This window comes from Toxorhynchites rutilus, chromosome 3 (genome assembly GCF_029784135.1).
Source record: "Toxorhynchites rutilus septentrionalis strain SRP chromosome 3, ASM2978413v1, whole genome shotgun sequence".
Taxonomy (NCBI): domain Eukaryota; kingdom Metazoa; phylum Arthropoda; class Insecta; order Diptera; family Culicidae; genus Toxorhynchites; species Toxorhynchites rutilus.
The window spans coordinates 322,681,691-322,825,869 of record NC_073746.1 but is presented as its reverse complement, the minus strand read 5'-3'; the positions used below and the strand labels follow the sequence as shown (position 1 = coordinate 322,825,869).

General features: G+C 38.8%; 5 protein-coding genes across 5 annotated transcripts; 1 reads left to right on the top strand and 4 right to left on the bottom strand.

Annotated features, from left to right (window-relative positions):
* Positions 1 to 12,167: 12,167 nt before the first annotated feature.
* Positions 12,168 to 15,043, bottom strand: LOC129774512 (uncharacterized protein K02A2.6-like). The gene is made up of 2 exons (XM_055778263.1): positions 13,925 to 15,043; positions 12,168 to 12,209 (listed from the first exon to the last, which is right to left on the bottom strand). Exons 1-2 carry the CDS (start codon positions 15,041 to 15,043, stop codon positions 12,168 to 12,170), a joined length of 1,161 nt encoding a protein of 386 aa, XP_055634238.1.
* A 138-nt stretch (positions 15,044 to 15,181) lies between these two features.
* LOC129774511 (uncharacterized protein K02A2.6-like) lies at positions 15,182 to 17,580 on the bottom strand. Its single transcript, XM_055778262.1, has 4 exons — positions 17,562 to 17,580; positions 16,585 to 16,990; positions 16,344 to 16,523; positions 15,182 to 16,291 (listed from the first exon to the last, which is right to left on the bottom strand). Exons 1-4 carry the CDS (start codon positions 17,578 to 17,580, stop codon positions 15,193 to 15,195), a joined length of 1,704 nt encoding a protein of 567 aa, XP_055634237.1. The 3' UTR covers positions 15,182 to 15,192.
* Positions 17,581 to 17,920: 340 nt separating this feature from the next.
* Positions 17,921 to 40,760, bottom strand: LOC129774799 (protein takeout-like). The gene is made up of 4 exons (XM_055778760.1): positions 40,535 to 40,760; positions 18,560 to 18,794; positions 18,366 to 18,502; positions 17,921 to 18,302 (listed from the first exon to the last, which is right to left on the bottom strand). Exons 1-4 carry the CDS (start codon positions 40,605 to 40,607, stop codon positions 18,004 to 18,006), a joined length of 744 nt encoding a protein of 247 aa, XP_055634735.1. The 5' UTR covers positions 40,608 to 40,760; the 3' UTR covers positions 17,921 to 18,003.
* A 22,427-nt stretch (positions 40,761 to 63,187) lies between these two features.
* Positions 63,188 to 109,199, bottom strand: LOC129775317 (cryptochrome-1-like). Its single transcript, XM_055779923.1, has 5 exons — positions 109,060 to 109,199; positions 95,254 to 95,512; positions 78,442 to 78,693; positions 77,487 to 78,384; positions 63,188 to 64,343 (listed from the first exon to the last, which is right to left on the bottom strand). Exons 1-5 carry the CDS (start codon positions 109,061 to 109,063, stop codon positions 63,294 to 63,296), a joined length of 2,463 nt encoding a protein of 820 aa, XP_055635898.1. The 5' UTR covers positions 109,064 to 109,199; the 3' UTR covers positions 63,188 to 63,293.
* Positions 109,200 to 109,283: 84 nt separating this feature from the next.
* On the top strand, positions 109,284 to 110,753 carry LOC129775318 (leucine-rich repeats and immunoglobulin-like domains protein sma-10). Its single transcript, XM_055779924.1, has 2 exons — positions 109,284 to 109,426; positions 109,484 to 110,753. Exons 1-2 carry the CDS (start codon positions 109,362 to 109,364, stop codon positions 110,646 to 110,648), a joined length of 1,230 nt encoding a protein of 409 aa, XP_055635899.1. The 5' UTR covers positions 109,284 to 109,361; the 3' UTR covers positions 110,649 to 110,753.
* The last annotated feature ends 33,426 nt before the right edge of the window (positions 110,754 to 144,179 follow it).

The following is a 144,179-nucleotide window of genomic DNA, read 5'->3' as shown; positions in this document are numbered from 1 at the left end:
CAGAGTGACAGTGAGATGGGCGGTGGTGGTAGATAGAGTGAGATAGCGACAATAGTGCCATATGGCTGCGATCAGTAGCATCGACATTATCAGTAATGGCAATACTAGCAAAACATACTCCATTCGGCATCATTATTATTCTTCAACCCTACACGATCATTTTTATTGCTTCGAGGAATGCAGCAACTCTAGCCTTCATAGTCGTAAGAGAAATATACACATTTTCGAAATGAAAACTATCAATGAAAATCAATTTTATTGTATCAAATAAACATCCACATCAATAATTTGAAAGGTTTTCTGCAAACAATGAAAAAATCTAGAACGAAAGTTGTTCCTAATAATGGTTTCTAATTATGATTTCAACTATTTGATCTGTTAATATAATGTCTTTCGGTGATGGATGAAGAAGATTTAAAACAATATGTAATGAGCATTCTAAAACCATTTTAAAATTCTATTCATTAGTCTATTCACAATTTAAAACTGTATTTTTCAATAGTAATCTCAATAGCTTATGCTTGATTCATTACCATTTAATACCTTCGTAGATGTCGACACCGTATCTCACCCGTATGCTTCACCCATTCATTTGGGCAAAATATGTCGACACTGCACCGTCGCTATCGCGAATTACCATTTTAAGCTTCGTGCTCCATCGTTGCATCGAAAATAATAACGGGTTTTCAGGTAGAAGAAACAAACTTTTAAAATCAAAAAGTATAAATGAAAATCTTTTTTTTTTCGCATCAAATATTCTAATTCTGGTGGTAATTTTATTTTATACTATTGAGTTTTAGTAGGGATTTCAGAAAAATTATAGAAAATTGATTACGCTATGTGTTTTAAGCATTCAAGTAACAGCAAATAATAACTTTCATTCAAATTTTAAGAATTTTAAATTGCTTTGGGCTCACTAATCTGATAGAGAGTAAATTGGCTCACAAACATAGTTTTTGACACAAGGGCCCTGATTCTCGAATACACTTCACGGTGGAAACGAAATAAACGGCACGCCATTGAACTACGTTTTACGAGTTAGTGAAGTGTCGAAGATAAAGATGAGTTTTCAGGCAGAATGAGCACTTTACAAATAAAAAATCATTAATGAAAATTAACTTCTTCGTATCCAACTGGTGTTCAATATGAGTGGAAAACTTTGTTTTCTTCATGTGGTATAATAATCTCATACAAAAACTTAATCTGAAGATAATTTGATATTATAATGATAAGTTTAGTGGGAAACTAATCTCGTATCCAGATGTGGACACCGTACCGTTGTCATCGCGAATACGTTTCATTCCGTTTCCACCGTGAAGTGTATTCGTAGTGTATTCGAGAATCAGGCCCAAGATGTCGCATAGTATCCCAGACACCTCGAATGATAGTGTCCCTGCTCTATTACAGTAATGATCAGCGAGATCAGAAAATCCGGATTTGCATCATTATTGCCCCTCATATCAATTTTGTCAACCTTACACGATCATTGTTATTGTCATTCTGTTGAAGTAATGTCATTATTATTTATCGTGTAAGGGACCCTTAGGCTAGGCGCAAATTGAGAAGCGTATAGCGCTCGTAAGCGAACGCGAGACTACCAACACGACTCATACGTGCCACAAACGTAGCGTGGTGGAGCGCATATTGAGTCGCAGTTTGGTGTAAATGACATGCCACTCGCATACAATGACTGATTAACACAGAGTTGCGCGATATATTTATTTACTAACACAATCACCCGACCAGTACAGCCATACAGTGTCAAACCCACGGCGCTATATGATTGTTCACCAACACAACTACCACAACCGGCATGACCAGCACGAGAAACTGTGGTTCAGCCACAGCGTCGCGCGAGTCGTGTCTCACGAGCGGTTCACCATCTCGCGTCATCTGGCCAATTTGCGCCGTTCTATCTGTTTTCATTAGCCACAAAAACAGGCGCTATATCGCGCCAAGTTACTCGCGCTATATGCGTTTCAATTTGCGCCTTGCCTTAACACAATCAGGGGTTAGACATCAATTGAATATAGGCTACCCAAAATCAAAATCAATATGGCGTCATTTGTTTATCAACATATCATTGACTAGGATTGAAATCGAAAAATGCGCTGCTTTATTCTAACTGCATGAGCGATTTTCATATTTCGGTTTCACATGGAGGTGTTCACATTTAACATGGAGTTTAAAGTTAGCCACTATTCGACTATATAACCGGACTGAGTTGTAAACAACAGTAATTGATTGAACCAAAATGTCAGTGAACCGCAGCAATATTGGGTACACTGGCGATATGAGGGATTTGACGTTTTAGTCGTACCCCTGAACACAATATCGCATGTGAAAGCGATGATTACCTCCTGTTGTATACACGTTACATCCGAGCACCCCTTCCCTAATGAGTAATCGTCGAATCAATCGACATACCCCTATGTAAATAGCGTGTGCTTAGTGATGTCTAAATTTTTCATTTATTCGATTATCAATTAATCGTTGGGACATTTTTCAATATTCGATTCATTTGAATAAGGGGCTGTCCACATACCACGTGGACAACTTTAGGGGGGGGTAGGGGGTAAGAAAATGTCCACTCTTGTCCACGGAGAGGTGGGAGGGGGTATAGACTGAGTCCACGTGGACAGGAAGAATTTTCTCTCCGTATTTATCAATAAACGGATTGAGAAGCCTGAGAGTGCTGCCCAGTCAAACGTTCATACAGTGACTCAAATCCGTAGTCGTACCCCACCATGCAGATTTATTTTCCCTTCTTTTGAAAATCGCAAACAAGCTTTCGGAACATTCTATTTAGATAAAATCATAGTGTCATATGGGAATTAAAAGGTTTGCTATCTGTTTTCAGAATAATAGTTTTTATTTCTCTAAAAATGGCGAATGTGTGTGCTAATGCATGAAAATTGACTCAAACTCATAATCGCACGCTGGTTGAAATCTCAAGTCAATTTCGAAGGGGTTGGCCAATTTCCGAATTCCATCATTAGTATGGTATCCCTTGTTCATTGCAGTCATTTTTAGCTGTCGTTAGCCATATCTACGAGTTTTTTATGTATTCGGAAGGAATATTCATCAATTTTTCATCAAGTGGTTTTTAAAATTGTTATTTTTAGAAATTTAATGGTTTCTAAATTTCCTACACAGATAACTTCCTCAGTTTTTTACTGGGATTGATTTCGGAAGATTGTGGAGGAATATCAATAACTTTTGAGCAATTGTAATGTAACCATGTGCGAACTTCATATGTCTTGAGCTCTGGGCCATTGTCTTGGCAAAACTTGATTCCTCGATTCCATCACATTTTTGTTGACAATTTGATTCATATTTTCCTTCAGGATGTTCACGTAAACATTCTAATCCAATACACCATTGATGATAATCAAATTGCTCATACATACACCCTCATAACATCCCTCCACCACTACCATGTTTAAATGTTGCTTTCAGATTTATTCACGTTTAATTCATCGTTGGCCTCCTTCATACGAAACGAAAACCATCGGAGCCAAAAATATCAAATTAGGACCCATATATGGAAATAACATCTTACCAGTAAGACATTGATGTGTTCCATGCTGTTTGGAATAATCAAATTGGAGTTACTGATTTTTTTTTGCTGAGAAACGGTTTGTCCCTCTGTGCGCGGGCATTCAAGCTGCCCTTCCTAGGTACATTACAAACTTTTTGTTTGCTCAATTTGGTTTTTTGGTGTAATGGATCAAAATGTTTACTTGACCATCCTGAAGGGAAATATGAAGCCAAGTGTCAACAAAATGTGATGGAATAGTGGATTCAAGTTATGCCAAGAGCTCAAGACATATAAAGTTCGTACATGGTTACATTACAATTGCTCAAAAGTTATTGATATTCCTCCACAATCTTCCGACATCAATCTCAGTGAAAAACTGAGGAAGTTATCTGTGTAGAAAATTTTGAAACCATTAAATTTCTAAAAGTAACGTTTTTAAAAACCGCTCGATGTAAAATTGATGAATATTCCTTCCAATTCAGAAAAAAACTCGTAGATTCAGCTAAAGACAGCTAAAAATAGTTGCAATGAACAAGGAATACCACACTAATGATGGAATTCGGAAATTGGCCAACCCTTTCGAAATCGATTTGAGATTTCAACCAGCGTACGATTATGAGTTTGAGTCAATTTTCATACATTAGCACAGACATTCGCCATTTTTAGAGAAATAAAAACCATTATTATGAACACAGATAGCAAACCTTTTAACTCCCATATGACACTATGATTTTATCTAAACAGAATGTTCCGAAAGTTTGTTTTCGATTTTCAAAAGAAGGGAAAAGAGATCTGCATGGTGGGGTACGATTACGGATTTGAGTCACTGTATATTTTCTCTCATATCATGGATCTTCTTCAGTGAAATCTGTATTATTAAAATATCTCGCGTAAATTGTGAATGACCAACTATTTCCTATGATTGAACTTTTATAGTTACGGGGTATGCATAGCCCTTATAGCCAAAACTATAAAAATTAAACGATTCCATAATGGTTGAGATTCCATGATATGCGTAAATGATTTTTATCAAATATAATTTTCTATACGTTTTGTTATTTCTCGAGAACAATATATGATAATAACGTCTGTATAGTTTTTCATACAGAATTGCGTGTAAAATCATTTTTCCAAAGTATTTTCATTAATTTCTAGGAATAAATATTTACATTTGCAGGAGATTGTCTATGCATCACTAGTCGTCAACTTAAAACAATTGAGCCAGTGTTCTGATAAATTATAGAATATTTCAGGAGGTGATAGAGGATCATATTTAATGAAAAAATCCTACGCATGTAGTCAATTCTCAACTAGGACATTGTTGAATTTTTGTTAAGTCTATTTTTATTTCTTGAACTGGCTCTAATTTAGAAAGTACGCTCCTTGGAATAATTATACTGTTCATTTGAAAGATAAGAAAATTTTGCATAAAATGCAATTGTAAAACTTTCAAATTAATAGAACCCAGGATCAACTTTTAAATGTAAGGAACCAACTTCAAATTTTGTGTATTTAATTAATTTTACAAAAATGCATGATAAACTGGATTGTTTCTATCAGCCAAATTGAAGCTCTCCAACCACTCTACAGTTCCTTCCTTGACACCACACTATAATCCTTCTTGTTATCTTCCACTAATTTAAATGTGTTCACAACATAATTTTATGCAAATTTTTCTCAAATGAAAGCATCGTGCGCACTTTTTGAATTTTCAGTTCAATCATTTTAAGGCAAAAAACCGGTCTCAAGGAAAAGTTCAATAATTCTTTCGTAGTTAAGATTTGATCATCAGCGTGGAAGATTTTTTATGATCCCCTATCTCTTCAAATTTTTCGGATCAGCTACCTAATAACCTATATATAATAATATTATTTTAAACAGATATAATAGTTTTCGATATTTTATTCAATTTATGAGGAAGTTTTCTCAATAGTTTGAACATTTATAAAAAAAATAATAGAAGGTTAATGAGTTTCTCAAAAAAAAAGTTTCAATCGGGCAACAGGCTTCAGGGCCATTTTTGGAAAAAAATGAACAAAATTTCAATAAAATGGGGAGGATCGGGGCAGCGGAGGATTAATTTGGCGTTGAATTGCTCTCCGGTAAACTGTGACGTTTTAATAAGGATTTAAGTGGAGGAAAACTAAAGAGCAATACTAATAACTTATCGTGCAAGATTAGTAAAAAATTATTGAGTCGTGAGTTTTCTGATGTTTTTTTCCACGAGCATTTTGGAAGCTATCTAGACACTCAATGCAGGATGGTCAATAAGCAGTTGAAAAATAAAAAATTACAGGAGGTTGTGTCCAAGATACGACCGCATTGTTGACGTAGAACTACGCTGTTATTTTATATAAGTCGCTTGTTTATATCTTCGGATATCATTCTATAACGCTTTGGCGCACAATCTTAACGTCTTCGCCATAACGTCAGTTTAATGCATTGATGCATCCTCAAAGGCACCAACGAAGCCCTTATGATGACGGAAAACAAACAATGTTAACTGCTTGAAAAAAGACTGAATTATGCCACACAGCTTGTGCACTCGTGGCCGAGTGGTTAGCGTCCCACACTATCATGCCGGGTGTTCGGGTTCGATTCCCGTTCTGGTTGGGAGATTTTTCGTCAAAGAAAATTCTTCCGGCTTGCACTGTGGTCACGCGTATTCTAGAGCTTGCCACTCTAGAGTACATTCAAGGCGTGTTATTCGGCATAGAAATCTCAACCAAGTATTAATGAACGACGCTAGTTAATGAATACGTTGAGACGGCAAAAGTTCCACAGGGAACGTTAACGCCATTCAAGAAGAAGAAGAAGCTTGTACCCTGCTGTAACACCCTTCGATGCGAATTCGCTGATGAGTTTGTCAAGAGCGACCGCCTTCACCACCAGTGGGGAGAGCTTGATTTGGTTGCTGCCTGGGTAACGGCGTTTACATGTTCGACCGACGCGCCGAAATCGCCTACTTCGCTGTTGTTCGATGCGGTGTCACACTCGCGAAGGCTCGTTCAGTGCGAGCGCTTTTCACTGCACCAACATAGCGTGCATCATTAGATGACGCTTACCTCGAAATTTTATTGCCCCTGGCAATACGTTCGTTTTTTGCGCTCGAGCCTGCCTTCCTCTTCTTTTTGTGTCCAATTTATGACGCGGAAAGAAAAACACACGATACGAATAACGCCAAAAACGAACTGATAAAACCACACGACGATATCCAAGTTGGATTACCACTGGTGGGGTCCAATCTTAGATTGAAGCGCAGCGAAAGTGAACTGTATTACTCAACAGTCCGATGCCGAATGAAAGTTAGCCCTTTTTTTTGACGTAGGACTACGTCTTTCATTTCTATACCGGGGTGTAAAATCAAAGTTTCGAAAACGAAAGCGTTACGCCGGAGACCGAGATTTTGAGCGTTAATAGCTCCTAAACAACTGAACGAAATGGTATAATAAACACTTCATCCGAAAGATAAAATGTCTACGCGTTCTATACTTGTTACTTTTTGATCCAAAAACTTGTTTCAATAGTCTTAAAATTGCTTTCAAAACAGGCTATTGAAATCACCAATCGGTATATAAGCGAGCGCCGCTCGGAAATCCACTCAGTTCTAATTGAACAGCGATTGGAGCTTGTTGTCGCTGTTGTGGTGAAGCTCTTCGTTTATAATGAAAGCGCGGATAAACGGTGTCACCAAGAGCCTGTTTGTGCACCTTAGGCCAGACATGAATCCATCAGGAGGAGAGTGATGCCACAAACGGTTCCCCGGGAAGATCTCGAAGCAGCCGCTACACACACACACACACACACACACAGATACACGCGCGGAATTCTTTCCGTTTGGATGCTATTCAGCATCGAGAAAGATCCGGAAAATAATCTGCCAGTTCCTGTGGGAATTTAAAATTACATTCATGTGAAAGAGTTTATTTGAATGTTTGCTATCCATGTAACACTGTGACCAAATACATTTGGTTTTGTGATTTTTTAATCAATCGCAATTAACAGGATAGCTTCTGAAGATTATTCTTCCCCATCAGTAGGATATTTTCGTATCCAATATTGGATGCATAAAACCTTGTACCTCCAACGTAACGCTCTCATTTTCGAAGTCCCCCAAATATTCATTTATTCATTCATTCAGAATGGATTCAGATTCAACTTCAAACAAAGGATCACTGAATCAACGGTAGTCCTACGTCACCATTGCGGTTATACCATAGATATAACCCACTTTCTGTTTTTTTTTCACTTAAATTCTTTTTATTTCTTAATTTGGTTTACATTATAATAAAGTACTACATATCAAGTGATCAACCTAGGGTTCTACATCTTTAAGTTGTGAAAGTTAGCCTCAGCTAGATCCACTGTTTATACTCTAAGCAAAAATTCCCCTTCATTCTTCTACTTTTTCTTTGTTCACGAAGACTTGAAATCCTACGACTTCCCCTCCGTTGGTCGTCGATAAGTTGCTCGTTACTGACTGCTCTGTTCGGGAAAGCACACAAATGGACAGAACAAATGTATGGGAAAATGAAAACGCTAAAAGTTTTCATGATTTTTAACCATTTACATACCAGGGAATTCTAATGTATAGCATATTAAACAAATCTTACGGAATTTCCGATTCGTTTAGTATGCAAATCGCCAAAATCCTTTCGCGGCAAAATTAGTTATTAACGTTAACTTTATTTCATAAAAACGTGACCTATTTTCTGATTTGGCACCCTTAATGAAAGACATAGTTCTACGTCAAAAAATATATATAGATATTGAAAATATTTTTAATAAGGTATTAGTACCCTTTGAAATAATTGCGGAAAAGGTTTCTATTGCGCTGATGACTAAAAGTGAATTGATTGTGTGAATGAACCGACATTTCCTGTGGCGAAATGTCGAAAATGTTTTGAGTGATCTTTGAAACGCTGTAACTCTGTTATAAAATAATGCATTCGTCAAATTTTAAATCTATTTAATTTTATTCGATTGGCTTTGCTCAAGTTCAATCCTTGAAATTTTGTAATTTATTTTCGGATGCGGATTGCTCAACTGGATATTGTGCGTTTCCGTGTTGACAAACCAGATAGCAGATAGCCTTTAAGGTGAAGGTGGAAGCTAGCCACAAATGGCTGCCACAATGGCGCTCATTTCTTTCATCTCCCTCCCTCACCCTTCGCCCGAAAATCAATAATTTTGCGAAACAGTGTGGAGAAAATTATCATTTTCGCACACTTCCCATGAAGTAATATCAGCCAAACTCTAATCGATTACTCACAAGATATTAAATTTTCATCTGCTGTCGCACTGTATAGTGAACAACGTCGGAAAACTCGAGCAAGTGCTCTGAAAGTTAAATTTTCATTTTTCAATCTTCGACAATGGTTTTGTTTGTATTGGTGAAAGCATCGTTATTTTTTCGACACTGATGCCAGACAACATCATCGAAACATCTATCAAAACCACTCAATAAAATGTTATTCCTGAGTCATAGCGTTTCATATCATGAAAATCAATAGAATAAAATTGTGTATATATCAATACAATCATTATTTTTACGTTTAATGGGTCTATAATGTAAGTTTTAGCAACTTTAACATTGGGTAAGAAAATTGTATTGCAGAGCTCGGAACACTGCCACGGCTGCCTATGCTTTCAAAAACAATAAACGGAAAAGTACTACATTCAATCAAAATGTCTCGGCCAACGAAGAGAAGAGTTAAGGCTCTCCAACGTGAATATGTGAAAACAATACGACCAACGAAGGAAAATATGAAGGAATTATCAGCATGCGGAAGAACTTGTTAATATCAAAAGAGGCCCAATTCGCATGTGTTATAAATTTGCTCATGTTACGCTCGCGTATAATCAGTATTGTCAGTGTCAATGAAGCGCCACACAGTCTGATAAGTGAATTGATCTATTTACATGTGCTTCGCTATTCTCTCACAAACACTATTACCCCATTTTTACACGTGGGTTTACCTATACTACTACAATGGCTAGCTTCCACCTTCACCTTAAGATAATAGAAAAACAAAGTATTATAAGTATTTTAATTAGAGGCGAGTGAACTGCAAAGTTTGAAGCCTTTTAAAAACAAAGAACAAAGAACATACAAGTATTTCAAAATTAAACTCATATGGAATATTTGCTTTGTTTTACTACTCATTTTTCTGTAATAAAACACTACCCTTAGAAAAATCCTCGGTCGAAAACTACTAAATACATTTGGTAATGCAAAATTAGTAGAATGTACAAATTTGTTGTACATATTGTCAACAAACCCGCATCCCTACCAGAGATTAGTATATTTTACTCGATAACATTAGTAAGCTTGGATATTGTCATATCTGAAAATTGGTGAGAAAAGCGCGTATTAACCATTTTCATTGTTCCCATAAGGCAATACGGAGGTATAATAAGAATATAATTCTGATACGTGCATTTTCGGCGAGAAAATGTAGCCGATATTGGGCTTCCGAATCATGGTTCTGCTTGACATATGTGTTTATTAGTACGGTCAAAAATGACTATAGATTGGTAGTATTTACCAAAAAATTCGTTATATTTACTAAATATTTCTCTCATTATAATGAGCCACGGCAAACGTGGCAGGGTTCAGCAAGTAAAATTTGAAACAAAATAAACTTAAATGGAATTAAAATTTCATTCATGCGCAATTCAGTTATTTCCCGAATTATTCTAATAAAATCAACAAAAATGTCCACGTGGACAACAGGGGGAGGGATATGAAAATGTCCACGCTTGTCCACGGAGGGGGAGGGGGGAGTTTAAAATCGTGCTTTTTCTGTCCACGTGGTATGTGGACAGCCCCTAATTGTCTTTCAATATTCGATTAATCGAACGAATGTTTATTTCTTGAAATAATCACGTATCACGTTGTCATTCTGGTCGCGTGGTCCATAGGGTTGTCGATGTTAGATGGTGAAAAATGATAAAAAATGTTGGATAAAAAATGGGTGGGTTATATCTATGATATAACCGCAAGGTTCACGTGGGACTACCTTAGCTTAGCAATCACTTGTTTGTATTGATTCAATTAAATTAAATTTATTTGCTTTGTAAGTAAAAAGAAAGAACATGTAAGGTCAATTCATGCATTGTGATAGATTACGTTCTTCGTTACAAGTTAATTAAATGACAGTCCTTTTATGTTTGGTATGATGCCTAGGACAAAATATGTGAACAGAAGAATAATCAAAAGATTATTTTATTTTAATTTTCCCTCTGAAGTTTGCATCTATCAAGTGTACGTACTTCTCGACCGCGAATTTGCTTCAAACCTGAAAGTTCATTCGCTTCTAGTGTCTGCACGATTTTTGCAGGTTCCTAAGATTAGACGACCGTGTTAGGGAAACATATTGTAGTCTGCACATAGGCAAGCGAGTACAAAAGTACTTGCAGTTTGCATTTATTTGCAAAGCCGATTTCCCTAGAAACCTTGGATTTGAAATCTGTGTTAGGCAAACACATTTCAGTCGAAACAAAAATGCTGCCGACTTGCATGTATTTTGCAATGCCGATTTCCCCAGAAACACATTTCAGTCGGAAAAGAAATGCCCCCGACTTGCATGAATTTGCAGTGCCAATTTCCTTCAGGCACCTTGGTTTTGAAAACTCTGTTAGGGAACACATTTCGGTGGAACCAAAAACTCCCCCTACTTTCATGTGTTTGCGATGCCGATTTCTCCGAGTGTTTGCGATGCCGATTTCTCCAACGCTGCTTGGTTTTGAAGTCCGTGTTAGGGAACACATTTCGGTGAAAACAAAAGTCCCCTTACTTTCATGTATTTGCAATGTCGATTTCCCCAAGGCTGCTTAGTTTTGATGGCTGTGTTGGAGAAACCGTAAATCGGGCCAATCGAAACGAGACAGTTAAGGCGTTTAGATAACGCATAACATTTTACAGTTATTCAATTGTTTATCTAATGAAAAATAACATTTTATTAATTGCAAAAAACGCGTAGAAATATTCCCTATTAATTGATGCAAACATCTTTCCGATCCAGTCAGAAATGTTCGAGTTATAAGCATTCGAAATCTTTCATATTTTCCTTTATGTTCTGTGTTTAGGTTTCCATTTTACCACCCATATATTCCGGTTAGACGTAGTCCCACGTCAAAAAAATTATATAGTCTAATTCTTAGCCTAAAAATGCATTAATCTTTAGAAAGATTCCTTCTTTCATTAAATGCGATTACAGTGACAATTATTCGATGTATTCATATTTTGATTTCAAAGTATTCGATACAAAATTAATCGATTATAATTTCAGATATTCGATTATTTGAATTAATCGAACGATTAACCGACGTCTCTACGTGTGCTCTCATTCAATAAAGTATATTTCCCAAGTACAGTTCGTTCTATCGTTTAACCTAAAATTTAAAGTGTAAACTCGCGTGTTTTATTTCACCGGTTGTTTCCGCCAGTACTTCTTGCTATGCCGAACTTCACTTTTAGACGGAGAAAAAGTTAACCGGACAGCGTATAGAATTTCCTTCTTCCGAATTTAAATTTGCAGAAGTCCGTCAGACTACACTCTACGATGGTTTATTAACGAATGATGCTCTGTACAATACGTGCCCTATTTATATGATACACGCTCTAGTGAATTCTATTGTGGGTGGTATATTTGCTCAGGTTGTTCTAGAATGTTCGATATACACAATAGACCTTATATTATAGCAATAGAATTTTTCTGTCCCTGTCTTATACCTTTCTAGAAAAGTCAGTTTGTTCTCTGGTGAATTGTTATTGTTTGGATATCACCTTTTAAGGTAAGTTGATTGTTTGCAATAATACCTTTGATTTCCAATTTACTTTTCAGGTAATTGTGTTCCATTTGGAGCTCTTGGACAATAACTGAGGTAAGTAACAATTCATTTAAATAACTAATCCTTATTGTTTTTTTCAGATGAGCTGTGTTTTTGTGTTTAGTTTAGTGTTTTAAATTATAGTTCAAGTGTAATTATTTTGTAGAATGGAGTGAATAAAGTGTGAAAGAATAAATTGTGTTTTTATTCTTTTTTTTTTGAGTTCTTCCTTGGCTCTCGCCGAAACACCGTGATCAATCCGAAACTGGTTCCCTGGTCCGCTGAATGTGATTCGGCGACTAATTTTTAGCCAAGACACCCACATATTAACACACCCGAAAGACTCATGCTTTCGGTTTTTTTTTTGAGTTTTTCTTTTTGAATTTTTTTTTACCCAAATAGCAAAGTCTTTCGGTGGAGGTTTTTTTGGTCTTGCAACCACAAAAACCCGGCAAGCGACTTGACTTGAACTGCGCTCGGGCTGTTAAAGGTGAAATTTCTGAAATTTCAGAAGCTGCCAAAATGTCAATTGGGCCCTTGTGATTTGAAAAAAATAGCATTTAGTCCCCTAAAATGAAAATTTTTATTAGTTCGATTATTTTTGCCTTGAATAACAATACATCCTCTATGTAGTGGATTATTGAGCTTGAGCTTGAGCTTGGGTAGACTGTACACTTCGTAGTTGCTCTTCGTGATTGATCTGAACCAGCGAAATTGCACAAAGAACACACTGAATGACGCTTGGGACTAGCAAATTATTCTAAATGTGCAAGTTTCGGTGATTTGAGCTTTAAATAGTCAATAAAGACGCCGGCCACGTCCTTACAGTCACCAGGAGAATGGAAGGAATGTTAGTATAAAAAATTGAATAGTTCGCTCATGAATGTTTGAATATAAGATCGATGTAAGTACAAGAGAAATTGGCATGACTAGCGAGATTATTAACTTCGTTAATAATTACGCAGTTCCGAGGCTGAAGAATTCCGGGCTGGACATTGGCCGTGGAAGAGGCAAAAGCGGACTAGATTTTACATGATGGTTTCAATGGGTACTGGCTGTGATAATCCGAAAAACAACAGCATTCAACACTATCAATTGCTCAAAAACCGATAGCTATTTATTCTTCATGTAGTAATCAAACACACTCGAACTGTCATTCCCACTACACATTAAATCTGGGATACCACACTGGCGTGATTTACGGAAGAAGGATCAGTATTTTTCAACCAGGAATTTTGGTGGAGGCTCGTGTATGGTTTGGGCGGAATTCTGTGCAACCGGAAAGCTCACGATAGCTTTCACATCATTCAAGGATTACATACATGTTCTGGAATCATATCGTCACAAAAAATTTATATTCCAGCTACTATTCATACTGGCAAGGAAACTAAACAATGGATTATGGACCCGAAACTTAATTTTTTGGACTGGTGGGCTCGCTCTCCAGACTTGAATCCTGTTGACCAGTGTCTCCGGGGACCCGAATCTGGCGGAAATGTCACGGAGAATGCGAATTGTCGCTGCAGAAGTGATGTCTTTTGTTCTGACCACCTCCGGCCATTTGGTGTAGGCGTCCACTAGGATCAGAAAGTACCACCCATCCATAGGACCGGCGTAGTCGAGATGAAGTCGTTGCCAGGGTTTCTCCGGGACTGGCCACGACTCGAGGTTGGTTTTACGATCCGTTTTCGCCACACTCGAACATTCGTTGCACGTTTGCACCAGCCTTTCGATGTCCTTATCGATATGGGGCCAGTAGACGTACTGTCGAGCAAGGGACCGCATACGCTCGATACCGGGATAACCTTTGTGCAGCTCCACGAGAACCTTCTTTCGGAGAACGGATGGTAACACCAAACGTTCGCCGTACATCAAGCAGCCAGCGGTGATGGAGAAGGACTCGCGACGCTGGAAGAACTCTTGAATGTGCGGATCTGTGATGCTTGTTTTCTTGGTAGGCCACGTGGTGTTGACGTGCTTGATCACCTGTTGCAGGGTTTCATCTATGCGGGTTTTGGCTTGAACGGTCTTGAATGAAACTGGTAGGGCTTCCAGGGATTGTTTCATGATGCTGCGGATGGTGCTCTCGAACTCGATGTTGGCTATAACATAGTCCTCTTCCGGACGAACATGGCGATTGATAAGGCGGGACAGGATGTCCGCGTGTCCGAAAGCATCTGTCGACACGTAGTGTATGTCGAAATCGTAGAGAAGCAGTGTCAACGCCCATCTCTGGAGCCGGTTGGCGGTGTACGTGGGGATGCCCTTTTTCGACCCGAATATGGCGAGTAAAGGCTTGTGGTCGGTCTCGAGCACGAAACGCCGTTCGAATATCATCCGGTGGAATTTGGTCACGGCAAATATTAAAGCCAAGCCCTCCTTTTTGATCTGGCTGTAATTACTCTCCGCTGCTGTCAAACTGCGCGAAGCGTGGCAAATGGCTTTCACGGTGCCATCCGGAAATTTGTGTGCGATCCGGGCACCCAGACCAACGGAGGAAGCATCTGCCGACACAACTAATTCAAGTTTCGGGTTGTAGTGCGTCAACAGAAGCGGTGACTGACGAATTTCTCGAAAACGGTCGAACGACTTCTGGCAAGCTGGTGACCATTCGAACTTTTCTCCTGCCTTCAGCAACTGATCCATGGGATGTCGAAGGGAGCGCATCTCTGGAACGTACTTGCCATAGTAGTTTACTGCGCCAAGGTATGCGCGCAACGCGGTGACGTCGTGCGAAGCTGGAATGTTGACAATCGGAGCAATCCTGTCCGGATCTGGACGAATTCCATCGCCATCGAGGATCTGTCCGAGATATTTCATTGTTGCCGCATGTGAAAGCTGCATTTCTCTATGCGGACAGTGAAGCCGAATGCTTGCAGTCGTTGCAACACAAGAAAAAGGTTGCGCCGATGTTCCTCTTCCGTTCGACCTCCCACTACGATGTCATCCAAATAACCTACGGTACACGGTAAACCAGCGAGCATCGTGTCCATCAGCTGTTGGAATGCGCCTGGGGCAGATTTGATGCCGGGCGACAAGCGGGTGAATTGAAAGAGGCCTTTGTGGGTGTTTATGGTGAGCAGCGGTTGACTCTCCGGATCGACCTCGACCTGTAAGTAGGCATCAGAAAGGTCGATGTGGCTAAACACCCGACATCCGGACATTTTGGCGAATATATCTTCGGGTAGCGGTAGAGGGTACTGATTCGGCTCGAGTACGGTGTTCAAGCCAGTCGAAAAATCAGCACAAATCCGGACGGTGCCATTGGGTTTCCGGACCACTACGATTGGTGCTGCCCATTCAGCGAAATCCACCTTCTTCAAAATGCCCAGATTCTCTAAGCGACAAATCTCGTCCTCTACCACACCTTCCATGCAGTACGCTACCGGACGCTTCGGCTTGAAAACTGGTTTCGGATCGCCTTTCAGGACCAGCTTGACGGGAGCCTTCTTGCAGAGGCCCATCTCGTTAGTGAAACCTTCGGGGAACTGAGCTTGGAGGGTAGCCAGCGACTGATTTGGTTGAGCGCTGACCTGGTTGCAGAACGATGTGATTGGCTGGTTCCACAACCCAAACAAATCCATCCAGTCAATTCCTAGAATGTCGAGACTGACGTTAGGAGCGGCGACGAAACACTTACCCCCTTTTGTGACTCCATTGAGGGAAATGTTACACCACATCTCGGCAACAAGATCGAGTGGCTCTCCGGAAGCTGTTCGCGCGGTACAAACCGTTGGTTTCGTGTGGGGACGACCGAGTTTGATCCACGATCGGTGCGAAATTATCGAAATATCGGACCCTGTGTCCAATTGAAAGCGAAGGGGTACGTTGTTGACCTGAAGCTTGAAGAATTTCCGACCCTGGATGATGTTTCGGATCGTCACCGTCTTTGTCGATGGTTGCTTCTTCTTCTTCCTAGGTGTCGTGTTTCAGGTTGATGAGGCTGTTACACTTATCCACGACTTGCTGTAGCGTCAGATTGACGTTCTCGTTCAGCTTGTTGATGAGATGCATTCTAACTTCGGCATCTTGATTTGACTTCAGACCACAGACGTAAATAAGGCATTTGAACTGCTCTTCAGTTAATTCCGGAAGTTTGGAATCAACACATGCCTTGTTCACCTTGCACGAGTATGCCAGGTATGAGCTGGAGACAGTTGAATCGTCGGCAGAAGATGGAAACTGTCGCTCCGAATAGTGACTTTAACCTATCGACGGTCTCTGTGAACGTAAATTCACGAGCGAGCCTCGGCAGAATGAAGCTATTGTAGCGCTCGTGGTCGGGTGGGCTAAGCTTTCGCAGGAGCAATCGCACTTTCGCTGCGTCATCGAGCTTCCGGGCATCCTTGTCAAAAAGGTCGACATACCTGGAAAACCATGCGTCGAACGTGTGTCCATTGTCTTTGTCATACACGAACTCCGCCATGTTGCTCGAAAGCGAGTCCAGCACCCTTTCGTCGTAGGAAAGATTGCGGATGGCAAGCTGCGTGGCGCTTTGTTGCTGGAGAATTTGCGTCATTAGCAGCTGCTGGTTGGAAAGAATTTGCAGTTCCTGGATGTTTGGTGGTTGCTGCTGCTGCGGCTGCTGCTGCTGTAGATGATGGGCATTGTTCTCTTGACCACGTTTTTCGCGAGTACTTTTTCCGGACTATCACGCACGATTTCTCCTCGAAAACTTCCACCTCCTCGTCGCCAACTGTTGTGTTTCGGCGTTGGAGTGAAACGCGTAATTCACAAACAACAAATTAAAAGAAGTTTATTAAACATTGATAACGAATAAAACTATGTGTACCTGGTGCTATTGCAAACTCGTGACTAACAATGAAGAAGATGACGGTTGTCTTGCCGCCGACCCATCCGTCGTGGCATCTGTCAAACCTGACTACTGTCAGTTGACGAGCCGTTGTGGTATAATCGGTGGGGGGGCTACCCAACACTTATCAATTTTGAAATGGTCTTATAGCAATTGGACAACTGAAATAAGCATATTTTAGCACAATAATAAATAAACAAACAACTCTTTTGAACGAAATTGACGTTAAATAGACTTTATTCTACGCATTCAACAATGTATGAATGTATCTTGCTGAAATTCTAACAGTTTGTGTTGCAACGAACTTCAATCAGAGTGGTTTTATAGAAGTTGGACAGAGTGTATATATGATGCTAAAGCTGACACCAATACCAATACACAGGAAGCACATGGTGCGCACCTACACAACGATGAAAAGTTGTATTCGAACTTATTGAACACCCTGTACAACTGATTGACACATGGTTCAATATGTCTGCATATGCCATAGAGCCATATCGCCATGGTTAATAGCATATGGTCCGCTCTGGTTGCACACTATGAGGAGTTTTCGTTGATCAATCATAATAATTTCAATTCGTTATTCCTGCTGTATGCGCGCAGAAATACAAACATCACTTTTGTGATTCTGAGCTCTAATGTAGGTGTCGCATGAGCTGATGCAGTGTCGCGTAGAGTCGTCAATTGAGATAAAGCTGGAATTTCGGATACATACATCTTACGTCAAGCACTTATTCTTCGAAACAATATATTTCACTCCACTTTTAACAGTAACAACACGTTGCGGACCTACAACCAATAACAGTGTCCCCCATCACTGATACAGCTTGTTATAGGGAACCTTGTTGAAAACATTCGCTATCACATTCTTGAAGATCAACGCAAACGCATCGGTGATCGCCGGTTTCAGTTCCTTCAGGATGTCCTGCCAGTTTTCGTTCAAGAACAGATTCATGTTGTCCCCGAGGGCTTTGTCACCGTTGAACAGGTTCGAGAAATGCATAATGAAGCGGGTGGTATCGAAGTTTACCTTCAACTTGTCGACCTGGTAAAACTTTTTGCCCGATCGGTCTACCAGCTTGCCGGTCCACTTCAGCTGGATGTCACAATTTTCTGTTGGTGGTAAAAATATATTGACGATTAATTTCTTCGGTTATTATTTCGAATTGGCTATACCCATGGTCATGTTGCTTTTGCCATCGCCTTGAATTGGTAGGATAAGAACTTTTCCTTTGATCTTATATCCTCCCACGAGGGACGCAACAGGGACCAAGAATTGTAGATCCATTTTGGTGGGATCGGCAGTAAATCCGCTAGGAATGAAATAGATTCATAATCCAAAACATAGCTTGTTACGATCATTTACTTACCTGGCCTTTTTGATTGTACTTTTCGATAGTCCCGTAAGATCGACATTCTTGAAGTTGAGGACGATGTTGATAGGTCCTTCTCCGCCCTGTACAATATCCATTTTTTCGATCTTGAGCGGATCCAGCGCAACAAGATTCACCTCGGGGATGCCCGGAAAATGCTTGGAGAAGGTGTCCGCAATCCGTTCGAGCAGACACTTGTCGTCTCCTTGCTTGCAAAGTGAATAGCTGGCAGCTGTGTAGTAAAATACGGTAAAATAGTGGGATATTAATATAAGGATGATAATGTCGGATGAATGAAAATGATCACGAACGCTGAGAAGATGTTTCTGAGTTCTCTATTTATCAAGTCGATATCGATTCTGTTCCACTCTTTCACGATTTTTGACGTAGGACAAAGCTTTTGGTTTCTTTCCATTCAAACTATAATCAAGCCGTTTTATTTGGCAACAAAACCTCAACTAAATACTAATGAAAATTACATAAATGTGTCGTCTAGTTGTCGTTGGCCTTCTAAAAAAATATATTAAAGACGATTTTATGCAGCATTATGCCAGAATGAGGCAGAAAATAAATAGGATTTGGGCGGTTTTGCAGACGACACAAATAATTTTGCGTTTTCGAAGAGATATTCATTCAGCGTTACGGAACCGTTTGGTACATCACGCCACTCGGGTCCGCCAACCTACGGTCGACAACGTGGAGCGTGCAGCGTCAGCAGTATGCAGGCATAAGAGGGCCGCGAGCGCATGGCTCGCCCTCTTTTTCGCTGTGCAGTTCTTGTGGAGCACCGGTGGTGCCGTGTGATTAGTGATAAGTGAATAAATTGTTGAAAGTAGTTAGTTTTTAAAAGTGTTTGCATATCACGATTCCCATAAGTGGTGTCAGAAGTGGGATCGTGAGGTGTTAAAATAGTGGAAGATCCCGCCGCACGAGTAACCAGCCGTCGAAGGATCACCCGGATGCTGCAAACACAACCGTAAGTGAATTACTTTTCAACATCTAAAACTCTATTATCAATCATGCCGGAAACAAGAGCCAGTGAACTTGAAGCACTCAAAACAGAGCTCGAACAGCTCCGAGCATTGGTAGTGGCCAGGGAGGGCAACAAATATGCCATCCCCGACCCTATTAAAAATATGTCGGAATTTTCCGGAAATAAAAAGGAATTGGCAAGTTGGCTCAAGGAAGTCAACGAGCTTTACGAAATGTTTAAAATAAAAGGCGAGAACGGGCAACCCGACTCGCTTAGCTCGATATATTTGCGGGCAATAAAAAATAAAATCAAAGGGGACGCTCGCGTGATATTATGCGCAAATGGTGATCCCGATACCATTCACGGTATCAAATCGGTTCTCATCGAACAATATGGGGACCAGAAGGACTTCGCCACTAATTTGTCGGCGATGTTCCATTTGAAGAAAGGAGATAAGAATCATTTGAGATTCTTTAATGAAATCAAAGAAATTAACACTAGGCTAAAAGCCAATCTATCCTCGAACCCGTTATCGGCTCGAGAGGTAGTTGATGTGATAACAATCACACGATATTTGGACAACATCGGAGAGCCCCTGGCCTCCATTATCAGGCAATCGAAACCAAAATCTTTAGAAGAGGCATACCAGGCTGTATGCACTAATCAAAACGCGGAAAGTAGAACGAAACCCGCAAAACAAATTTTCAAACAGCACAGTAACCCTAGTAGCAGTGGTTCTGGTGGCTATAATAATAACAACAACAGCAACAGCTCTTACAGAGCATATGCCAAAGAAACGAACGCAAAAACTGCATTCAAACGACCGATTCAGCAATTTAAACCGCGCGTGGAACATAACACCAACGAGGTTGACGTGGATAGTGATGATGATGATGACGATGATGACAATAACGCGACCGAGTGCGAAGTGCAAAATACACGCGAAGTAAATTTTCACAGAGGAGAGGAAGACCAGACAATAACTTGAACAATTTCATTCCTTACATTCGCTACCGATCTAACAAGGGAATCTTAAAATTCTTGATAGACACAGGTGCGAACAAATCGTATATGAATCCAGAACATGTGGCAAACGCAAAAGTGACTGATCAGCCAGCCATCGTCACGAACAAAAATGGAAAATTTATTTTGGATAAAGTGGTGCACGCGAATCTTTTTCCGAAAGATGTCAACAGAGCACTACCATTTCATGTGTTTAAATTTCATAAATTTTTTGACGGGCTCATAGGGTACGAAAACTTAGCAGCCTTGAAAGCCGTGATCAATACAGATAAACACGAGTTGATTATTGGGAAATCTACGTACCAATTTTACCGGTATTTCCCTTCTTCCATGAATTTTCACGAAAATTTCGAAACTTTCATGAAGATTCCAACTTTACAAGATGGAACGTTTCTAATCGAAGATGAGCTTAACATTACTGCAAATGTTTCAGTCCAACCGGGACTTTACTTGGCAAAGAATAATAGTGCGATGGTTCATGTACATTCAAAAGGCCTACCGAAGCCTATATTGTCGAAACCATTCGAAAATAAAGACTTTCTTATAAAAACCGATAATCCAAAAGAGAATTTGAATTTCCCTGCGGATCATCTAAATAAAGGGGAGGTCAAACTTCTTGCAAAGACCTTACAGCCATTCAAAAGCATCTTCTTCCAGGAAGGTCAAAAACTTGCCTTTACACATCAAGTAAAGCATAGAATAGAGACCACCGATAACAAGCCAATACACCAAAAGACATATAAATATCCGTACCATCTAAGAGAAATAGTGAGTGAACAAATCCAAAAGATGTTGGATACAGGCATTATTAGAGAGTCTTCATCTGCCTGGACTTCTCCTATTTGGGTCGTACCTAAGAAGGTCGACAACTCAGGTGCGAAAAAGTACCGCATAGTGGTAGATTACAGAAAATTAAATAAAATCACACCGTCTGATCGGTATCCAATACCGGAAATCAGCGAAATTTTGGATCGTCTAGGAAATGCGCAGTATTTCTCTGTGCTCGACCTGGCCAGCGGGTTCCACCAAATAGAGGTAGACCCAGCTGACATCCCAAAAACGGCGTTTAACGTCGATCATGGGAAATACGAATTTGTGCGGATGCCGTTCGGATTGAAGAATGCGCCCGCAACATTCCAACGCCTGATGGATTCGGTATTACGGAAACATTTAGGTATTAGATGTTTCGTCTATATGGACGACATCATAATTTTTTCCAGCTCTTTGGAAGAGCACATGAAAGACATTCAAAAGGTTTTAAAAACTCTAAAGGAAGCAAACCTTAGAGTTCAGTGTGACAAGTCGGAATTCCTTCGTAAAGAAGTTGAATTCCTCGGTCACGTGGTTACTACGGAAGGGGTTAAACCTAATCCCAAGAAGGTTGAAGCAGTGAAAAACTGGCCTCTTCCGAAAACCCCGAAGGAACTAAAATCCTTCCTTGGAACAATTTCATACTATAGAAGATTCATTCCCGACTTTGCTAAAATCGCAAAGCCGATGACAAGTGTGCTTCGTGGAAAAACCAAATCCATAGAAATTACTCCGGAATATGAAAAAGCCTTTACTGAATTGAAAAATATAATGAGTTCGGATCTCTTATTGCACTACCCCAATTTTGACGAGCCGTTCGTTTTGACTACGGACGCGTCAAACTTTGCGATCGGGGCGGTCCTCACACAGATAGCGAATGGAGGTGAAAAACCCATTGCCTATCTATCAAGAACATTGACAAAGGCGGAAGAGAAATATTCTGCCACCGCCAAGGAACTGTTAGCTATCTATTTTGCAGCTAAAAAGTTCCGGCCATATCTGTATGGTAGGCAGTTTACCATATACACAGATCATGAGCCTCTTACTAAGGAAATCAAGTTAACAGATGCTACAGGACGAGTGACTCGCCAACGGCTATACCTGGAGCAATTCGATTTCCAGTTGGTTTACAAAAAAGGAAAACAAAATGTAGTGGCCGATGGTTTATCCCGGATACCACGAGCTGACGAATCTGAACTAAATATTCAAACCGTTTTGCAAAACGAGCTTTATGAAAATGACCCGATATATGGACCAGAAATAATTAACAAGTTTAGGAATCAGCTGATAATTAATGTGTCAAACGATCCTAGAAAATCGGCTCACATATTTTATTCTATATTTTCAGGTTACAGCAGGCATACTTTCAACCGTGGAGAATATTCCGAAGATGAAATCCGAAACATTCTTAAAAGTTATCTTTCCCCGACCATATCCAATGGTATATTCGCTCCCCTAGAGATTGCACAATTGTGTTCTAAAATAATGAAAGATCAATTCAAAGGCATGAAAGTACAATTTTGCAATCTAAAACTCCCTGATCTTATTTCTAAAACTGATCAAGAGGAATTTATTCGTAAGAGCCATAATTTTAACCACAGAAGTTGGAAGCTCACATACGAGGAGATTCGTCAGTCAGTTTTCTTCCCCGATATGATTACGAAGATCAAATCATTCGCAAAAAATTGTGAGGACTGCAAGTTCGCGAAATACGAACGACGTCCCTTCAAAATTCCAATAACTCGAAGAGCATATGACAAACCATTAGAGAACATTTTCATTGACGTATACGTCAAGGAGGGTGAAAAATTCCTTACCCTTGTTGACGCATTTTCCAAATTTGCCCAAATTTTCAAAATCCAGAATGAAACGGCGGATGAGTTGATCGAAGTAATTACAAAATACTTTAAAATTTTCGGCCTACCAAAAACTATAACATGTGATCAAGCCACATCTTTCAGAAGCTCAAAATTCAAAACCTTTCTCCAAAATCAAAATATTGATATACACTTTGCCAGTACTAGTAACAGCAATGGCATTGTCGAGAGATACCACAACACGCTTTTAGAAATGTACATGTCAAACAGGAGAAAACTTGAAGAACTAACCTTATACGAAGGGCTCTCCATAGTAACTGCCCTATATAACGATACCAAACATTCAACTACGAAATTAAGACCTAGGGATATAATTTTTGGAAATTCTCATTCATTGAACCCGGAGGATATAAATACACAGAAAGCAAAAATAATACTAACTGCCAGGGAAAATATTGCGTTAGAAGCGAGGACACACAATCAGAAAAATGAAAGTCAAAACAATAAAGAATATGAAAACCTCACCATCAGTGAAGCTTTAGTTAAAGGGAAAGGAAAGCCGACCCCTTACACCAATAGATTTAGGCCAATTAAAATCCAAAGTCAAACCAGCAAAACTGTAACAGATGAAAAGGCTATCAAAATTCACAAATTAGATATGAAAAGAGCTAACTAAAACAACACTTTATATTTTCTTGCAGAATACTGTGGCTCCTTACGCTGGTAGGGATGGCCACTTCAGACTTGAGAATTCATACCCTGGATCAGAGTCCGATCATTATAGTTCCGTTAGGACCCGCTAAAATAAGCACTAGTTCTCTGCGAATTGTGCACCCCATAAACTTGACCTCAATTGGAACAATTGTAGAAAACTTTAACGCCGTTTCTATGGAGAGATTGTCGAATCAAACGCTTTTTAAGTCAATAGTTAAAGCAAAATTAGACAAAATAAACTTGAGTTACAACCGAATAAAACCACTACGTAGGAGAAAACGATGGGAATCTCTCGGAAAGGCCTGGAAATACGTATCGGGAAGCCCTGATGCAGACGACCTTAAGATTATAAATTCGTCATTAAATTCATTAATTAGCGAGAATAACAAGCAAATAAGAATCAATAGTGCTTTCGATTCACGAATGAGCAACATTACAAAAGCAATTAACGTCATACTGGAAAATGAGGAAAATGTAATACATTCCTTAGAGGGCTTTGATGTATTAGAATTAATATTCAAAATTGATGAGCTATTATACTACTTAGACATAATCGAAGAGGCGATCACACTAGCGAGACGGAGTATCCCAAGCAGCCGCATCATTCACCTCGACGAATTGGAAACCATTCATCATTCCCTCATTAATGACGGTTTCGGGCTTAACTCGGTCGATAGCATACTTAGTACTGCCAATGCCTACGCAGTATTAAACAACGAAATTTTCATGTACATACTGAAGATACCCAGGATCAAAAATGTACAGTACACCCTCAACTTCATTGAACCAGTCATTGTAGATCACCACAGAGTCCACCTACAAACACAGTTTTATTTGAAAGGACAGAAATCATTCATGTTAAAAAGCGCTTGTTCCAAAGCCAACGCCATGTTTATATGTTCCTCAACGGATCTAGAACCTTTGACGGGTTGTATGCAACAATTGGTCTCCGGAAATACAGCAGAGTGTCCCATAGAACGCACCTACGGAAACAAAACTATTCGGAAAATCAATGATGGCAATATAGTCGTCAATGCAATCAATGTAACACTTTCGTCAAACTGTTCAGTCACCCAACGCACTCTACAGGGGTCGTTCCTAATCCAATACTCAAACTGTACACTGAAATTGGATGACGAGGAATATGTCAACACAAACATGGAGTTTAACCACATTCCGTTGGAACATTTACAGGAGTTACATATGGAACAGCGTAACCATATCACACACCTTAACCTGACAGCCGAAAACCTCCATTGGAAACTTCATTTCCTGGGATGGATAGCATCCGTAATCTCATCAACTTTACTAATCTGCATACTGGGTTCATCCATAATCATCGTTTTGAAATTCGCCGCCTGGAAGACACTCCTTACCAACAGCAAACCAGAAGTCATCGAACAGGATACCATCGCATCAACCGAGGCCCATCCCGAGTCCAGAGAGGTACCGCTGATACTTCAGCAGTAGACGAAAGCCGAGGACGTCTTTCAGCTAAGGGGGAAGCCGTTACGGAACCGTTTGGTACATCACGCCACTCGGGTCCGCCAACCTACGGTCGACAACGTGGAGCGTGCAGCGTCAGCAGTATGCAGGCATAAGAGGGCCGCGAGCGCATGGCTCGCCCTCTTTTTCGCTGTGCAGTTCTTGTGGAGCACCGGTGGTGCCGTGTGATTAGTGATAAGTGAATAAATTGTTGAAAGTAGTTAGTTTTTAAAAGTGTTTGCATATCACGATTCCCATAAGTCAGTATTGTTAGTTATAAACGAATAAGGAATTGATGTACAATTCAATTGAAGACCGTACACGAAAAAATGCAACAGTCAAAAATTATCACCAAAAAATCATTTTAAGTTGGATATTTTGAAAATTTTTCAGAGAATAAATACACCCATATTAGCTATGTCTTTGCAAAATTGCATTACTCAACCTCCTCTCTTTGACTAAATGTCCGTACCTTGAATTTAACGTTACCCATCAAATCCTGTGCAACACTTGCGCCATTTTTCTTACATACTTTCATCCACTCCAAATCCTGGTTGTTTTCGAAGACTTTCTCCACTTGTGGTACAGCTTCCTGGCGCGGGATTTGGCTACCGTAGACTGTTTATCGGTTCAGTTAGGCACCTTCCTTACCTCGAAGACAAGAAGTCCGGTCCGCTTCAATGTCTGCTGGACGAACCAGACGGAAGAATTGACCTTCTTGGCTACGTCTCGACTTCCTTGACTTCATGGGGTAGACTTTCCGAGATCTCGCACAGCACGCAAAAGGGATAGTGTGCTTTGCGTTATCCAGTCTCGCATCTCACAAAGTCATTGGGAGCTGTCTGCAACAAATGAGCGAGGCAGAAGGCAACCGAGCGAGCAGACTTCCAGTGCGTGATCAAATCTCGAGAGACGAGTATCGAAAACTTCCTCACAACTCTTCCATGTGCAAGCAATGAGACCGGGCTTTAGCATGCGAGCTTGGGATTGGCTCCTTCCCTTCTCTTACGTAAAATTTTGTGATGCGTTCAGGATCGCCTCGTCGCGTTTCGACGCGAACGATGCACATGTGTTGTGTACACGAAGAGATGTTCGTGCATAAGTGCTCACGAGACTTTCTCGTGTAACTGTCTCAAAGTGACATTTCGTTAGGCCTTCTGAGATCTCGCACAGCACGTGAGAGAGACAATATGCTTTGCCCTATTCAGCCTCGTATCTCACACAATCATTGCGAACTGTGTGCAACAAATGAATTAATTGATTCGATGACTTTAGCAGCGATATATATGTGAAACAGTTCTTCATCACTAATTGTTCTACGTGCCATATTACGAAGATTAAAATTTCACACTAGAAGCACAACTTTCCCCGACAGCATCAAATGTCACTTTGAGGCAGGTACACGAGAAAGTCTCGCGAGCACCAATACATGTGCATCGCTCATGTTGAGCTGCAACGAGGTATTCTTGAGCGCATCTCAATATTTTACGAACGAGAAGAGAAGAAGCCGAACCCAGGCTCGTGTGCTAAAGCCCGATCTCATCGCTTGCACATGGAAGGGTTGTGAGGAAGAGAAAATCGATACTCATCTCTCGAAAATAAAGCGCGCGCACAGGAAGTCTGTCACGGGGTCTGTTGTCTTCGCTATTCTTTCTTTGCCAGCTCACCGCTAGGTCGTCTGGGTCTCCTTGAATGATTTTATCCCACACGGGACACGGCTGAATGGTCGATTATCAACTGTTTCGCGATTCACCTGTGGAACTGAACTGGATTTTCTACTATCGCGCCCATAATTTTTTGTCGAAGCACTTCTTGTTTGGAATCCATCTTGATAACCACTTGACAGATTGTGATGCAATTGTGCACATGTAAACATTACACTCTAAACAAATTTAACAAAAAAATCCCATTAATTTTTATCTATAAAATAACAAGTTATACATAAAAGAATGTGTTGCATTTTTCCGAGTACAATCTCTATCATGTTGACAACCGTAAATGACTTTTGAAACAAATAGGGTGGAAAGAGTAGGAAGATGCCTCGCATGTATTGATCCAATTGCTGATACTGGTACTTCAAAACACGTTAAATGTTAAGTTTTTGCATATAGCTTTTGCATTAATTGCGACGCACACGCTTTTGTTTCACTGATTGTTAATGTCTTCCTCTATTCAAAATATTTTCAGAGTGTCTGCTGACAAAGCCCTCGCTAAGATTCATCGTAATTACAGTAAAAAAAAACAGTATATTTACATACTAATGTAGCGCATTGAAGTATCAGATGCCTCATTTATCGCCCATCACAGAATAATCATTGTCTGGTACTCCTACATTGTCTAGCGCGAGACTCATAAACTGTGTGATGATTATAGCATTCAACCGATCATCATCTGGGTAACGAGCTATTACAATACAATTCACTAGACGAAAAATATGTATCCCACGGTGCGTGTGAATAAACTATCTTCCGCGAAACAAAAATCATTCTGAATTATACGGATTTTGAAATAACAACTGTCTTGATATTAAAGCCCCAACATATCAATTTTCTCTGTCTCGAAATATCGATTCAAGTCAGTGCGTCATTCCGATGATGAGTTACATATACCCTCGATGATGCCGAGTATGATAATTAACACATGATTGATTTGATTGGAAAAATACCGGAAAATTATCGGCTATATTGTGCGAGATTAAAAGCCCATTTGTGATGATGTGTGGGGAGGATGCCAACGTTTGACTTCCCTCCCATCACGTTCAGGTTTGAATGGCAGCAGAAAACAATTTAGAATGAATATAAATTAATTATCGAAGGGCTTGTTAGGAGACGTTTGCGAGCCGATCGATTGATCGATTGAGGATTGTATTGTACGACGAGTTAAATAATTCTAACATATCCTATCGACATTGGGGATGCTTCATATTAATTATTTACCTTCTTCTTCTTCAATGGCACTAACGTTCCTAGAGGAACTTCGCCGTCTCAACGTAGTATTAGTTGCGTCATTATTATTAGTACTTAGTTGAGATTTCTAGGCCAAATAACACGCCTTGAATGCATTCTGAGTGGCAAGCTCTAGAATACGCGTGATCACAGTGCAAGTCGGAGAAAATTTCTTTGACGAAAAATTCCCCCGACCAGAACGGGAATCGAACCCGAACACCCGGCATGTTAGTTATGACGCTAACCACTCGGCCAAGGGAGCACAATTAATAATAATTAATTTATACTGTACCTTAGAATTAGCGCTTCAATTACAGTTACATTTACAAATTACAAATTATCATTGCAGTTTGAAATCATAGCAATTTCCACAGTTACGATTGATATGGGTACGGTTGAATGTACGATCGAGATTAAACTGACCAGACGTCCCGCGTTACGCGGGACAGTCCTGCATTTCATTAGGATGTCCCGCGTAAGATTACGTCCCGCGAAACGTCCCACATTTGGCAAAAGTAACGAAAATGTCCCGCGATATCAATATATTTCAATATTACAATTTGATCATGTTGATTTTATTAAATGGATGAACCACAAAAAAAAACTTTTATTTGACAGACTGTTCAAGAGATCTTCCAATGCATCCAAAGATTAATACGTTGAGCTGGTTTCATCGCACCGACAGTGGACTTTTTGTTTAGAGAGATGGAAAATGGAATCACATGGAAGTTGGTCGGAACCTCAACTATGGCCGATGAGTAGTTGTATGTCAGCGTGTTCTTTTACCTTTTCGTGGCTTTGGTGGTCGGCTGTCTCTCCATTCTGGCCATTCACCCAAAAGTTTTCTATCGGTCGCTGCTGGGGGATGTTGGGAAGGTTGGCGGTTTATCTCCAGCCGATCCATCCTCCAGTGATCTTTTGGCATTATGGGCTAATCCCATGTTCGACCACATCACCAGCAACTTCCTGCAAGCACTTCGTACTGTATATCTCCCAGCTTACCACATGACTCGAAAGAAGAGCGGCTTGGACATTTCCTTCTCGTTTGTCAGAGAATGATCTTCTCGGAGAACTTGATGTGGGTGATATATTCGTCGCCATCACTTATCTGGGGAACGTAAAGTATCCGGTCCCTTGCATTCATTGAATTCTAGCATCAAGTACGTTTTGTCTTTCATTATGAGTACGAAAAGAAGTTTTTCACTTCTTTAACCGGAAAGAAGTTTTTCACCGGTACCTCAAGCTACTCCTTCTGGATGATTGCCTGCTTCTCAGATGTGGTCGGTTACGTCTGACGCTTTCGCAAAAAAATGTCCATTTTGGCCAGATTCTCCTTCGTCATTTGACCGGTTGTTTCGATCTCCCGGCTTAAGGAGCGGCAGAGAGTCATTTAAGGAAAATTTGTTCCATTAAATTATCTTTTGTAGTTTTTTTTCATCGCCATCCGAAATTAGTCCATTTTTCCAATGCATACGTTAACACTAAAATCGTGGAAAAGTGGATTGGAATTTTCGAGCATTCCATTCGATAATTGGAAAAAAAATTGTAGAATTTGAATCGTGCTTGCCAGACCTAAATGCTCTGACCGAGTGAGAGATTTTCAGGCGTAAACAAAATCTAAACCACCGAAAAATAACTACTGAGTGATTACAGGTCAGGTTTAATTGCTAGGACATATGATATGAGTTTCACGAATAAATGAGACTCTCTAAACTATGGTTTATGTTCACATAACGTATATACATAACGTTTTGTTTTTTGTGTCCCGCGTTAGACCTCTGACCATCTGGTCACTTTTATCGAGATCGAGTGATTAGTGTACGTATTCCTATTCACTTTCAATTTGCTATGTAGGACAAGTGAATATCGCAAAAACAACATCTTATGTTGCTCGAAAAGGACTACACCAAGGGTCGTCAATTTGAATAACTTATCGAATATCTGAGTAGTTTATCTGTACCTATTAGCAAAATTACATCTCCAACACTCCCAGAAACTTCATTCCCAAAAAACAACCCACAAGTTTTACTTTTCAGCATCTTTCCCAAATCAATTCTGTTGGCGGTAATTATAACTCACTCAATGAACTTAGCTAATGCTTTGGGGAAATTCTTTTTTTTTTTGGTTGTAATATCTATTAATAACTCTTTCGTGAAAGGTTTAGTGGTCCGACTTGTGGCTCTGTCTGCTCTGTCTGCTGAGTTTGTAAGAAATTTAATCCTGCGCAATGTTATATATAACATGTTATTTATTTACTTCTTTCAGTAGTGAAAACTATAAAAATGTTGACAATGGTTGAATTAAAGAAGGAAATTCGAGAGCACAATCAAACACAAGTAGAAAAATGCACGATTCTTGCATGTGAGAACTACCTTGGAAAGCCCGGAAGTAAAATATACGTAAAATAAACTCATCGCAATCAAATATTTTTTTATTTATGGAAAGAACGACAAACCTTTCATAAGCTCACATGGCAAAATTTAAAACAATCATCACTTTCACCGCAGCGCCGCCTAGGTGTAGATTTGTACGTTAGATCGCCAACTGGTGGATCGCCGTAAACGATCGGTGAGACATCTGGATTCTGTTTATGAACTAAGAAAATGGTGATAAGATAACCTATAATTGAAAAACAAATCACGTATGTTTTACTTCCGAACTTTCCAAGGTAGTTCTCACATGCAAGAACCATGCATTTTGACGTAGGACTACGTCTAACCGGAAGATATAGGGGGTGAAATGAAAATCTAGGCACTGAACAAGTAGGAAAAAATGCAAGATTTGGAACGCTCATAACTCGAGCTATTCTCAATAGATCGCAAAGGTTTTTGCATCAATTGATAGGAAATATATCTACGCATCTATCATAACGAATAACATTTCATTTTTCTTGAGATAAATAATTGAATAATTGTGAAATATCAAGCATTGTCCAAATGCACTATGTGCCCATTTTTGATTGGTCCATTTTGTGCTCCTCAAATCGTACCGACCAAAACGGTCAACCAGAGCAGCAGCGAAATACAATGAAGCACGATTGGAAAGGAAAAAGAAAAAATATGAACGAAACATTGGTCGCAGTCTCACACATGCGTAATTCTCGAGCCAGCCAGTCAGCTTAAAAATCCCCGCTCCGCTGCCGTAACGATCATTCTTTGTGTGGACACCGACTGGACAACATCGTTGCTGGACGAGCTGGATGGCGAGGGATCGAGTGCCTTTCTCAAGGCAATGGGGGCGGAGGTGTAATGAAGGAGTTAGAGTAGAGTTTTAAGGGCCTTTCTCAAGGCTAGAGACGGATGAACTAAAAAGTTTAAAGTCTCTATAATACAAAACCAGCACCACCACCACCGTAACGATAATTCTCATCCGAACCGTACACCACATCGTTTCGCATGACATCACATCAACAAACCAACACAAGCAGCCATGGTTGGATATGGCAAAGGAGGAAAAGTGAAGGGAAAGGCAAAATCCCGCCCGAACCGTGTTAGTCTGGAGTTCCACGCAAGGGTAGCTCGGCCGAGCGCGTTAGTACCAGTGCATCAGTCCACCTAGCCGGCGTTATATAGTTTCGGCCGCCGAAGTGGAAAAGCTGCTCGCGACGATAAGAAAACCCGCATTCAGAACAGACCACATTCGGTTCGGTGGACATCAAGACAACACAACAGGCAGTTGCAGCGAGTGGCGAGTGGCAAACGCAATCGCAAAACGACAGCAGGTAGCAGAAGAAAAAAGTTTGTTCTTTATACAAACTGCTTTGGTGGCAAATCCAGAACAAGGCGGCATCGAGGGCGTTCGAAATGGTTTTTTTTAAAACCACGAGTACTAAGTTTTCTAAATTGGAATCATTCCATAAAACACGGCGCTTATCAGGGCCGTTAAACCATTCAAAAAAGAGTTTACGAAATACAGTTCAATGCATTCTAAAATAATATCCAAAATAATAATAAAACACAAATTGATTTTTTTATAATTTGTTTGCCAGGATATGATGAGTATGTGAATTTGGCAGTTGTTCTGAGCTTATTGATGGCTGAGGACTTTCCCGATTATTCAATTTTCACCAATTCTTAAATTGCTTCTAGATTGAAAGTACAGTAATTTATATTTAGCTCGACATTGAGCTAATTGGATGGATCTGTAATGCGACATTTTTGTCGCAACATAGAGTTCGGGGTCCAAATTATGACCCCACATTGAAAGTCGACACTGTACCACTGTCATCGGAAATGTTCAATTACAGGTTTAAATCGCCTCAAATGCGACACGGAGTGTTTCTCCGGCATGCGCATTAAATGTAATTTACTGAACAACATGTCACAAGCTGGATGGGAAGAAATTTTCCAACTGTGAAAGCTGTGGCGAGTGGCAAACGCAATAGCTAAACAGGAAGGTTTAACCGAACAAGATGGGGATATCGAGTGATTAAACAGTAAACTAATCCATTTTTCAGGTAGATAGGTAGGTATTCACGTAGGAGAAGAAAATAAAACAATATATTTAAAATATATATTTAACAAAAGCTGTCCCCTTTGTATAGTCCTACGTCACTCCGGTTATGTCCCCGACATTACCCACCCGTCTTTTTTTCTACTTGTTTTTGATGGTGCTCTCGAATTTCCGTCTTTGATTCAACCATTATCAATATTTATACAATTTTCACTACTGAAAGAGTTAAGAAAATAACATGTTATATATAAAAATGCGCAGAATAAAATTTCTTAAAAACTCATCGCAATCAAATAATCTTTTATGATTATAAAATTATAATTTATGGAAAGAACTACAAACCTTCCATTAGCTCACATGGCAAAATTTAAAACAATCATCATTTTCACCGCAGCGCCGCCTAGGTGTAGATTTGTACGTTAGATCGATTGAACTTGACTGGAAAAGGATGAAATAAGACAAACATCCGTTCATTTCATTTCCAGATGGCGAAAATTGCGAAAACTCCACGGCAGAAGGCATATTCCAATCCGACGTAAGCAGGTGTTTACATGAAATTTGCAAGGGAGTCCTCGTCCGAAAAGCCTGCTTCCGAAACCGAGTCCCTCGATTCACAATAAAATTCCGTTTGGGACAGAAACGTAGGAATCAGGGAAGAACCGGACCACCCACAGCAATAGGAGCGGATGAGGAGAGGGAGCTGGTCATTTGGATCAAGAAAATAGCCCGGAAAGGATTTCCGGTAACGAAGTACCGTGTAATGAACCGAGTGACAAGCTACGTCGAACAGAATCTCGAGAAAGGCAGCTCCAAAACTGGCACACCAAGTACGATGGACATATTGAATCCTCGAACAGCTGTAATTAACCGAACTTCTTTCTTTGTGTAGGTGATGCGTGGTTTAGAAGCTTCATGAAACGGCACAAGGATCTTGCCACGTTCGGAAGCCGGAAGGTGTCGCCAACGCAATGAAATTGGTTCCGGGAAGTTCATGGAATTACCCAAGAAGAGGACTTTGTAGCTATTCTTCGAAAGGCCAAATGTGTCCTGAACGGTGATGAATCCAGCTTCTATCTCGATCCTGCCACGGATAAGGTAAAAAGAAAAAAATATAGGAGGTTGTGTCCAAGATACGACCGCATTGTTGACGTAGAACTACGCTGTTATTTTATGTAAGTCGCTTGTTTATACCTTCGGATACTATTCTATAATGCTGTGAAACTTTCTAAACAACTGCTTAGTAGAATAATCTTTGAAATGGTTTTTCATTGTAAAATCAGTTTACGATAATTGATTGATGATTCATTCTTGCCCTCGCAAAACAATAGCAACAACACTAGCTGATCATATGTCGCAATTTATTTCATGTCAATGCATTTAAAATTTACCTCGAACGCTATTCCGGTGGCCTTTTTCGCAATTGAAATAGACTCGGCTACAGTCGATTATAAACATGTTATACCAGCACCATTATTCCACATCTCATAACTACATCAATACATCTTTGGCACCGAATGGAAACAACAACAATGACAACACTTGCAAGTAACAAATATCATGCTACATGTTATTTAGTATTGCCTCAAAGCAATCGCACCTCTAGGCATCGTTCGTACAACGCTAACCAAGCGCCAAACAAGCGTTCGTCATAGCATGCATACAGAACCATACATTGGTGGCTTGAAGCTACTAGGAATACAAATACTTCTCATCATTTTGCACTATTCTCAAAAGAAACGCTTTTGTTAATATTACTGGCCTCAAAAAAAGTTGCATCACTTTCTCATGCTCGAGAGAAGCGCAGCTGTCACCCTTAGTGGAGGAATTTTTGCTACTGGTAAGCGAAACCTAATCACATACAAAATTCCAGAACGACATTTACTTTCTTGGTGACTAAACAAGCGAAATAAACTCTTTTTGTTAATATCAACAACCTCGAAAACAGTAGCAATGCTTCATTATGATCAATATTAGCGCAAATGCAATCCTAGTTGAAGGCAGTTTTGCGACTGGCACGCTAACCTAAATAACTTATAACATTCCACTAAGACATTCAAGATGCTTGGTATTCCCCAAATATTTTTTTGGAGCATAACCTTAACGCAAGCTTCGCCATAACGTCAGTTTAATGCATTGATGCATTCTCAAAGGCACCGAAGAAGCCGTTTACATTTTCGACCGACGCGCCGAAATCGCCTATTTTGCTGTTGTTCGATGCGGTGTCACACTCGTGAAGGCTCGGTTCAGTGCGAGCGCTTTTCACTACACCAACATCGCGTGCATCATTAGATGATGCTTGCGTTCGTTTTTTGCAAGGCTAGAGCCTGCCTCCCTCTTCTTTTTGCTCATCACACACTACGCGAAGCGTCTAATTTATGACGCGGGAAGAAAAACACGATACGAATAACGAACAGAAAAAGCAAACGACGATATCCAAGTTGGATTACCACTGGTGGGGTCCAATCTTGGACCGAAGCGCAGCGAAAGCAAAGTGAACTGGATTGCTCAACAGTCTTATGCCGAATGAAAGTTTGCCTCAGCGAGATCCACTGTTTATACTCAAGGCAAATATTCCCCTTCATTCTTCTAATTTTCCTTTGTTCACGGCGACTTCAAATCCTACAATTTCCCCTTCTTTGGTCGTCGATAAGTTGCTCGTTATAGACAGCTCTGTTCGGGAAAGCATACAAATGGACAGAACAAATGTATGGAAAAATGGAAACGCCTAAAGTTTTCATGAATTTTAACCATTTACAAACCAGGGGATTCTAATGTATAGCATATTAAACAAATCTTAGGGAATATCCGATTCGTTTAGTATGTAAATCGCTAGAATCCGTTCGCGGCAAAAATAGTTATTAACGTTTACTTTATTTCATAAAAACGTGACCTGTTTTCTGATTTGGCACCCTTAATGAAAGACGTAGTTCTACGTCAAAAGAAAGAGGAATGTGCATAGAGTTGATTAAGGTCCTGCCAAGAAAAACATAACGGTTATGTTCACCTGCTCCGCTGCTGGAAAAATTGTACCCGCCGATGGTGGTTTTACCGTAAGAAAATCCCCATGGAAGTTATACGTAGTGTACCCGCAGAATGGGGTATAAGCAAAACGGATTCGGGATGGATGAACACAACTTGTTTCCTGGAGTATGTTAAGAACATACTCCATCCTCAACTGGTTGAAGATGATGCACTTCCGGCTGTCTATTTTGTAGACGGCCACTCTTCGCATACCGCTTGGGAAACTGCCGATGAATGCCGAAAACTTCAAATCCATCTGGTCTGCCTATACGCCAATAGCACACGCACATTACAGCCACTCGATGTGGCCGTCTTCAAACCATTGAAGGATTCGTGTCGTCGACTCGTGGAAAGTGACCAATCCAAACAAGTATTTAAAAACGGAAAACTGCTCCGCTTCTTCAGCAGGCGAAGGAGAACATCAATGAAAATGTCATTAAAAACGGATTTGAATGCTGCGGTTTGTTTCCGTTTGATGAGAACAGCGTTGATTACTCCAAATGCCTTGGTCGAAATGCCGCAATGTCCCACCCTGAAAAAGAACATAGTGAAGCTGTGAATTTGGCGAATGAAACCACTGATGAAGGACCCAAATCCGACGATCATTCCGATGTGCAAAATGGAGCTGCAAGTTCATCGGGAAAAACCTCGGATGATGATTGTCAGCTGCCTACACTCGAAAACCATACCGATATGGGAGTACCTGATGATTCTAATTGCAGCGAAACGATTCAAATTAATCGTTTGAAAGCTGAAAAAATTCTTCAACTGATGGGGCCCACCGACCGGGAGCAGTACAGAACTGGTGATGAAAGCGATTCTGATTCGCTTCACGAAAAGATATTTGTAAAGATTTTCAAGCTACTTGAGCCTTTAAGTTCTTCGTTCGATCGAAATGATATCGAAATGGGTCCGGAGTGTTCAAACTCGGGATCGTATGAACCAGCAGGCAAGCCTGAACTGAAGGAACAAATATTAGCAAAATTTTTTATTGATCAGCCAGCATATGAGGTTCATTACGTCATGGACACCGTCATGGACAGCGCTGATTTCAGGAAATCATAACTGTTCAAACACCGACGACTATGACGTTTCGAATGATAATGGTCAGCATGATAATGGATAATGGAGTCTCCAGAAACACCACACTGGAAAGGAAATATCAAATACAAGCGTAGAAGCCCTGCTGTTTTGACCTCTCGTCAGAGACTCGAATACCACAAGGCAATTCATAAGGAGAAGAAGAGGGAGGCAGAGGAAAAACAACGGAAGGCTGAGAAAAAGCAAAAGAAGGCTGATTCAATACGGGAGAAGAAGAAGAAGAAGGAAGCAGAGAAAAAGCAACGGATGGCTGAGGAAAAGCAAAAGATGGCTGAGGAAAAGCAAATTAAGGCTGAGGAAAGGAAGATGAAACAAACGAGCAAACAAGCACAGAAATTGAAGAATAAAAGAACCGATAAACCCAAGCAGGAGAGAGGAAAGAGGAAGAAGGAAGGTTAATAGAAGTAACTGAAGATTAACGAAATAAGACACTGGAGTTGAATCACAAAAAATACGTTTTCATATGATTGATTTAATGAATTCAAAATTGTTTTTACGTTCTTACGATTGATTTCATGAATTAAAAAGCGATTGTTTTTTGGTTATGATTGTTTTTCTAATAAAAAGATAATTTTAAAGCGTTTGGCGATTCAAAATATATTTTAAATTTTCAAATAATTGATATAATATCACACTAAGCAAAAATGACGGCAGACTAGCATTTATTTATTTTTCCCTACTTTTCCTTACATTTATTCCTTACACGGCAATTGTTACTAACTGTGCTCTGCCTAGAATTTGCCTAAATCATTAGATTGTCCGGAAACACAGGAAAAATTGGGTAAAATTTGGGCAAAATCGAAAAGAGTGGACTCAGGCCCATTTTGCCTGAGTCCACTTTTTCTCGATTTTATCTACGTTTTGCCTGGGCTTCCAGGCATAATCTAATGATTAAAATCACCGTATAAGATTACCGGTGGTCTAAAATATGTTTGATGCCTGGTCCAAAATATATTTCCACACGCAGATCAAAATAAAAAGGTGGTCCAAAATATGTTTTTATCAGTGTTTGAAAATGTGCTATCTCTGGGTGATTTTCCATTGAAATGGGTTTTTAAACGAAACATTTGAACAAATACATTCAGCTCTTTGCAATGGTATGTTTAGTCATTCATTTTTATCGATAAAATCATACTTTTTTCAATAAATTGTACAATCACTTCCTAAAGTGGTTCAAAATACCTCCGTTACCCTACTACGATGTCACTGCAGAATAGATGAGAACTATTTTTTTTTTCAAATCATCTCGCCGTATAAACGTTCCTCGAGCGGAGACGAACACAACGAAATGAAGACAGCTAAAATTGAATGATCTGTTCTCGTATGTTGCGCTTAGCAAACCACATCTGGTGATTCATTTTTATTTCTATATATGATAGCAGACATTATACATACATTGCATATGAATAAGAGTGTCAATGAAAGCGGTCGACTTGAATTTTCGAATTGAACTTCGGCGTCGTGCACAAATTACGTAACTCTTAAAATCCGGATTTTGGACCCCCTCCCCCCTACGTAATGCAATTCCCTATCTCTAATACACAGAAAGTAACGCAACCTCGATCCCCCTCCCCCGCTTATCGCGTTACGTTATTTGTGCACGACGTCCTGCAAAATGTTGATTCCCGCAAAAAAAAACGCTATGAAAAATTTCTGCTCAATTGGATTTTATTTACCAGTGTCACAAAGACGTCAAAGTTTGAGTTTTTTGAAAACCGTAGAATCACCCATCGGAGTTTAAAAAAATCGATCCCAAATGTCTTAAAATGTCGAGATTTACTATTATCTAAAAAAAAATCCTTACCTAGTTTGCGTTACTTTCATGATATGTAACGATACGACGGTACATAACAAACCGAAAACATCGAATGCATCAGTGTCTTGGCCACGCGATTAAACGGCTTCTTCTTCTTGAACGGCGTTAACGTTCCCTGTGGAACTTTTGCCGTCTCAACGTTTGCATTAACTAGCGTCATTTATTAATACTTATTTGGCTTAAGAAATCTCAACTAACACGCCTTGAATGTATTTCGAGGGGCAAGCTCTAGAATACGCGTGACCACAGTGCAAGTCGAAGGAAATTTCTTTGACGAAAAATCCCCCGGCCAGTACGGAAATCGAACCCGAACACCCGGCATGATAATGTGAGACGCTAACCACTCGGCCACGGGTAAGTTTAAACGGCTACACGGCTTTATAGATAGGGTTTGAATTTGTAGAAACAATACACTGTTTCAGGAAGGAAGCAGCAGGTGGAGGCGATCTGGCGTAGTGGTAACATCCATGCCTCTCACGCTAAAGGTCACGAGTTCAATTCTCACTCCCGACATTCTTCCAAAAATGGAAGTAAAAAGTGACGAACCAGCCAAATGAGTTGAAAATCACTATAATGCAGACAAAAAAAAAAGGAAGCAGCAGGAGCTCAGTCTTCAGTCGCTCGAGAGGAGACGAGATTGAAGGATTCTAATTGAAGTTTCATTATGCATCGTTCAGCAACTTACGATTGGGCAAGTCCAGGACTCTCAGATTATGATATTGTCATAAAATACACAAAATCAGCAAATGTTTCGTCCAATGGATTTGTCATTGTTTCTTTTGGTGAAGCAAAGGCTATAAACTAAACGACGCGCTTTATCGTTTCATCGTTAGGTTCTAATGAAATTCCAAGGATGCTTAAACGATGACAAACAAACCACATGTGAGGATTTCTTTTGGGCGGTTTTAGACCAATTTATTTACACGTTAACACTTCGAAGAGATGTTCCCAGTAAATTCAGTTTCGCTGGTTTTATTTCTGCTAATTCTGGGTCAGAGACGTACAAGTGCTTGAAGGTCTACTCGCAATAGTATTTGAAAATAATACATCTCTCCGTTCATTACATAAAAACTGATTTGACAACTCTGCTTTGTTGATTGCGAGTTTTAACTGAATCGAGCTTTATAAGTGAATAGAACAATATTGCTTTCAGATTAAAATGATAAGTAAATAACACACAACACAAAATTTTCCAAATTCAAAAGTTTAAAGACTCAGATTACTTTTCATTGAATCTTTTGTAATATTTTTGTTCCCTTTATGTTTCATTCAAACATAATTACAGAATTGTCCATTCAAAGCGTCTGAAACGATTTTTCTGAAATTTCACATTTTCTTCTTCACTATTTTATTTCTTATATTCAATTCCTGCTAAACACACATATTGAATTGGTTTGATCCCAATGAGTGCCCATGAGAAAAAATTATCCGAGAATGACTTTGAAATAAGTTCCGCACTCGCAGTTACATGCGTCTTTGCCTTAATTATTCCGAGAACTGCGAATTAGCGTTTCCGACAGGTGAACAAAAATCCAGTTTTTCCTGATACACACTTTACATAAGTTCCATACACTATCAAATTGCGTCAGGTAATAATCAAAGATCGGTGCGATTGATGCTGCGTTCCTGATGAAGCACCGGGTATGATTATCGCAGATCAACTCACAGCGTCAGAATTGATTAATATAATATTTCCGAGTGTTCAGTTTTAATTTCTAGAATTATTGGGACTCACTTTCAACATGAGTTTGTATCCAGAAATTATTTACAACTCACAAATGCACTGTCCTGTTCTCATTGAATAAAAATACGTACGGAATTTGGCTGCATCGCAAACCGTTAAGGCCAACAGAACCGCCACGCCGCTGACGATGAACTTGACCGTCATGATCTGGCTTTTGTGCCGCGTTTTCAAGTATATCTCACTCACAAGAAAAACAAAGACACTAATATAAATGAAAAAGAAAACCGAAACCACCTCTCAGGGTAGAACTGAAATACTTAAAACGCCAGAAGGCTCGCACAGCGAATGAAGTGTTAGAATTAATATACTCGTTTTATATATAAGGGTGGTTTAGCGGCGCGAGAACTCGAGAGCTACGCAAAAAAAAACGCGAGCTCACCAGCCCCATCTGTTCTGAACCCCATCAAGGAGAACTTCTCAGCCCCGAGGGTAGCGGCGACACGCAACGTCGCAAACTGTTTTCCTGCTGAGCCAGGTTGATTGACCTCTAATTGGCTACTAGGAAGGAAAATTGATTTAATGTTTAATTTCAAAGGAAAATGATAATGGAAGTATTTTATCAGTTTTTAAATTTAATATTTCAATCTATGGTTAACGATAATAATTTCATAGTATACACAGCTTTTAGTCTGACTGGTGAACAAATGAATATCTGGCGGTCATCAATGATGCCCTTGCCCATAATCCATATCGTGCGGAAAACGTTGAATAGATCAGCCGTAGCTCCAGATTGAGCATGAAACCAAGACGATCAGTTTGTTTCGGTAAACCATTATGAATGAAAATTAAATCTAAAGTAATACCACAGGTTTCACTAGAGTGAGAACCTGCACTGGAGAATCAAGATTGAAACGATGAATTCGTTTAGCGAACCGGTTGGTACACAATAGATTAAACATATTATCGAAAATGTTCAAGCTCGCATCTGTTCAACTCTACTTCTAGTTCTAGATAAGTATCAATTTCTAGTTGATCTAAAAATACTAATGTAACATCGTAATATTTGATATTTCTAAACTCAAAACAGAAGTACATTCTTTTGGCAAAAGACTCAAATCATCGCACTGGTAAAATACCAAGTGTGATAGGTGACATTGATTGATGGTTTAGATTTTTTTTTTCCAAAACGTTCATTAATCAGACTCAATAACTTATCATCTAACGTTCAAAGAGTCGAATTTCACCTTAAAATAAAGCTAACACTAGATTGATTGGACAGGATTAGAATTTAGGACTAGGATGGAGCTAGTGAGTGACGTTTTGGATGTTGCTTGCAGGATTGTATGAATACCTTCGAGTTGACATATGATCGGGGTTCTGCCGAAACAAACAAAGCGCCATTTTTTCAAAATTGAGTTACACCACTGGATGCCGAAACCGATAATCTATCAACAATAAATCAACCGTGTCATTCGGACAGTTGACAACGGCTTCAAAACAAACAAAAAATAAAAGAATTCCATTAAACCAGAGCGAACCATAAACCAACAACATGGAATAGTGATCGGTCTCTCCGGAAACGTAGTTTTTCCTATTTATCCGAATCTTTATCGGATTTTTCTGTTTCTGTCAGCCCTTGGAAACAGTTGTCGTTGGGATCCGGTAAGTAAGACGACCAAAGGGCTGCTCTGGAGTGTATAACCGTATTAAGATGGCTGATCTGCATTTTTCAAAATTGCGTCCAGCCATAGCGAACCAATTGTTGGAGTAGATCTTGAGGAACTTGGTGTGTGAAATAAATTTCACTTCGGATCTCACTTCCTTTGTGAGAGAAGTAAAATACAAAATGCCCTGCCAGTCGTTGCCATCCAGGGTAGAGAGGTCCCGTCGTCCATCACCACCGCCACGTTGCGATTCGCCGAGAAAATCGGCTTAACCATCTTATTCAGCCGCTGCCGCTGCGACATTGCGTGCAGCTCCGAGACCAGTGGACGGGACTTCCGCTTCCTGACATGAATGTCCATGTTCGCCAGGTACCGTTTAGCCGGTTGCACCGATCTCCCGGCCAAGCGCACGCTGCCACGTAGCCACTTTTTCCTCGATCTTCCCATTCAGCATGCTTTGGAGCTTCTTGTCGCTCAGGGTCGTCGGCCGTCCGGAACCGGGGTTTATTTCGATGCTCTGATTGTTGTCCAATAGTGCCAAGACATGGATAGTGCCGAAAATATTCACGTTCACAACATTCAAATACGGCGAATTTCAGCCTGCCTTGTATTGATAACCTACTGCTCAATCAAGAGTTATAAATATGGAACAACAATATCAATGGACACCAGTGGAATGAACAGCAACATCAGCTTGCCATGAAGTTCATTTTTCATTAGCATCTTCAATTTGGCCATGATATTCGTAACGTTGAAATTGAAGATCATTGCGTGTTAGTAAAAATCAAAGCATAAAATTCAACGTCAACCAATTGAGAGTGAAATCGATAACACAAAATTCTTGTTTTTGGCGACTTCGACAATGGAATGTATAGTATAACTCTTGATATGTTCTATGACTCCACTCACGATTGGCCGGAAATGTCATACACCCCCAATTATATGGGCAATGGATGACAATAACAGACGAGCGGAAAACGAACATAATCTTGTTTCGATTTCCGGTTTAATGATACTTGCTCTAAATGACCAGCAATGATATAAACCCCTACGACGTGGATATTGGATGAAAGGGCTACGACAGCAGAAGTCGAATAACGTTGAATTTTGGAAAGGAAGACGGCTTCCGGTTCATTGAAAACATTGAGCGAAATGGCGGTAGTAAAAGAGCATAAAAAGCGGAAACGGAAACGGACCGTACTTCTCACACTAAAGGTAACAAGTTCAATTTATCACTCTCGACATTTATCCAAAAATGAAAGTAAAGTGACGAACCAGCCAAAAAGTGTTGAAAGTCACTATAATACAGTATAGAAAAGTAACGGAACGTTCAACGCCGTTCAACGCTAAGCCTCACTCAGCAGCTCAACACCGAACCGCTCAACGAAAACTAATGTTGCGTTTTCCGAATTCCTGGTTCTTTCTTTTTTTTTAAATATGAAAATCAAACACGATTTCAATAAAAATTCGCTGCAAGCGTTGAAGATCAACTCAACGTTCGTGATAATCACCTGAAGTTATTGACAGTAATGAAAGTGCCTGAATACAGGCTTTGCGAAATTCGTTCATGCTGTTTTCGTTCAATATATCAAATAAAGTTCACGCGTTTCGACAGAAGCGAATTCATCCGACACTGGGAATAGGCTAATTCCTTCATTCATGAATAAATATTGATAATTTGTGGCACTGCTCATGGATTACTATGATTGATGCTGCATGGGTAAGTCTCGTCAGTGCGTGGTAAGCTAAACCCATGACAAATCGGCAATTTTTGTCCATTTTTTCAAATGCAAACGTGATTTATGAAATTAATCAAGAGCCGTTACAATGATATAATGATATAATGATATTGTATTAATAGTTAGTATGTACTTAGTTTGCTCTGGCTGCAAAGAGAGTGAAGCTTTGCGTGTCTGGCAGCTTTTTTTTTCATTTTCTTGAAGATCCTGAATCCGAAATTGCCGAAGATGTAAGCTCACAGCATGAAGGGGAGTTGTTATTGAAAAAGGCTTGGTTATGGAGTACAGAAATGATACTGCCGAAGATGTGAGCTCACAACATGGTAGGGAGTTGTTATTGAGAAAGACTTGGTTATGGAGTCCAGAAATGACTCCATTGGCCGATTTTTTTTTTTTCAAAATTAGAACCAGAAAGAAATGTTACCTTTGGATCTAACAAAGACGTCTCCGATTCTCGCCAGGAGAACGTGGATTCGCCGGGTTGTCTCAAAAAACGTTAACAAGCTGGGTCTCAGTTTTGAAACAAAACTCTACGTAAGGGTAATAGAGATTCAGGCAAACTATACGCCAACACAAGAGGAGCGATAGTTGCGGCCTAGAAAAGAAAATTATTAAGAGGTTATTCACCTTTTTTGGCCTAACCAAAATGAAACTTTCACAACCAAATGGGCGCAGCATTCCTCGTGCGAAGTACAACGACTTTCAACATCTGATGAAATATGTACCTCCTGTAAACCATTCTTCATGAATATGGATTCCGATGAACTAAACATTGTTGATATTGATTACGATCTGATCAGCCACGAAGAATCATAAGTTTTTCTTAACTATTGTAATATTATTATTGCTGTAATTATTCAGACTACACAACAGAAAATCCGAAAGTGAATTGAACTGTGAATTGACCTGTTTGGTTCATTTTGAACGGCAAAACTGGGGGCAAACTTTTCAAACAGTATATGACTTGAAATGTTGCATTTTTTTCTTGCAATCGATTACTCTCGAACGAAGAATGCCGAATCTATGTATTTTCTTCTCTTAGATAGATTAATGCCTGATGGTAGCTACGATTGTTTTCACAATGGTATGAACATAAAGGGTGTGTCACATCAAATTGCATCACGGAAAAAACGCTGTAGAAATTCGCCCAGTAGACCGATCCTTTTGAAAATTTTAGACAGTAAAATAAAAACTATTAAACAACTTTTGGCATTTTCTTTTTATTCATACTTCGAGCCCAAGCCCGTATGCTCGCACCTCCTCTTACCCCGTCCATAAGGTTCTGTACAACGTCAGGTTGTAGTTTTTTTAACAGAAATCCATTTTCTCTTGAAGTCCGCCTCCGATTTGACAACTTCTGGGTTCTTCCGGAGGGCCTGCTTCATAATCGCCCAATATTTCTCTATTGGGCGTAGCTCCAGCGCGTTGAGCGGGTTCATTTCCTTTGGCACGAAGGTGACCCCGTTGGCTTCGTACCACTCCAACACGTCCTTTGAATAGTGGCACGAAGCGAGATCCGGCCAGAAGATGGTCTGGCCCTCGTGCTGTTTCAATAGTGGTAGTAAGCGCTTCTGTAGGCACTCCTTAAGGTAAACCTGCCCGTTTACTGTACCGGTCATCACGAAGGGGGCGCTCCGCTTTCCGCAAGAGCAGATCGCTTGCCACACCATGTACTTTTTGGCAAACTTGGATAGTTTCTGCTTGCGAATCTCCTCCGGAACGCTGAATTTGTCCTCTGCGGAGAGAAACAACAGGCCCGGCAGCTGACGAAAGTCCGCTTTGACGTAGGTTTCGTCGTCCATTACCAGGCAATGCGGCTTCGTCAGCATTTCGGTGTACAGCTTCCGGGCTTGCGTCTTTCCCACCATGTTTTGCCTTTCGTCGCGGTTAGGAGCCTTCTGAACCTTGTATGTACGCAGGCCCTCCCGCTGCTTGGTCCGCTGGACGAATGAACTTGACAAATTCAGCTTATTGGCGACATCCCGGACCGAACTTCTCGGATCACGTCTAAACAGCTTAACTACGCGCTTGTGATCTTTTTCACTGACGGAGCATCCATTTTTGCCGTTCTTCACCTTCCGGTCGATGGTTAGGTTCTCGAAGTATCGTTTTAGTACTCTGCTGACCGTGGATTGGACGATTCCCAGCATCTTACCGATGTCCCGATGTGACAACTCCGGATTCTCGAAATGAGTGCGCAGGATTAATTCACGACGCTCTTTTTCGTTCGACGACATTTTTCCAAATTTACGAAAAATTGACAGTGAAGCATGGCCAACGTGATCTATACACTCTTATCTGATTATAAGCGAAAGCTGAAGATATAATTCCTAAAAATTAAATTTCTACAGTGTTTTTTCCGTGATGCAATTTGATGTGACACACCCTTTATTCAAATTTGGCTCTGATACTACTTTACTAGCTCCATTTAGACGGCAAAACTTGAGGAAAAAAAGTTGAACCAATAACAAAATGGGATTTAGCGCGTTTGGATAATGATTGACATTTAACAGTTATTCAATAGTTTGTTCAAAAATATATAATTTTCATTATCCATCAACTGATGCAAACATCTTTGCGATCTTTTAAGAAATAGTCGAGTTATAAGCGTTCGAAATCTTGAATTATAAGTGTTTAGTGCCTAGATTTTCAATATATCCCCTATATTATCCGGTTAAACGTAAAAAAAGCGACCGGAATGGGAGAATAGACAGGGCAAAATAATTGCATGACAATATCAGATCACATGTTCATTGATCTGTCAGGAATTATCTAAAAAAAATGAAGTTCTATTTGATTCACCATATTCTCCAGACATACCTCCCTCATATTACTAATTGCTCCGTAGCGTCGACCCTTTCTGAACGGTGCTTCCAATCTTATGAAAAATTCAAGAGTTCACTTGATAACTTGATCGTTTCAAAACAACCATACATCTACAACAGTTCCTTCCCTGATCTCATCGGAGAAGGACGTGTTTTTCTTTCGCTGCAGAGTGGAAAGGAAGTATCAAGTTTTTTTTCTATTACTCTTTTGCTACCTATTTTTAAAAAATTGTTTTTTTACAGGTATACATACTCGCCAGCGCTCAGGATCTAAACAGGGCACCCATCTACTAGCTGGACTAACATCGTCACTGGCTTGCAGTCAGCTACCCAGCTTGTTGGAGTTACTCTTCGAAAACAGGTAGGCTAAGTTCTGCTTTTTGCTACCCTTTATTTTGCTTTTCCTTCATGTTGTTATCGTCCTCATTAACAAGAAATTAATTTCTTGCTTTCACAATGGAAGTGGATGTTACTAAACACCACAGTCCCCCTGCCCCTCCCATTCCTAATAATGAATCAACTATCCCGGAGCCGGGGAACCCCGATCCACCATCAAAAACAGCTCCTCGGATTAAGTCCTACCCAGAAGATTTTGAGGGACCTTCCATGTTTATTTTCGCCCCCGTCAGAAAGCTCTGCGAATTTTGACAATAGCCAGAGAACTCAAAAAGAATTTCAGTACGGTCGATTCGATAAAGCTAATTAGACAGAACAAGCTTCGCGTGGTTGTCAAAGACCGCAAGCAAGCCACTGAGATTACGCAATGCAAACTTTTCACGGAGGAATATTTTGTTTATATTCCTTCAAAAGACGTTGAAATTGATGGTGTCATCACCGACCCTAGTCTAACGTGTGATGAAATATTACACGAAGGAAAGGGTCGATTCAAGAATGCCAATATTGATCATCTGAAGATACTTGCTTGCAAGAAATTGCATTCGGTATCTCATTCCGAAAAAGGGAAAGAGTACTTCGAATCAGGTTCGTTTCGAGTAACCTTTCCCGGAAAAGCTCTTCCACAATTTTTGGAAATTGAAAAGGTTGTGCTTCCGGTGCGCCTTTACGTACCTAAAGTGATGAGCTGTATGAAATGCAAGCAATTGGGGCATATAGACTCCCACTGCAGCAACAAGATACGTTGTGCAAAATGTGGGGGGATGCCTGAGGATAAATCATGCTCTGAAGATGCCGATAACTGTATTTTTTTTTTTCAAAGGAGAAGTTCACGATCTTTCTGCGTGTTCAGCGTTTAAATCGCGGGAGGCAAAAGTTAAGAACTCTCTCAAACAACGATCCAAGACGACCTATGCTGAAATGCTCAAAAGGGCTGTGGCAAAAGAGACCCCTAATCCTGGAGCACAAGAGAATCCTTATGCAATTCTGCCAACCGATGATTGTGAAAATTTTACTTCCATTGAAGAAGCATTCATGTCAACACGTCTTCCGCCAGAACACAAAAAGACGTGAACACTCCGTCCGGGTCTTCCAAAGTTAGGTTATTTTCCCTTCCAAGTATTGCGAGTCACATTCTAGATGCTTTAAACATTCCCGAGCCCCTCAAAGGTATTATCATTAGTTTAGTTCCTGCATTATTTGCCTTCTTGACAGAAAAATGGCCCCTCCTTGCAACCATTTTCTCTCTCGATGCCTAATTGTTCTATAAGCGATATAGATACAATTAATGTTATTCAATGGAACTGCAGAAGTATTAAACCCAAAATCAAATCGTTAAAATTTTTAGCGAACAATATAAATTCTGACGTATTTGCTCTTTGTGAAACATGGCTTACCCCTAATGAGGACTTGAATTCTCATGATTTTAACGTTATCCGTTATATTATTATAGACCGAAGAGATTCACACGGTGGTGCTCTTTTGGGGATCAAAAAATGCCATTCCTTCTATAAAATCCCATTACCATCGCTTCTAGGAATCGAGGTAGTTGCTTGTCAAACCACAATAAGGGGAAAAGACCTATGCATTGCTTCTGTATATATTCCTCCCAGAGTTGGAATTTCACGCAACCAACTCGATGGAATTATCGAGATTTTACCTGAACCCAAGTTAATCTTGGGTGATTTAAATTCACATGGTGTGGCCTGGGGGGCGCTCTATGATGATAACCGTCAATCATCTACGATCTATGCGATAATTTAAATTTATCAATTTTGAACACTGGCGAAGCTACAAGAGTACCCAAACCCCCTGCAAGAGAAAGTACACTAGACTTGTCACTCTGTTCGTCTACTTTATCGTTAGATTGTATGTGGGAAGTAATCCAAGATCCTCACGGTAGCGATCACTTACCAATCCTTGTTTCTATTTATTTATTTATTTATTTATTTATTTATTAAACGATACATTCATCTGACATAAGTCTTAATGAATTAGAGGGTTTAATATTATATGAGCCTAGAACCAGTAATACGTCGCTGGAAACGAGCTGCAGGTTCTCCAAACTCGAAAAGCTCCTCAACTGAAGAAAATGTGTGGATCATGCTCGTAACAGGCTCGTGTTGTCCATATGAAGTGCGGTGTGGGTCATGCCGCAACAGGTACGTTGACCGGAGAGATCTGCTTGGTGCACGCAGATTCAAGCGCGAGAGTAGGTAAAAGGAGTCGATTTCATTGGCCAAAATCTTTGCGACATAAGTTGCTTGTTGAATTTTCCGTCGGCGTTCTAATGTATCCATGCCAATGAGATGTGTCCACAGAAATTGGTCGAAGTTGTATACGATCTTACCCATAATATTGACTGGGAGAAATTTGCTAGCATTATATCAGAGAGCATCAATTGGACTCCTGAACTTCCAGCTCTCGAAGAATATGATTTCATTGCTAGTTGAATTTACCACACTGCCATTCAAGCTCAAACGAAACGTTCCCCTGGTGCAAAACTTCGCCGACGCCCTGGTGCTCCTTGGTGGGACAAAAAGTGCTCAATAAATCCAATAAATCTTATTGGAGCGAAAAAACGCAGTTACTGGCGACGATATGTCAATGGTTTGTCAAGGGAAACATCTATCAGTACCCTGTGAAACACAGCCAGGTGTTTGCGAAACAAAAACCATACAAACGAAAACAAAGAGTATTCCGACCGATGGATTCTTGATTTTGCCAAAAAAGTATGTCCAGATTTTGTCCCTGCAGAAGACATATCTCGTAATAGATCGTCTTCCAATAGTAATAACGCGACATTGTTTTCTATGACTGAATTCTCACTTGTACTTCTTTCGTGCAATAATTCAGCTCCTGGTTCCGATGGAATCAAATTTAATCTTTTGAAGAACCTTCCAAACGTCGCTAAGAAACGTTTATTAAGGTTATTTAATAAGTTTATTGAGCAAAATATTGTTCCTATCGAGTGGAGACAAGTGAGAGTAATAGCCATTCAAAAACCCAATAAGCCAGCTTTCCACCATAACTCATACAGACCAATAGCCATGCTATCTTACATCCGTAAGTTATTGGAAAAAATGATACTCCGACGTTTAGACGAATGGGTTGGAGAGAATAACTTTTTATCAGATACGCAGTTCGGTTTCCGCAAGGGCAAAGGGACAAATGATTGTCTCGCGTTACTTGCTTCCGAAATTCAGACGACCTTTGGTAATAAAAAACAGATGGCGTCTGTTTTCTTAGACATTAAAGGGGCGTTTGACTCAGTATCTATAAGAATTTTATCCGATAAACTTCACAACCATGGATTTTCACCAATTTTAAACAACTTTTTGTTTAATCTGTTATCCGAAAAGCACATGCACTTTTCTCATGGAAATTGTGCCGTTTCTAGGACTAGCTACATAGGACTCCCTCGAGGTTCTTGCTTAAGTCCTCTTCTGTATAATTTCTATATTAATGGTATAGATGATCATCTTGCAGATGGATGTACTTTGAGGCAACTGGCAGATGATAGTGTTGTATCCATATCAGGTACTAGAACTATTGATTTGCAAAGACCGCTGCATATTTCCTTAAATAATTTATCTACATGGGCTGTGCAGCTAGGTATTGAATTCTCAACAGAGAAAACAGAAATGGTTGTATTTTCTAGGAAGCACCAACCTCCCGAACTTCTGCTTCAATTGTTCAACAGAACCATCGTTCAATACACAAGCTTCAAATATCTTGGAGTTTGGTTTGATGCTAAATGTACATGGGGAAAACATATTGCGTCTCTGAATAAAAAATGTCAACAGAGAACAAATTTCCTCCGGACAGTTACTGGAACATGGTGGGGTGCTCATTCAGAAGACCTAATACGGCTGTACAAAACTACAATACTGTCAGTCATGGAATATGGTTCGTTTTGTTTCCGTTCTGCTGCTAAAACCCACATAATTAAACTGGAGAGGATACAGTATCGTTGCTTGCGTTTAGCCTTAGGGTGCATGCAATCAACACACAACATTGAAGTCTTGGCAGGTGTTTTACCATTGTAGGTTCGGTTTTGGGAACTGTCCTATCGCTTCTTAATCCGAAGCGAAATCATGAACCCATTAGTAGTTGAGAATTGTAAGAAGCTTCTCGAATTGAACCAACGGTCGAGATCCATGGATTTGTACTCTCATTACATTTCTCAAGAAATAAAACCTTCAGCAGACATCTTCAATAATGTTAGCTTTCCAAACTTTTGCAGATCTTCCGTTGATTTCGATCTTTCTATGAAGGACAAAACTCGAGACATCTCAGATCATCTTCAATCATCGTTAATCCCTAATATTTTCGCTTCAAAATATAACCATATCAATTCTTCTAGAATGTTTTTCATTGATGGTTCAAGAATCAACGTGTATGTTCATAAACTTGTTCAGTGTATGTTGCCGAACTGGCTGCAATATATCATGCAATCAAGACCATTGAGTCCTTACCACCTGATCACCATTTTATTTTCACGGATAGCCTTAGCAGTATACAAGCCATTCAATCCTTGAAACAACAGACGAAAGCATCATATTTTCTTATCGAAATTAGGAATGCATTGAATTTTCTTGTTGATAAAAGTATTCGAATCATTTTCATTTGGATTGCTTCCCATTGCTCTATTCCTGGTAATGAGAAAGCGGATACACTCGCAAAGATGGGTAGTATGCAGGGCACAGTTTTTTAAAGACAAATAGCGTATCGGGAATTCTTCTCCATTTCCCGACAGCAGTCACTCACCAGTTGGCAAAACCAATGGAACAGAGATGAGCTTGGGAGATGACTATACTCTATTATCCCCAAAGTTTCAACGAAGGCCTGGTTTAAAGGGTTAGATCTTGACAGAAATTTTATTAGAACTATGTCCAGATTGATGTCCAATCATTCCGCGCTAAATGCGCATCTCTTCCGCACAGGTCTTGCTACTAACAATTTATGCAATTGTGGTCAAGGATATCATGACATCGAGCACGTTGTTTCTTCATGTAATGAATTTTGCAATGAAAGAATTAAACTGGTTGCCGATTTAGAGGCTCCTTGAGCCTCTAAATATCGCGAACTGGCACTCACGCATGCCAGTTCGCGATATCTCAGCTACTGGCGACCCTAATTTTATGTTCCCCATATATGTCTTCCTAAGAAGCGCTAATGTTATTATTTAGGTCGCATCTCCTATTCCCACTATCCATTCTCTCTTCCTTTCCTATTACACAAGCAGAACTTAGTACCCGTTGAGATAAGATCATTACAGGAGCTATTAACATAACAAGGAGACACTCACTACCAAAGGATACCGTTGTTACATCAACTGACGATGTAGTTGTTACGACCCACCACAGGCACTGTTCCAGACAAGGATAAAACCGACGAGGCAACGAAGGAATAAATTATATTTTTTTTAATATTGCACTGTAGTTTTAGCTAATTAGACTTAAGTTAATAATTATGTAGTTATAATATATTCAAATAGTTTTAAAATGTATTGCTTGATGGTGGCTCTTTATCCACTTGAGCCTAATTAAATCAATAAAGGAAAAAAAAAAACATCTACAAGCGAGGAATCTAAGTATTGTCTGGAAGATGAGCCAAGATTGTGGCTTCCGATGATGTATACTTTGAATAAAGTGGCTGGAATTTTTATGTTTCAAACAAAAGCCTTTTTATCTATAAAAATCCGTAGAATCACACTTTCACACCTTAGTTTTCATCAAACGACGTAATAGCCGAAAGGACGGAAATGACTGACATGACTGACCTGTTTGAATATATTGACCTAAATCCGAATAACGTGACGCGGATACGCGACTCATTTTTAACAGCCGATTCATTATTCTTGCATTCGTTTGTAGTTCTTGCAGCAGGTTGGTTGTTGTAGCAAAGAATTTAATGTCATCTCGAAGCAGTGTTCAGACATCAAACCTTTTTTGGCTTATCTCAACATCTTCGAAACGATGACTGAGCAGGACCATCTCATAATTGCTTATTTAAAGGCGCGACGAGCATTAAAATTCTGTAATTACCAATTACCATCTCAAGCGGTGATAAAAATCCACCATAAACAATTCACCATTCAACGTCGTTTCATGTGCTGTTTCCACAATAAAGTTCCCTAACTTTTTCTGTTGTCGGTGAAAGCCTTTATGGTATTATAGTTGAACTGGCCAAAGTTTTGAGTGGCAAGCAGACAACTAATAAAACCCGGAGACATCGTGGTTTTTCGAATCTTTAAAAGTTCTAAGAATTGTGGAGGTACACTTTCAAACTACTCGTGACTATTATTAAAGCTCGATTCGATTAAAATAACACTTCCACTGGATAGTTTCCACCATTTCGAGATTTTCAGGACATATGTACTCGGGAAGAAATGTGCTTAGCGAAAAATATCCCGAAAACAATGCTGTTGATTTTTTTTTAATCCAAAATATATATTTTTATTGAGGCTCATATGGCGTCAGCCTAACGGGAGTCCAATATTTTGACAATTTTTGTCTTACAACTATGTTAGTAATATGTAACCGATTACTCGCGGTTGACTCGAGGTTAGTATTACAAGTGTTCTCATAATTGGTATGTCGCAGTCTTCGATGCTCTGTACGTGTGCCCGACACGGGATACTTCCTATTGGGATGACCATTAATCAGCAACGCCCCCCTAGTCTGTACCCCATATCTAGCGTGGTGCGTCTTTCTCGACTCGAGGAATCCAGGATAGAATGGTCACTAGCCGGCGCAATCATCAGCTCGTGTAGAGTTGTCATGAGCATGTCATGAGTACAACCTTTGGCTCTTGTTGAATGATCAGTGGACTGCACAACCTTTGGCCCGTGTATCTGTAAAGAGTGTGTGTATGTATTGCCGCGACTAAGTAAAAGTTTATAGAACGGATAGGAGGGATATGAAACAGGGACACAACGAACATCATTGAACGTTGCCATCGGCGTTTCTGAGGAACAGGTATAGATGAAGCAGAAGATCAGGATCACGGCTACCTAAGATATCCCGGACGGGGACATCCGATTGTCTGCCTTTTGCTTTCAGTGCTCTAGAGAGCTGAGAGCGAGCAGCATGGATCCGGATACGTGGCTACCACTTCTGAAGTGCCCACCTTAGCTAGCGAGTCCGCTTTCTCATTCCCCGGAATCGAGCAATGAGAGGGAACCCATGCTAAGGTAATCTTGAATAATTTTTCGACCAAAACACTCAATAGATGTCTTATTCTTGTTAGGAAATAAGATGAGCGTTTAATGCTGTTGATGGTTGATGTCAGATATCAAAAGATGCAAGGAAGAAACAACGGTCAAACTTTGTTACACCTACTACCAACACTGATGACACACTGACGAAATTGTAAGTGTAGTAATAAAAAAATGATAAAATCGTGAAATAAAAAATTTCACTTTGAAAAAGGGCGGAAATGAATATAACACTGCTGACCCAAATCTGATTGAAGTGACAAGTCTTGAAACTGGTTATGCAAATTATTTTTCACAATCGTTTCAATTTTCATGCATTCGTTGAAGTCCTTGCAGTGAGCTGGTTTTTGTAGCGAAGAAGAACTTAATGTCTTTTTTGTTGGGGATGAAGCAGGAGTTTACTCGTATATCGAAGCAATGTTCAGTCATAAAACCTTTTTTGGCGTGTCTCGACACCTTCAAAACGATGACTGAGCAGGTCCATCTCATAATTGCTTATCTGAAGGCGCTACGAGCATTAAAATTCTGTAATTACTAATTACCCGCTCAAGCGGTGATAAAAACGCACCATGAACAATTCTCCACTCAACGTTGTTTAATGCGCTGACGCAGGTTTCCACAATAAGGTTCCTTAACCTTTTCGGTTGTCGGTGAGGGCCTTTTTATAAAAGTCGCTTGTTTATACCTTCGGATATTATTCTATAATGCTGTGAAATTTTAGAAACAACTGCTTAGTAGAATACTCTCTGAGATGTTTTTTTCATTGTAGAATCAGTTAACGATAATTGATTGATGATTCATTCTTGCCTTCGCAGAACGATACACTTGCTGATCGTATGTCGCAATTTATTTCACGCAATGCATTGAAAATTTACCGGTGTCCTTTTTCGCAATTGACATAGACTCGGCTACAGTCGATTAAATACACGTTGCACCAGCACCATTATTCCACATCTCATAACTACATCAATGTATCTTTAGCATCGCGAGGAAACAACAACAATGACAACACTTGCAAGTAACAAATATCATGCTACATGTTATTTAGTATTGCCTCAGTGGAATTGCACCTTTAGGCATCGTTCGTACAACGTAAACCAAGCGCAAAACAAGCGTTCGCCATAGCATTCATACATAGCCATACATTAGTGGCTTGAAACTACTAGGAATATAAACACTACTCATCATTTTGCGCGATTCTCAAAAGAAACGCTTCTGTTTATATAACTGGCCTCGAAAAAAGTTAGTTTCTCATGCTCGAGATAAGCGCAACTGTCACCCTTTGTGGAGGAACTTTTACTACTGGCAAGCGAAACCTAATCACATACAAAATTCCAGAACGACATTTACTTTCTTGGTGACTAAATAAGCGAAATAAACTCTTTTTGTTATTATCAACAACCTCGAAAACAATAGTATTGCTTCATTATGACTAAGATTAGCGCAAATGCAATCCTAGTTGAAGGCAGTTTTGCGACTGGCACGCGAACCCAAATTACTTATAACATTCCATTCCATTTCCATAACATTCCAACTGCTTGGAAAAAGACTGAATTATGCCACACAGCTTGTACTCTGCTGTAACACCCTTCGATGCGAATTCGCTGATGCCTTTGTCAAGAGCGACCGCCTTCACCACCAGCGGGGGGAACTTGAATCTGATTGCTGCCTGGGTAATGGCGATTACATTTTCGACCGACGCGCTGAAGTCGCCTACTTCGCTGTTGTTCGATGCGGTGTCACACTCGCGAAGGCTCGGTTCAGTGCGAGCGCTTTACACTGCACCAACATCGCGTGCATCATTGGATACCGCTTCGTTTTTTGCAGGGCTCGAGCCAGCCTTCCTCTTCTTCTTGCTCATCACACACTACGCGGAGCGTCCAATTTATAACGCGGAAAGAAAAACACACGATACGAATAACGCGAAAAAACAAATTGGAAAAACCACACGACGATATCCAAGTTGAATTACCACTGGTGGGGGCCAATCTTGGATCGAAGCGCAGCGAAAGCAAAGTGAACTGGATTGTTCAACAGTCCGATGCCGAATGAAAGTTTGCCTCAGCGAGATCCACTGTTTATACTCTAGGCAAGTATTCCCCTTCATTCTTCTTCTTTTTCTTTGTTCACGGATACTTTGAATCCTACGATTTCCCCTTCGTTGCTCGTCGTTAAGTTGCTCGTTATTGACAGCTCTGTTCGAGAAAGCACACAAATGGACAGAACAAATGTATGGGAAAATGGAAACGCTTAAAGTTTTCATGTATTTTAACCATTTACAAACCAGGAGAATCTAATGTATAGCATATTAAACAAATCTTAGGGAATTTCCGATTCGTTTAGTATGTGAATCGCCTAAATCCGTTCGCGGCAAAAATTGTTATTAACGTTAACTTTATTTCATAAAAACGTGACCTGTTTTCTGATTTGGCCCCCCTAATGAAAGACGTAGTTCTACGTCAGAAAGAACCCAGCGAGATCAATGAGGTCCATGGCTCAGGAATCGGGTGTTCGGACTTCTCAATCCGGCGAGTAATGACCAAAAACCTTGGCTATAAGTGGTATGCGCTACGCAGAGGTTAATTCATGAATGCTGCGACCAAATCACGACGATGGAGAAAGCTAAAAAAACTCCTGAATCCGTTGAATCATCCTCATCATACTAAACCTATAATCGTTTCTCTGATGAAATAAAATTCAATTAGGATCAAAAAAATTTGTGTGGGGTGTCGTCGAGCGGGATACCAATAAAACGCCTCACACCACACTTAGGTCGCTGGAAGCTAAGATCATGGCGGTGACGATATCTTTGGATCGAGACATGGTAGAACGTGCATGCGGCAGTTTCCGGAAGCGTCTATCAACAGTCGTTGAAAATGGTGACAATTTTTTTGAATTGAATAATTTACAATTCTTATGTGTTACGAAAAAAATAAACCACAAAACATTCATCGCACATCACTGACTAAAGGGTGTGTCACATCAAATTGCATCACGGAAAAAACGCTGTAGAAATTTAATTTTTAGGAATTATATCTTCAGCTTTCGCTTATAATCAGATAAGAGTGTATAGATCACGTTGGCCATGCTTCACTGTCAATTTTTCGTAAATTTGGAAAAATGTCGTCGAACGAAAAAGAGCGTCGTGAATTAATCCTGTGCACTCATTTCGAGAATCCGGAGTTGTCACATCGGGACATCGGTAAGATGCTGGAAATCGTCCAATCCACGGTCAGCAGAGTACTAAAACGATACTTCGAGAACCTAACCATCGACCGGAAGGTGAAGAACGGCAAAAATGGATGCTCCGTCAGTGAAAAAGATCACAAGCGCGTAGTTAAGCAGTTTAGACGTGATCCGAGAAGTTCGGTCCGGGATGTCGCCAATAAGCTGAATTTGTCAAGTGCATTCGTCCAGCGGACCAAGCAGCGGGAGGGCCTGCGTACATACAAGGTTCAGAAGGCTCCTAACCGCGACGAAAGGCAAAACATTGTGGGGAAGACGCGAGCCTGGAAGCTGTACACCGAAATGCTGACGAAGCCGTATTGCCTGGTAATGGACGACGAAACCTACGTCAAAGCGGACTTTCGTCAGCTGCCGGGCCTGTTGTTCTTCTCCGCAGAGGACAAATTCAGCGTTCCGGAGGAGATTCGCAAGCACAAACTATCCAAGTTTGCCAAAAAGTACATGGTGTGGCAGCGATCTGCTCTTGCGGAAAGCGGAGCGCCCCTTTCGTGATGACCGGCACGGTAAACGGGCAGGTTTACCTTAAGGAGTGCCTACAGAAGCGCTTACTACCACTATTGAAGCAGCACGAGGGCCCGACCATCTTCTGGCCGGATCTCGCTTCGTGCCACTATTCAAAGGACGTGTTGGAGTGGTACGAAGCCAACTGGTTACCTTCGTGCCAAAGGAAATGAACCCGCCCAACGCGCCGGAGCTTCGCCCAATAGAGAAATATTGGGCGATTATGAAGCAGGCCCTCCGGAAGAACTCAAAAGTTGTCAAATCGGAGGCGGACTTCAAGAGAAAATGGTGTCTGTTCAAAAAAACTACAACCTGACGTTGTACAGAACCTTATGGACGGGGTAAGGAGGAAGGTGCGAGCATACGGGCTTGGGCTCGAAGTATGAATAAAAAGAAAATGCCAAAAGTTGTTTAATAGTTTTTATTTTACTGTCTAAAATGTTCAAAAGGATCGGTCTACTGGGCGAATTTCTACAGCGTTATTTCCGTGATGCAATTTGTTGTGACACACCCTTTAGTGTAAATTTTCAAAAATATGTCGTTTACTGCAAACATTCGTCGCGCACCCTGTACTTCCATTATTTTTACATATCCCAGCAAACATTAAACCGTATAACTTGGTATATTCTAAGTCGTATATAAAGTGGTATCGCATCACTGTGCATCGAAAATCGTATAAAATTCGAAAAATCTGATTCTATTTATTACGACAGATCCAGTCCGAATTGGGTATAACAAAGATTGGTTTTATGATATGCGCTATCGTAAAACTGAATTAATCGACATCATATACGAGGAATGGCTATTAAATAAGGAGACTGGTTACGAATAAGGGTTATATTTTAAAAATTACGGTACAACGATATGCTTCCTTTCAATATACTCCCCTTGACTCCTCACACACCTTTCCACACGTCGCTTTTTTCTTCGCCTCTTCTACGGACTGAAATCGGGTACCTTTCAACTCGGATTTGATCTTGGGGAATAGAAAAAAGTCGCATGGGGCTAGATGTGGCGAGTACGGGGTATGTTTGAGCACTGGAATGCCCTTATCGGCTAAAAATTGCTTCACCGACAGCGCGTTATGGGCAGGTGCGTTGTTGTTCGTGTTTTTCGTCACACATGATTTCCGACGCGCACTACAAACCACGTTCCATTCAAACCACTACTGCTCGCATACTACTATAGTGACAAAAACGTGTTTTCGTACGTTTATAGCAGACACTTCAAACTACCGAACGCACTATTCGTTTTCCCCCACCCCTCTAGGATGCCCACCAGGCGCGCAGTCTCGTTATTTAATAGCCATATCCGTATGCATATCGGGCCGATGCAATTCGAGAGTCACATAAACGTATAATTCGAATCAATATAGTACTGCGAAAAATCTCGTTACATGCTGTGGAATATCATTCAACAATAAATCATATTAGACAGTAATTGAGGACATATTACTTCATATTATGAATTTGATACATCATGATTACTGTTTTTATTTCAAGATCTATGGTTCAAGGTGCGGTCGTTTTGTCACTAAGTCGGATAGGGGAACGGTCTATGAAAACAGAACAAAAGAAAGCTTTTACTGAAGCATGAAAGAGAGAGATTGAACACAAGTATTCGAAGTTCTGAATTCTCTCAATAAGCTCAGTGATATTCAGCTGCTACTAGTACTTTTGTTTAAAAACATAACAAAATAGAGTTTCAAGATAACTGTTCAGTGGTTTTGCCGTGTTGACTAACCTGGCAGCATACTTCAAAGCGTCTTGGTTTATTTGGCTTTGCAAGGTTACCATGTTAGTTTCTGAATAGTATCCAATTATGTAAAACTACTGTGAAGTGCATAGAAGAGAGATTAAATGCACAAAGCCCTACCCCTCGCAGCTGACAGTATAACAGTGATGTTGGTGTTATATCATAGCAGCAGTAGTAGCACACACGTCACATCATTTCCTCCTTCAGCAGACAACGGTCGAATAGGTAAGCCACACTTAATATTTCCTCTCTGTATCGGGTGATTTCATTTAAGGCTTATACTACCGGCATTGAGGAACCCCTGCAGTGAATATCGGAAGCTCCACAACTACGTTCTGAATTCATCGAGAGAACATATGTACGAATATGATTGAATTCTCATTTTTTATCTCGCCATTCTATACGTTTCTTATTAAAAAATATTTTTATTGAATTTTAAGAAACTGCGGTAGAAACATTCAAAGTGATACGTTCGTCTGATCATATCGTTGCCTCAATCGAGCAGGTGAGAACCAACATATAGGAAAATTATCTGAAATGTGAATAACGACCCGAACAAGGCTCTACAAAATCAAGACGATATTTTGTCGAAGCAGTGTGCAAATGAGGTGCGTCAGATACGTGTATTGTTGCCACATATACAGGTTAATCTTGAAAGTAGAGATTTTTGCGATTTTTTGGTGCTGATTCTGTACGGTACAGATAACAGATATTTATCCTAAAGTATAGGTACAGATTTCTTTGAGCGGTCAATTCATAACACGTGGACAAGCACATGAAAAAGATATTTAATATCAATGATTCAATCTTCAAGGTTGCTGCAACGTTGAAGCCCAAGAACAGAGCCAAGAGCTTGAGAATGAATACCTTAACCTTCAAATGAAATTTACTCCATAAGGAGAGCTCTTTTGACAAAAATATGTCTGTCAGATACTTAGATATGAATGATTGAATTGAATAATTGATCACTCGTAAACCCAGCCTTTAAATGCCTCGTTTTAATTCTTGTTTCAATCCTCGGCAGTTTTTAAATCGGCTCTGTAACGGATCGATGAATGCAATTTTGAAATCTAAACCTTTGATTAAACAACGGTGGGGTTCAATGCCTTCAATAACATAAATTACGCACTCATGTTGTGAGTAACGTTTTTCCATTCTAATAATAATGATAATAATAATGAACCCTTCAACAAAGATTTGATCTGGACGAGCTATCTTTAAGATAATTAAATATTAGAATAGACTTTGATAACATTAAACTGAACTAGTAAACATGATAATAAAAATTTTATAAATATGGACAAACCCAAGCAAACTCTAGCCAAATTCTAACCGATACTTCAGGGCCAGTAGTAAATCCAAGGAATGTCAAGAAAATTTTCAATCCGAAAAAATCCGTGACCGCTCGGGAATTGAACCTATGTCGATATCAGCCGTGAATTTACAAGGGGATTCCCGCTTTACTAGATTCCCGATAAAGGTATGCTAGTGCGCTGGTTTTCGAGTCCAAACAGCTGAGCAAACCCAAGCCTAATTCTAGCCAACACCTCAGACCCTTCATAATCGAGGTCAGTGCCCGAAATCTTCGAAGGTGAAAAATGAAGACCGACTCTACTCTCAGTCAAGTATGGAAAAGTTCATTCGCTTGTTTCTCCACACCTAATTATAGATCACTCTTGTATCTGCTTGGAATAATCATGGCGAAAAGAATACAGCAAGCAATCGTGAGATTGCACGATGAATCATTTTTCACTCTCCGACCATCTTCATTCGGGACTGAGAGTGAACATAACATAACATAGAGTGGAAAACAACATTCAAAGAATGAATGCTCTTTTAGAAGGATCGCGCGAAACAAAATAACGAGTGATTCAAAATAGACTCAATCTGCGTGTATTTATGATTTTATTTCCCCGTTGTACTCTTTTCCTTTTTTTTCATGACTTTTGAGTCACCCTGTACTTCAGTAAACTGTCGTATGTCAAAATATAAATAAAAACAGAAATTTCTCTCTCGGTCGTAGTTCTATGTGCATGGTATCTAAGGAATTTCTCGAGAAATTTAGTTTATTCAATCTGATATGTTGGACAAATCATCAGTTTGAACGACTGTTCACAAATTTTAGGGAAGATGAACTGATATTTTGTTTAATCTCAGCAATTAATTAGCATAGAAATTACTTAGATGTTTGGGCGCAAAGTGGTCATAGGTGAATAACGACTTACAATGTTCTCTTTACTAAAGCTGATATACCTCATCACATTCTGCTCTTGAAGAGGTTTCTTTGGTGGCTTTGAACCTGAAAAAATATGCCACTCCAACTAAACCAAGCCCCATTATGCGGAACGTTATGTGTTTCTTACTACGTTGTTGTATGCATGTGAAAATTTAAATTGAGACTCTAGGTGAATATGCCAAACTGATTTTATACATGTACCTACTATATCAAATATGATTTGAACAAATTCGGACGGAAAAAAAATCTATCCCATTTAGCTTGATATGTGCAAGTGACCACTTTACCTCCAAGCAAAAAAAAACTTCGATTTTTCACCTTTTTTATAATCATGAAAAAAGTACTATTTTGAATTTTTATAGTTGAACTATGATATTCTACGAAAAACGGGAATTGAAGCAGCAGTATTTGGACGCTGGAAATGGGCATATTCCTTAGGGTGACCTCTATGCCCCCACTTCCTCTATTGGATTGTTCGAAGAGTGTGAAATGAATTGAATTTGTGAAATGAAAGACATTTTTCATAGTGCATCTTGTCGCTGTCATGAACGATCGAAATCAATTATTTCAACCTTTCGGCGATTTTGCCAGCAGTTATCTAGCGATTCGCTCAATCAACACCTTTATTTTGCCTATGTCAGTTTCAACTGTTGAAACATCGCACAGTTTCCGATAGCGAAACAGGAAAGTATATCGAAACTTCTGATTCCGAATGTCCGTATTTGCTAAGGTTCTAAATATAAACTAATGAACAAAATCAAACAAGCTTTCACATAAACAAGTATCTCAATATCAGTTGTCAATCCACGTATCTTATGTGTGAAGTTGACTGTGAAACAATATATCCAGTAGATGATAAAAACGAAGTTGTTTTTCCAATAAATTCAAAAAGCGAACATGAAAAACAACTGTCCTTCTTTGAATACCACTCAAAAAGTGTGATATGATGTAAGGTGTCGTGCACAAATTACGTAACGCAAAAAATCCGGATTTTGGACCCCCTCCCCCCTACGTAACGCAATTTCCTATCTCTAATACACAGAAAGTAACGCAACCTTGACCCCCGCCCCCCTTATCGCGTTACGTAATTTGTGCACGACGCCTAAGGAACCAAAATTTAGTCCATAGTGGACCGCAAGGCTTTCGGAATAGTCTTTTACAACTTCATAATCCTCTACGAACAATACTCGAAAAAGGACAATATTTCTACGACTGAGGCCACAAATTTTTGGAACATAAACATAGTTGTATGTATGCATCCGGGTAGGAATCCATCGAAAACACAGATAAAACACTCCAAACGTTCCCTTCAATCGGCTGTGGTCAGTTTCTCTTCGTTGGACGGAAGCTGCTGCATCGGTAGCTGTACCGAAAATGTTTGCGGCTGATGGTGGATAACCCCGTAGGGATTATGGATCGGTTGACTTGTTTCCTGGTTCTGTTGTGACTTCTGGTAGCTGATTTCGGTCGTCGTATCCATCGGACGTGACGACTGCTCATTATTCTGCTGGTACTGGTGCTCTACCGAGTCCTCGTCCCGTGCATGACTGTAAAACACCGGATTACGCATACCGTAGCCTGAATTAAAGTTGTCCGTGTATTCAACCTTGAACTGGCTGTTGTACAAATTTTCTTGATTTCTCTCGTACTCGAAACTGTTTGACTCTATTTTTCCTGTAGTGCCACTACTCAACGGTATCAAACTGCTGTTTAACTGATTCTGGAGCGTGAGGAAATGCGCGTTAATCATTCTGTTATTGGCAGCCATTTTGGGGTTTTCTGGTTTGATCGTGACATTCGCGGATGCTTGGCGCGATATGAAATTTCTATACTGTCCAATGTGAGGCTGGTGATCAATCAGATGTTGCTGCTGTTGCTGTTGATGAAGTTGATGAGATTGTGTATGCTGCTGTTGTAGCTGTGATTGTATTTCTCCTCCGATCGGTGATCGATTTTTGCGGTAGGTTATGATTTTGGTATTTGCGTCGATTTGTGTCAATGGGTTGCTACCGCACATGTAGTTTCCAGAGCTGTTCACGCAAGACATTATCGTGGTCGGGCTGGGACTGTCGTTCAGGCTGCTAGCGTTCATGTGCTGCATCTTTCCGGGAGTCATCACTCCGGTAATTGCCGAGCCACCCTTCTCAGTGCATTCGCAATCGTTCGTATTGCCACTGTGCGGACTGCGGAATTTGGACAGATGTTGGTATACCTGTTTGATGCGTTCCATATTGGCACGGCTGGCGATTGCGTGATTTACCATTGGCAGCGGATAGTCCTTGCCGATGATGCACTTCGCTGCCCGCTGTATGCTCTCGGATGCATTCCATGGCTCGTGGATGTAGCGCGTTGGGAAATTCTAGAGTTTCATTTGGAAGATATAAAAAGACAAATAGTACCAATTATGTATCTCTTAGTAATGAATTTGTTTTATTTTTTAGCAACCATAACTTCTATAAGTTGTTTTTTAAGTATAAGTTGTATGAATAATGAAAAAAATCTGTAATAAAATTACAAATGCTTATGACCAATTCCATGAGGTTATGTACAAAGAAACCAAATTTCAAATCAAGTTTTAGGAGAAATATGAAAACGTTATCGGAACAAGCACTAGTTATAACATAAATTCTTTGAAACGAATTTGATGCATCAACCATTGAGAAGGGCGAGTTTAAAAAACTACATAATCATATTTAAAACATTTTAGGTTTTCCCTATTTTTATTTTTCTTGAGATATCTCTGCACTTACTTAACCAAACTTCAATGTCTATATAGAATTGAATATATAATAAAATATTTGCTTGAAGAGCCATGGCTAGACCTAAATTTTATTTTGTAATTTCTCAGAAACAAGCATTTGAAAAACAGGTATTTTGAAGCGTTGTCACGTTACAAAAATAGAACATTTTTTAGAATATCAGACGAACTCAATTCAAACATTTTTATACTTGTGTTTCTCTTAGCAAACAATGAAGATAAGAACCCCACAAAATTTGGTTATGATCGATCCATAAAAAGAGGAGCATCATCTGTCTCAAGTCAAGTCCCAAATTCTGTCTCATAGACAGTATTGCAGACTGCAACATCCCAATTATGAGAATACTTGTAATACTAACCTCGAGCCAACCGCGAGTAATCCGTTACATATTACTAACATAGTTGTAAGGCAAACATTGTCGAAATATTGAACTCCCGGCCCTGCCAGGCTAACGCCATATGAGCCTTAATAAAAATATATATTTTGGATAAAAAATCTGTCTCAAGAAGTTTTTGTTAGACGGTACAACGATTCACCCCTCTATTATTTACCTGTGATGCAAGTCCAAGCCACCTATCAGTGTAAATACCTTGTTCGAATAATACAGGTCGGACTCAATTATCCGGAGCATACATCAGCAAGCCGTGGAATAAAGGTGATGTATAATTTTCATCATAACGAATATTGCAGATTTTCTTTGTGACTTTTTCTTGTAAGTCATTTCAGTGTTTGAAAGACTATTTCCGGAAGAAGTTGTGTACTTCCCGCTGTTTTGACCCTCGGAGCAGAATTTCTGAAGATATTCAATATTCAAAACTTTTTTTGACGGAATTTCGAAAGAAGCCGGAATTATTTTTCAAGTGTTTTTTGGAGTGTGAAGCTTCCATTGGACCCGCTTCAAGGATTTTAGAAGTTCTCTGACATTCATCTAGATACATTTAAGATAAGTTTTCGTTTTATTTTTCTTTCACGCATACGTATACATATACATATACATACACATATTTCATTTTATTTTATTTATTCATTTATTTTCTTTTTTAATTTTATCATTTAATATTTGCGTGTTCTAAAAAATCTTCTCTCTCATTTTTACGACTTTTTTATTTGAAAAATGGAGGGTAATGAACCCTCCGATGCTGAAATGAGGGTCTCAGACCCTCCTCCAGATGGTTTAACGATTTCTCTAGGAAAAAAACAAAAACAATCGCAGTCAAACTCTTCGTCTGTAACAAATAGTGACTCTGTTCTCCGCTCTTCGACACAATCTCTGCCTAACTCTGCTCAACTTCCACGTATTAGATAATACCAGAACGCCCCGGCATCATCGAAAAACCGTTGGGTGGTATTCTTCCGTCCCAAAGGGAAACCTCTAAGAGTATCTCAAATTTGCAAAGACCTGACGTCTAACTACTCAGGTGTCTTAGAAATGACGAAAGTCAATAAAGATAAACTTCGTGTTGTGCTCTCAAATTACAAAGATGCTAACGCGATAGTGAAAAACTCTTTGTTCACTAATGAATATAGAGTTTATATTCCGGCTCACATTGTTGAAATCGATGGTGTACTTACGGAAAAATCTCTTCAACTTCAAGATTTTGTAAAAGCTAAGGGTATCTTTCACAATGCAAATATTCCACATATTAAAGTTTTGGAGGTGAGATCTCTGAACTCTTTGATATCTGAGGGTACAGAAAAAAAGTATTATCCATCTGGCTCTTTTAGAATTTCCTTCGAAGGCACAGCACTTCCAAATTATGTGCTTATCGACAAACTTCGTCTTCCAGTTCGGTTATATACCCCTAAAATAATGACTTGCCTAAATTGCAATCAGTTAGGTCACACTAAAACCTACTGTTGTAATAAAACGAAATGCTCAAAATGGGGTGACGACCATGACGAAGTCACTTGTAACAAAGATGCTGATAAATGTATCTTTTGTGGAGATGTTCCTCATACAATTAAGGATTGTCCGAAATACAAATTACGTTCGATGAAACTCAAGCAATCACTTAAGGATCGTTCTAATCGATCCTTCGCTGATATGCTCAAGGCAGCTTCACCTCAGGTGCCCGAGGCTTCAGAAAATCCTTTCTCTGTTTTATCAGAGGATGATGATTCGGATTCTCAATTTGATCCAGTAATCACAGGAAGAGTCAGGAAGAGGAAAATTGCTTCTTCCTCTAAGCCATCTAAAAAAAGAGGATTGATCTCTAACAAGCCAGAATCTTCAAATTATTCTGCTCTACCCAAGAATAACCCTCCTGGTTGGAGACCTTCAAATTATGACGTTCATTTCCCTGAATTGTCAAGCCATTCTCAATTTACTTCTCAATCGGTTCCTGATCCCTCATCTTTTTCAGGAGGTTTTTCCTTTTCATCAATTGTTCAATGGATTCTTGATTTTTTCGGAATATCAGATTCAATGAAAGGTATCATTTTTGCTTGGCTTCCTTCTATCAGCCAGATAGCTAAACAAATGACTTCAAAGTGGCCCCTCCTTTCGTTCATTAATTTCGATGTCTAATTTATTGGACGATTCAGGTAAATCCTCTATTTTGCAGTGGAATTGTAGAAGTATTCTTCCTAAACTTGATTCTTTCAAGCAAATGCTCCATTTTTTGAATTGTGATGCGTTTACTCTTTCTGGAACATGGCTTCGTTCGGACAATGTGTTAAACATCCATGCTTTTAATATTATCCGTTTAGACCGCGATGATTGCTATGGAGGAGTTCTCATAGGTATTAAAAAATGCTACCCATTTTACAGGATTCCCCTGCCTTTAGTCTCAGGAATTGAAATTCTAGCGTGCCAGGTACGTATCAAGGGTAAAGATTTATGCATTGCTTCTATTTATATTCCTCCAAGAACTATGCTTAATTATAGAAATCTTGTGAATATAGTTGAACTTTTACCGCAACCTAATCTTATTTTGGGAGATTTCAACTCTCATGGAATTGGATGGGGTGAGTCTTTTGATGATCGAAGGGCCAATTTGATTTATGATCTTTGCGAGGACTTCAACATGGCAATTTTGAATACAGGTGATGTAACAAGAATCGCTCCATCTTCAGGCCGCGCTAGTTGCTTAGATTTGTCTCTGTGTTCTTCCTCTTTTTCTTTAGATTGTAATTGGAATGTCATCCAAGATCCACATGGAAGTGATCATTTGCCAATCACTATTTCCATTTCAAATAATTCAAAATCGTCTGAAACAACAAATATTCAGCATGATTTATCTAGAAGAAATTGATTGGAAGAGATTCTCTTCAATTATTTCAGAATCGGTGGCATTAGTTCATGAGTTACCCCCGCTGGAAGAATATAATTTTCTAACTGGTTTAATTCTTGACAGTGCTATTGATGCTCAGACGAAGCGCTTTCCTGGTAATTCGTTTCGTAGACGTCCTCCTAATCTATGGTGGGACCAAAAATGTACAAATCTCTATAAAGATAAATCGAATGCGTTCAAGGATTGGCGAAAATTGGGCACCCGTGAACGTTATGATAACTACATTTATCTGGAGCGTAAATTCAAAAGCTTCATTAAAGCTAAAAAGAGAGGCTATTGGCGTCATTTTGTAAATGGGCTTTCACGAGAGACTTCCTTGAGCACTCTTTGGAGAGTTGCCAGACAAATGAGAAATTCATCTCATTCAAATGAAGAAGTTGAATATTCAGAAAGGTGGATTTTTGACTTTGCCAAGAAGATATGTCCAGACTCTGCCCCCGCACCTTCTCCCTTCTTAGAGACATCTGATGATGTTGAGCCTCCGTTTAGTATGACTGAATTTTCTCTTGCCCTTCTTTCTTGCAACAACACGGCTCCAGGGTCAGATAGGATCAAATTTAATTTGTTGAAAAATCTACCTGATAATGCGATGAGACGTTTGTTGAAACTGTTCAATGCTTTCCTTGAGCAGAATATTGTTCCGCATGAGTGGCGACAAATTAAAGTTATAGCTATTCTGAAACCTGGTAAACCTGCGTCTGATTATAATTCTTATAGACCAATTGCAATGCTATCTTGCATTCGCAAATTACTAGAAAAAATGATTCTCCATCGTTTAGACAGCTGGGTTGAATCTAATAATCTTCTCTCGCCATCGCAGTTCGGGTTTCGTAGAGGCAAAGGAACCAATGATTGTCTTGCGCTTCTTTCATCAGAGGTTGACTTTGCCTTGTGTAGTAAGCAACAAATGGCATCAGTGTTCCTAGATATCAAAGGTGCGTTCGATTCTGTTTCCATTGAAGTTCTTTTTCAAAAACTTCTTCTAAATGGGTTTTCCCAGAAATTAAATTTTCTGTTTAACCTAATGCGGGAAAAACATATGAGTTTTTCTCATGGTTCTTCGTCAGTTTTACGCATTAGCTACATGGGTCTTCCTCAAGGCTCATGTCTTAGTCCAATTCTTTACAACTTCTATGTAAATGATATTGATGTTTGTTTATCGGGAAATTGTACTTTGAGACAGTTTGCAGATGATTGTGTTGTATCGGTAACAGGCAAAGACAACACCGATCTTCATAATCCTTTGCAAGATTCTCTTGACAATTTGGTTGATTGGGCCTGTAGATTGGGTATTGAATTTTCTACTGAGAAGACAGAGATGGTTGTATTCTCAAGAAAACATCATCCTGCACAAATACAGCTTAAACTTTTGGATAGACTATTCGTCACTCGATGTCATTCAAGTATTTAGGTGTTGTGTTTGACTCCAAAGGAACATGGGGTAAACACATAGACTACTTGAAACAAAAATGTCAGAAAAGAATAAATTTTCTTCGATCCATAACAGGAACTTGGTGGGGAGCTCATCCTGAGGATTTGATTAGGTTGTATAAAACAACCATTTTATCTGTTATGGAGTATGGTAGTTTTTGCTTCAGGTCCGCTGCCTGTACCCATATTTTGCATCTGGAAAGGATTCAATATCGCTGTTTGCGTATTGCTCTAGGATGTATGCAGTCAACACATACAATGAGCCTAGAAATTCTAGCTGGCATACTTCCTCTTTCCGTACGTTTTTTCGAGTTATCATTCCGTTTTTTAATACGGTGTGAAACACTTAATCCGAAGGTGATAGCAAACTTAGAAAAAATGTTGAACTCAGGCGTTCGATCTAGGCGAATGTCTCTATATCATGAATTTATGACTTTGGAAAGTCCATCTGCTTTATCTGGTTTCCAGATCATTCCTTCAATTTTGTTCAATTCCTCTATTACTATTGACCTGTCAATGAAGGATTATGTGCATAATATTTCAGATGATCTCCGCCATTTAGTTATACCTGCGATATTCCTGTCAAGGTATAAACATATTGACCCAACCAAAACTTTTTTTACTGATGGATCTAGTCTTAATGGATCCACAGGCTTTGGTATATTCAATATCAACTTCTTCACTTTTCGTAGGTTTAGTTTACCCTGTTCGGTGTTTGTTGCAGAATTGGCTGCAATATACATGGCCTTACTCCATATTCAGACCTTGGCCCCATATCACTTTTTCATTTTTTCTGATAGTCTAAGCTCTTTAGAGGTACTCCGTTCAGTGAGAACTAGATATACGTCGTATTTCTTATCTGAAATCCATCAACTTTTAAGTGCTCTGATTACTAGTTCATTTAATATCACTTTCGTATGGATTCCGTCTCATTGTTCGATACCTGGAAATGAGAAAGCAGATTTTCTTGCTAAGAAGGGCACTATGGAAGGAGACTTATTCTATAGGCCTATTACTTTCGATGAATATCTTCATTTTCCTCGTGAACGGGCACTTGTATCTTGGCAGTCAAGTTGGAATAGTAGTGATAAAGGCCGATGGCTATATTCTATCATTCCTAGGGTTTCTCTCAAACCATGGTTTAAAGGATATAATTTTTCTCGTGATTTTATACGGGTAGTGTGCAGACTCATGTCTAACCATTATTCTTCGAATGCACATCTTTTTCGAATTAACATCAGTGATAGTAACCTATGCGTGTGTGGTATAGGATATCAGGATATTGATCATATTGTGTGGTTTTGTTCTGAGTTTCAAAATGACAGGTTATCTTTAATAGAAAATTTTCGCAATAAGGGAATGCCACCTAATTTTCCGATTCGCGACGCTCTGGCGACTCGTAATATTGATGCTATTTCTTTAATTTATGATTTTCTCAAATCCATACACTTTCAAATATGAATATATATGTTTAGTTTTCCTTTATTGTTTTGATTTTTATTATTAGCGTTTCCTTTTCTCTATTTCAACTTTTTTCTTCAGAATTCGAAAAGTGAGCAGATTTTCATCCCTTCCCTAGTCCCAAGGAGATAACTAGTTCCTAGGAGATGGTCATCTCTGCAACAAGAAGCCTATAATATTATCTTATTGTGAATTTTGTCATATTGTTTGTCCATATTGTAACATTTTTCGAAAAGATAATAGGGTTTTTATGCCTTTTTGAGAAAGAACATTGGCATTGTTCTACTCAAAGAGGCTTTTCCCTATTCATAAATACGGCTCATTGTTACTTAATGTTGCTGAGCCATTTGAAAATAAATTTAGTACACCAAAACATCAATTATCCGGAGCATCATATTTTTGAATTTTCTTATTTTTAGATCGGGAACTTTGAATATTTTGTATAATAATTCCATATTGAATAATCAATATTGGTACCAAATGAAAGGGTTTGACTAGCAGAACACAGTTATTTAAGAAAAACGTAAATCCAAGATGGCGGCCACTACAAAATGGCGAATTACATATTTTCTCAGAACCCCATAAATATGGATATCAAATGAAATGGATTAACTAGTAAAACACAGTTATTTATGAAAAATGAAAATCCAAAATGGGCGCCACCACAAAATGGCGCCATATATTTCTGTCCTAACTTTCTTCGGAATATTTTCATGATGTACTGTATTCTATTAGTCAAATCATTTCATTTGATACCGATGTTGAGGGGATAGCAAAAAAAATAGTCGACCATTTACTGGCGGCCATCCTTTTGAATGTATGTTGTTTATTATGTTTTGTGTTCTCCAAGTCATCCATTTCAGCCATTTTTTAGCGACGGCCAAATTGCAATTTTGTAGATCATGAAATACGCAGTTTTATAATGACACTAGAATTAAAGGTGTCTTCCAAATATCAGATCAATCTGTGAACAGGAACGGGGTTAATTTTCTATTAATGTGGGATAACCCTATAAACATTCCAACATACATACAAACAGGTCAAGCTGAATGATACCATTTAAAAAGTAAATAGTTATTTAGGGCAACGATCACTCTGGAATTGGATTTTTCGTGATCTGCTATGTTCTACTAGTCAATCCCTTTCATTTGATATACATATTGATGGGGTTCTGAGAAAATATGTAATCCGCCATTTTGTAGCGTCCTCCATCTTGGATTTACACTTTTCATAAATAACTGTGTGCAAGTCAAGCCCTTTACATAAAACCCTTTCACTCTCTAACCCCCATTCTCTATTTTTCCATCGTGATTTGAATATTATTATAAACAATATCTAAATATTGCATTTATCCGCCGTTTGTTTTTCAAACAAAACGAATTTTTTACGTTGTTAAATTAGAAAAGGGATTATGTCTGTTTCATCGAACTTCCATCCACATATGCCCAAGTAACCTCAATTAGCCTAAAGCCTGACGCATCACCGGTGAGTAGGAAGCCTTGTTGAATGAGTGAATAATTCATTGTTTATTGAAATTCATCAAATCACTAAATGAATACTAAAATGAAATAACTATCTGGAGTCGGCGATGAGACACACGCCGTTCATAAGACACTCTCCATCGTCTTCTTCAATGGCACTAACGTTCGCTGTTTAAAGTAATACTATGACTTGCGTTATTTTTGTTGAGATTTTATGCCAAGCAACACGCCTTGAATGTATTCTGAGTGACAAGTTCTATACTTTGTGTGACCAATGTCCAAATCAGACGAAAATTTCTGTGACGAAAAATCCCTCAGCTGTTCTAAAAGAACAAGACGGATATTGCACAAGCATTTAGCAACAAGATCCTGCTATAGGTACTTCATTCACTATAAACATCATTACTCTTTTTGAATTAATGTTTATGAACATTATGAACAGAGGAGACGGAACAAACAAGTCATTCTACGTCATTCTGCGATTCTTAAAACCCAATCGACAGAAGCGGTGTAAGAAAGAATGCTATTGTCATATCAAAACGCAATTCATTTTCATGATATTACAGCATGAATTCGTGAAAATGATAATGGATTTTCAGGTGGAAAAGAACGCTTTTGGGACAAAAATCATATATTAAAATTAACTCTAACGTATCAAATATGTGTTCTATGTAAAAGGTTCACTCTTTTACATTCTCTGCATGTCCGGTGAAATCTTAAAATTATGTCTGATAATGATTTCATATCCATATAAAGAAAAAAAAATGTGATGCGTAAACTTGAGGAAGGAATAGTCCGAGTTGAGCCGTCTTTATTTATTTGTATTTGGCTAACAAACTATCCTTGTGTAGAATTTATTGGAGTTTTCAAAACTGCCTTTCGATTTGCGGTGCGATAGTTATTTATTGAATTATTCATCATCAAAGATGAAGAGGTAATTTTTCATTCAAACTAATATATCTCTGTGTGGGAAGGTTCTACAGGAACGTTCTTGGAACCAAATAAAAACTGGTTGATAAATTTAATTGGATTTGCTGTTGAGATGGTTAGCAAATTTTGTGCAGAATATTCTTAAAAAACAAAGAAAAATCGGTTTTCTCACGAAGTTACAGCATGTCAAAAATCACTTAAAATTTCCGACTTCGCACTCTGTCATTAATAAAGTTTCCAGAAGGGAAAAACGTAGAACATATGGGAATTCAATTTTCCGAATTTTCCGATTTTTCTCTCCGCTTTATTGATCTACGGAAAGAGACGAATACAACGAAATATAGATGACTCAAATTGAACCATTCCTTCTTCGGGTTTTGCGCTTACCAACAGATTTTGCCTTACATTTTTATTTATATAGATAGATAGATATAAGTTATGGAAATGCGTTATTTCGCCTGAAAATCCATTTCCACTTACGAACAAAGATCAATTTCAATAGCGCAAACATTGAATGGACTAACAACGCTTATTGATGTAATTTTCGAACATGTGGGAATTCAATTTTCCGAATTTTCCGACCTTCCTTCAGAATTTTCCGGTTTTTTTCTCCACTATATTGATATACGGGAAGAGACGAATACAACAAAATACAGGAGGCTAAAATCGGACCATCCCTTCTTCGGGTTTTCCGCTTACCAACAGATTTTGCCTTACATTTTTATTTATAAAGATTACCGGTAATTCGGTAATGGAAAATGACCCGGTATTACCGGTAAAACTGGTTAACAATCCCTACGACTGTCTGATATATAGTTTTCTTTTCTTGAAATATTCGTGTACAACGAGAGCAGCCGTTTTTTAGCAAACATCGCCCTAAAATGGAAAGTTACTGTATTGGTACACCGCCGTCTATCTTTTAAATTACAGGTAACCCTCAGTGTTGCCTAGTTTGATTATCCCTGTTTTATATAAATTGAAATGGGTCTCTAAAATGGGAAAAATTCGGAAAAATTGAATTCTCACATGTCCTGAAGTCTATTTTAGGCGGGATGAAGTTCGCCGGGTCAGCTAATCACTATAGAATGAAAGTCTCCTTCACAGTGTAGTTTCGAACTTTCCAGTTATTTTAGGTAAGTTAATCATCATCTCCAAAACTGAAAAAAAATAGATCAAAACATCGCAAAACTCTTTTTATCTTATAACTTTTTGCTACTTTCATGAAATGTATCTTGTTTATATGTGTGAGCTGCTGGTGTAATAATGTATCAAATGAATACACTGTTGTCGAAATTATATGCTCGGTTGCTTCAAAAAGACCGATGCGCACTTTTGCCCCGTGCGCACCTTTGCCCCGCACTACTCTACATATAGATTTATTTGCAACGATGAGACATTTGATTCGCTCATTTTCTTTATTACATAAATATTGAATTCAATTGTATCCGAAAAGTCTTCCATACAATGTCTAATTCAAATTCAAGTGGTGTCATCTGTTATCAATCGCGGATATATTGGGTTGGGGAAAAAGAAATGTCGTATATTGTCAATATATGGCAACATTTAAACATATCTTGTGGTGTACTTATCGCATCGGGTCATACTATACGGCTATTTAAAAACGATAATTTGTGCTACAAGTGTCGTTCTGACAGTGTTGTGATTGTCCTTTTCAGTCTCAAGTTATAGCGTGTCAAAGATGGAGTCCACCAAGCAAGAAATTCGCCATATTTTACGTTTTCACTACCTGCGAGGTAAAACTGCAACGAAGGCGGCCGAAAAAATTCGTGTAGTTTATGGACCCGATACTGTAACGATTCGCACAGCACAGCGTTGGTTTGATCGATTTCGTTTAGGTGTAGTGGCTGTCGAAGATAAAGGGTGTGTCACATCAAATTGCATCACGACAAAAAACGCTGTAGAAATTCGCCCTGTAGACCGATCCTTTTGAAAATTTTAGACAGTAAAATAAAAACTATTAATCAACTTTTGGCATTTTCTTTTTATTCATACTTCGAGCCCAAGCCCGTATGCTCGCACCTTCCTCTTGACCCCGTCCTTAAGGTTCTGTACAACGTCAGGTTGTAGTTTTTTTGAACAGAAATCCATTTTCTCTTGAAGTCCGCCTCCGATTTGACAACTTTTGGGTTCTTCCGGAGGGCCTGCTTCATAATTGCCCAATATTTCTCTATTGGGCGAAGCTCCGGCGCGTTGGGCGGGTTCATTTCCTTTGGCACGAAGGTGACCCCGTTGGCTTCGTACCACTCCAACACGTCCTTTGAATAGTGGCACGAAGCGAGATCCGGCCAGAAGATGGTCGGGCCCTCGTGCTGCTTCAATAGTGGTAGTAAGCGCTTCTGTAGGCACTCCTTAAGGTAAACCTGCCCGTTTACCGTGCCGGTCATCACGAAGGGGGCGCTCCGCTTTCCGCAAGAGCAGATCGCTTGCCACACCATGTACTTTTTGGCAAACTTGGATAGTTTCTGCTTGCGAATCTCCTCCGGAACTCTGAATTTGTCCTCTGCGGAGAAGAACAACAGGCCCGGCAGCTGACGAAAGTCCGCTTTGACGTAGGTTTCATCGTCCATTACCAGGCAATGCGGCTTCGTCAGCATTTCGGTGTACAGCTTCCGGGCTCGCGTCTTCCCCACCAAGTTTTGCCTTTCGTCGCGGTTAGGAGCCTTCTGAACCTTGTATGTACGCAGGCCCTCCCGCTGCTTGGTCCGCTGGACGAATGAACTTGACAAATTCAGCTTATTGGCGACATCTCGGACCGAACGCGCTTGTGATCTTTTTCACTGACGGAGCATCCATTTTTGCCGTTCTTCACCTTCCGGTCAATGGTTAGGTTCTCGAAGTATCGTTTTAGTACTCTGCTGACCGTGGATTGGACGATTCCCAGCATCTTACCGATGTCCCGATGTGACAACTCCGGATGTGACAACTCCGGAAATGAGTGCGCAGGATTAATTCACGACGCTCTTTTTCGTTCGACGACATTTTTCCAAATTTACGAAAAATTGACAGTGAAGCATGGCCAACATGATCTATACACTCTTATCTGATTATAAGCGAAAGCTGAAGATATAATTCCTAAAAATTAAATTTCTACAGCGTTTTTTCCGTGATGCAATTTGATGTGACACACCCTTTACACCCTGTGCTGGTAGGTCAATCGTCGTGGAAATCGATAAAATCTTTGAAATCATCCAAGTAGACCGGCATGTGAGCACTCGCTCGATTGGCCAGGAACTAGGTATAGACCATAAAACCGTTTGGAACCATTTGCAGAAGATTGGATTCCAAAAAAGGCTGGATGTATGGGTGCCACACGAGTTGACGCAAAAAAATCTTTTAGACCGAATCAACGCCTGCAATGCACTGCTGAACGGAACGAACTCGACCCATTTTTGAAGAAGATGATGACTGGTGATGAAGAGTGGATCACGTACGGCAACCTTAAGTGAAAAAAGTCGTGGTCGAAGCGCGGTGAGCGGGGCCCAAACTATCGCCAAGCTCGGATTGACGGCCAGGAAGGTTTTGCTGTGTGTTTGGTGGGATTGGAAGAGAATCATCCACTATGAGCTGCTCAACTATGGCCAGACCCTCAACTCGGTTCTCCACTGTGAGCAGCTTGACCGTTTGAAGCAGGCGATTGACCAGAAGCGGCCAGAAATGATCAATAGGAATGGTGTTGCTTTCCACCAGGACAACGCTCGGCCTCACACATCTTTGATGACCCGCCAGAAGCTACGGGATCTCGGATGGGATGTCCTATTGTACCCAGTTGGGCTCAAAAGAGGCTTGCGAAAACTGGCTGTTTGAGTTTTTTTTTGCAAATAAGGAGGGGGGGGGGGGTTTATAAGGGGGGGGATAATGAAATTGCCTTCTAAATGGCAACAAGTTTGCGAACAAAACGGTGCATATTTGACTTAAATTGGATAATATCAAGTATGTTAAATAAAGCGTCAAATTTCGATCAGAAATATGACATTTCTTTTTCCCCAACCCTATATAATAAAAAAAAAACTTCGGGAAGAAACGCGAATGTTCGAAACTATTGAAATTAAAACATGAATTTTAGGCGGGACGAAGTTCGCCGCCAATCGTTTGAATCTATCAAAAATCAAAACATCATCTTACATACCTTTAGCACGGGCAGGTAGCGCCGAATGTAGTCCCCGTTGGGGTCCGCTTTGCGACCAAACTTGACCGGACAGTAGCAGTGGAAAAATTGCTGAAAAAACGAAGAACAGGAGAGCCACATCCACATGCCCGCATTGACCGACCAGTCCGCATCGAGCAGCAACTCTTCGAACACCTTCATTCCCTCTTCCCATGAGATCCACAGATCTCCACGTGTTAGGAAACATGCGACCGCGTGTCGTGCCAGATGATGAATCCAGCCTTCCTCTCGAAGTTGCGTCATAATCGTATCGATCCAGGGGAATCCGGTTTGGCCACTGGCCCACTTGGCCAGCGCTTCCGCGTTCCGATCCCATGGAATTTGTACACAGATGGGATTTCCCACCATTTTGTCGAAGTTAGGATTTTTGGTCGCCGCACAGTAGAAAAACTCCCGCCAAAGCAATTGACCGTGGAGTGACAGTGGCGGATAAGCTTTCTTAATTTTTTTGAACAAATCTGTTAGCTGGTAGTAAAACAGCCTCGTGCTCAAACAGCCAAACCGTAGGTATGGCGAGAGGCCAGTTTGACTGGCAAACAGCGATTGAGGGGTCATCTTTGGCCGTCCAAAGGAGGCTACCCATGCTTTGCGCTCCAGATGACGCTCAAGGCGAACGAGAGCTTCTGTTTCGCCACCCACCCAAACGGGGGGCATAAGACCCTCGGTGTCGAAACCCAACTCCTCCAGCGTAGGTACTCCATACTTTTCATCGTGGTCATCGCTCACCATCGTTGTTGCGTTGCCGATTGTCTCTAGTGTGATTGCTGGTTCGGGCTGGGGCGGAGCTTCCATCGAGGCTATTATCGCTTGGAACTGATAATACGTGAGCGGAGCTCGTCCGCCATTTTTTTCGATTATTCTAGAAAAAATAAATAAATGAATCAATAGAATGCAATTCCGTTACCGAAGCACTAACTTTTCAAGCTTATAGAGTGTGTGGGACACAGCAGAGATGACCTCTATTCCCAGTTCTTTGCACATTTCTTGGATGCTGTGGTCGCGCACCTTGCCGAACGGCTCCGGGTCTTCTTCAAACGTGAGGCATGTGGTGTTCCATTCTTTGAACAATTTTGGCAACACATCAGCCGGCTGACCACGAATGACGAACAAACGTGAGTTAAGCTTCCGTAGGTTTCCGTCCAAATCCTCCAGGCACTGAAGCAAAAATCTGAAAATTAACAATAGCTGAATGAAAAAGGAAAGCAAATCCAAACAATCATATATAGTTGAATCAGTTGAGCCCCGCTGCCACGCACAGCTGTCCAGAGCAGAAATGCAATCCTTTCGCACCCTGGTGTTGGTAAATGCAAAAAAAAAGGAATGTATTCACATTGGTCCACACGTGCTTTTGAGTAATCTCCCACATTCAAAAGATTCATTGCGCACGTCTTTTAATTTGACATAGTTGTGAATTGCATGTTAAATCCAGTCATTCGCAACATGCCGGTACGCTTTGGGCACTACTGAGCAAAACTCTGGAAACGTCATTTTCAAGAAGAATTTTCTCTTAAAGACGACTTTAGTTCTTTTGTGGGTAACGTGTGGCAGCTGGCGTGAGTTTAATCTCAGTCACAGTCTTTGAGATTTTGTAAGGCGCAAAATTATGGTCACGTGTCTTTCTTCAGATGGACCCATGCGTTGATTAGTTGAAGTTACTATCTCCCAGACATCAGAAATTTCCCCACCAAATCAAGCAAAGTTGAACAATGAGGAACATGTTATTGATGATCCGGTGTATTTGCAATATTTTCAAACGTTGCTCAAGCCAGTCGATATAAAGCAGGGGTCAAACAATAGTTCGCGGTATGCCGGTCGCCCGCGTAGGTATTCCTAGGCACCCGCCAGCTGGTCTAGGATAGTGTCATCTCCAAAAATATAGGATATAAATATAAATATATAGGAATAAATATTCCTCCACCTTTTGCCGTGATCATTTTATAAGGTGTTTATACTAACCTCAATAAAACAAATTAGTGGTAAGGGTAGTAATAAAGTAGTAAAAAAGTAAAGAATTGTCACAAGGAATAATTTCAATGATTTGTTAAATGACCAATTGAAAATGTTGGAAACATTCGGCATAAGGTTTCGGAAATCAATAAAAACTAAATTTTCGAAGAATACTTCGCTTTTGAAGACTGCGTATGCGAGTTTCGATGAAGTATTGTTATTTTAATTTTAAAAGTAAATTTTAACTAATGTGAATTAATTGTGCAGATTATTTTTATCAAGAAATATAAGGTAAATGATTTTGGTTTGTCCAGTCGAAAATATGATCATAGTTTGTCCACTTTTTTGGATGCTCTAATTCAGCGCACCTGTGTCAAATCAGGTATTCGAATGTTTCAAAGCATTTAAATAAAATTGTTTTTTTCATGAATTACATTAGTTTTATAGTGTACTTTTACGGATTCACGCGTGCGCCCCTCATTTTAGCTAACTTTCAATCAATCACCATATGATTGTTTCGAACGTATTCAGATCTTTTCTGGGTTATAACACTTACCAATATTGTAAACATCATGCTTGCACACCATTTGTATCAAATTTACATAGCTAAACCACGTAATTAACGCGTTTAGATGACCTCAATTCTGATCATGAGTTGTCCGATTCACTAATGTTGTTTTGTCCAAATGATGGCAACCGCTTGGCGCGCTGCAGTTTGTTCATTGTGTCCTTCGCGCATAGCAAAAATAAAGTTTCTCTGTGTTGAGTGTGTTGAGGTGAACATTTTTAAAATGCCCAAGAAAACCGGACAAACCATGATCATTTTTTGGACAAACCATGATCCGAGCTGGTCATAATTTCTCTTTGAGGAAAATCCTTAAAAAATATAAAAATTTGAATAATTTCAACGCCTTATTTCAACAACCCCAAACTCGTATTGACCCGTATTGGCTTTTCAACAAACCCTAACTCGTATTGATTATATGTGATTTTCATGAAGAAAAATTCGATTTGAATTTACTAGTTGCGTGAAAACACCCTAGATTGGACAAACCAAGATCATTTACCCTAGTCATGGATAGAACTACAGTGATGAATGAGAAATTATAAATTTTTAAAATTAAATATTGGGCTCTATTATGTAATTATAATTGAACATAAATTTACTTGTTAGCTTCATTTTACTGTTAGGGCATCCGCACCAATGCGTTGTTACAGACATTTTGACAACCCTCACCATAACGCAGCAACCCCACTGGTGGTTGCGGTTCAGGTGTGGGAAATAGTTATCTGCCTCTCGGTGAATTGTAAGTTAACAAATTTGGCAACGCGATAGCAACCGAGCCAAGTGTTGCTATTTTCAACAAACGTCAAACATCTGTTGTGGGTTTCATTCGTCTTGTGTTCGTTTTTTGTGATTTTGCTCTGAAATATTATTTCGGAAGTGTATATATTACATTTATCTACCAAAAAATGAACGCGACGAAAAGAGAATTAACTGACACTTGTCATTTCTTCTAGTAATAGCAATCGTGTTTAGCAACCTGCGGTGCGAAAAAGAAGTGATACTATAGCAACCGCGATAGCAACGACGGGTGCGCAAATCGACGAGTTAATAAATTGGCAACGGCTAAAACTCGAGACTAGAAACCTTGAATAGTAACGCATTGGTGCGGATGCCCTTACAGATACAGTCGGGTGAAAGCTGTTGGAATTATTTTTCGAGCTGTTTGGTTTGCTTGTTGCATTCCTGATGCTTTGCTTTAAGAAACATTTCGGAGACGTTTCAATAAAAAAAAAGTTTCGAGAAAGAACTCGATTCGATAAGATTCTATCGCTTTACAAAATGATAGTGATAGTTATAGGGATTGAATTGATCGTTCGATCCAATTTACAGAATAGCGGCCAATATTTCCGATTGATAGTTCTTATTAGAAATGAAACGGATATCCGGTATCCGGCCAATCCGCCCAATATTTGCTATCCGGCCGGATACCGGATAGTTGAAAAACATTTTTTTTTTATTAACATAGGATAAATTATAACAAAATAGCATATGAACATCATTTACACGTGATCAAAAATAAGGTTACTAACATATCAAAATGTTATCGAAATTAAATTATCACCAACTCATATTATCAAAGCTATATTCAGCTCCATCGCTTTCGTTTCGTTTTACATTTCGGCAATGAGTTTTTATTCTCAGAATATTCGTCTCAAGATATTTTTGTAAGATGATTTTGATTTCAGTGATTTTTTATCTGTCTGTTATTGTTTTAAGAACATCTAAATGGTCTAACCTGGGGGTCTTCGTAGCCACAATGGTTGCGCGTTCGCTTAGTAAGCGATCGATCGTGAGTTCAAAACTCAGGGCCCTCATTGACCATCTTTGTGTTGTTACAGAATAGCTACGTCCACGCAACAATCATCAGCGATGGAGATCGATCCACGGTCGAAATAAGATCGATTCATCCATACAACTGCTCTGCTCTGCAAGACACATCGGGCTGCTGTTCTATAAATAACTCAACAATGATCAATCAACTGTCTCCGCTGTCCGGTCTAACTGGATAATGGAAGAACAGATAGAAAACTCTTACGCCTAAATGGCTATTGTGTGAATGTACCATATGTAATGGTATAGAAGGAATACTGGCGAATGGCAACTGTGTGTAATGTGATAATTATAGATATGATAATCATGTGACATGTACACGATTAAAATTCGGCTCTGTTACAGCTAGAATGCTAATGAGCCTCAAATAAATAAATGGGATAAAAAAAAAGGTCTAACCTGAACCTCGGGTCTAAAAAGGTTGCAATCAGATAATTTAGATCTTCTTCTAAGTAGTTAAAACGACCTCTCCAGCGTTTAAAGATGTTCTCATACTTTTTTGATGCAGGAATATGTGGAATTACCTTGAATATCAGCAATTCCAAATGAAATCGTCTTAAAAATGCAGATTTTAAAAACTTGTATTTTTGATTCCAATGAAAGTGTGTATTCCGTTTGGGTTGGAGGAAATATGAGTATTCCACAGCAATTGGGAATTTTTTTACTCAAGCATAACTTTTGAAAAGGGCGTATCGATTTTAGTAAGAGAAATCTTTGATAATTTATATCTCTAAAACTATGAGTCGTACCGAAATAGTGTCTTAGAAAGAGTTATAGAGTATTGATGGTTGAATGTGAAAAAAATGTACACTGAGAAAAAAAAACTTAGTACTCTTTTTTATTTACAAAATAAAAATTCAATTTGCAATATCCAAAATACATATTTTTTAATTTTTTTTTAATTTTTTCATACAAAATAGAAGTTATGCAGAAAATATAAAAAATGGGCCCAAGGTGGTAAAACGTGGTTTGAAGAACTTTGTAGAACATCGAATTTTTAGGAATTTTCGAAACTTCGAATTTTTGGTATGTTAACAATCATTTTTAGCCACAAATTATGAATCCTGATGTGATTTAAAACAAAAAAGGTTATTATCAATCTCCTTCTAAAGGGTGCGTAACATCAAATTGCATCACGGAAAAAACGCTGTAGAAATTTAATTTTTAGGAATTATATCTTCAGCTTTCGCTTATAATCAGATAAGAGTGTATAGATCACGTTGGCCATGCTTCAATGTCAATTTTTCGTAAATTTGGAAAAATGTCGTCGAACGAAAAAGAGCGTCGTGAATTAATCTTGTGCACTCATTTCGAGAATCCGGAGTTGTCACATCGGGACATCGGTAAGATGCTGGGAATCGTCCAATCCACGGTCAGCAGAGTACTAAAACGATACTTCGAGAACCTAACCATCGACCGGAAGGTGAAGAACGGCAAAAATGGATGCTCCGTCAGTGAAAAAGATCACAAGCGCGGTTAAGCAGTTTAGACGTGATCCGAGAAGTTCGGTCCGGGATGTCGCCAATAAGCTGAATTTGTCAAGTTCATTCATCCAGCGGACCAAGCAGCGGGAGGGCCTGCGTACATACAAGGACAAGGAGAGGACAAATTCAGCCTTTCGGAGGAGATTCGCAAGCAGAAACTATCCAAGTTTGCCAAAAAGTACATGGTGTGGCAAGCGATCTGCTCTTGCGGAAAGCGGAGCGCCCCCTTCGTGAGGACCGGCACGGTAAACGGGCAGGTTTACCTTAAGGAGTGCCTACAGAAGCGCTTACTACCACTATTGAAGCAGCACGAGGGCCCGACCATCTTCTGGCCGGATCTCGCTTCGTGCCGCTATTCAAAGGACGTGTTGGAGTGGTACGAAGCCAACGGGGTCACCTTCGTGCCAAAGGAAATGAACCCGCCCAACGCGCCGGAGCTTCGCCCAATAGAGAAATATTGGGCAATTATGAAGCAGGCCCTCCGGAAGAACCCAAAAGTTGTCAAATCGGAGGCGGACTTCAAGAGAACATGGATTTCTGTTCAAAAAAAAACTACAACCTGACGTTGTACAGAACCTTATGGACGGGGTAAAGAGGAAGGTGCGAGCATACGGGCTTGGGCTCGAAGTATGAATAAAAAGAAAATGCCAAAAGTTGTTTAATAGTTCTTATTTTACTGTCTAAAATTTTCAAAAGGATCGGTCTACTGGGCGAATTTCTACAGCGTTTTTTCCGTGATGCAATTTGATGTGACACACCCTTTAAATGTAGCCATTCTCGAAATATTTAAAAAAATATTTCTAATTTATTGTCTTTTTTATAGTAAATAATCCCTATTAATATGTTTGTAGTTGCAGTGCGACTGAGCATAAATGTCCATATTGCGGGGGATCCCCACACGAGCTCTCAGTTTGTGAAACTTACAAGAGTCGCTGGGAGAAACAGAAGCGCTCTTTAAAGGAACGCTCGAAGCGCACATTTGCGGAAATTTTAAAGGGCGCTTCGCCACTGACCCAACAACAAGAACAACCAATCTCAACACACAATACCTTTTCCACGTTGCCAGTTGATGAAATGGAAGCGGACACAGCTAGCGGGGGCACACCGTTTATTTTCAAAGGGAATCCCTGGCGCAAAAATGTGACCACTTCCAAAGTTCAAGAACAAGTCCCCACGGTTATATCCTCTGTTAGCTTGCCTAAAAAATCGAGTGCAGCGGACAAGCAAAATCAGGTTCCTCCTGGCTTCCGTGGGAATATTTCATCTTCGAACGACCCAGCACTCGATGGGACATCAAAAACCCCAACTGTCCCTATTTTTCCGTCCAGCTCAACTTCCCAATCGGGATTTATAAAGTTGTCTGACCTTTTGGATCAAATCTTCAAGTGTTTTAACGTTTCCGACTCCATCAGAACCATTGTCATTTCAATGCTTCCAGTATTAAAGACAATTTTGCAACAATTGATGCAAACATGGCCCCTCCTTGCAATGATTATCTCTCTTGATGTCTAATTCAAATAGAGAGGTCGGAGATATCACTGTTTTACAGTGGAATTGTCGTAGTCTTATCCCTAAATTGGATACATTCAAATTTTTAATTCATAACTTCAATTGTGATGTTTTTGCTCTGTCCGAAACTTGGCTTTCTTCGCGAGATGATATCTCTTTCCACGATTTTAATATTATACGCTTGGACGCTTGGAGGGGTGCTTTTGGGGATCAATAAGTGCCACTCATTTTTTAGAATTGACCTTCCACCTATTGGAGGAATCGAAGCTGTTGCTTGTCATGCAAACATCAGAGGCAAAGACCTCTGTATTGTCAGCTTGTATTGGCCTCCGAGAGCTGCGGTTAGCCGCAAACAACTTGTTGACATGTGCTCACTCCTTCCTGAGCCACGATTGATCTTGGGAGACTTCAACTCTCATGGAACTGCCTGGGGGAAACAGTACGACGACAATCGTTCATTGTTGATATATGACCTTTGTAACAGCTTCAATATGACCGTTTTGAACATTGGGGAAACAACACGTGTACCTAAACCTCCTGCTAACCCAAGTGCTCTTGACCTCTCGCTTTGCTCGAATTCACTATCGTTAGGTTGCAAGTGGAATGTAATCCAGTACCCCAACGGTAGTGATCACTTGCCAATCAAAATTTCCATCACCATTAGGTCGAATTCTTCTGAATCTATAAACATGGCATATGACCTCACAAGACACGTTGACTGGAAAAAATATGCGGACACAATTGCTCTAGCCATCAATTCCAGAGATGGTTTACCTCCATTGGAGGAGTATAACTTCCTTTCTCGTTTGATCTATGACAGCGCGGTTCGCGCTCAAACGAAACCCATCCCAGGTTCCACTATTCGTCGAAGCCCTCCCAATCTATGGATAGCCAGTGTTCCAAGCTTTATGTAGAAAAATCGAATGCATTTAAAGCTTTTCGGAAACGTGAAACCCCTGAAAATTTTCAAACGTATTTAGCCCTTGAAGATCAATTTAAAAACTTAATCAAAGGGAAAAAACGTGCTTATTGGCGAAATTTCGTGGGAGGTTTATCACGAGAAACGTCAATGAAAAAATTATGGAAAGTGGCTCGAAACATAAGAAATCGCTCTTCAACGAATGAAAGCGAAGAATATTCACATCGATGGATTTTTAATTTTGCACGGAAGGTTTGTCCTGATTCCGCTCCTGTGCAAAAAATTGTTCGAGATATACCACAAGGTAGGTGCGATCTTGATTCCGAGTTTTCGATGGTAGAATTCTCTCTTGCTCTGCTTTCATGTAACAATTCTGCTCCGGGATCGGATAGAATTAAGTTCAAGTTGCTGAAAAACCTCCCTGATGTGGCGAAACATCGCTTGTTGAATTTATTCAATCGGTTTCTGGAGCATAATATTGTTCCAGATGATTGGAGACAAGTACGAGTTATAGCTATTCAAAAACCCGGAAAACCCGCGTCCGACTTCAATTCGTACCGCCCAATAGCAATGCTGTCTTGTATACGGAAATTGTTGGAGAAAATGATCTTGTTTCGCCTTGATCGATGGGTTGAAACGAATGGCCTACTCTCAGATACACAATATGGGTTCCGCAGGGGCAAGGGGACGAATGATTGTCTTGCGTTGCTTTCTTCAGAAATTCAAATGGCTTACGCCGAAAAAAAACAAATGGCTTCAGTATTCTTGGACATAAAGGGGGCCTTCGATTCTGTTTCAATAGAGGTTTTGTCGGACAAATTACACTCTCGGGGTCTGCCGCCTCTATTGAATAATATGTTATATAACTTGCTTTGTGAGAAACATTTGAACTTTTCTCACGGAGATTCGGCAGTAAGTCGGGTCTCTTACATGGTCCTCCCCCAGGGCTCATGTTTAAGCCCCCTTTTGTACAACTTCTATGTAAGCGACATCGACAATTGCCTTACACAAAACTGCAGCCTTACAAGATACTTTGAACAATTTTTCAACCTGGGCCATTGGGCTAGGGATCGAATTCTCCACGGAGAAAACAGAGATGGTGTTTTTTTCTAGGAAGCATAGACCAGCAAAACCAAAGCTTCAACTTTTGGGTAAACCGATCACTCATGCTATGTCATTCAAGTATCTTGGGGTCTGGTTCGACTCCAAATGCACTTGGGGGCCCATATTAGGTATCTGAGTAAAAAATGCCAACAAAGAATAAACTTTCTCCGTACAATTACCGGCACATGGTGGGGAGCCCATCCCGAAGATCTTATAATGTTGTATCGAACAACTATTCTCTCAGTGATGGAGTATGGCAGTTTCTGTTTTCAATCAGCTGCCAAAACACACCTCATTAAACTCGAGCGAATTCAGTATCTTTGTCTCCGTATCGCTTTGGGATGTATGCCCTCAACGCATACCATGAGTCTCGAGGTTTTGGCAGGCGTACTCCCACTAAAAGATCGCTTCAATTTATTATCTCTTCGATTCTTCATCCGGTGTAAGGTCATGAACCCATTGGTGATCGGAAATTTTGAGCAGCTGATCGAGCTAAATTTTCACTCCGGATTCATGAGTTCATATCATGAATTCATCTCCATGCAGGTTGATCCTTCTTCGTATATTTCCAACCGTGTTTGTTTCCCTGACTACATCAATTCCTCTGTGCATTTTGATCTGTCCATGAAGCAAGATATCCATGGATATTCAGATTACCAACGATCGAGGATCGCTCCAACGATCTTCGATGAAAAGTATGGGGGTATCAATTGTGATAATATGTACTTTACTGATGGGTCCACTATAAACAAGTCCACAGGATTTGGAGTGTTCAACGAATTTTTTAGCACCTCACACAGTCTTCAGAATCCTTGCTCAGTGTATATTGCTGAATTGGCAGCAATTCATTGGGCGCTGGACAGCGTCGCCTCACGACCTGTTGAACACTATTACATTGTAACGGATAGTCTTAGCACTGTCGAAGCTATCCGTTCAGTGAGGCCGAAAAAGCACTCGCCGTACTTCCTTGAGAGAATACGAGACATTTTGAGTGCTTTATCCAGACGCTGTTATGTCATTACCTTTGTCTGGGTCCCTTCACATTGCTCAATTCCGGGTAATGAGAGGGCTGACTCATTAGCAAAGGTAGGTGCAATTGAAGGCGATATTTATCAGCGTCAAATCGCCTTCAATGAATTTTATTCTTTAGTCCGCAAAAATACCATCGCTAACTGGCAACGCAAGTGGAATGAAGATGAATTGGGCCGGTGGTTTCACTCGATTATCCCTAAGGTTAGCCTCAAACCGTGGTTCAAAAGTCTAGACTTGAGTTGGGACTTTATTCGCACCTTCTCCCGACTCATGACCAATCACTGTTCGTTAGATGCACTACTCTTTCGTTTCAATCTTGCCAGCAGCAATCTCTGCGTTTGTGGCCAAGGTTATCACGACATCGAGCACATTGTTTGGTCGTGCGAGGTGTATCTGGTCGCCAGATCGAATTTAGAAAACTCCCTTCGGGCCCGAGGCCAATGTGCCGGTGAGAGATGTGTTGGCTCGGTTAGACCTTGATTACATGTCCCATATATATGTTTTCCTTAAAGCTATAGATCTTCGTGTGTGATTGTCCCTACCTCCTTATACCCTCCTTTCCTTCCTTTGCGGGTAATCCGTCCCCTTGCTATAAATAGTAGAATAAGTTGAAATGTAACTACACTATAGATATACCAATAGATTTATGAAATGAATGTTCATCAACATTGTTACAATTTCCTTATTTCCCATCCTTCTCCTAAAAATATGTCACCCTCCTAAACTCGAGTACACCGCGAGTAATCGATTTTCCACCTTACTAACCATAGATGTAGGAAAATTGTTTATATATATAGTTTTAAAATTATATTTAAGAATTCGGCTCCTTTAAACTTAAGTAACTGAGCCTGTAAAAATAAACGAATTAATAAAAAAAAAATATGTTTGTCGTGTTATACCGTCATGTTCATGAAATTTTATGACTTTGCTTATAATTTCCAACAACTTTTCCAAATACATCATCATGGTTCATTTTTTGACTCAAGCGTAACTTTTAAAAAGGGCGTATCGATTTGAGTAAGAGAAATCTTTGATAATTTATATCTCAAAAATATGAGTCGTACCGAACTAGTGTCTTAGAAAGAGTTATAGAGTATTGTTGGCTTAATTTGAAAAAAATATGCACTGAGAAGAAAAATTAGTACTCTTTTTGTTATTTACAAAATAAAATTTTAATTTGCGATTTAAAAAAATATGTATTTTTTTATATTTTTTTCAATTTTTTCATATAAAATAGAAGTCATGTAGAAAATTTGAAAAATAAGCCCAAGATGGTAAAACTATTTTTGACAAACTTTGTGGAACATCGAATTTTTAGGAATTTTCGAAACTTCGAATTTTTGGTATGTTAACAATCATTTTTAGCCTCAAATTATGAATCCTGATGTTATTTAAAACAAAAAAGGTTATTATCAATCTCCTTCTAAATGTAGCCATTCTCGAGATATTTAAAAATATATTTGTAATTTAATGTCTTTTTAATAGTAAATAGGCCCTTTAAATATGTTTGTCGTGTTATACCATCATGTTCATGAGATTTTATGAATTCGCTTATAATTTCCAACAACTTTTCCAAATACATCGGTATGGTAAAGACATATGTTTAGGAGTTACGTTACGAAACATTCGAAGACATGTGGTTAATACAAAACGTAGCGAAACTAAAAAATCTTTTTTATCTTAATACAAACTTCAATCGATCAAAAAAACTGTGGGAAATTATAAGAAAATTCATAAAATTTCATGAACATGACGATATAACACGACAAACATATTAAAAGAGATTATTTACTATGAAAAAGATTGTAAATTAGAAATATTTTTTTAAATATCTCGAGAATGGTTGCATTTAGAGGGAGATTGATAATAACCTTTTTTGTTTTCAATCACATCAGGATTCATCATTTGTGGCTTAAAATGATTGTTAACATACAAAAATTCGAAGTTTCAAAAATTCCTAAAAAATCGATGTTCCACAAAGTTCGTCGAAAATAGTTTTACCATCTTGGGCCCATTTTTAAAATTTTCTGCATGACTTCTATTTTGTATGAAAAAAATTTAAAAAAAATTAAAAATATGTATTTTGGATATTGCAAATTGAATTTTTATTTTGTAAATAAAAAAAGAGCACTACTTTTTTCTCAGTGTACATTTTGACGTAGGACTACGTCTAACCGGAAGATATAGGGGGTGAAATGGAAATCTAGGCACTGAACAAGTAGGAAAAAATGCAAGATTTGGAACGCTTATAACTCGAGCATTTCTCAATAGATCGCAAAGGTTTTTGCATCAATTAATAGGAAATATATCTACGCATCTATCATAACGAATAACATTTCATTTTTCTTGATATAAATAATTGAATAATTGTGAAATATCAAGCATTGTCAAATTGCACTTTGTGCCCATTTTTGATTGGTCCATTTTGTGCTCCTCAAATCGTACCGACCAAAACGGGCAACCAGAGCAGCAGCGAAATAGAATGAAGCACGATTGGAAAGGAAAAAGAAAAAAATGAACGAAACATTGGTCGCAGTCTCACACATGCGTAATTCTCGAGCCAGCCAGTCAGCTTAAAAATCCCCGCTCCGCTGCCGTAACGATCATTCTCATTCAAACCGTACACCACATCAGTTCGCATCACAACACATCAACAAACCAACCCAAGCAGCCATGTCTGGACATGGTAAAGGAGGAAAAGTGAAGGGAAAGGCAAAATCCCGCTCGAACCGTGTTGATCTGACGTTCCCCGCAAGGGTAGCTAGGCCGAGCCCGTTAGTACCAGTGCACCAGTCCACCTAGCCGGCGTTATATAGTTTCGGCCCCCGAAGTGATCGAGTTAGCAGGCAAAGCTGCTCGCGACGATAAGAAAACCCGCATTCAGAACAGAACACATTCGGTTCGGTGGACATCAAGACAACAGGCAGTTGCAGCGAGTGGCGAGTGGCAAACGCAATCGCAAAACGGCATCAGGTAGCAGAAGAAAAAAGTTTGTTCTTTATACAAACTGCTTTGGTGGCAAATCCAGAACAAGGCGGCTTCGAGGGCGTTCGAAATAGTTTTTTTCAAAACCACGAGAACTAAGTTTTCTAAATTGGAACCATTCCATAAAACAAGGCGCTTTTCAGGGCCATTAAACCTTCCAAAAAAGAGTTTAGGAAATACAGTTCAATGCTTTCTAAAACAATATTCAAAATAATAATAAAACACAAATTGATTTTTTCATAATTTGTTTGCCAGGATATGATGAGTATGTGAATTTGGCAGTTGCTCTGAGCTTATTGATGGTTGGGGACTTTCCTGATTATTCAATTTTCACCAATTCTTAAATTGTTTCCAGATTGAAAGTACAGTAATTTACAATTAGTTCGACATTTAGCTAATTGGACGGACATGTAATGCGACTTATTTAGTTGGACATTTTTGTAAACAAAGAGATCCAAATTATGACCCCACATTGAAAGTCGACACTGTACCACTGTCATCGCAAATGTTCAATTACAGGTTAAAATCGCCTCCAATGCGACACTGAGTGGCGCTTCGGCACGTCGCATTGAATGTAATTTACTGTACAACATGTCACAAAGCTGGATGAAAAGAAATTTTCCAACTGTGAAAGCTGTGGCGAGTGGCAAACGCAATAACTAAACAGGAAGGTTTAACCGAACAAGATTGGAATATCGAGTGATAACAAAAACACAACACCAAAGGTTCTTTTCAGAACCATCAACATATTCATAAAGAGTAAACAGTAAACTAATCCATTTTTTAGGTAGATAGGTAGGTATTCACGTAGGAGAAGAAAATAAAACAATATATTAAAAATATATATTTAACAAAAGCTGTCCCCTTTGTATAGTCCTACGTCACTCCGGTTATGTCCCCGACATTACCCACCCGACTTTTTTTCATATTCAACCATATTCAACCATCAACATTCTATAAATCTTTCTAAGACACTATTTCGGTACGACTCATAGTTTTTGAGATATAAATTATCAAAGATTTCTCTTACTCAAATCGATACGCCCTTTTCAATAGTTACGCTTAAGTCAATTTGTCTCAAATTCCGAACACCATTTTTGTCACTGACTCATATTCCGAACACTTTTGTCTCAAATTCCGAACAGCAAAAATGCATTTTTTTTTTAAACTACTTTTGAACTACTGGAATTCATATAATCGATATATCAAATTAAAGTCAATTAGCTAGTCTTTTTTGTAATAATGTTATGCTCGCAAAAAATGGATTTTGCTTTTGTAATTATTGATTGTATTTGTTTCCTATAGTTTACATGGTTTCGGGACCAAGGGCGCTATATCGGTATCGATACCTGTAAATGATGTTAAAACGAAGTCTATAACCTAAAGAATGTCAGGGTTTTGAATATTAAATTATTTATAACATTAAAGTTCAGGAAATTTAGATTTAAAATGAAGTGTTCGGAATTTAAATCATGCGTCGAAACTTGATTCAAATTGAAACAAGTAAATAGTTGAAACAAGTACAAAAATTAAAACATTAACGTTGTTTGTTTTTTACGGAATATGCTAACGCTAACATTTTTTCATTGGTTTTGACTGTCACTTTTTCGCAAATGCTTAATATTATAAATTAAAGGCTGTATCGATACCTGTGAATGATGTTAAAATGTAGCCTATACCCCAAAGAATGTCCGGGCCTTTTTTATTCAATTATTTATAACATTGAAGTATAGTAAATTTATATTTAAAAAGGAAGTGTTCGGAATTTGAGACTGTTCGGAATATGAGACAAAACGGTAATAGTTTACACTTTTTCTCAACGAATTCAAATGTTTAGTGAACTTGTTCACAAATGAATACGCAGTTTCTATGGATAACAGATAACGGTACTCGGTTTAAAAGTAATATTATAGGCGTGAAAAGATAAGAAGATCTCGTTCAAGCGAAATAAATTCCGACCGCGAAGGGTTAATATTCGTTCAATATGTTTATTTCTTTCTTACATTTAGCACTTTATTTGCACCATGTCACATGCCGTTTCTCTCAATTTTGTATTTGCTAATAAAGAGCCGATAATCCGGCCGCCGATATCCGGCCAAACCACAACCCTTTTCATCACTAGTTCTTATGCTTCTAGTTAATTTTCATTTAATTTGAAAAAGTGATTCGCCTCCAATTGGACATCTAGAATTGAACAGACCTGTACTGCGACACGAATAATTGGATATTTTGATATGATTCTCTAATTGGACGTTTTTGAAAAACTCCTTTGTGCAAGTTTCAACAACACGTTGAATTTTTAGGAGTGTTTTCAACTATTTTACTAGATTATGTGTTTTGCACACTTTTTTAGTGATTATTTGTTAGATTTTCCTGTTTTAACTTATTTTTCACATTGTGTTGAGTTTGTTGATAAGTCCAATTACAGGTTACAATCGCCTCTATTGCGACACTGAGTGGTGCCTCGGTATGACCCATTAGAGGTGGCTCGGAAACTACTGAACCGATCGACATGAAAATTGGTATGTAGGGGTTTTTGGGGTCGGGGAAGGTTCTTATGAGATGAGGTTCGAGACCCCTCCACCATCTCTAAGGAGGGGGGCTGTCATACAAATGAAACACAAATTTCTGCATTACTAATCAAGCAAAAGGAGCCAAATTTGACATGCGAAGGTTTTAGGCGACACGAAACGTTTCTATGGTAAATAGACACTCCTCCCCTCTCTCTGAGGGAAGGGGTACTGCCATACAAATGAAGCATACATTTGTGCATAATTCAAGAACTAATCAAGCAAACGGAACCAATTTTGGCACGTGGTGGGTTTAGTGGGGAAGAAACATTTCTAAGGTGGTTCAACACTCCTCCCACCTTTCTAAGGGGGACTGCCATAGAATTGAAACACAAATTTCTGCATAACTCTAGAACTAATCAAGCAAATCGAACCAATTTGGCATATGGAAGTTCTAGGGAGCAATAAATTTTATGGTGGTTTAACGCTCCTTTTTCCTCTCTAAAACGGGGGGGAGGTTGCTGCACAACTCGAGAACTAATCAAACAAATGGAATCGCACTTGGCATGTTTGCGGTGAAAATGGCAAAAAACGGTAAAAACGGAGAAACATGTTGTTTGCAAGTGGTGAAAAATATTGCTCGAGAATTGTGTCTTGAAATAATCTGATATCATAAGGTCGAGTTTTGGTAGAAGTACTGAAATTTTAGTGAAAAATCATTTTAAAATTTCGTCAAAATTTTCACTGTCATTCACTGTGTGAATGGGATGGTGTAAATATAAATTATATGAACTTGTTTTGTAATTTTGATGAGATTAATCATTAGAATGCGGAACAAATTTTGTGAGAAAATGCTAAAAATGTGGATGAGTTTGAGTACATTTAGAAAAGCTTTTGCTACAAGGAGGCGCTTGAAACCATTTCTTAAATCCATCGAAAAATGGATGAGCATTCAGCGTATCTAGATTTTTTCAATTTGTATCCCCAAAAGGTTATCCTATAGGAGCGCTATCCTCTGCACTCGAACGGTCAAAATCAATGTTCACTGAAAAACAAATTTACAATAATATTTCTACGATCTAAAATATCGAAAAGATCGATCAATTTTCGCGGTTTTTTGAAGTAAAAAGAATTGATCCAAAAAATCGGAAATCGGAGAGGAAAAGATCGATCTTCTGAATATCAATGCAAGATCGCCAAATCTTAGTTCAAACTTTGTTTTACTGTCTAGTACTAAATTCATTTTCTAATTATTTTTTGATACAGTCAACATTGGTAGACCGCAGCCTGACATTTAAACAATTAGTCGCCCGTAGTGCCCAAAAGTTTAGCCACCACTGATATAAAGGGTTCAACCTCTTCTACATCAACATAAAAACGTTCAAATCCAAAGGATTCAATTTTCTTGGAATGTGACAACACCCAAAGTGAATCAACTCAAATCGCACCCTTCGAAACCAAACTCACTATTGTATATTGAATTAGTATTTGGTTTAATTGAAATTTAGAATGTTTTCGAGCATCACCAAATGAGTATATATATATATATATATATATATATATATATATATATATATATATATATATATATATATATATATATATATATATATATATATATATATATATATAAATTTTAGATAGTTTCATTTATTCGTGTATTCAGCACGAATCGACATACTGCTGATAAACATACTACTGTCAAAGTATTTGTTTAGAATAAAGTCTTCTGACTTCGACTCCCAAACGTGACACACCTGTTTTCATTAGCTCCGAATACAATCTCAGTTGATAAATAAATCGACAGTTTTCCCTCGGTGAACAGGGATTGTTTACTCACCTCCACTTGTTAATACCAACGTTGGAGCTGCCCGCAAACCAAGGATCAATTATGAACACGCAACGAAAGCTTGAAGCATCCTTGAGGCCCTCACGTAGTGCCGGGTTATCGTGCAATCGTAGCCCTTTGCGGAACCAGTAGACCGTGTTCTTCGGGCTGCGCTGGTTTTGATGCTGTTGTTGCTGCTGCTTCATAGTACCTGGTGAATCGGTTGCGTTGATTGCATTCCCGGATTTCTGCTGTTGTTTGGTAATTTCCACTGTAGAGAAGAAGAAAAAAAGAGACTTCTGTAGAGACTTGTTACTGTAGGTATGCGACAGAGTTTGATGAAGCAAACCATATTCTACGAGAGCAAGGTGAACGGTTCTCAGTCTAGCCCATATGAAGACCAACTACAAATGAAATTACATTGTTTTATGACGGAAACTTGTTAACGTTATGTGTTTTTCACGGAATTTATAAAAGGGAGTAGAATTTCTTAATAATATTCTCCGTTCCGATTAAGTAGTAGATACTCCTTACAAATTCACCCAGAGTTAGTGGAATTAGAGACTCCTAAACTAGATTAGTGAAAGAAGCTCGACAAAATACGGAAAAAATTAACTATCATGACAGTTCCCAAAAATTATTGCAATAAATTTACCCTGACCCGCTTCCAACATATATTCGAGAAACTAATATTCGTTGTAATTTTTTGACGTAGGACTACGTCTTTCATTTCTATACCGGGGTGTAAAATCAAAGTTTCGAAAACGAAAGCCGGAGACCGAGATTTTGAGCGTTAATAGCTCTTAAACAACTGTACAAAATGGTATGATAAACACTTCGAAAGATAAAATGTCTACGCGTTACTTTTTCATCCAAAAACTTGTTTCAATAGCCTTAAAATTGCTTTCAAAACAGGCTATTGAAATCACCAATCGGTCTATAAGCGAGCGCCGCTCGTGAACCCACTCTTGAACTAGATCGACAGACTAGAAGTTGTCGCAACCAACAGGAACAAGTGCAAGTCATACTACATTTTTACTACAACCATGGATCGGTCATCTCTCAGGCTAATTAATTGGAATGCCTGCTCTCTCAAGAGTAACGACTTTTGCCGGGCCTGAAACTCAACATCATACTTAATCGGTCACAGTCGAAATACGTTATCGGCGAGGACATTAATGCTCGACATCAGTCCTGGGGAAACCAAAGGAGGAATCAAAATGGAGTGACTCTAAATGATGATCTACAGTGTGGGCACTACAGGATTCTTAGTCCAGCAACCCCCACTCGCATTTCTCGTTCTGGAGTACATTCCATCATTGATTTCTTCATTACCAACATGAATCGCCACATTGGTGATCCTATTACTCTTAACGAGTTGAGTTCGGATCACTTCCCAGTGATGGTTGAATTGGGAGTGAATGGCGTAGTCAGGAGGCCACAATGTAGACGGGACTATCATCGTGCGAATTGGGTGGAATTCCAGCAGCTTATCGACAACAATATTGATCGAAAGATATCGAAAGAACAGTCAGCTATATTCAAACTGCAGTTATTGAGGCTCGCCAAAACCACATCCCAGAAACGATTCAGGTGAGTGACTCTGTTCAAATTGATCCAATTACTAAACATTTGATTAGACTTCGGAACCTCTATCGAAGACAGTACCAACGTACTGGTATTCGAGAGAGGAAACGACAGTATAATCAGTTAACCAAGGTTATCCAGACCAGAATGATTAATCTCCGTAACAAAAAATTCGCAAAAGATATTAGTAAACTTCCGAATAACTCCAAGCCATTTCGGAGGCTCGCCAAAATTCTCAAGACCAAGTCAAATCCTATTCCTTCTCTTCTTCAACCTGACAATTCAGAACGATCGATAACACCTGCCGCAAAGGCTAATGCAATTGGCAAAAATTTCGCTAGTTCACACAATCTTGGCCAGAACATTACAAGTCCATCTGAAGCTTCGGCGAATGATACTGTAAGGGCTATTGACAATGTCCATTCTGTACCTCAAGAGAATGAAATCATCTCGACTGCAGAGGTTATCTCGGTTATACTCTCGTTGAAGAATGTGAAGGCCCCCGGCTTCGATAGTATATTTAACATTGAGTTGAAACATCTTAGTAACAACTTATATGAAACTATGACTTCTGACTTCAATAGATGTCTATCACTTGGCTACTTCCCCTCGAGTTGGAAGTTGGCAAAAGTGATCCAGATACTAAAACCCGGAAAAGATCCTTCTTCTTCAAAGAGCTATCGACCAATTAGCCTTCTCTCAGCAATTTCGAAAGTATTCGAAAAAAATATATTAACGCGCATTCTTGCTTTTGTAACTGAGCACAAAATATTTGTGGATGAGCAGTTTGAATTCCGAAAAAGCCATTCTACCATTCACCAGTTTCGTAGAGTATACAACATGATCAGACGAAACAAGTCAGTTTCAAAATCATCTGCCATGGCACTTCTTAATGTTGAAAAAGCATTTGATAATGTTTGGCATAATGGTCTCATTTACAAGCTTCAGAACTTTGGTTTTCCTACATACTTGATAAAAATTATCAAAAATTATCTTTCTGATGGGGCGTTCAATGTTTCTATAAAAAATATTTCATCAGAGAAATTCATCGTGAATGCAGGTGTTCCTCAAGGATCCATCTTGGGACCAATTCTTTTCAATTTCTACACTTCAGATATTCCCCCACACCCATCTGATGGGAAACTGTCACTATTTGCAGATGACACTGCCATCATTTACAAGGGCAGAAGGATCACAGAACTAAGATCTAAACTTCAAAGAGGCTTAGACGCTTTGTCTGGATATTTCAATAATTGGAAAATATGCATCAATGCAGCAAAGACACAAGTCATGTTGCTTCCCCACAAGAACACTCCAAAGCTTGTTCGAAAGCTCACCTTCAAAGCACACATTGACAAAATAGACACCAGGTGCAACATTTTAATAAGGTCATTGTATCCCCTGATCAATGGGTACTCTCGATTATCTCTAAGGATGGGTTTAGACTAGTGATATATTCATGTGAAGAAATATGATGAGATTTATAGAAATCGCATCAACCGTTTACACTAGCGTGAACTTCTATAATGAATATATTCATACCTTCGGTGAAATTATTCACCTGAACTAGAACTGCATCCAACTTTGGTGATTTCTCACCAGTGAGAAATTCACAAGCGTTTACATATGCTGAATTTAATCAAGTTATATATACCTCGAATAAGTGTATCATATTTATTCTCATCCGTTTACACCTATTTCCAGGTGAATAAATCCATCTATAGCTATAGATCTCCCTAGTGTAAACCCGCCATAACGAATAAACTTGCAGTACACAAACAAATAATATTTCCAATTATCGCATATGCGATGCCCATTCGGGAGTGCTGTGCACACAAATTAAAACTTCAACGCATACAAAATAAAATTCTCCGTATGATTCTAAACTCTCCACTCAGAACGCGAAATTCGGAGATACATCAGCTGGCCGGGATTAAAACCTTGGATGAAATTATCAATAATAATTGCATGAAATTTGAACAGAGTTGCGCTCTCTCAATACACGGAATAATACAAAATCTGTATGATTATGCTACCTGACTTTCTAGTCGTTACCTTTCAAGGTAACGGCTTTTCGTTTGGGTAGATATATTTATTTCCACTTAGATAAGTAGTTACAATAAGTTGGGACAATGTAAATAATTTGGGGAGGGTATCTTATAAGTTAGATTTAGGTATAAAAAAAAGGTAACAAAAAAAAAACTAGAAAAGTTTAGGCATGATTTTACAATAGGAATATGAAACAATCGGATAATGTGTATGATAAAAATCATTACAAAACTTGACATTGCAACTTAAAGATGTAGAACTCTAGGTTGATCACTTTAAATGTAGTATTATATTATAATGTAAACCAAATTAAGAAATAAAAAGAATCTAAGTGAAAAAAAATACATTCATTACGATTTGTTCGCTCGTTGGATTCACATGCAGTTGTTTCTAACAAACACGAAGGCACCGAAGACTAGTGGAATAGTGGAAAAGCCGCCAAAAAGTTCGACACGGCGCAGAAGAATATCCCGGAAACCGACAAGAAGAAAGAGAAGGAATCATATGCTATCTACATCATAAGGTACAGAGGAAGGTTCATTCCGACACCGGTTTCTCATCGAAGGCGATGAGCGTCATGAGCTTCGTCAATGCATCTTTGAGCATATCGTAGCGGAAGCCTCGCGTATTACCCACTGCAATAAGCGGTCAACCATTACGGCGTGGGAAATTCAGATCGCAATCAGTCTGTTGCTGCCCGGTGAACTTGCATGAGGTTTCCGAAGGTACCAAAGCGGTGACGAAGTATACCAGCTCCTAATAAAGAGCGTTTTCCGACTGCTGATCCGAAAGCAAACCCTAAAAAGGGTCTTTTTCAGGACCACAAAATCATCTTTAATCTAAAGAGTTTAATGTTTTGTTATCACTCGATATCCCTATCTTGTTCGGCTAAACCTTCCTGTTTAGCGATTGCGTTTGCTACTCGCTACAGCTTTCACAGTTGGAAAATTTCTTCCCATCCAGCTTGTGACATGTTGTACAGTAAATTACATTTAATGCGATGTGCCGAAGCACCACACAGTGTCGCATTGGAGGCGATTTTAACCTGTAATTGAACAAAATTACAAAATTAAATAATCGGAAAAGTCCCCAACCATCAATAAGCTCAGAACAACTGCCAAATCCACATACTCATCATATCCTGGCAACCAAAACATGAAAAAATCAATTTGTGTTTTATTATTAATTTGGATATTATTTTAGAATGCATTGAACTGTATTTCGTAAACTCTTTTTTTAAAGGTTTAATGGCCTACTTGTTCAGTGCCAAGATTTTCATTCAACCCCCTATATCTTCCGGTTAGACGTAGTCCTACGTCAAAATTTTTCGCGCATACAGCAGGAATAACGAATAGAAATTGGTTTAAATGCTCAATGAATACCCCTTATAGCATCAAACTTCAAGCTTGTTTCTCTCGAAATCATAAAAATGTCACATGGTCCGGTTTGATTTAACACCGACGATATATTCTACATTTGGTTGATACATTATTTTTTGTCATGAAAACAAATCCGAGAGTAGGTACAATGATTATATTAGTAAGGTATTTTCAAATATCATTGGCACCTAGTGAACGCGAGTTGCTTCCGAATCCAAGAGCGAATACACCCAGGTGTTCTTTTAATGGAGGATACAAACCTCGTAAAAAACCGCATAAGAAACGTTTATTGGGAAATTCGCGTAAAAAAAAGTCACAGGATGGTTGTGTGCGAGACACGACCGCATAGTTGACGTAGAATTCCGTTAGACTATCTGTTGATTTTGGATATGTTTGAAGAATTACATCGTTAAACTCTTTGATAATGATTTGGTGACCCTGAAAAGGGCCGTTTTGCTTGGTTGATGGGTATTGTATGTTAACTCCACCAGTGTTTACCAAGTAATGATGGCAGAAGGATGGTGAACAGTCGTTGGATAGTGCGTATCAGTATCAGTGCGTATCAAAGATACCGAAGTGGAACAAGATAGGATAAAAACCGCCCTCTGTGATCCTAGACGAGATGCCTCTTGTGATATGTATGTATGAAATATAGAAAAGAAACTCACCGATGTAATATAAGATAATTACCAATACCGAACACAATTATCATTTTTTCTCATCAGTAAAAACATGTTAATTTAATATAGAGAAAACATTTGAAATGGAAAAGGTATTTTTTATAATTCTTAATTTCTGAGTGTTTATTCAACCCAATGCAAATTTTAATTGGACTAACAACACCTAATACTATATGTAGAAGATATGGGAAATCACTTTTTTGAATATTTCTTCGCTTTTCCAATTTTTCTCGTCGTATAAACTTCCCTTGGGTGAAAATGAACACAAAAAACATACAGCTTAAACCAAACGACCCGTTCTCGAGCGCGAACACACCTTGGTTTTTAATTTTAGGAAATTAAAACAAATTGTTTCATATATCAAGTCATTTTTAACACAACTGCTATCATATACAGTTCAACACTTACACTTGTGCTAAACGTTTCACAATAAACGATCGGTCATTGAAATGAAATTTCACGAAGCAACCCCCAACTTGCATATATTTGCAGTGCCGATTTCCCCCATGCAGCTTGGTTTTGATGTCTCTGTTAGGGAACACATTTCGGTAGGAACAAAAGTTCCCCTATTTTCATGTATTTGCAATGTCGATTTCCACCAGGCAGCTTGGTTTAGATGTCTCTGTTAGGGATCCGCCGCATATGTCGTCAATTTCGATCAGAAGTGGGTATTTCCGTTAGGATAGCGGATGAGATTTTTCAATTGTTCGATAGTTAGTTTCATGACATATATTATTTTCTTCAATATAAAAAATTGTTATGGAGTGTCGAAATCGATTGACGCAAAAATTTCGTCAATCCATCATGAAATGACTGAGCAATAAGCGTTCGAAATTGGACAATTTTTACGATTTGCTCGATTTTCGATTTTCCATTTGTATCCCAATATGTTCCCGAAAGACGTAATCCTACGTCAAAACAGATCACCTAGAATCCACGTGAGATTCGTGATAGGGTGCGGCACCATTTTTCGTCATAATAACTAAGGTCTGTCCCAAGCACTAATTACTGTCATATACTCTGAGGAAGCATAAGGGAGAAATGTGGGCTGAGGAAGAGATGTAATATTGCTCACGTTTTTTCACCCGAGAACTGCGGGTAAAAAAAAACGCGTTAATTGGAAAATCCGCGTGAAAAACTGCGGTAAAAAACCGCGTTAAAAACCTGGATGCTTATGAAAATTATGCCTTTCAAATGCGTTCCAAATCTCGATCACATTCCATCTCAATCCAGTAACTCCCGTCGAACATCGATCTGTACTCCGGAACCGGTATACACCGGTAGGGCAACGTGATGGCGCTGGAAAAAATTCTACACAAATGTTGGTAGCTGTACAAACGCTAGATCTTGATACGAATCTCACGGAACAAGTTGAAACAGTGAGTAGGAATAGAAAACTTTTTTTTATTTGAGAACAACAAATTCCTACTTTGAAATAAGCGTGTGATACTGTTTACCACGCTAGCCTTTCCTCACCTTTTCTGGCGCATGAAACAACCCGTGATTGGTGAAAATCGTGTTGAAGCAGTTGCTGTATGCATGCTTGGAAGCACGAGGAAGGGCGCATTTTCTATTTCATTTCATTCAGCAATTCAGCTTTTTGAACTTTTTGAACAAACAGTTGCAGTGATGCTTTTGAATCCGAACACTTTTTCATTACATTCAATATCGTGCCAAAACCATGACATTTTTTGCATGTTGAATTAATGTGACTGATACTTACTATTGTGTCAATTTAGTTTAATGTCATATATAGTATCTAGCTGTTAACAAACAAAAATCAAATTCAAAAATCAATGTGAATTTCACAAAGCCATGTCCGGTATAAAAAGCACATTCAGAAAATGATTTTAAATCCGGCCGGATCAAAAGTTGACAATTAAATTTCTCATTAAGGGAGTTGCATAAGGGTTTGTTGGAAGCCTTAGTATGGAGTATGGAGAGTGGAGTAAAGATTTTCGATCCAGGAACTCGCAAAACTCTTCGGTGTACAGGACGGGGTCGATTATATGATCTGTTTGTATGTACATGGGTAACTTTGTAACTTTGTCTGTAGCGCCGTCCCACATTAATAGAAATTACCTCCCCTTCCTGTTGACCGATTGATTTGAAATTCGGAACACACCTTTTCGCGACCGACATCGCGAAAGAGGAGCAAGAATCGAAAAAAAGCAACATTCCTTTCCCATCCTTATCGTTTTCCCATGAAGCCTCTCCTTCCTATCACAATCACAACCACGACCAACACAATAACAATAACACATATGTGCATGCAAACCGATTCCTGCTAATATACCATCATTCCAAATCCAAACGCCACAAGTGCAGCATCGCGAATAAATACGATAGTATTTTAGTTGTACACCCATAGCTCGCTTTATGTCCTAGATACGTTCCACGAAATTCGGCCGCGAAGCGAAAAGCCGTTTAAGGAATCATTTATTCTAATACAATTTCATCTGATTGAATTTGTAATCAGATCGGTTCCAAATTTGTAAAATATGTAACATGGTTTATCATTCAAAATGCATTTTATCTTTTTATTTTTATTGACGTAGGACTACGTCTAACCGGAAGATATAGGGGGTGAAATGGAAATCTAGGCACTGAACAAGTAGGAAAAAATGCAAGATTTGGAACGCTTATAACTCGAGCATTTCTCAATAGATCGCAAAGGTTTTTGCATCAATTGATAGGAAATATATCTACGCATCTATCATAACGAATAACATTTCATTTTTCTTGAGATAAATAATTGAATAATTGTGAAATATCAAGCATTGTCAAAATACACTATGTGCCCATTTTTGATTGGTCCATTTTGTGCTCCTCAAATCGTACCGACCAAAACGGGCAACCAGAGCAGCAGCGAAATAGAATGAAGCACGATTGGAAAGGAAAAAGAAAAAACTGAACGAAACATTGGTCGCAGTCTCACACATGCGTAATTCTCGAGCCAGCCAGTCAGCTTAAAAATCCCCGCTCCGCTGCCGTAACGATCATTCTCATTCAAACCGTACACCACATCAGTTCGCATCACAACACATCAACAAATCAACCCAAGCAGCCATGTCTGGACATGGTAAAGGAGGAAAAGTGAAGGGAAAGGCAAAATCCCGCTCGAACCGTGTTGATCTGGAGTTCCCCGCAAGGGTAGCTAGGCCGAGCGCGTTAGTACCAGTGCACCAGTCCACCTAGCCGGCGTTATATAGTTTCGGCCGCCGAAGTGATCGAGTTAGCTGGCAAAGCTGCTCGCGACGATAAGAAAACCCGCATTCGGAACAGAACACATTCGGTTCGGTGGACATCAAGACAACAGGCAGTTGCAGCGAGTGGCGAGTGGCAAACGCAATCGCAAAACGGTATCAGGTAGCAGAAGAAAAAAGTTTGTTCTTTATACAAACTGCTTTGGTGGCAAATCCAGAACAAGGTGGCATCGAAGGCGTTCGAAATGGTTTTTTTCAAAACCACGAGTACTAAGTTTTCTAAATTGGAACCATTCCATAAAACAAGGCGCTTTTCAGGGCCATTAAACCTTTCAAAAAAGAGTTTAGGAAATACAGTTCAATGCTTTCTAAAACATTATCCAAAATAATAATAAAACACAAATTGATTTTTTCATAATTTGTTTGCCAGGATCTGATGAGTATGTGAATTTGGTAGTTGTTCTGAGCTTATTGATAGTTGGGGACTTTCCAGATTATTCAATTTTCACCAATTCTTAAATTGTTTCCAGATTTAAAGTACAGTAATCTACAATTAGTTCGACATTTAGCTAATTGGACGGACATGTAATGTGACTTATTTAGTTGGACATTTTTGTAAACATAGAGATCCAAATTATGACCCCACATTGAAAGTCGACACTGTACCACTGTCATCACAAATGTTCAATTACAGGTTAAAATCGCCTCCAATGCGACACTGAGTGGCGCGTCAGCACGTCGCATTGAATGTAATTTACTGTACAACATGTCACAAAGCTGGATGGGAAGAAATTTTCCAATTGTGAAAGCTGTGGCGAGTGGCAACAAATCGCTAAACAGGAAGGTTTAGCCGAACAAGATGGGGATATCGAGTGACAACAAAACAATAAACTCTTTGATTGAAGATAATTTTGTGATCCTGAAAAGGACCCTTTTTAGCCTGCATGTGAATCCAACGAGCGAACAAATCGTAATGAATGTATTTTTTTGCCATCGCTCCCTTTTAACGCACATTCGTTCGTCTCGTTGGACTCGCCCCTCTGGCTGAGTCTGCCGATTTGTCTCTATCCTGTGAGTGTGTACCGCTAGAGTATAAAACACGCGGACCCCAAAAAAATATCTTATTTTCTTTCAAACCGTAAACCCGTGTGGTTGTACGGCATCGGCATCGTGGACGTAACAAAGGAGGACAAGTTAAGGGAAAGGCAAAGTCTCACTCGAACCGTGCAGGTCTCCAGTTCCCTGTTGGTCGCATTCACTGATTGCTCCGCAAGGGTAACTAGACCGAACGGATTGGTGCCGGAGCACCAGTATACCTAACAGCGATTATAGAGTTTCGGCCGTCGGAGTGCTCGAGTTGGCTTGCAAAGCTGCTCACGACAATCAGAAAACCCGCATCAAGAACAGAGCAGCTTCGGTTCGGCGCTCATCAAGGCAACAATTAGTTTCAGTGAGTGGCAAAGTGTTTCTCCGGCACGTCGCATTAAATGTAATTTACTGAACAATATGTCGCAAGCTGGATGGGAAGAAATTTTCCAACTGTGAAAGCTGTGGCGAGTGGCAAACGCAATAGATAAACAGGAAGGTTTAACCGAACAAGATGGGAATATCGAGTGATAACAAAAAAACAACACCAAAGGTTCTTTTCAGAACCATCAACATTATCATAAAGAGTAAACAGTAAACTAATCCATTTTTCAGGTAGATAGGTAGGTATTCACGTAGGAGAAGAAAATAAAACAATATATTTAAAATATATATTTAACAAAAGCTGTCCCCTTTGTATAGTCCTACGTCACTCCGGTTATGTCCCCGACATTACCCATCCGTCTTTTTCATTTCAATCTAAAATTAAATTCATTTCATTTAAGTCAAAAATACATACATAACATAAACATAAAACATACAATACATACAACATACATACATAAAAACCAACAATAATCTATAGACAAAAAAGGAACAATTTTATGTTGCATGGAATATGAATGCATACCTAATTTGTATGTTGCTTAAGTTATTGTCTCGCAAATATGTTTTCACTTCTGTACAAAAGTGATTTTTGAAACAATCCTCAGTTTTTTTCGCCGTTATAACGAAACATTTTAGGCCGTGAATCGAAAACGTGCCCGAATTGAAGAGGGCTGTTATAGCGAGATGCCGTATAAAGAGCGGCCGTATAGCGAGGAATGGGTGTATTCCAAAGTGTTTTATTTTCTCCAGTGCAAGTCATATTCCGTATATTCCCTAATCCTGAGCTATCATCCTGGCCTCCTTCAGCCGAAGGAACCGCCATTATCCTCAATGATGTGATCCACCACACCTTTATCTCTGCAGTCATTGTAAAACTGCGTGTTTCATGATCTTAAAAATCCAAGATGGCGATCGCTAAAAAAGGGCGAATTTCATATTTTCTCTGAATCCCATCCATATGGGTATCAAACGAAAGGGCTTGACTAGTAGAACTCAGTTATTTATGAAAAATGCAAATCCAAAATGGCCACCAGCACAAAATGCCACCATATATATATTTTCCAAACCTATCAATATGGGTATCAAATGAAAGGCCTTGACTAGTAGAATACAGTTATTGATGAAAAATGAACATCTAAGAACTCCATCAATATGGGTATCAAACGAAAGGGATTGACTAGTAAAAGACAGTTATGTATGAAAAATGCAAATCCAAAATGGCCGTCACCACAAAATGGCGCCACATATGTATATATATATTTTTTCAAAACTGCACCAATATGAGTATCAAATGAAAGAGCTGTACTAGTATAATACAATTATTGATGGAAAATCCAAATCCAAAATGGCCGTCACCACAAAATGGCCCTTTTGATTTTTTTCAAAATTGCTACACAAGTAACATTACCATTATTAATTGTCTTTACCATTTTTCTTAAAAAAATCATCAGTGTATTCTTGAATATTTACTCCTTATCAAATTGTACGAAATAATATATGTTGAGCTTTACATACGAATATTTCGAAGAAGGGTCATTTGACCCGCTGTGGAAGGAATAGGTATATATAAATATCGGTAGGTTTAGTGTTAATAAAGGAAGGGATGTGATAACTACTAACTGCCACTTGCCTAATTATTTTCTAGCTTTTAGTACATTATCTGTATTATTATTATGTTTAATCACAATGAAACCGTTGAATTTAAAAAGTATTTTTCACTTATTTTATTTTCTAGTTTTTAGTACATTATCTATATCATTAGTATATTTTTCTACAGCAAAACCGTTCAACTTTTTTTTTAAATTTTGGATTTGCATTCTTCATACATAACCGTGTTCTACTAGTCATTCTCTTTCGTGTGATACCCATATTGATGTGCCATCTTGGATTTATATTTTTCATCACTAACTGTATCTCACTAGTCAAGCTCTTTCATTTGATACCCATATTGATGTGGTTCTGAAAAAAAAATTCATGGTGCCATCTTATAGTGGCGGCCATTTTGGATTTGCATTTTTCATAAATAACTGCATTCTACTAGTCAATCCCTTTCATTTGATACCCATATTGATGCCGGTTTTGATAAGAAAAAAAATGTGGCGCCATTTTGTGGTGGCGGCCATTTTGAGTTTGCATTTTTCATAAATAACTGTGTTCTACTAGTCAATCCCTTTTCTTTTGATATCCGTATTGATTGGGTTCTGGGAGAATGTGTAATACGCCATTTTGTAGTGGCCGTCATCTTAGATTTACATTTTTCGTAAATTACTGTATACTACTACCTTTCATTTGATACCCATATTGATAGGATTTTGAAAAGATATATGTATATAGTGCCATCTTGTAGTGGTCATCTTGTGAAAATACAATAAATAATTGAAACAATAAAAAGCTTTTGTACCAAACGTAGTCCCGCTACTTATGACGCGCCCGTTCATATGTTTTACAAAAATCAATAAATAATTTCTCTCAAAGAAATGCTGCTGACAACATGTGTCCCGAATTAAGACCAGATTTCAAATCATAATTCAAAAAGTGTCCGGATTTAAAATCACGACACAATGAAATAAATCTCAAATTTTGAACAAATACAACATGATTTTATGGAATTCTGTGATTCATAACTGAAAATGCCTTCTAATTGTATAGGAACGCTAACTTTTTATGCTATGATATGTTAATATTTTTTAGTAGTTGAAGTTATTATCGTAAGCGCTTAAGCGTCCGGATTTCGATGCATTACTATACTCGATGTTTGTAAAACTATTGAATATTAAGGCTGATTTAGACGATGCCAGTCAGCGCTCTAGTTGAAGTATCCAGTGAATAGAGAACAGACACTCTGTTCAAGTTAGAGGCCAATTACTTGTTCGATACTGGTACAAGTAACTTGGACAGAGTGTCTGTTCTCTGTTCACTGGATACCTCAACTAGAGCGCTGACTGGCATCGTCTAAATCAGCCTTTAGTGAACAGCCAATTAGTGTTTAACACAATATATACATATGACCGGAGAGAAATATGGAAGACATACGCCTGGGACCGCACGTTTTGGGGCAAACTTGTACGCTTCATTTGTTCGGATTCCACGAATGAGATCGTTTCCTTCGGTGTGGATGAGACGAAGACGAGCCATCGGTAAGCCTTGTTAGATTCTTGGTAAACCAAGGATTTAACCATCAAGTGTAGAAAACACTGGTTCTTTTGTGATCCATCCGTAACAGACGGTACGCGAAACACGAGATAACTCGCGAGCGGTCTTCAATATGTTAATATAGTCAAAGCTATCAGAGTGAAGTTTAAGCTGCTTAATAATATCTCTTGACCTCTGGTAAATAATACACATTATTTACCGTTCATTATTGGTGGCAATGGAACTCAACGCAAACAAAGAAGGCCATTAATCTTTGAAATTCTAAAATGACGAATATAAGTCTAAACTTACCCATCTAAAATTAATCCTTTGCAATTAATATTTTGTATTCCATATTTTGACGGTGATAATATTGTTCAATCTAAACCTCACCCATTCTCGACATGGACTAACCAAACTGAGCAATAAAAACAAGCCATCGTACGCGAATAAGCACTTTTTGGCTCTCTAATCCAGAGGTTAAGGAAAACAGTTTATTGGGGCGAGCAGCGGTTGGCGGATTGCTTATCAGTTTTAAAAACAAGCCCGATCGACGACGGCTTTCCGCACAACTGACACTCAATCGCTCATCATTGTCAGTTTCACTGGAAACAATGAAAGTATTGGAAGCAATCAAGGGTTTATATCGCCCAGAAATGGCGTCTTTTCGTGTCCTGTTGTAAGTTTTGTGTCGCATATTTCTTGTTTAACTTACTCAGAACGTTCTGCTTTGTAGCATTTTTCTGATCCTCAATTGTTTGAAGATATATTGTGAGGAAATTTATAAATGTGAAACACCATCGATCGGTGGAGTTTGTCGTTTGAGCGGTGTTACGATAGAATCCCTCGATGATATCCATACTATGGAACTTCCCGCCGAGCAGCAATTCGTTCAGTTCGTCGATGGAGCCATTCCTGACTTTGGTCAAGTGATCTACGAACAGCTCGAAAGTGTCACCAACTTAACGATCACCAATTCCGGAGTGAAGAAGTTGTTTGTCGCTCCGACTCTTGTATATCTGAACGCCAGTATGAACAATTTAACGCGTATCGAGCGAGCTTCCAGTGAAGACTACAGTACACTTCGGGTTCTTATCCTTTCACATAACGCATTCGATCGAGTACCCAATATCAAAGACTTCGTGGCTATTGAGACGCTAGATTTATCCGATAACAAAATGGATTCTGTGAATTTAGATTTATTCTCACGATTAACCAAACTCAGAGAGTTGGATTTGAGCAACAATAAGATTCGTTTTTTGGACACGGAAAACGGATTTAGTCTAAGGAGTTTAACAATATTGGAACTTCGAAAAAATCACCTGTTCGAACTGGACCTTACCAGGTGGAAGTTGCCAGCGTTAAGATCGCTTCACATCAGTTTAAACTTTCTGTCATACATAAACGGTGAAGATCTTCGCCAAGCGTTCCCAAAGCTCAGTGTACTTGGAATGTCCCGGAACCAGTGGAACTGTCGTTGTCTCTCGAAACTGACCTATTTCCTAGAGCAGCATTCTATATCTTTCACTCATGATGACTCACTATGTCTGGCGAACTATACTTCCATCAAACAGGTGTGCTGTTTGGATAGCTACGTCAACTATGTCACTCTCAATTCCCAACGGGACATTCGGTTGCTACAGCGAGAGATGGCTGCCATGAACACAACACTCGTTGTGAAGCTTGCAGCCGTGCGGGACGAGCAGAGTGTCCAGATTGCTGTTCTGGAGCAAAAGCTGACGGTCCAGGAGAAACAGATGGCGCTGATGAAAGACCATCTAACATCAATGGCACGTCTCATCGACGATTTGATCGAGGAATTATACCTGCGAGAGATGGAGGGCGAAGACAATGGAGGCATCTCTAGAAAAATGCCGCCTTCCGTCAAGGTTGTGTTTTGAAGAACTTGTGTGAAATACGCGAATGCGTGCCATTTAAAATATATCGCAAATTAAAAGTCACATGTGTTAGTGTTTGTACAATAAAGTAAAATATGTCACAATGAATTGTTTGAACAGATTTTTTACTCATCAGAAAACACAGATGTTGCAGAACGTACCGTTTTGTCTCATATTCCAAACAGTCTCAATTTCTAACACTTCATTTTTAAATATAAATTTAGTAAACTTTTATGTTATAAATAATTGAATAATGGAAACACAGACATTATTTGAGGTATAGACTTCATTTTGACATCATTTACTGGTATCAATACAGCCTTTAATTCATAATATTAGACATTTGCAAAAATGTGACAGTCAAAACCAATATTTGCGTTAGCAAATTCCGTAAAAAACAAACACCGTTCATTTTTCAATTTTTATAGTTGTTTCAACTATTTCGATTGCTGTTTTCATGTTGAGTGCTAGAAAATGGAAGAACCTACAATAACTGGGTGAAAGAAATGATATTCTATGTAGAAATCTTCATTAAAATTAATATTGAAGTAGTGTTCGGAATATGAATCAAATTTCTACGCATGATTCAAATTCCGAACACTTCATTTTCAAATGTAAATTTTCTGAACTTGAACCAATGCTTGAATTTTGCGTGAGAAAATTCTGTAAAAGACAAACATCGTTAATTTTTCAGTTTTTGTAGTTCATTCCACTATTTTGTTTGTTGTTTTCATGTTAAGTGCTAGAATTTGTACGAATCTACAATAAATGGATGAAAAAAACCATATTTTATGCAGAAATCTTCATTAAAATTAGTGTTCGAAGTATGAATCAATTTTCTACGCATGATTCAAATTACGAACACTTCATTTTTCAATGTGAATTTACTGAACTTTAATGTTATAAATAATTTAATAACCAAAACCTTCACATTATTTTGGTTATAGACTTCATTTTAACATCATTTATAGGTATTGATACCGATATAGCGCCCTTGGTCCAGAAACCGTGTAAACTATGATAAACAAATACCATCAATAATCAATAACGAAATCAACATCCAATTTTTTTACGAGTATAATATTTTTACAGAAAAGGCTAATTTGATTTTAATTTGATATATCGATCATATTAATCGGTCCAGTAGTTCAAAAGATATGATTTTTTTAATGCATTCTGGCTGTTCGGAATATAAGTCAGTGACAAAAATGATGTTCGGAATTTAAGACAATAGTTACATATTTTTAGTTTTTCACCATAAATATGTATTTTTTAATCAACTTCATTGTAGTCAAATGAAAAAGAAGGCTCTATTGTATTCAAAAATTAATTTAATTTCGTGAAAGAGTACCATTTTGAGTAATGAGACACTGTTTAATGACCATCAAAGCTTAAGTGTTCGGAATTTGAGACAAAACGGTATTTTATTTACAGCAAACGTTACGGTACGTTGAAAAGTGTCTTTAAACAATCGAAAGTACAGGATTTTCCATCTTTAAATTCCGAAAGTAAATTGAAATGAAACACACTTAGAATTCGAATTTCGATGAAACTTTTATTTCAAATTAAAGCTTGGTTTATGCCATTATGTGGGAAATACAACATCATTCAAATGTCCACCTAGGGCTTCCTCGCACACCTTGATCCGGAACAGGTAATTTTCGATGACTTTTCGGCACATATGGGGCGGTATCTCGGTCATAACTTCACGAATGTTGTCTTTCAAATGTTTCAAATGTGCCTCATCGCTGAAGAAAATTTCATGCGAAAATTAAGCATTTTGCTGCTGTTGTTCCCAATCGACGTATGCCCGACGCATTCCATGGTCACCACGCTCTAATTTTTGTACCAGTTGGACTTTATATGGATGTAGGTGCAAGTCCAAATGCAAAATTCGCCACAATGATGTGTTTGACAAGCCCAATTGCTGAGCACGCCGTGGAATCGAAACATTCGGGTCATCCTCCACACTGGCAGCAACAGCAGCAATATTTTCGGCCGAACGCACATTACGATGATGCACAGGTTTCACAATATCCGCTACGGATCCAGTTTCTTCGAATTTACGCACTACATTAGCGATTGTGTGCTCTGTAGGCCGTCCATGACGACCAAAATCCGTCCGTAATGCTCGAATAACATTTGCCGGTTTTTCATCATTTTTATAGTATAATTTAACATATTTACCACGTTGTGCGATGCTACAACGATCCATATTGTAAAATGGCAGACATTCAACTAACGATATGACGCTTTGGTTGACAGCTATGTCAAACGGTTGTCAGCGCAGGGCTGTATACTTTCGGAAGCCCGAAATGGAAAACCCTGTAGTATTTCCAGCATTTCTCGCTTTTACCATCGACCCAATAAAAAGGTCTACAAGTCTATCTACATAACATGCAAATCATTACACGATACAACGTTTTTTTGACCTGGCTTTTGTTTTTACTTTTGACTTAAAACAATGGCAATGGAAGAGAGATACTCCTTTCGTATTAAAAAAAAAAAGTTTTTAGGTTTTCTAGCTTCAAAATTTTCTAGAAGCAAAATATCTGAAAACTAAAAAAAGTACCATGTAGCCAAAGGTTGTATTGCTATGAATAGATTCAAAATCGGTCAAGAATTGCGCTTCAAACAGTACTCTTTCAAGGCAAAGAAGCGCTCGATAAACTATGCGAAAATCTCATTTTGGGGAGAAAGTCATCAATACCTCGCGTAATATCGATCATATAATTTCAAGTTTAGGCTCTATGTAAAGGTTTTATTCCACACCAAAAAATAATCTTTTGCTGTTTTTTTATTGTTCCATTCAGTTGTGAGCAGGGTTGCCAATAATATTTTTCAAAAAACGGGAAGATTGCTCTTTAAAAACTGGAAGAAAACTGGATCATGTTAAACCGTGTTATTTTAAAAAGATCGGCTTCAAAATGATTTTTTTGCCCATTCCAATGATTGAGAGATAGAGTTTCCTTCGAAGCGTCGTGTAGTATTTTTATGTAGTTCATTAAACGGCGAAATGAACAATTAATTAATCCCACTACTCGAACATTACTGTGAGACAATATTTGAGGATCTTTTTTGATTTCTGTAGTGTTCCTTTTGACCATATCCGATCATTGTCGCTTTTGCGTAGATGGTTCCAGCTCCCACCCGTTAACATTTGAAAGCGGTTCTATCATGCATCAAATAGGAGAGTTTAGATCATGCGTAATGTCAATGCTATTTAGAGACCATAAGAAACTAATATCCCATTGATGTAAACGAAAACAAGATTACTTGTGTTTTATGTTCATATCAATCAAAGTCAATGGAACACATTGACTCTATGCTCTTCTGAAATTTAGAATGATTTATCTATGAACCTATTTGGGTGCGATATTTCGTTATGAACATTGCCAGTCGTGATTGATATTATAGTTCAAGTCTAAACTTCAGTAAATTTTGGAGAACCTGTAATATCTGATATTTATATAAATTCAAAAGCAGTGTAGCACGCACTGTGCGCTAACCGTATTGTATTCGGAAGTGTAAGCGAGAGAAAAAAACACTGAATTGAAAAAAAGGTCGATCCAAGGTAAAAACACATTGAATCGATCGAACGATGAATGTCAAAAAAACAGGAAGTGGGTTATATCTATGGTATAACCGCAATGGTGACGTAGGACTATCGTTGATTTAGTGATCATTTGTTTGAAGTTGAATGAATTCATTCTGAATGAATGAATAAATGAATATTTGACGGACTTCGAAAACGAGAGCGTTACGTTGGAGGTACAAGGTTTATGCATCCAATATTGGATACGAAAATATCCTACTGATGGGGATGAATAATCTTCAGAAGCTTTCCTGCTAATTGCACTTGATTGAAAAATCACAGAATTCGCTTAAGTATGCTTTTTGTGGGTGGTTGAATCGAGAGAAGGTGTGGTTTACGATGGCAATTTGGAAGGCAAACTAGAGGGGAATGAACCCTCTGAGTTTGAAACATTCGGCGACTGAGCAATAATCGATTGAAAATTATATAATTTTCGCGATGCGAAACATTTTCCGTTGCGCGTACGATATTGGATACGAAAATTTCCTACTGATGGGGAAGAATAATTTTCAGAAACTTTCCTGTTAATTGCGATTGATTGAAAAATCACAAAACCAAATGTATTTGGTTGTAGTGTTGTATGAATAGAAAACATTAGAATAAACTCTTTCGCATCAATGTATTTTTCAATTCCCAGGGGAACTGGCAGAGTATGTTTCAGCAACGATTGAATCTTTCCGGAATTTTCTCGATGCTGAATGGCATCCAAACGAAGAGTTCCACGCGTGTATGTGTGTGTGGCAGCTGCTCCGATCTCTTCCCGGGGAACCGTTTGTGGCATCACTTTCCTCCTGATGGATTCCCTAATGGCCTAAGGTGCACAAACAGGCTCTTGGTGACACCGTACATCCGCGCTTTCATGATAAACGAAGGGTTTCACCACAACAGCGACAACATGCTCCAATCGCTGTTCAATTATAACTGAGTGGATTTCCGAGCGCCGCTCGCTTATATACCGATTGGTGATTTCAATAGCCTGTTTTCGAAGCAATTTTAAGGCTATTAAAACAAGTTTTTGGATCAGAAAGTAACAAGTATATAACGCGTAGACATTTTATCTTTCGAATGAAGTGTTCATCATACCATTTCTTTCAGTTGTTAGGAGCTATTAACCCTCAAAATCTCGGTCTCCGGCGTAACGCTTTCGTTTTCGAAACTTTGATTTTACACCCCGGTATAGAAATGAAAGACGTAGTCCTACGTCAAAAACAAATTGGTCAAGGGATAGGAAGGGTGAGTGAGGAATATTATGTATACATTGTGAATTTATTTTACATAAAATGGGTAAAACTGTGTGCTTCACATATAAAAAACTGGATGAAACTGGATGATATTTCAAAAAACTGGAATATTTCAGGATTCAACTGTTTGACTGGATCGAGAGAAAAAAAACTGGAAGAATCCAGTTCAAACTGGAACATTGGCAACGCTGGTTGTGAGTTACAGGGTGTTAACAATGGAGGTCAACAAAGAGATAATTCGGTAAATTTTACACTATTTCTTTTATAAAGGCGAAAATTCAAGCCAGACTGCTGCAATTGTGAATGGTGTTTATTGTGCCGATACAACATCAATAAAATACGCAAAATTTAATTTTTTTTCTGAAGGTTTTTTAAATTTTTTTTTCAAATATTTTTTAAATTTTGTTTTTAGTGCAATACACTAAATTCAGATCTCTACTGTCAACAAAAGGGGCGTTCGAAGCTAACATTGCAACATTTCCAGAGTGATAAGAAATTAGGATCAACAGAAGATTGTAAAAATCTATTGCTAGACTTTTTCACCAATAAGGACCCACACTTCTATGATAGTGACATTATTAAGCTACCTTTAGAATGGCAACGAATTTTACAACAAGACGGTGCGTATTTGATCCAAATCAGACAATCCGAAGCATATTAGAAATAGTTTTGAAATTCACAAAAAAAAATAGATTACTTTTTCCCCAACCTAATATGATTTCTAGGTTCTGTACGATGAAACGTACTTCCTGGCAGTTTTAGATCGAATTGCTGGGTAGAAATTTTAAACCTCAATCGCCCGGATGAGTGCCCGGAAGAATGTAAAATCAAGAACAAATCGAAATTCTACAAAAAGTTCCTTGTCTGACAAACAAGTAACAGTTTTGGACTGGAAAGCGTGGAAAAGATTCGTTTCAGGGACCATGAACCATTAAATTTACCAAGAGAAGTGCCTATGGAAGAAACTACTGCCTTTTCTGGAGCACTACTCAAATTCCACCAAACATTGGTGAAAATGGAGTTACAGTGGTTCCAAAGGAGATTAGCGTGGTCAACACGCCGGATTTAACGCCAATTGAGGAACACTGGTCAATTGTGAAGATCATACTGAAGGTTGAAACTGCAATTGAACTGAGGTATTTCAACCGGAAACATAATTTGGCAGTCAAAGAAGTGGGAACAGAGCATGTGCAAAATGGCCCGAGCCGCGTACGAATAAAGATTCGAGCGATTGACGAATTGACGTTAGATTTACAACCAGATGGCACAGTCAGTAAAGAATGATGTTCTGTTTTTTAGTTTGAAATATGTTGGCAAATCTGCATTTTCCTAAAATTTCCCGTTTTAGAGTTTTCTTCCTACACTGCGTTGCACAACTATAGAACCACCAATATTTTCTGAGTTTCCAGAGATATGTAAGAAGTCGGTTGAATTGAAGTATATAGTGTAAGATATATAAACTATCTTCATTTATAAGACTGGCCGTTTAAACTTTATTATTGTGTCCAGGCGCGAAACATTCAAAAAACAAAAATTCCAGTGTTTCATAACTGATAATATATTCCTTTACAAAACTAACGTCAATTTCACATGAACTACAATAAGTTTCTAATTCGTAGGTCATCTTTAGTTCTCAATCAGTTCGAATAACCCATTCGGGGTGGTTTCGACCAAGCTGCGCCATATTGTAGTGTTTATCTTGTTCTACGCAGAGGATACTGCTCGTTCAGCTCTTCAAATCACTCATACTGCTTGTAAACTGCATCTATTATTCGTACGATCAGTCCTCATAAGTTCTTGATAGGGTTTTGTTCTGGTAAACAAACTGACCAGTCCAGAATCTGAAGCCCCTTTTCATTAAACCATGCCATGACCTTTCAGATTTTATGAATTGATGCCTAATTATCCAATTATCACATTGTTTTTGATGCAAAAACAACAGTAAATGATTCAAAAGTACTGCGTTAAACTTCTGACTGTTCATTTGTGTTGAAGGTAAGCTATCTAAACCAGGCCTTTTTGATAATATATTCCTCAAACCATCCTGCAAAGCCTGCAATGTTACGAGTTGAAAAATTACATGAAACATTCCGTAAGTCCTTCCGGTATGAAGAAATTCTATTAAGTTTTATTTATTTTTATCAGAGAAGTTCTCCTGGAATAGCGAAACCCATGGTTTTAAGTTTTTGGACCGGCAGCTTTGGGGATGAGCTATTTATGGTTTGGGGAACATTTTCTCAAAGAGGCCTGGTTTAGACAGCTTACCATCAACACGAATGAACAGTCAGAAGTGCAACGAAATACTTCAGAATCATTTACTGTGGGTTTTGCATCAAAAACAATGTGATAATTGGATAATTTGGCATCAATTCATAAAATTCGGAAGGTCATGGCATGATTTAATGAATAGGGGCTTCAAATTCTGGACTGGTCAACTTGTTTACCAAATCAAAAACCTGTCAAGAACTTATGAGGAGTGATCGTACGAATAGTGGATGCAGCTTACAAGCATTATCAGTGATTTGAAGAGCTTAAACGAGCAGTATTCTCTGTGTAGAACGAGATACACACTACAACATGGCGCAACTTGGTCGTAACCATCCCGAATGGGTTATTTGAACTGATTGATAACTAAAGCTGACCTACCAATAAGAAAGTTATTGTAATTCATGTGAAATTGACGTAGATTTTGTAAAGAAGTGAAAGTTTTTCCATCTGGTTCTATAGTTATGAAACACTGGAATTTTTTTTTTTCAATGTTTCGCGCCTGAACACAACAATAAAACTTTATTGGCCAGCTTTATAAATGAAGGTAGTTATTATATCCTACACTATATACTTCAATTCAACCGACTTCTCACATATATCTGGAAACTTAGAAAAAAAAGAGAGGTTCTATAGTTGTGAAACGCAGTGTATGTTAAAAAGGATAGAAAATCATCGTTTTACATTTTCAAATGGTCATATCACCACTGACTTCATCCTACTTGCAGTGAACTTTTCTAACGGCTGGCAACAGAAACAACAAGTTATTCTCGCTGCCGAAGGTAAGGTGTCAAAACTGTTGTGCAAAGCAATAAACTCTTTGTAAGATTAGCAAACTCGATATTGTTTAAATTTGAATGGCAACTAATACTTGATGTATTCTGAATACTTGAAACACATAGTGCCAAACCTTACTTTAACATGATTCTAAAAATATCCTATTTATTTCGCCGAAAGTTATCAATATAATATAACATTATTATCTAACACAGCTTCCGTTCAGGATTATCAACGTAGGATTGCGTTTTTCAGTGACTAGGACTTCGTCTTCGGAAGGCAAATCCAGGAAAATTTTAACGATAATATTTTCCTTTGTTGCGAATGGCGAAGTTTCATATACAAATTGATTCGGAGATTTTCATTGATTTTCTAAAATTTGTTTGGCATGATATACATCACGATTCCCTAACCTGTAAAAAGTTTAAATTAACGAACATTGAAAACATTCCAATTTACCCAAAATAGAGCAACAGGGTACGGAGTCGAATTTTTTAGGTGATTTTTGAAATGCTGTAACTTCGTGAGATATCAACGTATGAGGAAGAGATGAGCACATCATTTTAAAGCTTAAAGTTTCAAGTTTTGGAATATTTTACACACTGGAACTTTTTGCGATGAAGTGCTCCACTAATTCACTCGAAACTTTGATCGATCTGCTAAAAAATAGATAAACGTATCGATATGGAACGAACACAGGGGTTTTGGGGCTACACTAGTCTAAAAATTGCGAAGCATGCTGTACTACAAGGGCAGAACAGTTCCGGGATTTTTCAACAGACGGCGCCACTAAAAAATGAACTAGATTCATTTCGAGAGGCGACAGATGAACTAGCTTATGTGCGATGTTTCATGACATTTCGTTTATTTGTTCACAAACAACAGCTGTTTAAGTGTCACTACCTGAGCATTCGTATAGAAAATGGAAAAAAGAGGAATATCGTATTTCGATCAAACATAGTTTTTTGATAGGAAAAACTCCTGGACAATAAATGCAGTAATTGCAAAATGTTATTCCACTTCTGCTCCTTCGAGAAAACCAGTGAATTTAAAATGGGTCGTACAAGCACCGCAAATGCACCTCGCTCTGGAAGGCTAAGAGAGGCTTCGAATCCAGAAATCGTAAAACAAGTGCATCGACGCGTTTTGAACGATCGTAAAGTGAAGTTACGCGATTCAGCTGAGGCCGTAGGCATTTCAAAAGAACGAGTGGGATACATTTTGGACGACATTTTGGAGATGAAAAAACTATCCGCGCGATGGGTGCCGCGTTTGCTGACCGTTGACCAAAAACAGTGGCGCATTGGTGATTTAACAGCCGGTTTGATGTTGTTGAAGTGTAATCGAGTGGACTTCTTTCGACGTTTTGTAACAATGGATGAAACGTGGCTCCGTTACCACACTCCTGAGTTCAATAGGTAATCTGCAGAGTGGCTGACAAGCCACGGAAACCGACCAAAAGACCAACGGTCGGCAAGGGAGCTTTTAGCCTCCGTTTTTTTTAGATGCGCATGGCATAATCTTCATCGATTACATGCAGAAGTGAAAAAGAATTACCGGAGAGTATTATGCAGCGTTATTGGACAAACTGAACGACGAAATAAAGAAAAAAGTCACAGGAAGGCTGTGTCCGAGACACGACCGCATAGTTGACGTAGAACTCCGTTAGGCTATCTGTTGCATGCTGATTCTGGATATGTTTGAAGAAAAACATTGTTAAAGTCTTCGATAATGATTTGGTGGCCCTGAAAAGAGGTTTTGTTTGAAGGATGAAGCAAGGTGCGTATCACGATAGAACACAATATCATTTTTTTACCCGAAAAAACGTGTTACTTTATTATAGAGAAAATATATTTGAAATGGAATAGGTAATTTCATTTATAATTTTTACTTTCTGAGTGTTTATTCAACCCATTTCCATTTTTTCTTTAAATCCAACGGAATATGATGTCACATGCGGCAATGCGAATTTCAATTGGACTAGCAGCACCTAACACGATATGTAAAGCATATGGGAAATCACTTTTTCGAATATTCCTTCCTTTTTACAATTTTTCTCGTCGTATAAGCTTTGCTTGAGAGAAAAAAATCATTTCATGTTTCATTCCACACTTACACTTGTGCTAAAAGTTTTACAATGCATGATCGGTCATTAATATGAAATTTCACGAAGTAACCAATATATCAGATCCAAATTTAAATTTTAATTATATTCTATCAAACATAAGTTCTATTCAGTTCATTGAAACATTATTCTTCAATGTTCTTATTATTCTTCAATATTCTCATTGAAACGAAAACAAAAAAACACTCGTTCATCGCTCCCAACTTATTCGCCAGCACGTGTCTGCAATCAGCAATATCCACGCTAGTTATAATCAGCACTATCCATTTGTGCGCGCCGTTTGTTAAACTATCGACCACCAGGGTACTTACATGCTGAATTCCCCCAGGTACCTTGAATATGAAATCTCTGTTAGGGAATACATATCGGTGGGAACAAAAGTTCCCCCTACTTTCATGTGTTTGCAATGCCGATTTCCCCCAGGGAGCTCGGTTTTGGATGTCTCTGTTAGGGAACACATTTCGGTGGGACCAAAAGTTCCCTCTACTTTGATGTATTTGCAATGTCAATTTCTCCGTATCTCCGTAATTTCAACCAATCAGAAGGTGGTATAACCGTTTGGAGATTTTTCGATTGTTTGATAGTTAGTTTCATATGATATATTATTTTATCCATTGGGATGAGTTGTTATGGAGTGCTCAGATCGATTGATACAAATATCTCGTAAACCCATAAAAAAAATTTGAAATTGGACCATTTTCACGATGTGCTCGATTTCCAATTTGTACCAGAAAATGTCCCCGAAAGACGTAATACTACGTTAAAACGGCTCCATATGGCGAAGAAAAAAGTTATGTACCATCACTACCACGAAACTTCGCATATGACTTCAAAAGCGATGGCCAAGTTGAACCAATTACGATTCCAATTGGTTGCTCCCCCACCATATTTTCCAGACTTGGCCCCAGCGAAAAATCATACCTCCAGTGGCAGTGGCTCCAGGGAACGAAATTCGCATCAAATGAGGAAGTCATCGCAGAAACTGAGGCGTATTTCGAAGACTTAGACAGAGAATCGAAATGTTGGAAACTCGCTATACCAAGTGTATTGCCCTCGAAGGAAACTATGTTGAGAAATAAATACAGCTTTCCTTTGCTCATTAAAAATTCCGGCAGTTTCAGCCCAGGTATTATTAGCATAAAAATCCTAACTTGACGTCAATTCGTCGTTTGGCCTCAAATTGCTCATTTGTTTGACGATGCTCATACATATTCTTACTGCACAGTATCAGTTAAAAACAGTTTGGAGTTATCCACGCTGTTTAAAAAGTATCGCGACTTTCGAATTTACACAGGTTACGTATATTCGATTCTAGATTTTTTTTGTGGAATTATGTTGGTACTCATGTCTCTCACTTATGCTGACAAGTACGGCTATTTTGAATGTACAGTTAATTTTTGACAATTGCTTTGCTTACACGTGTTTTGATTCATCTTCGATTTTTGCCTATTTCAAAAATGGATCAAAGATTCTTTATCAAATGTTGTGTGAAGAATAAAATTAAGTGTGCGAACACATTCCGAATGTTGATTGTGACATCTGGTGAACCTGGAGCGAAACAACGTTTATCGGAGATCGAAAAAAAACGTTCTCGAAGGGTCGATGTAGGGAGGGTAAGATGTAAACGACTCAAAACAAAAAAGTGATACTTTTAGAACAGCTCTTGTTGATAGAATGCTCCACTCTATCCCATTCCATTAAGTATTTCCATAACGATTTGCTTCAGCACTACGAAGGGATTTCTCCAGAAATAGGTAATAGGAAAAAATCGAAGATGAGCCAAAACCAACATAATGCCACAAAAAATCTAGAATCAAATATACGTAACCAGCGTAAATTCGAAAGTGGCGATACTTTTTGAACAGACCTCGTATGTTTAGATCTCAGTATATCGTTCATCGTTTCGTTGCTTATCCGATACAGAGACTAAGCTATGTTGTTGTTTTAAACAAAAAACGCTCGACAGTTGCAGAAGAGTGATGTATAGGGTGAATGATGTTGGTTTGTCCAATTTAGGATGTTTTCACGCATCTAGTTAATGCAAATCGATTTTTCTTCATGAGAATCACATATAATCAAGACGAATTTGGGTTTGTTGAAAAGCCTCAAGTCTCTAGTTGCTAATAATACCACAAGGCGTTCAAATTATCCAAATTTTTATGTTTTTTAACGATTTTCTTTAAAGAAATATTATGATCATGGTTTGTCCGAGAAATGAACATTATTGGTCCAGTTTTAGAAACACCCAACTTTGAATGAAGAAATTCAAATTTTGTGGTAGATGTTGCATTTCTAATTGCTTGAGTTTACTGTCATCATATTGATCCGTTCATAATTTAGGCTTTCTTCAGAATGTTGCCTTCTCTTAGGAATTTTAAAGAAGAACAACACTCAACACAGAGACACTTTATTTCTGCAACGCGCGAAGGACACCATAAACAAACTGCAGCCCGTCAAGCGGCAATTTTTTTTTATATGTTTGGAAGCATTTGAATACCTGATTTGACAGAGGTGCGATGAATTAGGGCATTCAAAAAAGTGGACAAACCAAGATCAGATTTTCGACTGGACAAACCAATATCATTTACCCTAGTGAGAATATTAAAAACGATGAACCGAAGCGAGGAAAATGTGAGCAAACCGTGATTTTTTAAGGCATCAGATTTTTCTCCACTAATCTTGCACATGTATGTTTTCTGTCACAGAGGTTTCATTACTAATCAATTTCTTTTGGGGCACGGTATCCGTTTTCCAGGTATTGCAGATCCCAATGTTTGTTAGATTAAAAAAGTTTCTGGTATTCAACATTGCAGTAGCCTTGAGGATCGAATCATTGATATCGGATCTTTCTATCATCTGCTTGGCCAATTCCACGTGTTCTAAGTTTAACATTCGAATGTTCACGTTTGGATGTAATCGAGGGGGGTTCTCAGTTTTTTAGCACGAGTCAAAGGATTCGATTGCATTGGATCGAACATTCACTACACCGTGTAACAGCACATTGGTCACAACAATAGTTGATTCATTGAGTCCAACGATTGAGTTTGAGTCCAAATTTCGAGTCAATAGTGTAGCGCCGGCTTAAGCACTTAGCATTCTAAGGAAAGGGGGAACGTTTGCAATGTAGGCTCTGCCCATACACAATAATTGCACCAGGCGAGAGTATAAAAGTTATCATTTGCGTTTTCCATTTCAGTTTTGGGTTCAAGAACACAATCATATAGAACAAAACCGCAATGGTATTGTTTGATGTCGAAAATGCATTCGACAAGGATGATTATTGGAGAAAGAAAATGTTATTTTGTTTCATTATAAGAACATCCGCCATGTTTCATACCAACGTAATGTCGATAAGTATCTTTCATCACATATTTGAACATAACATTAAGATGCTACTCACTTGTTGTTTTATCTCTCACAGTCGATTCTTTTTACTTATGCTCACTATATCAACGTCGGTAAATCTAACAATGCAGCCACAATAACACAGTAACAAGAAAACTAAATAGAGTTGTGTCAAATGCGGTATTTTCTCTCCAGAATCACATCTGATGCCACACATATGAGCGACCTTAACATTCATACCATGTGGTGTTCATTCCACCAACTTGAAATTCACTCATCACCATTTACCACAAAACTGTGCGACTTTCGTTAGTTTGGTTCCACTCTACAATTGCAAACAACAGTGCAATTATCAGTTGCATCATTCGTCCCATGATCACATGCATCACTTTTTGTTATCACCTTTCGCGGCCGCATTGATTCCGTACCCAAACAAACAAGTTGCACTATTACTCAGTTTCTGCGCTGTGTTTGCCCGTGCACTGAATCGTGTTTCATATTGTTTGTGTGTTTGTTTGCGCCCACTTTGAACAGGATTTTTGTTCAAAATAGTAGATTCCACGTGAATGATGTCAAGGCACGCGTTCGAGGCACGCTGCTTGCCACGAGGTGTTTGGATTACAGCTCTAGCTGTCCCCGAGTGGCGTCTGGACTATTCAGTGTGTTTACACTGTGCTGGAGCGTCGTTTCCTACCACAAAAAAAAACAAATAATAAGCGATAAGTTTCATCGTTTCAATTGCTAGATATTTATGATTTGATAAAAAAATAATAGCATTTCCTGATTGAAATTCCGATCTGTCCAAACCTTGCGCCCGATTGCTGAACAGTGGATGCGACTGTCTCGTTAGTTGGAAATACAATGCATTATCTACTCCCATGCATCGAATACAAAACCCCCACCTCATTTGGGAGGAATGCAACTCTGCCTCGCACGTTATGCAATAATCGTTCCACGAGTACACAAAGTGGGGAACGAATCACAAATCCTCCTCCCACCCCCCGCGACTATTATTCAGCGCTCCTAGAATTACAGCTTGCGATGACGCAACTTTGTTCTACACCGGGTTCGATTGCCGAGTTCAAGCTGTTTTATAGATTGTACGAAAAAAGACGATAAGCTTGTCGATATTTGATGTAATATTGCCACCAATGCATAAATATATATATATACATATATATATATATATATATATATATATATATATATATATATATATATATATATATATATATACATATATATATATATATATATAAGTTAACACCCACATCCCCATGTACTACACGAACAGATCAACTAACCACCGAACAACAGCGGTGACCCACTTCCAATAGAGCTAACGCATCAGTTCTCCGGGCGACACATGAACAAACAGCGCATCATCATTGACGGCGCATCGACCTGAATATTTGCACCGTCAACATCATCGATACCAACGACCCATCGAAACATCGACCTATCGTTCGATACACAATCCTAAGGCTCAGCGCTTTGGCCAGGTCGAAGTCCACCACGATCGAGCTCACCGGAACCAAACTGGAGAATCAGCATAACCGTACGCCGCGTTAGGGAACTCAGCTCAGGCTAATTAGTAAGGAATAAAGTCAGTCATAATTCGATGTTCAAGGGAGGTAGTTCGTTTATAATTTTTTTAAAAACCTTCCCAAAGGCCTAACATCTTTAACTGGCGCAGTCGGTAGGATGCGATTACCGCTCAAGTGTTTCGAAATAGATATGAAATAGTGATCGAATTGATTAAGTGCAGAACAATATCGGATTAACAGAAAATAGAAATAATCTAGTGCAAAGTGAAGTTTAACTGAATAACGAGAAAAAGAGGCCCAAATACAAAAGACAATACGTGTGCTTCGAAAAAGACTTGAACATTACTAATGTTTGTTTCAAAGAAGAAATTTATCAGATCAATCAATGAAGGTGCTATCGGGAAGAACCACTCTGCGAATATTAGTTTTCATGTAAGTAATTCTACACAATTATTATCTTATACCTTCTATATAACTAAAGTTAAAACACCCAATGTGGCAGAATTGATATCTGCATGAATATTAATAATATCATTATCAAAAGAAATTAAACGTATGTGCAAGTAGACCACCTCGCGTAGCGAGTAACTAGTGTGTAACAAACAGAGAGCATATCTGTAGTTCCACTAGTGCGGAAAGTTCTTATCAGACCATCCAACGGTGAAGTGCTAATCTCACACCGCGTAGGAGACTGATCGCATAGCAGAGTGAATATCTGTGGTAGATGCGATCGGTACAATAAGATTTCCCCCGGTCGAAAGCACAGTGTCTACACAGCAGAGAGAATATCTGCGCCGTGTGTAGCCAGCCGCGTTTAGATTGTAAGAAACAATCGCCATATAAAATATCGCGTTTAGATTTAAGAAAATTCTAAAGAAAAACTAATCAAATTTCTTCACCCCCGAGATATAGGATTTGATGGACCGTTTCCATCCCTATAATTTAAGAAATCGAGAAATGAACACGGAAATGAACAATTCTCCTAACCCAATACCTCCTCCTCCACCTCAACCGAATCCTTTACTACCCCCTAGACAGAACATGAATCGAATTGAAGAAACAAACAGAATATTCGAACAGGCTGAAAAGATTACGAAATCTCTCCAAACACCCCAAGCGGTGAGAGAACTGCAACCATTCGACGGCAATCCCGTTAAGTTGCATAGTTTCATTAGGTCCGTCGAACATTTTATGCCATTCATGGAACCTATTAAAAATACACCTTTCGAGCAAATTTGGCTTCAAGCTATAAGAAGCAAAATAATTAATGAAGCGGACCAAGTCCTAGAAACTTATGGAACTTCTCTCAACTGGGATGAGATTAAAGCAAATCTCATCGCATATTATAATGATAAACGTGACTCAGTCACACTTACCCGCGAGCTGTTTCAACTTCAGCAAAACGGATCAGTTGAACAATTTTTTGGACAAGTACAAAATCTTCTATCCTTACTAATTAATAATACTAATATTTCTCCAAGAGAAGAGAATATTAAAAATGATAGAAACTCGACGCATAAGGAAAATGCTCTACAGGTTTTCCTAGCAGGGCTGAAAGAGCCGATTGGAGGGAACGTGCGTGCACGTCAACCCAGAAATATAAAACAAGCATTTGATGCTGCGGTAGAAGAACGTAACTATCAAAGTCGTACGGGCTTAAGTAAACCGACTTTAACACCACGTTTACCCAAACCAATACATTTTTATCCTCAATTACAAACTCGTCAACCGATGTTTAATCATCGACCATTTATTCCCCGTCAACCATATCAATCATATCAGCATGAAAGTATTCCAACCAGACCAAACTTTACGCCTCGTTTTCCAGCTCCACCTCAGGGCAATAATACCAACAATGGACAACTTCGGAAAGCATTACCGAGTCCAATGAATGCTGATAAATCCATTCGCTCTAAATATGTAAATTACGTTAATAGACCACCGCATAATTATAATGCAAGAAGCCAATTCTTTCCTGCTGTCCCACCGAGACCAGCACGGATAACGGAATTAAGAAATATTGAACAAACTCAACAAAACGCTCAAGAGTATCAATACGAGTATCAATGTTATCCCTTGGCAAGTTATCACCACGATTACTACCCAACGCCAATGGATAATTATTCATACGAAGAAGACCATTCAGAAATACATTTAGAAAATGAGCAAGAAACTTCCAATGAGACCTACGAACAAGAAACTTCTAGCGAAGCAGTCGATAACCTAAATTTTCAACTGGAAAGCACATCCCATTTCCCCAGGTAAACTCAAAAAATTTCATCCCTTACATGGAAATTCCCACACGTCAAGGGTTTGGATTGAAATTATTGATAGATACGGGAGCTAACAAAAATTATTTATGCCCCCGATTTGTGAAAAAATCCTTTGCGCTGCCTACACCAACTGTTGTCTCCAACATCTCAGGCACTCACAAAATTGAACGATATGTCGACTTCAATCCATTTCCCGACTTAACTGATAAATCGTTCAAATTTCATATTTTTGATTTTCATAATTTTTTCCACGGCCTTATTGGGTATGAAACGCTTCAGGAACTTAAAGCGAAGATTGAAACAGATGACAATTCCATAACCATATTAGGAACAAAACTTCAGATGCTCAGAAAACATCCAGAACCTTTCTCAAAGGAAATTTCAAGAGAAACCATTCATAATATAGAGATACCAGTTTCCGAGCAATCAGGTGATTTTTTACTAGAAGATGATCTCGAAATCAATACAAACCTTTTCATATGTGCTGGTTTATACCAAGCAGTAGGTCATAAAGCCATTGTCAGTCTCAAGAACAGTTCAACTGAGAATCAAACACTTTCATTAGATTATCCACTTGAGATCACTCTTAATAACTTTGAATGCTTGGTTGAGCAAAACGAATTCAATTTTTTGGAAGCTCGTCCTGACAGATTCAGAAAACTTATGGACCAACTTCGTCTGGATCATTTAAACAGAGAAGAGAAAAATAGTTTGATCAATGTCATTGAGGAAAATCAAGATATTTTTCACCTCGACAACGAACCCCTTACAGCTACTAATGTTGTGAAACATAAAATTTTGACCCATGATGAGATACCTGTGTATCAGAAAAGCTATAGGTATCCTCATTGCCATAAAGAGGAAGTCGGCAAACAAATTCAGAAAATGCTTGATGAAAACATAATTCGTCCTTCTACGTCACCATGGAATTCACCCATTTGGGTCGTTCCGAAGAAAGCGGATGCTGCAGGTATTCAAAAATGGAGAATCGTCGTTGATTACAGAAAGCTCAATGCTAAAACTGTGGATGATAAATTCCCCATACCGAATATCACGGATATCCTAGATAAATTAGGGAGAAGTAAATATTTTACAACCCTAGATTTAGCTTCGGGATTCCACCAAATTCTGATGGAAAAAGACGATATTCAAAAAACTGCATTTTCAACTGAGAACGGCCACTACGAATATCTAAGAATGCCATTCGGGCTGAAAAACGCCCCGGCAACATTTCAGAGAACAATGAATGCTGTGCTGGTAGGCCTAGCCGGATTTATCTGCCTAGTGTATATGGACGATATCATTGTATTCAGCAGCAGTTTACAAGAACACTGCAACAACTTAAATAAAATTTTCGCTGCTCTTAAAAAAGCCAACTTAAAAATACAGCTCGACAAAAGTGAATTTTTGAAGAAAAAGGTCTCCTTCCTCGGTCACGTGGTGAATGAAGAAGGTGTAAAACCAAACCCAGAAAAAATTGAAGTTATCCAAAATTGGCCAATTCCCAAAACCGAGAAGGACATTAAATCCTTCTTAGGAACACTGGGATACTATAGAAAATTCATAAAGGATTTCAGCCGGATAACGAAACCGCTAACACAATGTCTTCGGAAAAATGAGAAAGTAGAACATACTCCAGAATTTCTAAAAGCATTCAACAAGTGCAAACAGATACTTTCTAGCAGCGCTATTCTAATACACCCAGATTTCGAAAAAACCTTCATATTGACAACAGATGCATCCAAATACGCAATAGGAGCTGTTCTCTCACAAGGTCCAATCGGAAGAGATAAACCTGTTGCTTTTGCATCGAGAACACTCAGTCAAACCGAAGAAAAGTACTCCACTATTGAGAAGGAGTTACTAGCTATTTATTGGGCAACCAAATATTTCCGACCGTACCTTTTCGGAAATAAATTCATTTTATACACAGATCACAAGCCGCTTACTTGCGCCGTGAACTTGAAAGATCCATCAAGTAAAATTGCCAGATGGATGATTGCTTTAATGGACTATTCCTACGATATAAGATATCGTGCCGGAAAACAAAATGTCGTTGCCGATGGCCTCTCTAGAATTCCCCAAAATTTAAATCTGAATGAAGAACAAAATGATTCTTCATCAGACGCTGCTACGCAACATTCGGCAGACACCGATGACTCGGAATTTATCGCATGTACCGAAAAACCGGTAAACACTTTTTCCAATCAGATCATTTTGAAAATAGATGGAACTGAGAGTGAGACCACCGGAGAACAAGTTTTTCCCAAAGTCCTAAGACACACGTTTACAAAAGTGAATTTTGGTGTACCAATATTACTAAGAATATTCAAAGAATTCATGGATCCTAAAAGAGTAAATTGCATTTACTGCCCAGAAAATCTCATCAACACCCTTCAAATTGTGTATAAAAACTATTTTTCTCGCGTCAAAACGTTTAAAGTAGTTATTTCACAAAAGTTCTTAATTGACTTAAAAACTGAAGAAGAACAGAATGAAGTCATAAATACAACACATACAAGAGCTCACAGAGGCATCGAAGAAAATCTGATGGCTATCAGCCAGAAATTCTACTTCCCGAACATGAAAAGGAAAGTTAGAACACACGTCACATTGTGCAATACGTGTAAAACTGCTAAATATGAGCGACATCCTTATAAATTGAACCTAGCCCAAACTCCAATACCTAAAAAGCCGCTAGACATAGTTCATGTTGATATATTCATATGTCAACCAAACACGTTCATATCCGTGGTAGACAAATTATCGAAGTTCGGAATGCTTTTTCCAATTAAATCGAGATCGATTCCTGACGTCCGTTCAGGACTGACAAAATTCTTCTCAACATATGGGATACCCAGACTTTTGGTCAGTGACAATGAACCAGCACTAAAGTCTGTTGAAGTAAGAGGCATGTTAGAAGAACTAGGAATTGAAACATATTTCACACCATCTAATAAAAGCGAAGTGAATGGAATCGTTGAACGATTTCACTCAACAATTGCAGAAATGTTTCGCTGTTGTAGATCGAAACATGAGGGATTAAGTAAGAAAGAGTTGTTTAGAGTCACTGTAGCACTTTATAACGACACTATTCACTCTTCAACCAAGATGCGACCCAAAGAAGTATTCTTTGGAATAAAAGAGGGAGAGGTGAGACCGAGTAACATTGAAGAAATTGTTAGGAAAAGGAATGAAATATACAATGAAGCAACATTAGCTCTCATTAAAAAACAAAAACAAGATTTACAGCACCACAACAAAAACAAGGAAGCTGACCCATCACTGGAAGTGGACGAAACTGTATACGTCACGCGCCAAGGGGTCAAAAGTAAAACAAAGGATAAGTATAAACGATATCAAATCGCAAGAGATAACACAAAAACCTTCCAAGATCAGAATGGAAGAACGATACATAAAACAAAAATAAGACGTCAAAGAAAATGACGTCTCGAAACCCAAAGTAGTACTCACATATTTCTCTATTCCAGATTAGCCCTTGATGTTACAGCAGAAGTGACGATAACAGACCTCTCACGACATGATGGAATAATAGCATTTAGCGAGAGAGAAGCGAAGATTATCACATCTCAACATTTCCATCTCCACATCGTGGATTTGGAAAAGTTCGAAAGTAGTTTCACCAACCTCCAGTATACGTTACACCAGTTCGAACGACAAAATTTCACGAAACCATACCTTAAAACATTGGACATTAGGATGAAACAAATTTCCGACAATTACAAACAGTTGAAACCCATACACCGACAGAAACGAGGACTCTTAAACCCATTAGGAACGTTTATCAAATCATTGACCGGCAATTTAGACGACGACGATTTACAATTAATCCGACAAACGATAGAAAATTCAAAAACCAAAACCAACACACTTATTGACAACAACAACCGACAAATCAGAATCAATCAGGAATTCGAAGCTAAAATTAACAATTTAATTAGCCACGTAAATGAAAACCAAATTGAGGTTTTAAGAAGAATATCGAGAATTGCCAATAACGTAAACACAGAATATGAAAATCATTTAAAAGGAATAGTTCACGATCTATTTTTCAATCTAGATCTACTAAACAACCAACTAAGAGACATTTTTGAAATTGTACAACTATCGAAAATAGGGATTTTATCTAGGGCAATATTAAACAATAATGAAACAGAGTTTGTACTAGAAAAGTTAGAAGAACAAAATATTCACATTAACAATATTGACCAAATTTATGAATTTCTTAGTATAGAAACACATCATGAAAGTACAAAAATAATATTTGTGATCAAGATCCCAATATTTATGTCAGAAAAGTTCCAATATATTAGATTTGAAACATTACCAAGAAAAAACAGAATTATATCGACACCCTACAACTCAGCTGTTCTGAGTAAAACACTGACACTAGGAATAAATAACGAATGTACAATTGTTGAAAATTATAGAATTTGCCAAAGACAGGAGCTCACGAATTTAACAGGCGACGGTTGTATCGACAACGCATTAAGAGGAATCAACGCATCTTGCCCCTACGAGGAACATCGCATCGGAATGGACATTAAGCCTATCGACGACCACACGCTGATCGTGAGAAACGCTGATAAATCCGTTCTTCTGGATTCAAATTGCAACATCAAATCGAGACAGATAACGGGAACTCTACTGATCAAATATCCAAACTGCTCTGTTTCAATCAATGGAAGCAAATACGACGACAAGAGGACAATTAATCATCACGAGATCAGAACTATTTCAACAATTGGAGTGAACTTTCAGCCAACAGTAATCTTCAACCAACCTGATCTGCAACAAGTAAACCTGCTTAGAATTGAAAACCGAGACCACATCCATAAACTGCAAAGAGACCACATAACACTGCAACATACTACGATTGGATTCCTGATTCCACTCGCAGCCATGATCATAGGATTGGCAATCATGAGCCTGAAGAAACATATTGGAGTATACACCACACCACGAAATGTATCAACAGAGGTAAAACCCTATGCTAACACAAAAAGCATGACATCTTCCCTCTCCTCAGATCAAACCCAACAAGACAAATCACTAGAAAACCCAGCACAAACAACTTCAACGATACTCGCAGAAGTTCATCTATGCAACAATCAACAACAGCGGTTTCAATTCTAGCAGCCTCATCGAATTGTACCTCCGAAGAAAACAACTTAAGATTCGAGACGAATCTTCATTAGGGAGAGAGTAGTTAACACCCACATCCCCATGTACTACACGAACAGATCAACTAACCACCGAACAACAGCGGTGACCCACTTCCAATAGAGCTAACGCATCAGTTCTCCGGGCGACACATGAACAAACAGCGCATCATCATTGACGGCGCATCGACCTGAATATTTGCACCGTCAACATCATCGATACCAACGACCCATCGAAACATCGACCTATCGTTCGATACACAATCCTAAGGCTCAGCGCTTTGGCCAGGTCGAAGTCCACCACGATCGAGCTCACCGGAACCAAACTGGAGAATCAGCATAACCGTACGCCGCGTTAGGGAACTCAGCTCAGGCTAATTAGTAAGGAATAAAGTCAGTCATAATTCGATGTTCAAGTGAGGTAGTTCGTTTATAATTTTTTTAAAAACCTTCCCAAAGGCCTAACATCTTTAACTTATATATATATATATATATATATATATATATATATAAGTTAACACCCACATCCCCATGTACTACACGAACAGATCAACTAACCACCGAACAACAGCGGTGACCCACTTCCAATAGAGCTAACGCATCAGTTCTCCGGGCGACACATGAACAAACAGCGCATCATCATTGACGGCGCATCGACCTGAATATTTGCACCGTCAACATCATCGATACCAACGACCCATCGAAACATCGACCTATCGTTCGATACACAATCCTAAGGCTCAGCGCTTTGGCCAGGTCGAAGTCCACCACGATCGAGCTCACCGGAACCAAACTGGAGAATCAGCATAACCGTACGCCGCGTTAGGGAACTCAGCTCAGGCTAATTAGTAAGGAATAAAGTCAGTCATAATTCGATGTTCAAGTGAGGTAGTTCGTTTATAATTTTTTAAAAACCTTCCCAAAGGCCTAACTTCTTTAACTGGCGCAGTCGGTAGGATGCGATTACCGCTCAAGTGTTTCGAAATAGATATGAAATAGTGATCGAATTGATTAAGTGCAGAACAATATCGGATTAACAGAAAATAGAAATAATCTAGTGCAAAGTGAAGTTTAACTGAATAACGAGAAAAAGAGGCCCAAATACAAAAGACAATACGTGTGCTTCGAAAAAGACTTGAACATTACTAATGTTTGTTTCAAAGAAGAAATTTATCAGATCAATCAATGAAGGTGCTATCGGGAAGAACCACTCTGCGAATATTAGTTTTATTCTCCATGTAAGTAATTCTCCACAATTATTATCTTATACCTTCTATATAACTAAAGTTAAAACACCCAATGTGGCAGAATTGATATCTGCATAAATATTAATAATATCATTATCAAAAGAAATTAAACGTATGTGCAAGTAGACCACCTCGCGTAGCGAGTAACTAGTGTGTAACAAACAGAGAGCATATCTGTAGTTCCACTAGTGCGGAAAGTTCTTATCAGACCATCCAACGGTGAAGTGCTAATCTCACACCGCGTAGGAGACTGATCGCATAGCAGAGTGAATATCTGTGGTAGATGCGATCGGTACAATAAGATTTCCCCCGGTCGAAAGCACAGTGTCTACACAGCAGAGAGAATATCTGCGCCGTGTGTAGCCAGCCGCGTTTAGATTGTAAGAAACAATCGCCATATAAAATATCGCGTTTAGATTTAAGAAAATTCTAAAGAAAAACTAATCAAATTTCTTCACCCCCGAGATATAGGATTTGATGGACCGTTTCCATCCCTATAATTTAAGAAATCGAGAAATGAACACGGAAATGAACAATTCTCCTAACCCAATACCTCCTCCTCCACCTCAACCGAATCCTTTACTACCCCCTAGACAGAACATGAATCGAATTGAAGAAACAAACAGAATATTCGAACAGGCTGAAAAGATTACGAAATCTCTCCAAACACCCCAAGCGGTGAGAGAACTGCAACCATTCGACGGCAATCCCGTTAAGTTGCATAGTTTCATTAGGTCCGTCGAACATTTTATGCCATTCATGGAACCTATTAAAAATACACCTTTCGAGCAAATTTGGCTTCAAGCTATAAGAAGCAAAATAATTAATGAAGCGGACCAAGTCCTAGAAACTTATGGAACTTCTCTCAACTGGGATGAGATTAAAGCAAATCTCATCGCTTATTATAATGATAAACGTGACTCAGTCACACTTACCCGCGAGCTGTTTCAACTTCAGCAAAACGGATCAGTTGAACAATTTTTTGGACAAGTACAAAATCTTCTATCCTTACTAATTAATAATACTAATATTTCTCCAAGAGAAGAGAATATTAAAAATGATAGAAACTCGACGCATAAGGAAAATGCTCTACAGGTTTTCCTAGCAGGGCTGAAAGAGCCGATTGGAGGGAACGTGCGTGCACGTCAACCCAGAAATATAAAACAAGCATTTGATGCTGCGGTAGAAGAACGTAACTATCAAAGTCGTACGGGCTTAAGTAAACCGACTTTAACACCACGTTTACCCAAACCAATACATTTTTATCCTCAATTACAAACTCGTCAACCGATGTTTAATCATCGACCATTTATTCCCCGTCAACCATATCAATCATATCAGCATGAAAGTATTCCAACCAGACCAAACTTTACGCCTCGTTTTCCAGCTCCACCTCAGGGCAATAATACCAACAATGGACAACTTCGGAAAGCATTACCGAGTCCAATGAATGCTGATAAATCCATTCGCTCTAAATATGTAAATTACGTTAATAGACCACCGCATAATTATAATGCAAGAAGCCAATTCTTTCCTGCTGTCCCACCGAGACCAGCACGGATAACGGAATTAAGAAATATTGAACAAACTCAACAAAACGCTCAAGAGTATCAATACGAGTATCAATGTTATCCCTTGGCAAGTTATCACCACGATTACTACCCAACGCCAATGGATAATTATTCATACGAAGAAGACCATTCAGAAATACATTTAGAAAATGAGCAAGAAACTTCCAATGAGACCTACGAACAAGAAACTTCTAGCGAAGCAGTCGATAACCTAAATTTTCAACTGGAAAGCACATCCCATTTCCCCAGGTAAACTCAAAAAATTTCATCCCTTACATGGAAATTCCCACACGTCAAGGGTTTGGATTGAAATTATTGATAGATACGGGAGCTAACAAAAATTATTTATGCCCCCGATTTGTGAAAAAATCCTTTGCGCTGCCTACACCAACTGTTGTCTCCAACATCTCAGGCACTCACAAAATTGAACGATATGTCGACTTCAATCCATTTCCCGACTTAACTGATAAATCGTTCAAATTTCATATTTTTGATTTTCATAATTTTTTCCACGGCCTTATTGGGTATGAAACGCTTCAGGAACTTAAAGCGAAGATTGAAACAGATGACAATTCCATAACCATATTAGGAACAAAACTTCAGATGCTCAGAAAACATCCAGAACCTTTCTCAAAGGAAATTTCAAGAGAAACCATTCATAATATAGAGATACCAGTTTCCGAGCAATCAGGTGATTTTTTACTAGAAGATGATCTCGAAATCAATACAAACCTTTTCATATGTGCTGGTTTATACCAAGCAGTAGGTCATAAAGCCATTGTCAGTCTCAAGAACAGTTCAACTGAGAATCAAACACTTTCATTAGATTATCCACTTGAGATCACTCTTAATAACTTTGAATGCTTGGTTGAGCAAAACGAATTCAATTTTTTGGAAGCTCGTCCTGACAGATTCAGAAAACTTATGGACCAACTTCGTCTGGATCATTTAAACAGAGAAGAGAAAAATAGTTTGATCAATGTCATTGAGGAAAATCAAGATATTTTTCACCTCGACAACGAACCCCTTACAGCTACTAATGTTGTGAAACATAAAATTTTGACCCATGATGAGATACCTGTGTATCAGAAAAGCTATAGGTATCCTCATTGCCATAAAGAGGAAGTCGGCAAACAAATTCAGAAAATGCTTGATGAAAACATAATTCGTCCTTCTACGTCACCATGGAATTCACCCATTTGGGTCGTTCCGAAGAAAGCGGATGCTGCAGGTATTCAAAAATGGAGAATCGTCGTTGATTACAGAAAGCTCAATGCTAAAACTGTGGATGATAAATTCCCCATACCGAATATCACGGATATCCTAGATAAATTAGGGAGAAGTAAATATTTTACAACCCTAGATTTAGCTTCGGGATTCCACCAAATTCTGATGGAAAAAGACGATATTCAAAAAACTGCATTTTCAACTGAGAACGGCCACTACGAATATCTAAGAATGCCATTCGGGCTGAAAAACGCCCCGGCAACATTTCAGAGAACAATGAATGCTGTGCTGGTAGGCCTAGCCGGATTTATCTGCCTAGTGTATATGGACGATATCATTGTATTCAGCAGCAGTTTACAAGAACACTGCAACAACTTAAATAAAATTTTCGCTGCTCTTAAAAAAGCCAACTTAAAAATACAGCTCGACAAAAGTGAATTTTTGAAGAAAGAGGTCTCCTTCCTCGGTCACGTGGTGAATGAAGAAGGTGTAAAACCAAACCCAGAAAAAATTGAAGTTATCCAAAATTGGCCAATTCCCAAAACCGAGAAGGACATTAAATCCTTCTTAGGAACACTGGGATACTATAGAAAATTCATAAAGGATTTCAGCCGGATAACGAAACCGCTAACACAATGTCTTCGGAAAAATGAGAAAGTAGAACATACTCCAGAATTTCTAAAAGCATTCAACAAGTGCAAACAGATACTTTCTAGCAGCGCTATTCTAATACACCCAGATTTCGAAAAAACCTTCATATTGACAACAGATGCATCCAAATACGCAATAGGAGCTGTTCTCTCACAAGGTCCAATCGGAAGAGATAAACCTGTTGCTTTTGCATCGAGAACACTCAGTCAAACCGAAGAAAAGTACTCCACTATTGAGAAGGAGTTACTAGCTATTTATTGGGCAACCAAATATTTCCGACCGTACCTTTTCGGAAATAAATTCATTTTATACACAGATCACAAGCCGCTTACTTGCGCCGTGAACTTGAAAGATCCATCAAGTAAAATTGCCAGATGGATGATTGCTTTAATGGACTATTCCTACGATATAAGATATCGTGCCGGAAAACAAAATGTCGTTGCCGATGGCCTCTCTAGAATTCCCCAAAATTTAAATCTGAATGAAGAACAAAATGATTCTTCATCAGACGCTGCTACGCAACATTCGGCAGACACCGATGACTCGGAATTTATCGCATGTACCGAAAAACCGGTAAACACTTTTTCCAATCAGATCATTTTGAAAATAGATGGAACTGAGAGTGAGACCACCGGAGAACAAGTTTTTCCCAAAGTCCTAAGACACACGTTTACAAAAGTGAATTTTGGTGTACCAATATTACTAAGAATATTCAAAGAATTCATGGATCCTAAAAGAGTAAATTGCATTTACTGCCCAGAAAATCTCATCAACACCCTTCAAATTGTGTATAAAAACTATTTTTCTCGCGTCAAAACGTTTAAAGTAGTTATTTCACAAAAGTTCTTAATTGACTTAAAAACTGAAGAAGAACAGAATGAAGTCATAAATACAACACATACAAGAGCTCACAGAGGCATCGAAGAAAATCTGATGGCTATCAGCCAGAAATTCTACTTCCCGAACATGAAAAGGAAAGTTAGAACACACGTCACATTGTGCAATACGTGTAAAACTGCTAAATATGAGCGACATCCTTATAAATTGAACCTAGCCCAAACTCCAATACCTAAAAAGCCGCTAGACATAGTTCATGTTGATATATTCATATGTCAACCAAACACGTTCATATCCGTGGTAGACAAATTATCGAAGTTCGGAATGCTTTTTCCAATTAAATCGAGATCGATTCCTGACGTCCGTTCAGGACTGACAAAATTCTTCTCAACATATGGGATACCCAGACTTTTGGTCAGTGACAATGAACCAGCACTAAAGTCTGTTGAAGTAAGAGGCATGTTAGAAGAACTAGGAATTGAAACATATTTCACACCATCTAATAAAAGCGAAGTGAATGGAATCGTTGAACGATTTCACTCAACAATTGCAGAAATGTTTCGCTGTTGTAGATCGAAACATGAGGGATTAAGTAAGAAAGAGTTGTTTAGAGTCACTGTAGCACTTTATAACGACACTATTCACTCTTCAACCAAGATGCGACCCAAAGAAGCATTCTTTGGAATAAAAGAGGGAGAGGTGAGACCGAGTAACATTGAAGAAATTGTTAGGAAAAGGAATGAAATATACAATGAAGCAACATTAGCTCTCATTAAAAAACAAAAACAAGATTTACAGCACCACAACAAAAACAAGGAAGCTGACCCATCACTGGAAGTGGACGAAACTGTATACGTCGCGCGCCAAGGGGTCAAAAGTAAAACAAAGGATAAGTATAAACGATATCAAATCGCAAGAGATAACACAAAAACCTTCCAAGATCAGAATGGAAGAACGATACATAAAACAAAAATAAGACGTCAAAGAAAATGACGTCTCGAAACCCAAAGTAGTACTCACATCTTTCTCTATTCCAGATTAGCCCTTGATGTTACAGCAGAAGTGACGATAACAGACCTCTCACGACATGATGGAATAATAGCATTTAGCGAGAGAGAAGCGAAGATTATCACATCTCAACATTTCCATCTCCACATCGTGGATTTGGAAAAGTTCGAAAGTAGTTTCACCAACCTCCAGTATACGTTACACCAGTTCGAACGACAAAATTTCACGAAACCATACCTTAAAACATTGGACATTAGGATGAAACAAATTTCCGACAATTACAAACAGTTGAAACCCATACACCGACAGAAACGAGGACTCTTAAACCCATTAGGAACGTTTATCAAATCATTGACCGGCAATTTAGACGACGACGATTTACAATTAATCCGACAAACGATAGAAAATTCAAAAACCAAAACCAACACACTTATTGACAACAACAACCGACAAATCAGAATCAATCAGGAATTCGAAGCTAAAATTAACAATTTAATTAGCCACGTAAATGAAAACCAAATTGAGGTTTTAAGAAGAATATCGAGAATTGCCAATAACGTAAACACAGAATATGAAAATCATTTAAAAGGAATAGTTCACGATCTATTTTTCAATCTAGATCTACTAAACAACCAACTAAGAGACATTTTTGAAATTGTACAACTATCGAAAATAGGGATTTTATCTAGGGCAATATTAAACAATAATGAAACAGAGTTTGTACTAGAAAAGTTAGAAGAACAAAATATTCACATTAACAATATTGACCAAATTTATGAATTTCTTAGTATAGAAACACATCATGAAAGTACAAAAATAATATTTGTGATCAAGATCCCAATATTTATGTCAGAAAAGTTCCAATATATTAGATTTGAAACATTACCAAGAAAAAACAGAATTATATCGACACCCTACAACTCAGCTGTTCTGAGTAAAACACTGACACTAGGAATAAATAACGAATGTACAATTGTTGAAAATTATAGAATTTGCCAAAGACAGGAGCTCACGAATTTAACAGGCGACGGTTGTATCGACAACGCATTAAGAGGAATCAACGCATCTTGCCCCTACGAGGAACATCGCATCGGAATGGACATTAAGCCTATCGACGACCACACGCTGATCGTGAGAAACGCTGATAAATCCGTTCTTCTGGATTCAAATTGCAACATCAAATCGAGACAGATAACGGGAACTCTACTGATCAAATATCCAAACTGCTCTGTTTCAATCAATGGAAGCAAATACGACGACAAGAGGACAATTAATCATCACGAGATCAGAACTATTTCAACAATTGGAGTGAACTTTCAGCCAACAGTAATCTTCAACCAACCTGATCTGCAACAAGTAAACCTGCTTAGAATTGAAAACCGAGACCACATCCATAAACTGCAAAGAGACCACATAACACTGCAACATACTACGATTGGATTCCTGATTCCACTCGCAGCCATGATCATAGGATTGGCAATCATGAGCCTGAAGAAACATATTGGAGTATACACCACACCACGAAATGTATCAACAGAGGTAAAACCCTATGCTAACACAAAAAGCATGACATCTTCCCTCTCCTCAGATCAAACCCAACAAGACAAATCACTAGAAAACCCAGCACAAACAACTTCAACGATACTCGCAGAAGTTCATCTATGCAACAATCAACAACAGCGGTTTCAATTCTAGCAGCCTCATCGAATTGTACCTCCGAAGAAAACAACTTAAGATTCGAGACGAATCTTCATTAGGGAGAGAGTAGTTAACACCCACATCCCCATGTACTACACGAACAGATCAACTAACCACCGAACAACAGCGGTGACCCACTTCCAATAGAGCTAACGCATCAGTTCTCCGGGCGACACATGAACAAACAGCGCATCATCATTGACGGCGCATCGACCTGAATATTTGCACCGTCAACATCATCGATACCAACGACCCATCGAAACATCGACCTATCGTTCGATACACAATCCTAAGGCTCAGCGCTTTGGCCAGGTCGAAGTCCACCACGATCGAGCTCACCGGAACCAAACTGGAGAATCAGCATAACCGTACGCCGCGTTAGGGAACTCAGCTCAGGCTAATTAGTAAGGAATAAAGTCAGTCATAATTCGATGTTCAAGTGAGGTAGTTCGTTTATAATTTTTTTAAAAACCTTCCCAAAGGCCTAACATCTTTAACTTATATATATATATATATATATATATATATATAAGTTAACACCCACATCCCCATGTACTACACGAACAGATCAACTAACCACCGAACAACAGCGGTGACCCACTTCCAATAGAGCTAACGCATCAGTTCTCCGGGCGACACATGAACAAACAGCGCATCATCATTGACGGCGCATCGACCTGAATATTTGCACCGTCAACATCATCGATACCAACGACCCATCGAAACATCGACCTATCGTTCGATACACAATCCTAAGGCTCAGCGCTTTGGCCAGGTCGAAGTCCACCACGATCGAGCTCACCGGAACCAAACTGGAGAATCAGCATAACCGTACGCCGCGTTAGGGAACTCAGCTCAGGCTAATTAGTAAGGAATAAAGTCAGTCATAATTCGATGTTCAAGTGAGGTAGTTCGTTTATAATTTTTTAAAAACCTTCCCAAAGGCCTAACTTCTTTAACTTATATATATATATATATATATATATATATATATATATATATATATATATATATATATATATATATATATATATAATGGATTCCTGTCTGTCAGTCTGTCTGTCTGTCTGATTCTTATGGACTCGGAAACTACTGAACCGATCGACATGAAAATTGGTATGTAGGGGTTTTTGGGGCCGGGAAGGTTGTCATGAAACCAAATTTGGCATGTGGAGGTTTTAGGGTGCAATAAATGTGTTATGGTGGTTTGACACCAGTAGTGAGGAATTAAGGAGATTCCTGCCGTGAAGAATGTGACCGACTTCTGTTTATCGGTCCTCCCCCAACAGCTCCCGCAGGTGAGTATGGACACGATTCGACCGACAGTGGTCTAGCTGACACAATGTAGTTATGAAGAAATCAATTTGTCTAAAATCTAAATCTAAAATCTGTCAGTGTTCAAGCGTCCTTTGAAACGTTCCATACCAGAAAAATAAAAAGAAGAAAAAACGAAGCAGTGGACCAAAATACAAATGCTTAAAGTGTAGGAGAAGATATTGAAAAATATCTATCAGTTTGTGTTAAAAATTCAAAAAAGTAAGGCAAAATTTCTAAATTCTGTGGGCAGCAAGTTGGAAGATTATTCGTTTGAAGCTAAGAGGTAATCGTTCAGTGCCATGTGACGAAACGTCTGTCGTACGAAGAAGTTACTGTTAGTGAATTTGATATTATTTCGTTGTTTTTTATATGAAATGGTTTTGAAAATTTTGCAGCGTTCAGCTGACAAAATTTAACATAAAATTATTCGTCTCCATGAACTTCTCCACAACCATTAATGAAATTTACTGATGTGGTGATCTCATGACGGCAGACGCATAGGTAGAATTTTGCGGATGAAGCGCCCCTTCATAATTATTTTAATAAGAATTTCTCTATCCATCTATATACACTCAACAAAAAAAATTAGAAGAACAAAGTGCAAAGTCGGAAATTTTGAGTGATTTTTGACACACTGTAACTTCGTGAAAAATCAACGCATATCGATGGGATGCACAGCATTTTGAAGCTACAACTTACAGGTATTAGAATATTTTATGTAGCTATTTTTATCTTGATGTCTAGTCGAACAATATCGGGAAGAAACGAAAAATCGATTTTACTTTGTATTTTCAAGAATATTCTGGACTAACACAATTTTTTTGCTAACCAGCTCAATAGCAAATCTAATTAACCTTATCAACCAGCCGTTTTTTTTTGATTCCAAAAACGTTCCTGTAGAACTTTTCTACATAGAGATATTTCAGTTTGAATGAAAAATTACCTCTTGACTTTGATGATGAATAATTCAATAAACAACCATCGCACCGCAATTCTGCACAAGGATAATTTGTTACTTTGACGAACAAAAAATAATTTAAATTTTTTGCATCGATTTCAAAAAAGTGCCAAAAACAGGATTTTTATAGTGCTTTACAAAATCTACTGTAGTTCTGCAAATATCGCAGTAAGTTCCAATGTTTGCAAGCAAATTTTTAGCCTAGTGTATTCCCTAAACATCCGTGAGCGTTTCATATTGATACGTTCAGCCGTTTTTTCTAGCCGGAGTATTGCGGAGTAAATTAGAGGAGCATTAAATCGCAAATCGTATCAGAAGTACAAACTCCTAGGCGACTCTCAGAATGAACCATTCGTAACTTTCGATATAAAGTTCTATCATATTTTCTGTATCAAACATTTATTCCATGTAACGGAGAAACATGTTATTTGCAAGTGGTTGAAAAATCTTGAACGAGAATTGTGTCTGACAATACTCTGATATTATAATGATGAGTTTTGGTAGGAGTACTAGGAATTTTATAGTAAAAGGTAAATTCTACGGGGACGATTAGAAGATCAATCAATGAACAGTTCTGCGATTGGATTCATGAACTTGCGCTTAGTAAGAAAACGTTTGAAGGTATTGATAACAAAGAATCATATTTTGGGTGGGACGAAGTTTGCCGGT

Excerpts from the sequence above, each read along its gene's own strand:
- LOC129774511 (XM_055778262.1), bottom strand. Across the intron at positions 16,524-16,584 it reads TTCACAGAGACCGTCGATAG|CTCATACCTGGCATACTCGT; the intron begins GTTAAAGTCACT and ends AACTGTCTCCAG. Across the intron at positions 16,292-16,343 it reads AACGTCAATCTGACGCTACA|GAAGAAGAAGAAGCAACCAT; the intron begins GCAAGTCGTGGA and ends CACGACACCTAG.
- LOC129775318 (XM_055779924.1), top strand. The coding sequence starts at position 109,362 with ATGAAAGTATTGGAAGCAATCAAGGGTTTATATCGCCCAGAAATGGCG. Across the intron at positions 109,427-109,483 it reads GCGTCTTTTCGTGTCCTGTT|CATTTTTCTGATCCTCAATT; the intron begins GTAAGTTTTGTG and ends TCTGCTTTGTAG.
- LOC129775317 (XM_055779923.1), bottom strand. Across the intron at positions 78,694-95,253 it reads GTTGGTATTAACAAGTGGAG|ATTTTTGCTTCAGTGCCTGG; the intron begins GTGAGTAAACAA and ends GTTAATTTTCAG. Across the intron at positions 78,385-78,441 it reads ACACTCTATAAGCTTGAAAA|AATAATCGAAAAAAATGGCG; the intron begins GTTAGTGCTTCG and ends TATTTTTTCTAG.
- LOC129774799 (XM_055778760.1), bottom strand. The coding sequence starts at position 40,607 with ATGACGGTCAAGTTCATCGTCAGCGGCGTGGCGGTTCTGTTGGCCTTA. Across the intron at positions 18,795-40,534 it reads TTGCGATGCAGCCAAATTCC|CTGCCAGCTATTCACTTTGC; the intron begins GTACGTATTTTT and ends TTTACTACACAG. Across the intron at positions 18,303-18,365 it reads CAAAAGCAACATGACCATGG|AAAATTGTGACATCCAGCTG; the intron begins GTATAGCCAATT and ends TACCACCAACAG.
- LOC129774512 (XM_055778263.1), bottom strand. The coding sequence starts at position 15,043 with ATGCGCTCCCTTCGACATCCCATGGATCAGTTGCTGAAGGCAGGAGAA. Across the intron at positions 12,210-13,924 it reads ACACCAAATGGCCGGAGGTG|AACAACCTGAGCAAATATAC; the intron begins GTCAGAACAAAA and ends CGAACATTCTAG.